The 138448-nt window shown below is 36.2% G+C and overlaps 1 protein-coding gene and 1 non-coding gene across 6 annotated transcripts; one reads left to right on the top strand and one right to left on the bottom strand.

Moving 5' to 3' along the window:
- Positions 1–21176: 21176 nt before the first annotated feature.
- Positions 21177–136244, top strand: CFAP54 (cilia and flagella associated protein 54). Of its 5 annotated transcripts, none has more exons than XM_040556693.1 (69): positions 21177–23160; positions 28093–28198; positions 33098–33244; positions 35350–35521; positions 37412–37470; positions 38781–38924; positions 39370–39483; positions 39575–39676; positions 43837–44035; positions 44843–44938; positions 45830–45942; positions 46056–46224; positions 46864–46958; positions 49750–49884; positions 50968–51118; positions 52898–52965; positions 53788–53916; positions 54564–54711; positions 55543–55620; positions 55704–55825; positions 60688–60861; positions 63980–64072; positions 64957–65142; positions 65684–65826; positions 68402–68549; positions 69388–69543; positions 70499–70621; positions 73168–73305; positions 74738–74834; positions 77721–77810; positions 79193–79319; positions 79798–79909; positions 80820–80968; positions 83129–83359; positions 83927–84069; positions 85761–85942; positions 86547–86774; positions 86974–87197; positions 87308–87443; positions 90407–90521; positions 91537–91689; positions 92316–92510; positions 93216–93303; positions 93730–93936; positions 95519–95585; positions 98027–98209; positions 100185–100271; positions 101322–101444; positions 102856–102909; positions 104267–104471; positions 104810–104904; positions 106419–106588; positions 110996–111083; positions 111839–111977; positions 112912–113066; positions 113267–113452; positions 114711–114837; positions 115320–115475; positions 117696–117804; positions 119777–119882; positions 120658–120717; positions 121258–121390; positions 124282–124482; positions 125731–125924; positions 129501–129686; positions 131041–131147; positions 131827–132016; positions 133351–133425; positions 135941–136244. In XM_040556693.1, the coding sequence occupies exons 1-69, from the start codon at positions 22667–22669 to the stop codon at positions 136067–136069; spliced, it is 9804 nt and encodes a 3267-aa protein (XP_040412627.1). In that variant the 5' UTR covers positions 21177–22666; the 3' UTR covers positions 136070–136244. The 5 variants fall into 5 exon arrangements, with proteins under 5 accessions (XP_040412627.1, XP_040412618.1, XP_040412637.1 ...); XM_040556684.1 differs by having other exon boundaries at positions 46861–46958; XM_040556703.1 differs by lacking the exon at positions 49750–49884 and having other exon boundaries at positions 46861–46958.
- Positions 128979–129052, bottom strand: TRNAN-GUU. The gene has a single exon. It is a non-coding gene; the product is annotated as a tRNA-Asn (tRNA).
- Positions 136245–138448: the final 2204 nt, after the last annotated feature.

Here is a 138448-nt window from a genome sequence, read left to right as displayed (position 1 = left end):
AAGCTTTCTGTGCTACCCAACAAGACCTAAGAGAGAAAAACTAGCCCTATGAAGCATTTATTCCACGCTATCTATTGTTGCCATGTTTCCACCACACGAAGAACAAAACATAACAGCATGTCCAAATCTTCAGTGATTTTAGTGATGCGTGTTTGAACTTCAAGTACCAGGTCATGGGTACACGTAGGGCACAATTTGTCCGACTGTGTTTCTTTGTTTCTTTTTTCCTGTTGGTCATATTCTGATTCTTGCTGCCTGCTTGGTTATGCTCTTATTTTGTTGGCCAAAGTTCATTGACACAACCATGGGGCCTTCTGTCCAAACAGACTGCCAGTCCTCTCACAGACCTCAGCTACTGACTGAAATTGCAAGGCCAAATTGTGGTCTCCTTAAGGAGACCTGACAGGACTTCTATGTCCTTGTGCACACCGAGGGAGGCTTACAGCTCTTTTGCTTTGCAGGCAGGTCTGTGTCGAGGTGGAGACCGGAGTGTATCTTAATTTGCAGCAGCAAGCTGCTGATCTTGAGGAGCTACATGTGCAGCTTATTCTAGCCAGTCCTTCTCCACGGCAGGGCCAAGTGGGAACTGTGCTTGCCGGAGCGGCGCCAGCTAGAAATTCCTCTGCTTCCAGCTCAGTTGCAACCTTCCAGCAGCACAAACGAACCAGAACACTGACGAACATGTTTCCCAGTAAACAGAAGTAACTCGCTCTGGCCTAAAAAGGAATGCAAGCATCAATCCACTCCTTACGTGCATACAAACTCACTTTGCTCATGTTGACATACACTTTTGGTGGAATCAGTTGAGGATAAAAAACAGTAAATATGACTCAGAAACACACTTGAAGTTTACAGAGACAAAACATGATTACTGAGCTCTTTCTGTTCAAGACATAGGATAGCAGCCTTACCTTTGCAAAACTTGTGGGATTTTTAATAGCATGGAGAAGGCAGACATTCAAGCTTTGAACTTCCTGGCAATGCAAAGATATCCCTTACAGATCTCCTTTAAAGCTCAGGACCTACCAGTTCTTGCTAGACCTACCAGTTCTTCTCATCTTTGAATGCTAACGAGATGATCTGTGTTTGTTTTATCTTATTCAATTTGAAGGCTATTTTGGGTAAGTAATATCATTATAAATGATTGTATGCAAGTTTGTTAGTATATACATGAACAATAAAACAAGTTCTTGAGACAGCATAGCAGCAAGTGCACTCATTGCAGCACACCCAAGTAAATTATGTTCCATAAATTAGGTACAGGGGACAAGGTGGGCTGGAACTTTATGAAGTTGTGCTTTGTTTTAAAGTACTAAAAATATTAGAAAGATAGCAGTACTTCTGCTGTGCTTATATTACTTTATACACATTAATGTCTGCCATTGGTACTTCAGTTATGACAAAAAATAATTATGACATGAAACTAAGAAGTGAGTGGTTAGGATGAACCATCCAAAGAATGAGGCATGAACAGTAGTTGTAATGCAATAGGAATATCTTAAGGTTTTCCACTTGTACTGGGGAGAATAATGAGTTGTGCACAGGGAAGAGTCTGTAACAATATAATTAATACCCGATCTCCGTCTGGAACTAGATGATCTTTGAGGTCCCTTCCAACCCAAGTCATTCTGTCATTCTATGATCTGGTCTTTGTATGCTACCACTATCTGGTGCCCTCAGAGAAAGATTTTCATGTCTGTGCAAAAGACAGTACAAAACCAAGACAGTGACAGACATAAGTCTGAAGTGTAGGAACTGATTTTGATTAATTTATCCCACAAGTCTGGTTTTTATAACTATAGCTATTGATTATTTTTTATTATTACTCTTTAGTGGAATAAGTAGCAATCAATCATATTTCCTTCTAGCTAACCATGATTATTAATATTTTAAACTAGTTTTGAAATGGATTGGCTGGCAAGTGTGATAGGTCTGTTCTCGAAGACAGTGAGAATGGAGTACGCCCAAGTTCCCCGACATGAATTATCGCCACTGGATGACCTGATGAAATCTGCATCAGCCGTTAGATTATAGAGACAGCAATAGGTATACAGTGCCGTCAGGGGACTGAGATTTCCTGCCTTGAACATGAATATGCTGGCTTTGTCTCAGCATTTATAGAGCAGAAGGATGTAGTTATTCTGTGACAGTAAAAGTATAGGAGTTAGATCAGTGAAGTGCACATACTGGTAGATGGAAACATTACAGAACCATATGTATTTTTAAAACAATGTATGTGGAAAGCAGCTACTTTCCTGCCAAGACCCCAGTTCAGGATCGCGAGTTGCAGCAGCAGGAATTGGTGACCTCACAGCCACCCAGCAGTGTGGGAAAGCATTGTGCTCAAGTACAAGGGATGTGTTCATTTGCAGGGGAAAGACTGAAAGTCTTGGCAGGTAATTAAAAGGGGAAATGATTTTCAAATACAATATTTTGTTTTGAAATGCAATTGTTTTTTTCTATTGGATGCCAAAAATTTCTAAAGAATGCAATATCCTCTAACTAATTGTATCTGTGCTCTGAGAGAAGAAACAGAGCTATTGTTCTGCTCTCAGCAAGAGCTATTTATATATTAGTCTGTGTAGCACTCCTTTCTGTAATGATCTTCTTCCACCTACACAAAACTCCAATCCATTTAAAATATTAAATTAAGATCGTTTCTTGCTTTCTTATACCAAGCTGGTATTCACATAAAGTATTTTCCAGGTTACTTGGATTTAGTACAAAGTACTACTTGCAGACCTCTAGGCTGAAAAAAAATAAAAAAATCGTTAGCGTCACTGGCAGACCAAACCCCTTCCTCTTGGACTGAATGGAAGCAGGAAATAGCAGCAAGAAGAAGGTCACCCTTTCAAGAAACAAAAAGCTATATACTCTTTCTGTCAACAAGAAATATAGCCATTTCTACCTTGATTTGAATAACTGATGAGCGGTCACTGACACAGCTGCACTGTATATTCCGGACAGTAACAGGGAAAGCTACTATTTGCTCTTGTAAACCTTACTTGTTCAGCAAGCAGGAGAGAGTTCCCAAAGTGCAAATATTGGTGTGTTTGTTATTTACACTTGAGATTTGCATTCTTGTAGCTGTAGTGGTGTTTAGAAATTGATCGACGGCTGGAGAAATTTCCATTATTGAAAAGTCTGTCTTCTGTGCTTGACCCATATCTCTTCTATATTATTTTGACATTTCACAGCATATAAATATAATATATGACATATATATGTGTGTGTGGCATACCATTGTCCATTCTTTTCTTCTTCCTATTCCTTTATGTTGCCTTAACCTTTTAGTTTCCATATGTAATTTTTCAACATCCTATCAAAATCCTACTTAAATATTATTTCTAATTTCCTTATAACTTGTATCAAATTTTGAAGATTATTTATCATTCATGTTGATAATCAGTTATGTCTTTACAACATCTGAGTTGATGTTTTTATTTATATCAAGCATTTCTGGGACTTGGACATAAAGGGTGGGTAATGGTTATGCATATTTTTGGGATGTAGGCCACAGTTGTAGCGGAGGGAGCAAAATCTAGTTTCATTCCTTGTTTTTTCCTGTATAAGCCAACTCCAGCTAATATCAGTGAAGCCTTTCCATTGACCTCAACAAGAGGTTAGTAGTTTGACAAGGAAGTTAACAGCAAGGAGAGACTCTTTCTTCACATTTCTGCCCTGCTTAGCAAACAAATGGCTAGACACTCCTTTATTTCTCTGCTCCTGCTCTGAAATGCAGGACATCCTGCTTTTCAAAACCAAAGACATTAGGCCTACCCTAACCCCACACAATTATCCTACTCAGGTAGGAAATGGTGAGGTATTTTCTGTAAATTGTCTAAAAATGATAGGTTTCTGCAGTAGAAGATAGGTTGCTATGAAACTCAACCCTAAGGTTGTTGAAAGAAAGATCTTTTTGATATTTTGTGTAAATTTTGTGTTGGAGACTAAAACTGGCGGAAAGAATTTGAGTGAATCAGTCAAGATCTGCAGGTAATGAAAGCAGGTCACCTGGGTATATGCACCTCTGCTGCTTCTCCTTTTCAAGTATACATTCAGAGATACACTTCTCTCCTTTATGAAACAGAAAGTGAAATGGCAGGGGAAGGGGCTCCTATTCTTCTCCCGTTTCTTTCATGCAGGTTCAGTATCTGAGACAGAATAGCAAGCATTTTTTCCCCTTCTTCTTTGCAAGTCAATTGCTTCATAGAAATTTGCAGTCATTACTCACTGAATTGATTAGAAATGCCATCAGTGAGTCTCTGAACATTTGTGCCATTGCCAATTCAAAGTACTTAGCGGATTTGAAAATAAAGCACAAAATACACGGAGACTCCTGCAGTTACAAGATTATAGGTGTCAAACTTCTGATTTCTTTCTTATTTTAATGGTTGCTATCTCCAGAGAGTTTTACGACTTAAGTGGAATTGCTTTCAGCCATGACAAGCTGGTTACTTTCTTGTAATCCTGTTATATAAAAATGAAGTTTGTTCTAGGAAAGATGGTATCAGTTCCCATGAAGATTAAACCAGATATTTTTCAAATTTATATTTATAAGGATGGACAGGGAGGTGTGAAGAGACATGGGAATAAAAGAAGTGGGACTGGAGCTAATATCCAATGTAAAGAGTACGAAAAGTATGAGAAAGGGCACATGAAAATGGAGCCAGAATATGCCGTGAATGTTGGAGATGAAATGAAGTAAAGGAAATCTAGGGACAGAATGAACCGAGCTGATGGAAATGTAGGCTCCTGTTGGGAGGACTGAGTAATGCACACACTGTTCTGTGCACAGCAAGTCAAATGTATAAGATGTACTGTTGATGTGCAGAGAATTCCTGATATAGTGGAATATAAATATATCCACTGGCAGCTGGCTGTCAGGACTGTTTTCAGATTTATAATGGTAGCTTTTGAGACGTGAGTGGCAGATAGTCCATTCAGAACAGGCACTAAGGTAAGACAAGGGGTAGATGGAGAGAGCTGGGGATGGATGGAAGAGAAAGTAAGAGGAACAAGAATGCAGGAAATGACGAGCTAAGTAGATGTAGGGCTTTGTCTGGCAGTCTAGGCTGATGTATTTTACTGTCTTATAATCTTTGCAAAACTAACTATGCAGGGTAGATAGGCAGAATTAAGACGTTACTGTTTAATACATCACTGCTCCGGCTAGTCGCTCTACCCTTCTCCTGGAAGTTGTCACAGCCTGAGGGAGAGGAGACGAGAGCCCTGCCTGTTTCCGTGGGTAGTGTGGCAATTAGCTCTAACCACTAGTGAGGGCAGCGGGGTAGGTGAGTCAGATGCCTGCATTTTCTTCTGCCACTCCTCATCCAAGGACAGTACCCTCTGGCAGATGGGAGGGACAAAGAGGTGTAGTCAGTAATTTCTTAAATCAGCACAGCCAGATCAGCCTCCTGTTAACTCATCCTGTGAATCCTCCTGCTGTCCTGTCCTTTGCTGTCCTGTGAATCCTCCTGCCTTAGGTAGCCGTGTGTATATTCGTATTCATATGTTGGTGCTGGACTCGAAAGACTGCAAGCAAGCACGAGAGAAAAAAGGTGGCATAAAAAAAGAAGGGTATAGATGGCAGCTCCTGTCTGCTCATGGGAAAAAAAAAAAAAAAAAGGCTTCCTCTTAAGTGCCGGTGAGAAGCATTACATTTTTGCATGTGTGTTTAAAGTTGAGTTTTGATCCTAGACTGGTTTTATTATGAGGACTCAAAAATCGGAAGGTAAATTAAAAAGAAACCTCAGGAGTTTTAACCTAACTGTGATTTTTAGAAGTCCTGCTAATGCTTTTGTTGGGTTACCTTCCTTGTGTCTCCTTTCAGTTACACAAGATCCAGCCTTAGCCGTGTATTCCTTCCCTTTCAATGTTAGCATGACTGAAGCCTTGCTAAAAGCCAGCTGGGGAAAAAGTGAAGTAATTTGATGTGTTGTAGGTGGCAAAGACAATTGATTAAACTGTATGTAACATACGGAATATCTCTGAGCCTGACACAGAAAACATCACAGAACATCTTCAAATGAGATGAATAATTTCTACATTTATAGAGACCAAGAAAGAAAAGGTCACTCACATAAATTCCAATTGGTTTAATTGCAGAATTCTTCACTGACTCCTTTTTGTGTAGCTTCTTGTTATTTACTTTGCCAAATTGTTGACTGATCAACTAAGCTGTTCTCCAAGTCAAGCACAGCATTTTTCAAGGTCTGTTTCAGCACAGTGTAAAATAATTAGAGCTATAAACAAGAATGAAGCAGGAATGCCACAAACCCCCACATATCTATTACTTGTCATCTGGAGAGTCTAGCTGTTACCACAGAAGCATGTTAAAATTAAATGCTGGGCTTTATTTAATGTACTTATTTGTTCTCTCCTTCTTTGCCTTTACAATTCTTATTTCAAAGCTCTTTTGTTCACTTCACAACATGGCATATTCATGATCATGTAGGTACTTATAATCCACAATAAACTGCTGTACAATCATACTTAGCTTTTAAAAACAAACAAATGTTCAATTGAAGCTTTTGTAGCCACTACATAGGTGGCTGTCATGTTGGTTAAGTATTTTGCAGGACAGACGTCCATTTATATCAGTTTGTAGACAATACAGAATTTAGGATAAATGTCCGCTAGGAATTAAAAAAAAAATAATAAAAAAGAGGAAGAAAGTACATTCTTGAAATTCTGTATTGGCGGGATTTCATATCATTAGCATTCTCACGCTATATTTTGTTTTAAAAATTAATTTACCTTTTTTATAATTCATCAAAACATTTTATTTTGCCCACCAATGAGCTCTCCATAGAAACAGTTGTCTCTTAGTAACATACCGAGAATAGAGCTGCTGGATCTGTGTATACGCTGCATCGGTGTATGGCGCCCTGCTAGGGAGAATATGGGAGGTCTCCTTCCGTAACAGCAAGCTGGCACGACGCTGCAACACAGCTCAGTGCCTCCGAGCTTGGGCTCCTTACGTGTGAGACACAGGTCACTTCTACCTGCATTATTCCTTGGCCTTCGCAGGGGCGTATCAGCGCTTGGTTTTGTTGAAATAGGACACGAGCCAATGAACTCCAGGAGCACGTTTTGCCTGTTTCGTACAGGTGACAGATAGGGCTGTCAGCTGGCGGTGACTCTTGGCCCCTGCCGATTGAATTCAGGACTGTTTTGGATACTGCCCCTGATATTTTTTTTCCGGTCTTTGTACGTGGAAAAATCTTGAAGACGTTATCACCGGTGTCACCTCGTTCCAGCCGCTCTGCTGGGCACTGCTTTCCCGCCGTGTCACGGCCAGGCCAGACGGCTCCCGCTGCCCCTGGCTTTGCTGGCTCTCTCGTGGTCTTCCCTCTGCACCTTTTGCTCTCCCCGGGCTGCGGTACAGCGCCTGTACCTGTACCTGCCTCTCCTCCTTACGTGTGCCGTGCTCTCTCCGAAGCGGTCCAAGGGCACGGTTATGATGACATTTGAGCTCCTCTGCAGCTCTGTGTCGATATTTACACTGAGCTGATCGTTAGTAAGTTAAGCATATGCCTACACTGTAAAACCTCCTTAGTTTAACTGGTGCTGCCGGGGAAAAGAAGCCGGCAGTACGGAGTGGTTCGGGGGCTGTGTGCACCTTGTGTGCTTGGCCCCTGATTTGGGCAGGAGCCATGCTATTATTTTGTCTGCTTAGAAGGAGATGAGGCACACTTTCCGGCTGATGCTTAACCCCTTTCATTGCTGCATCCTGGCTGAGACTAATGTCTGCCTTGGCTGGTATCCTCCCCAGCTTCAGAATAACCCAGGCCATTCAAAACCATTGTAGGGCAGACTGTGCTCTATCTCTGGCCCTCCACAGAGGCTTTTAGGGTGGCAGGCAATGGAACATCCTATCCCAGATTTTGATTAAGGGGAAGAGTGGTTATCAGCCTTGGTTGCAGGCCCAGACTGAGGGAATGAAGACAAGATATGTCTTGTCTCAGCACACAGTTATTAGAAGAACATGTCTGGAGGCAAAGAAGAGGCCTAGGAACCAGGAGAAACCAGGCAGAAAAGAAACTCTCTTTCCCTGTGTGTGGGGAAAATGAGGTGGAGAGAAAGCATCTGCTGAAACATGGTTTTAAAAATTCTATGTTTGTGCAGTTAATCATATTTTGCAGCAATAGCAGGCAAGCTATTTCAGAATAAGAAACAGGGTTGCTGGGAAGGATCTTTTTTTGTTCCAGGGGAATGTTAGGGTGCTATGAACTGTCAGGGATGCTTCAGAAGTGTGTGCGAGGACGGTGGAAGAGGAAGCTGAGGTGACAGAAGAAGCAGCAGAGTTTTAGAAGCCATGGGGGCTTTTCCACTCCTCTCTCACAACCCGTGTCCACCCCTTCCTCTTCCTTCAGGTCTCTCTGGCTATGCCATCTCCATGCTCAGGCCTCAGGCATGTCACTCCTCACCATGCCATGTCACTCCTCACCCTGCAGGATGTGCCACCTTTCAGAGGCCCCGGTTCACTTCCTTTATCTTCCAGATGGATGGGAATGGGGCAGATCAGGGACCTTTACCTGGTGGTGAGAATGGATGTGGGAAAAGGAAGAAGACAGAACACGGACAGGAGGGCAGAAAGGTCTGCAGTGATACAGAGAAGTGGTCTGTTCAGAGGGAAGAGTTTCAGTCCAAAGCTGATCTCCTCTCCTAGGCCCTAGCAGAGCTGGCAGATTGTTGCCCTCAGCAGCTGTCAAAAGGCTGTGTCTACATTAGCAATTTGTTTCAAAGCAATGGTGCAGTTAGGAGGAAAATACAGCCATTGTCTCCATTTACCATGTGTTGTTTCAGTTCTCAGAGGGGTTTTGGTGCATACAAAGTAAATTCTTTAAGGAGGAATTGAAAACAGAAGCTCTGCTTCCAATGTGCTCCAAATGCACCCTGGTGCTAATGGGGACAGTAGGTTCCAAAATAGTGTGTGAGCTGCATCATTGCGAGGTCCTCTAGCACATACCTAACACTTTCTGTCTTCAGAAGGCTTTGTACCACGTGTGTAGCAGATGTGTTTGGCTCCAGGGGCCAGGCTAAATATAATCCAGAATACCCACCCCCCCCAACACATACAATGGAAAAATGAGGTGCCTCACTATCAACTGTTTCAATCTACTGATGTAGACAATCTATTCCTAATGTGCTGAATTACTTTCTCATGTAAACAGCCTACTTTGGCTGCACCTTGAGCTGGCTTTGGGATATGTTAAATCCAAGACGAATATGTACCTAGAATGTTTCATGTGTATAAAATTTATCTGTTAGCTTTAAGCTCTTTAATCACTACTAATGTTGCTTATCTTAACTTGAGTGGAAGAGATAAGGTAAAACCTGCAGGTAAAAATCAGTTGCAGTAGCTGGTATGCTGGCACCGTAGCCAAAGATACAGGGATTGCTACGGAATTGTACCCCAAGGTGGGTAAAGGCACACAGCCCGAAAAGTGCACTCAGTAAGATGCCTACTCACCCAGGAAAAAAAAAAAAAGAAAAAAGAAAAAAGAAAAAAGACAGAGGCATAGCTGGGTGAACAACTGTGATAATATCGTTCTTTCCTGAACAGAAGCTACTACATGCTTGCTACAAGGGTAGAAGAAATCAAACAATGTTTAAGACAGAATGATGAATAGATGTAACAGTCAATATTTACTAATGCAATTACAAAATGATATACATTCTTAACTGATGTATTGTTTTCCTTTTTTCACTTTTCCTATGATTTCTATTCATTTGTGAGCTCCTTTATTTGCATAGCACAGTGAGAGCACTGATTTAAGCTTCTGCAAGCACTCTGAGCTCTGTGCTGCTATTGTCACTTACAGTCAAGGTTTAGTTGTAGCTGCTCCCAGGAGCTATACTCTGCCCCCATCCCTCACATATCCTACTGTGAACTGAAAGCATGTTCTAACAAAGTGTTATGAAAGGTCATGTAAGATTACAAAGACATTTTTTGGTATGGAAAATTCGAGTGTTCTTTAGGAAGCTGTAATTTGTACAGTTTAATCTTTTTTCTTACCAGGGCAGATAAACCTAGACATTCTGCTCTCAGATGATAGCACATTTGGAGATCTGAGAGAAACAGGGAGCTGCTGGAACATATTGCAGAAGCCTAAAGCACTTAGCAACAGAGAGAGTGTGGGATGCAGCGACATAAGCCGGAATGTGGAAACAAGTGACATCGAGGCGGCTGTTTGGGAAAGAAGAGCTTTTACTTTGTTTATGATTTCAGTAATTCTAAAGAACCATGCAGTGTGGGAGGTCACTGTGGTCTCTGACTCTGCATATATTCTTCTCTGTGTGACTGTTCTTAACACTTCTATGGTAATTATTGTCCAAGAGTGCTGCATGTATTAATTTCCTTCTGTATTTCCTGCTTCTCTTAAAAACAGAGAAGTAGTATTAAGAGATTTGTGGAAGGGGAATATTATTTGCTTTAATTTATCCTGTTAAAACATACTCATGTCATATGCACTACGAAGAGATACATATCAGCAGATGGCTTGATTGCACAGCTTGATTCTGCACATACTAATAAAACTCTCTTTCTGCATATGAGGGAGCAACATGTAAATTTTGTAATATGTCCAGTCTTTAAAATCACAGTGTGTTCTGGAGTGATACAAGCATCCACAGTAATGAATTTAGAGCTTTGGACTAATAGGAACTAGAACATCCTGACAGCATACACTAACGGTGGATGTCAAATAACAAGCAGAAATAGAGGGCTGAGGTGCTGACCAGGGTAAATAGAGCTGAGATAAAAAAAAATTGTCTCCGACATGAGAGTGAGTTTTAGAAGGGATTGAGAAATCCATGTGTTTCTAAGCTTTGCAGGTCCCCCCTGAGATAAGAGTGATCCGGAGAATTGGAATTTTATTCAGCAAGTAGCTGGAAACTCAATTTTACTGAATACACATATACCTGCAAATGCAAAAATCTCCCTTACTCTGAACAGTTACTATACGCTTTAAACAGAGGAGTTGCACAGCTCTAGGGTTGAAGCAAAGGCCATATGCAATACAGGGTTCTTGAGCAGTTCAGAAACCTTGTAATAAATGTTACATTTTGTATTTAATGAGGGGTGAACTATCCATGACTTTATATTTTCTTTTCCTTCTCTTTAAATCTCTTTTGTTGTTTGTATTATTGAGTACCTTAATTGTGTCCACTTTTCAGGTATTCTGTATTGAAAAAAAATAGTTGAAGGAAATTATGGAGATGTACTAATTTATGGTAACAGAAATGCTACAAAAATGCATAAAACAGAAACAAAAAATATATATAATTAATGATGCTCAATAAAAGCTGTTAGTATTGAAATCTAACAAATTTATCTACAGATTGACTAGTTCAGTGTGGCATAGTTTCAGGCTACTGTCGATACTCTAACCCCATGTGCAACCTGTCATTGGATAACTGGCCTTTTAGAGGGAACTGGATTCAGCCTAGTTATTGATAAATTGTTTAATTCCAAAACCCTGAAGTAATTTCAGCTACTAAAATGCAGTAATCACCTTACATTACATGACAAAATTAAAAAAAAAAAAAAAGTAAGATAAATGAAATAGAAAAGGACACTAAATGAAGTTACCAGACTAAAGCTGGGCTACAAATTACAAATTTATTACAAAAAAATAATAAAGAACAGCGACATCCCTAGACTGCAGCAGAAGAGTAGTGTAGACACGGCATTATCAAATCATTCATACAACAGGATGAACCTGAAAAGTCATCCCATGCTATTTGTGAACATCAATCTCTTCCAGGCTTCCAAAACTCACTGGGACCTCTTGTAGCTGACTAATGAGGAGAAGATCATCTTGGCCTGATCCTCCCTAGCTCGCTTTGCTTAGGAACAACACTGAAGTAATGCTCCACCATTTCCACCCTCAGGGTAAAACACTTTCCTTGAGGAAGTTTCCCACACGTTCCCATCTGCAAATTTCGCAGGGACTAAGCGCCAGACTGTCTCTCTACATTTTAATGTCTCTCGTTCATATTAATAGCTGCAGAGCCCTGGAGAGGAAGCATCACCTGCTGAAGAGGTTTGAAGACCTGAAATTCCAGCACCATTGCTAAAACATTTGCCTTGACCTACTCCCACTTCATGTTTTTCCTTTCTTCTTGCTCTCTTCTTCTATTGCTCTCAGCTAGTGCCTTTCTCTTCTCCTAAGGAAGACCATTATCTCAGACGCAGCATATATAATTGCCACCATCAACCCTGAATTCTGTGACTCAAAAAACATAAGTCAGAGGCTTGAGGGAGCCCCAGCGGTCCCCTGGAGAATCAGCCCGACCCCCTCACCTTCTCATGCAGCACTCCCCCTCTTTTCCACTCCAACTGATTTTCCTAAAAACATTTCAGATAATGGAAATTGTAGGAGCAGTAACATTCTCCCCCACCCCACCTCTGCTGAGAGCCTTCGTTTTTATTTCTAAATGGTGCAGAAGTGTTTCCAAAGACAAAAAAAGAAACAGGTCAGGATGGTCGTGATACCATATTCTTTGTAATACAAATGAAGGCTTTTTTTTTTCCCTAGAAAATGAGCCTGGAACCACCCTTTTAATGTGTGAAGGCAGCCAGCATCAATAACACGCAGAGAGCTGGAGCTAGATACTAGTCAGGGTTGCTGTTATTAAAGGGAAGTTTACCTAATTTTAGATCTGAGAAATCAAGGCCTAGGGTCTGCCACAGCTAGCTGCATCTTGTTCCTTGCCCTGAAACCCAAACCACAACAAACATACACGCTAAAGTGAAAGTATCTCTTTTCAGGAGAATTCTGAAGAAGGCGTTATTTTTGCTTTCTCACTTGTTTCCCTCTTCTGTCCAGACTGTGTCTGCTCTGAGCAGCCTCTGGGGCTGAACTGGAGAGACCTCCTTCCATCAGCGTTCAAGGCAGGATTACTTTTCCCTTAAGAGAAGACTCTCCTCTTGAGACCTGACTCTTAAATAGAGACCTGACTCTTAACTCTCTGCACTGAAGATACTGCAGTCCATTTTTCTTTGTTACCCTCTGGCTCTTCCTTGTCCTCTCCTTATCCCTTTGTTCTCTCTTTACCACTTCCCCCAATGTTTTCTGTGGAAATACTCTCTTCCTCTCTGTTCCCTCATCTTCTTCCCCCAAATCAAATGCCACTTGTATGCCCTTTTCCATCATGTTCAACTACAACGGTTGTATATCTACTAGTTTCTCCTCCCTTCATTCCAGACACCACATCTTATAGCCCTTGAACTTTCAAAGGCAAATTGCAATCTCTCACTGCATCCCAGTAGCAACAGGCTCTCCCGTCTTGTCATCTCCATATTTCTGTGCCCCCAGTTTCTTTGCTTTGTGCACCTGTGCTACTACGAACACTGGTCATTAAATATGCACCCACACTATGCAAAGTAGCACCCTATCAGAAATACACAGCGTGATCCCAGATATATTAACTTCAGAGACAGCTTGTTCTGGTACATCCTTCTGCTGTAATTACATTGTTTTGGTATTTCCACACAGTACAGCACCATGCCAAGTGGCTAAGCCTGTTCAGAGCTGGCTCAGATGCCGCACCTGACGTCAGATCAGGACTCGAAACAGAGTCATCTGACCCCTGACTGAAGTTGGGATTTGGCATTATGGAACTGGTTAATTCATTTCCTCTTCTTCTTACACTTCCCTAGAAACACCCCAATTTTTGCTCTCCCTGAACTGCCAGGTTGCAGCACACTATAGATCATACAGGTGCTGCGGGGTCACAGAAGAGAACCCCATTCTTCTGGGTGTGCATGTTGCTGAAAGAGGGCCAGGTGGGTGTTGCTGGGGTGTCTGAAACAACAGTAGAAGTGTTACACTGGGACAGGCATTATGCTCAGACACACTCTTTCATTTGTGTTTTAAGGACGTTGTTATGGGTTCTCTGGAAGGACCACACATATCTGCAGCACAGAAAAGGGCAGGCCATCTATTCTCGCAGCCCTTGAAAGTGATTGTAGTAAACCAGTGTGAGCAGAGCCATTGTGCTGAATCTTCCCATGGGCATACAGCCCTAGTCCAGCCTGTGACTGACCTGCTGCCTACCGAGCTGCATGGACAAGTGGTCTCTGAGGTGGGGACAGCATTTACACGTAGATGGCCCATGGAGAGTAGTCTGGAAAAAATGGAGGCTGCTAGGAAAGCATGTGATGCACTAAGTTTGTTATCTGAAGAAAATAAACCAAAGATCTAAATTAAAAAAAGGATTTTGTAATCCTAGAGTAGAACACTTTTTGTAGTGGAATTTAATGATATGGACCTTTTTTTTTTTCTTATCTAAATCATGACACAAACTGCAAACCTGGGGCATAGGCTACTTGTAAACTTCAAAACAGATGCAATACCACAGGGAATGGGCTGGCATGTTTTCTTACCTTCTAACAGCAGTTTTGTCATCAGTGTTGTTGGCACTGAGGAAACACACAAAATCTTCTACTTAGTTCCTTGAGACAAACAGAAGGTGCAGTTCTGTCACAACTAAGAAATTGTGTCTAACTTATTGCAAAAAGTTTGTAAGCAATTTCTTTCGCTCCTCTCTGCAAAATAGATAAACAAATGTAGGTAGCCTTGATGTCTTAAAAGTTTTTTTTTCTTCAAGTGCAGATATTAAAAAAAGCATTTCTCCAGAAATGGCATAATTGTTTTTCAGATTACTTCAAAACATGTTTACTAACTAGCAAAGTAGGCCATGGCTATACTGACAAAGAAAGTAGTGCAATCAGAGCAGATCTGTACAGTGAAACAGTTACTCCCAGGGACCATATGTTCACATAATGCATGTTTTGGGGGTTTTACTTTGAACTAGTTCTAGTCTGCTCCGATAGACTGAATCTCCAGTACTGGTTGGAGGATGTTAGGTGTGCTCTTGGAGTACACATTTCAACATAGTTCAATTTAAAGGAATAATCCATGCATTCAAGATCACTCCATCACACGAAACATATGCAGGAGCTGAGGATGCTTCAAAAGTGCACTCATAAAATGAACTAAATTGCTAATGTAGATGCACTCATAATCTCAGATCTACAAATTAGCTTGGATTATTATTCATGTCTGATAATAATAGTGATTATGTTTCTGATTACTAAATTTTAATTATATTTGTGCAAACTCAGATGGGTGTATAATGCTTGATTTCAATGAAGTTGTGCTTACGTACTTAAGCAATCATTCTGACAGTCTTTTCTAATGGGATTACACAGGTACAGCAGAACAAAATTTGCTCCTGTAAAGATAATTTGTTAAGCAGTTCTGTTGCTAACATCACAGAAAAAAGAATAAAATCTAATAGACTTATGTTGGTTCTACAAAGGTAGAAACTATGGTGTCTCTATATTTAATAGACATAAGAGAGTATACACAGTAGATCCACTGAGTAAAAAATAGCCATTTGAATATATCCACCCCTAACAGATGAAGAGCGCTATGTCCACTTGAAAGCATTTCAGCAAAATCTTCAAAATTTGTTACCAACACTTCATCTACATTTTTGTGGCCAAGGTCTACATGATTTTTACTATTCCATCAATTAAACAAGTCAAAGTGCTGATAGGAATTTCTATTTTTCCCAGAGTGCCATGATGTAAACAGAAGGCAATAGTTTGATCTTTAAAACTGAAATTCTGAGGGAGAAAATGGTGAAAAGGTAAAGATTACAATTTTATTTAGAGTACATTTTGGATAAAAATAAAAAATGTAAAGAACAGATTGACAGTATGCTGACCAGACATGTATGTAGTTGTATAATGTATATAATCATATCTATAAAATCTCAATACAAGTTATACCAGAGGAATGGTTCTGTCGATATATTTATAAGAAATTTGTTGCATGGATTCAGAGTAATCTTTGGACAATGGGAAGGTCTCTTGTTCATTAAAAAATAGGTATTGTAATAAGACTTGTTGGCTTGGCAGCTTAGGGCTAACAGAATGATAAAATTAGGATCTATTACCTTTTCTCTATAAACCTATAATAGGGATATCAGAAACAAAATGTCACGTATAAAGATCTCAGTGAGATGTCTGAGATCTCTGAATCTGATTCAGAGATGACTAAAGGATTCTTCACTCACATAACTTTCCAAAAATCACATTTTTTTTCTTAACTAGTGATTCCTAACAGACTATATATATTACAGATTGTTTGCTGATACTATTTTCTTCATTTTTTACTTAGTTACAGTTTAACACTAGACGGAAGTGTATGTGAGGCACACAACTGAATCTTTATTGTATTATAAATAAGCAAGACTTTTATTCCTTTGTTGGTTTTGGTACTTTATACAGGTATGTTACCTTTTACTGCTTCCCTTTCTTTGCATTCCCTTTTGTTCATCTCAAAAGAAAGTTCACAGCTTAAAGTTTCAGAGGAGTCCCACTCAACCCTGACATACTACTCCATCCTAGTTCTCTCTGTATTAGAGAAAAGTTCAAATGTCTGGCTAATAAACTTCACCTAGTCTGCCTATTAAGAGAGGTATGTTTACAATAGTGTGGAGGGTCCTTCTGTCTGAGGAAAAAGGATTAAATTATCTCATTCTGTTTAAAAAAGCAGCGTTTTCAAGTACTTTACAATTACAAAATATTTTTTTTCTCCAGATAAAACTTCTACTAAAAAGACAATATGAATAAAAGATAATATGAAAAAAACCAAAACATACAAAAAATAGAATTCTAGGTGTTAAATAAAAATAGAAATAAAAATGCATAGCAAATAAATAAATAAAAATAAAGTGGCTCAGAAACAGATATAAATTCATAATGTAATGTGATAAGAAATGGCCAAAACTGAAATGCATTGATCTAAAAATATGGGAGGTCATCACCAAGTTATTTTAGCTCTCTCTTTGTTTGTTGCCAATGGTTAATATATAAAAGTATCTGTTATTTCAAAACTATTGCAGTTGAAAGTAGAAACTGCTTGCCACACAGACTATGAAGTGCAGGACCAAACACTAAGAAGAGGGTATTTTTAATTTAATTAAGGCACTCCATTCCCATTAAGCATTTGCATACTACTATTCCTTTTGAAAGCAACACTGAAAATAATGGTCTGCTTTTTAAAGTGTTAAGGATAAAGGCTAAAGGAAGTTTAACCATATGAGCTATAACAGGTCTACTTCTGCTGTCCAGCCAATTTCTGCAGGCTTATCTATCAGTGGCAATCAATGGTTAATCACCAAAAGAAGTCAGAATTCCTGCAGGAAACACCTGTACTTCTACCCGCTCCTGTTAGCAGCAGATTGCAAGCCTGGGATTTTAAACTTCCTTGTATCAACTATTTAGTCTTCTTTATTGCCATCATACTTTTGGATATTATAGCTTTTCCTACAGATTAAATCCTACTATGGATTTAATGATAGAGTATCTGCTATAGATCCAGTATCTTCTATAGAGATAACGATAAACATATAATCCTCTTCCTGGACAGTTTTTATTTCATAGAATGTAATCAGGCAACAGCACCAATTGCTCTAAAAAGAAATTATTGTAAATTGTACTTACACTGAAATAAAGCCAACATGCGCCAGCTCCACTGTTCTAGAAACCAGCCAAATATCCTTCCCACACATATGTAGAACAAAAAACAATTACTTTTTCTTAAACATTAATTTTCTAAAATTCTAAACTAATCAGATAAAGGCTTACAATCACATATATTATGTGTATCATTGGTCATAATGGTATATTTTATTAAGAGTAATATATACCAAGATAATACAATAACATATACCAAAAGCTCAGAATGATATATATTATTAGAAATAATGACCTAGAAAATAAAATTATGTAGAATAATAAATAAGTATTATTGAAAAATATGAAATGTCCAAACAATTATGGGAAGATACGGATATTTTTTCTACTTCCTTGAATAAGCAAGGCTTGTTAAGAAAAAAAACAACAAAAAAACAAAACAACAACAACAACAACAACAACAACAACAACAACAACAACAACAACAAACTACTCTTCCACATTGCATAATTTTCTACTGCTGACTTCCAAGCTGCTAAATCTCCTAGTCCAAGGTCAGGCTATCACCCAAAACAACTTCTGTCAGCTGCTTGAACAAACCTCAATCAGCACATACTTTGACCTTGGATTGAAATATTCTGGCGAGTGAGTAAGAAACTAATATGAGTGGAAAATAGAAGTAATTATGCCAAAAAGTGTCAAAATTCATACTATAATGCAATAAGAAATGGACAAACTTGAAATGCATTGATCTAAAAATATGGGAGGTCATCACCAGGTTATTTTAGCTCTCTCTTTGGTTGTTGCCAATGGTTAATTCCTAGAAGAGTCTATTTTGATCTTGTGAGTACTCCCTGACCAAACACACAACAGAGAAAGTGTTAATAAGGATGCATTTGGCTATTCAGGAGTTATATACACAAACAACGTTATTTTCCCGAGATGATTTCTGTGTACAGCATGTGTAGCAGCTCAGAATTATAACAACAAACATGCATCAGGAGAACATGAACAAAAATGCACTGTCACATTTGGCTTCAAGAGACATTTGGGAAAGGCTTCAGGACTGATTTGTTTATTGGAGAAAACTATACTTCCTCTCATTTAAAGTTTGTCTTGAAAATCTTCATAAAGTGAAGAAAAGGCATGACAAAACATGTCACTGCCTTTTTCCCAAATTCAAATCTTAACTATTCGATGCCTAGCAATCAGCTTAAGCTGAATGCAGCTAAAAAAGAATCAATTTCCCTGTTCTACCTCTTCTCTTTCTTTACTCACAAGCCATAGAAAAGTATAAACATCTTGCCTATCTCTCTGCTCACTAAATTAGATGTCATCTTTACTGTGGGCCTCTCTCTAGGTTTTTATGCATACAGCTAAGTGTTCTACATTTTAGTGTGCTTTTAAGATGCAGCTTTCATGCACATCACTGAAGATCTTGTTCATACGTTCAACTTTTCCTGCTGGCAAAGTACGTACAGGGCTTTTGTACAAGGCTTCCTTACTATCACTTTAAACCACTGCTAAGTTTGGTTTCTTAGAGGGACCCCTACAGCTTCCCGAGACTTGAGACGACCTTTGAGTGAGAGTTTACCTCCATGGTCTGTCCAGGGAGCCAAAATTAGTACGTCCCCAAAACAAATATTTGCAGACCCCTCAAAATCTTTCCAAAATAAGCTCTATCAATTGATATTTGCCTCAATAGAATGTACTTGTAAACTGGCATAAAACATATCTTAGTCAAATATAGAAAACATCAGAAATTTTAGACAAACTCTCATCGAAGCAATAGCTGCATTTTTCGGAAAGTCCCTAACAGACATTTTTCTGTCCAACTGCTGTCTTAGGTACTTAAATCCGTAAAGCAGATCTGAGAATCTGTTGTGTTTCAACTTAAACCTCTTACAAACTCAGGCAGCTGTACAACAACCCCGCTGCATCTGCCTCCCCAAAGACCGGTTAACCCACTCAGTGCATAACAATACAGCCTGAGTGGGTTGAGTTAAATCTCATAGATTGTTCACACAAATATTATGCATTCCTACATTTTCTTTTGAAAAAAATAAATCAGTGGAACAAGATCGCTTCTCCCATATAACACATTTTCTGGAAATCAACTGAAATTCATCTATATGCCTAAGAATATTTCCCTAAAGATACAAAGAAACTGAAAAGAAGGTTTTGCTAGCATTCACACTCACACTAAAAAGAAATTAAAAAAAAAGAAGACTTCTGTATCATAACCTTGATAAACTTAATCTTCAGAATTCGGCACTGAAACCTTTCATGTGATACAACTGAAACATAGTGAGAACTCTCACCACAAACACGAATGCAGCCTTACAAGATCCTGGCAATTGCACAGTTCTCAGTAGCTGCCATCCTTCCTTCTGCTGATCATTCCTCTTACATTGACGTGCCAGCTCAGAAAGGACGCCAGGGCCCCTTTTCAAGTAAAAACTGAGTGTTTTGCTTCTCTGAGTGTTCGCTTGCATTAAAATTGTCTCAGATCTGCTCTCAGAGTGTCTGAAAAGACCATCAATTGTTTGTTTGTCAAGATTCACAAGCTTCAGCCACTTTGCTAGTGTATGTTCTAGAGTACAGAGACCATATCACTGTTTAACAAATTTTGTATACTACCCAGTGACACGAACAACACTGATACACTTCACAATATATGTCCAGCGTTATTTTAAAGTCCCATGCCTTCATTACCCTATCAGCCTGAAGATGCTAAAGCAATGACCCAGAATCACCTCAGCTCAGACTTTTTTTTTCCCCTAGAAGCATAAGAAAGATATATAAATTTAGATCTTTGATCTCTGGAGACTGTCAAGTTACCCTGCTGAAGTCTGGTAATACAGCGTTCACCATTGCTTCTGTCTCTGCATATCAAACAGAAGAACTGCTAGGCGCCCTAATTCAAAGGGTACATTCACAAGCATCCTAGGAATGGATCTGAACGTGCACCTCAGAACTCAGAATTACTGATAGGGAACAAACTTTGATTATTGTAGTAAATAGGGCTCCACAGACGTTACCTCAGCCCCTGCACCCTGAAACCACTGGACACTCTTCCTGTCTGACTTTATTGTGGTCACACAGTGCTTTCCCCCTTTTGTTTGCTCTTGATAACTTCACTGTAGTTCACACAGGTGGAAGTGACACAAGAGAAGTAAGCCGGGAGCCTGATGAGCTAGCAACAGTCTTTTCCCTTTCAGACTCAGGCATGCTCTTGGTCCTACAGCCATGCCAGCAGACATTTCTGACACAGACTTTTATTAAGTTAACTCTTTCTGGGTCCTTCTATGGCAGACTCCTCATATCTGGCCTTGTAATATTAAATCATAGGTTGCTATGACATTTCTGCTTGAGGCAATGGATTTACCTAAATTCCAGTTCTTAGGATGCTGTCTGTGCCAATACTCCATACGAGGCCATAGTCTTGTCTAGTTTCTCTCTGATTTTACCTTAATTCAGATTACAATCTAAATGTTCACCTATCAATGACAACAAAATCATTAGTCTTTCAATTAATAAGTAACTTTTTTTTTTTTTTTTTTTTTTTTTTTTTTTTTTTTTTAGGGCGTAGGGACATATATAATTCAAAAACCTGCTACAAACTCTCGAAGTCATACAGGTACTGATATGTATATTCCATTTATTTGAGGAAATTCTTCTATCATGGTTTCAATTTCAATAGCCATTACTTTCTTATTGTTTTGCATATACCAGGCTTTTCTCTGTAAACATCAGATTATGTACACTGAAGGCTTCTGAAGAACTGATAAGCTTTCTGAAGTTAAAAAGCTCTATTCATTTAACTATAAGCCCTTTTGACTTTTGGACCCACTGAACATTATAGAGATTAAATGTTAGATGCAGACTATTTTAAGTGTAAATTTGAGTCTTTTCCAACACAATAAAATAGGAATCAATATTGCAAGCATCCGAAGTTGAAATAACATACATGTTATGATGTTTGCTGCAGTGCGGTACCTTGCTATGGCTCTGCAGGGGATTTTGCCCCTGGTACTGAGAGGGACTGAAGTGTCTTCCCTGCACTAAACCTCCATCTAGAAGGGAGTGTAGACTCGGACCCTGCTGAGCTCTGACGCAGGAATTTTAGACTGAACATTCTTTGCGAGCTGGCTGGTCAGCTACGCCCTGGTTAACTTCCCAGCGGTTAAAACTTTATCTTTACTTAGCTCTCTAATCTTCCCCTTTGGGAAATGACTATACTCCATTTGTCTTATTGTTTTCTTCGACTCAAATTGTTTCTATGGCTGCAAACACTAACTCAAACTGCTAATATTACATTCAGTCCACCATCTGCTAGCCAAATGTTAGAGATACACAAAGTTTTACTCAAGAGTCTCATTTAGTGCCTCTCCAGTAGTACCCTTTAAAGCTTCTAGGCACTGCTGCTTTATAAGGGCACATCTCGCATCAGCGGTGAATTTGCAGATCAGCCCTTTGGGATGTAGCACCATCTAGTGAGGCAAACTAGCTCAGCTCTTAGGGTCCTGAAACGGACAAAACCAGCAGCGCTTCCAGTGGCCCAGGCAGCCTTTCACAAGAAGCCAGGGTACATTAGTCATCTGGAATCCATCACAGGAAGTTCTTTGGTTAGTGTGGCAAAGCTCAGACAAAATCTTTACATGTAGCAGTAATTGCTCTCCAAGCCAACTTCTCCTATTTCAGTTGTCTTGTAAAATTTGTCCCTGTACCCACTGATTTCTAAATCTCAGCATCAGCACCTTTGTGTCCAGTCTTTTCACGGCAGGCTTTGTTTTCTACTTCTTCCACAGAAATATGAGGAACCCTCTCCGTCTTGCATAGCCATTGCCTTATGAATTACTTCACACACACGAACAGCCTCTAATCCCTGCTGGAAACACCTTCCCCGACTCACACGGTACCTGTTAGATGACGGATGCACACAACTCCCAGCCAGTAACAATACAAAATCAGCCTGTAGAATGAGTCAGGTGCATTAGTCACAGAGTAATTTAAAATTGTGCACATCCCCCATCGTACCTAAATGGTTCCCGCATCATTTCGCTGGCCTGGCAAATGCAGCGTTTTCTAGTTCCTACCACTCGGCATCTCTCTGGTCGTTCCCTTACCATCAGCCATGAATTAGCGGGATGCCAGTAACTCATGGCTGATGCGCAGGTGGCAAGGCACTGCACAGGTAGCAACCGAGCCGCTTTGCTTAGCATCCCTCCCAAGCCCCTTTCCTGTGATGCCAACAGAGAACTTCGAAACACCTCGGTGCCACGGCCTCCTCCTACAGCCCTGAAGGAGGGGGTCTGCTCCTTTCTGCTGGAAGCGGGGGGACACCCAGGGGGGCTCCTTGGGCTGCCAGAGCCCGGCCTCAGGCTATGGGGGTTCCCTCCTGCCGGGCCCCGCCGCGGCCGCCATGTCCCCGGGCAGAGCCGCTGCCCGCGCCCGTTGCTTGGCGACGCCGCCGCGCCGCGGCCGGGCCGGAGCATGGCGGAGCCCCCGCCGGCTGCTTTCTACGGGGCCGTGGCGCCGGGCAACCCGGTGGTGGACAGCTTGGAGGCCGAGCTGCGGGACGTCCTGGGCTTCCTGCGGCGGCTGAGGGGCGCGGGGGAGGCCGAGCCGCAGCGCCACGACCTGCACCGCCGCGGGTAGGGGCCGCCCCTGCCGCAAGTTCCCCTCCCTCGCCCGCTCCCCGCTGCTGCCCTCCAGCCTCTTCCCCTCGGCTGCCCCTTCTTCTCCCAGGTCTTTCCTCGCCCCTTCCCTGCCCGCACCCCAGGGCCGAGACCCCCTTCCCGCTGCCCCGGGGGGGAACCAGCTGGCTTTGCTCCCGCCTAGGTTTCTCCAGGGCACCCAACCCCTTTTATTTCTCCTTTGCTCTCCCCCTCATGTTTCAGGCAAGGTTGGACGTGCTGCTTAGGGACATGGGTTAGTGGGTGACATTGGTGATGGTTGGACCAGATGGTCTTGGAGGTCTTTCCCAACCTTAATGACTCCATGATTCTAAATGAGCGAGCCTCCCAAGCATGAACGCCTCCTTTTTCTGCACCTCCTCCAAGTGAATACCGTAGGAAGAAAGCGCAGGGTATTGTGGCTGCTGGCATTGCCGCTGTACCAGAGCTGCCTGAGCTTATCAGTCGGAAAACCCTACTGAAGGAGCAGCTGGCAGCCCACCAGGCTGTGCTGCTGGGTCTGAGGGTGGGCGCGGGTGGGCTGTGCCTGCCCCGAAAGATGTGCTCACAGTAGGGCCACGCGAGGATAGCGACACACGGCTCTTCTCGTGCATATGGCCGTGTCTACGTAGGTATATTTTTATACACATCGATGCAGGCAGAACATATGGCAAGTATAATTGTGCATATTTGTTTGCTCACATACATGCCTATCTGTGGGTATGCAGAGCTCTACATTTTCTGATGCAGTTAATATAGAGCAACTAAAATCGTTGGATGATTCACAGTTCATGCATATGTCTTATACAGACTGTGCATTTCTCATGTAGCTCTCCCTGCTGTATTTAGGTACATTATAACGTAAATGTTCAACTGCTTCTTTGAAGCTAAATTGTTGGTTTTCTCCTGTTGTTATCTGAGCAGTGTTATAGTCTAAATCCACAGATCTTTAAAATGAAAATGAAAGTTTCCCAAGTTATCGTAATTTCATTCAAAAAGAGCACAGCAGTTAGGCTACAGGGTGCTTAGCTTATCACTTCTGTGCAGCTTCAATCCTTATGTATTTCACTTGGTACTTTCCTAGATGCAGTCTACAAATAGCCCTTCTCTAAAGGAGCTGGACATAATTTAGGTTGTACTCAGATTCTGCAGTCTATCATTTGTCTGCACTGGAGATCTCTCCTTTTCTAACTATTCTGGATTTCTAATTTGTTTATGTGCCATGTTCATCATTAGGTCTGGGCCTCGATCTATCACTCAGGTATGGGTCTCCAGGCCTTTGCCTCTAGTATTTTAAATCTTGGTGTATTGGCTTTTGATATTGCTTCGGCAGCTGATTTCAGTGCTTTGGTATTTTTAAGCCTTTCATTTATAGCTTCAGACTGTTTTTTGCTTTAGCTGATCTGTATTCTTACTTCAAAAGTATCCCCTGTAGGCCCCTCAGAGGAAGGAATGCCACTCAGCTGCTTCACACAACACCAATTCAGCAGAAAACTGCTGATAATGAACACATTCATTGTATCTTCTGGTTGAGAGCTAGGCATGCTGAAACCGATCCGTTCGCAAATGTCATGCCAAGTAATCAGTTTCTGTGAACAGTGTCTCCAAGCATTTCTTTACCTTCCCCTCTGGAATATTTTGACCTGATGAGGCTCTATCTTTTTAGAACTGGTATTTTGTAGATGTTACACCTGTCCATGCTGGTTCAGTTGGCAAAAAAATTTTTCCCATCTAAAGAATTCTGCAGCACTCACGAAGATGAGAGCTAACACTACCTGGGTCTTGATCCCAGCAGTTGGTGACAGTAGTGAGTGACCCATGCCAGAGCTCCAAGGCATGGAGAATGTTGCATAACACTAAGCTCCCCATGGCTCTGTATCCTCTGACATTTTTTGTATGTGTAGGGACAATATGGAGGTAGAGGACTAGAATTCTGCTTATTAGCACACACACTGAGGTAGCTAGCAAAGTCATGGGTATTTGTTTGTGACTGAAATTTCCATGCTGTTTTTCCCTTGCTTCTCATTGTTTGATAACTCAAAATTTCTGGTTGCAGAACTAGCCTTAGTCTAGTTGTTTTTAAGAATTTCTGAAGGTAATGGCTATTGCAGATGGTTTCCTAAATGCTCTAGAGAATTCTTGCCTTGTCATTTGTCAAGCTACTTTTTCTGGCATGATTTTGGTTGATGATTAAAGTGCTCTTGTTATTACAGAAGCAAGAAAATGAGCTTCCACATGGTACATATGTACACTTTAGAAGACTGTCGGCTTCATTCTTCCAATGCTGTCAGCCTTTGATGTCGATAAGTCAATAGTAAGGCCGTAATTTAGGCACTTATAATGTTCTAATGTAAGTAACAAAAAATACCGATTACATGCCCTGTGCTGGAGTTATGAATCTTTTCCAGCAGTGGAAGTAGCAATCAAAAATGTTTTTCCCTCAACTAAATGATAAGTTGTTTTAACCCATTTCTCTGGGCAATGGGAACATCAAGGAATTACCACGAACTATTGATTTTATTTCATGTTGTGCGGTTTAGCCACCCTCATTCAATAAGACATCTTCTGATCAGTATCAGAAAATCCTGTACGACTTGTAGTAAAGACTTGTGACCCAGAAATATAACTCTGTAGGCCTTACCCTATGCAAAATATTAAGGATTGACCTTTCAGGAAAAGATTTTTTTTTGTCCATAGAGTGGTTGGAAATGAAGAAGGTTCACCTCTGAGGTCCAGAAGCCCAGTATTTTTCTGAGAATTCACTTGCTTAGCTTGTTATTCTGGTGGCCTACAGCCTATATAAAGGAAAGACATATTAGCTGTTTGGGAAGTGTCTCACTCGCCTTTGTCTGTGTCAAAGAAACATTCCTGTGTCATGCACTCATTTGTACTTAGTCATGGCATTGTAGCAGATATATTTCACCTGAATGTCCCCATTGAAGTTGGCAGTCTAGTCAGATTTGTCACTAGTTTATTGCTCACTTCTTAATAGAGTATTCAAAACAAAAAGTGAGGATGATCTTCACTGGGGGTTTTCCAGCTGATCAGTCCTAAAGAAATTCGCTAGTCTTACCTCCCAGACCTCTTCCCACAGTCATTCTTACTATCAGTTACCTTACAGCCTGATAATTAGCTTTTTTCTTCTCCCTCAAGTAGTATCTATCAAACCTTTAGGGCTTGGGAAGTCTTTTCCTAAGTTTCTTCCCACGATAGTCCAAAGGGACTCCACTTGGATGCCCAACTGATTCCTTCCTTTGGAGCCTCTTTGCAGATTTACCCTTACTGGCCAGACTGGTAGTCTTCTGTCAGTGTAATAGGTCAGTAGCCACCCAGGCTATTAATTGCTTACCAATGGACCAGGAGGAACGCATTCTCCACCTAGAAGGTGCTCTTTATTAGACCGGGCCATGATTTCCTTCAAAGATGTAATGTGGGAGAAGATTGTATTCAGGTTGTTGCTTTTGGCCAGGTTTGTGCTGTTACTGCATTTTTCTTTTAAGATACACCTCTAGAATGTCCCATTTCTTTCTTTGCTCTCTACTTTCAAGAACCAAAAATTGTGCCGAGGTGATACTTTTAGGGGAAAAATAAAAAGATTATGAGTGTTGTAATTCTTTGGTGTAGAGATCATTTTGACAAGTTGCTCATACAGCCATCTGTTTCACCTTGAAATGTGAAGGTGGCTTGTAGCTTTCTGTGTGGGAAAATTGATGATTCTTATTGTGCTTTTTTACTGGAAGTCTTCTTATAAGCTACAATGAAGAACTGTCTGGGAGACTGTAAAAAAGGATTCAAAATTCCTCAATGTCAGAAAACAGCTGAAGAAAAGTGTCTTGCATTCTAGTCTACCATCTTAGGAGATCTACCATCTTTTCACTGTCTTAGGAGGTCCTGATACACCAGAAAGCACACAGTTAGTTTAGACGTGAGAAGCCAGCTAGAAGGTTATTTTCCAACATGAATTCCTTTCTCTTCAGTTATTTCCCTTCCTTATAAATTGCTACCTATGAATAATGTAGATGCTGTGGCACTCTTTGCTGAGGTTTCTGTAGAAGTGATTTGTTAAGAGAATAAATGTAAGAGATGCCTGGCACTGTTAACACTGTAAATACTGTTAGTTCTGTAATAGGATTCTTTTCAGAAAAATCCCTGTGCATATTAGCAGTCTGCCTGATCAATTATTGTTTTCCAGCTTGAATATAGATTTTTTAAAGAAGTCTAAGGTGGCAGCTATTGCCATAAAATCCTTTATTTTAATTTTTTTTTTCTTTTTACAAACATGCCATTTGCTTGCTCTCTCCGAGTCCCACCCTTTACAATTTAAAGTTCCCAAACATTTCATGCTAGAGGCTTTCTAATGACTTTCTTCTTTTTGTAATTCATGGTACAATTCTACAGTTTATTTCATGGCTACTAGGTCCTAAGTTTCCTGCTACCAGACAAGCATTATTATTTGGGGATCTTTTTTTCCCTACTCTTAGTGCTTGTAGTTTCAGGTCCAACAATTGGTCTGAGTTGTAATCCATTGAATTTCCTTAAAATACCAAATAGTTTCTACAGAGCCTCTCACATACAATCTGAAAAGTGGGACAGATTTGACACTTATGACCATGTTTGAACAATGCAAAGGCACTTGTATTAAGACATTTTATTAAGTATTTACATACAAAACAATTCATCCTTTTTAAAAAATCTGTGTGATAAAAACTGTTGACAGAAAGGAAACCCAGAAATGTCCTTGGCTGCTTGTTAAATCCAGTTTTAATGATCACTTGTTTTGAAGTATGTAGAGGTTCAAATACATTTGGAAGAAGGGGGTTTTCACAATTTGAAGTTTTCTTGATTTGTTTACTTGTTATGACGGGTCTTCTGCGAGTCTAATCTGGAACCTTTTTCTCCTGTATTTTTTAGTGCAAATACTTTGTTTAATATTTGGAACAAATATAAGCCTCGACTGCCAGACTGGTATTACAATGACAAACTTCTGAAAGTTGGTGATTCCCTTGTTCAGATCCAAGTAAGTCATATCAAAACAGAAAAATCTCAATCACAGTCTTTTTTTTTTTTTTTCATTATGTTTCTATTCTGCTTTAATTTTTAATGATATTTTATAAGAAGCTGTTTAGAAAGTAGCAAAAACTTTTACAAAATAGTTCCACTGAGAGTTGGTGGTTTTTGTATCTTTTGTTTATTATTGTAAAATTGCCATTTGTTGGATATATTTGCTGTATCTACATTTTCTATGCATCTGTTGCCTCTTTAAAGTTGAACACCCCAAAATCTTTATTCAGCATTTGTTTGTAATGGTGGTTTGCTCCACAGCGATGTCAACTCAGTGCTCAGTAAACTAGAAGTGAAAGTAAAGAATTGTTAGGAGGGGAACAGAGAACAAAAAACAGATGTCAGTTATAACAGCGGCATGTATTGATGGTGCTCTTGCATCTTGAATTGTCTGTGCGCTTCTGGTCTCCTCAGAAAGGATAAATTGCAACAAGGTATGATGCTGGAGAGAGTAATGAGGGCAACAAAAAGCATGAAACAGCTTCCACACAACGAACAAAAGTAGGCTAAGACTATATGATTAGGAACAGAGATCACTGAGCAGAGTGTAATGCAGGTCTGTGAAATCACGAGCGAAAGAAGAGGCTGAATAGGGACTGATCGTGTACACTTCCACTTCTGATACAACAGCATCAAATGAAGTTGGTAGGTGGCAAGCTTGGACAAGAGCAGACTTCACAGAATGTGTACTAAAGCTGTGGAATTTCTTGCCACAGGATGGTATGAATGCTAAAAGTTTAGGTAAATTCAAAATGAAACATGACAAGTTTACACTGGGAGTTGTAGATTGTTGAAGACATTGAGAGTATTTGGGGAATGTTTTATGACATGATAACTCTTATCTAGCCATCTGTTACTAGCTGCAGTTGGAGCTGGGGTAGCTATTGCTCTGACTCAGTAGGGCTATTATTATGTTATGTTCTTACATCATGTTTGTCCTTTGTGTCTGCTGAGAAAAAAACCTTCAAAGGCGTGCAGCTCATTACCTCAGTGATACTTGTGTCGAAGATCATGCCATACAGTCTGGGGCTTCCAAGGGTAGTTACAAAGCAAGGCTGAGAAGCAGCTCAAAGTACAGTTGAAAGTTAATTGCAAGTCATTCTTTTGGGTCTGAGGAATGGTGTGTGGTTCTGAGTGATACAGTTGTGGAGCAGAAATGCTAAGGGACTACACAATCATGGGTTGATTTGTTATAACGGTTCAGTTCTTGAAAAGCTGCTTGAGAGAATATGCTTAAAAGTTTGATGAGAATTAGCATAATTTAGAGAAAGGTGCAGCTCCTAAATACATGGCATCTATTTAGTGTGATTTTGTGTTTGTAATGATCCATCACTGGATTTTCCTACTTTTTCCCAGGAACATACTGGAAGACTCTTATTTGATCAATAATACATTTCTAGGTTATAACTCCAGATATTTAGTGTGTCTGTGTTAAGAGACAATCAAGTAAATATTTTAATTATGTGCTTTCCACCTACTTCAGATACAGAATTTGGTAGTATTATTCTTTTTAAAATTTGATTGTAATAGAAAAATTGTATTTATAGCTCAAAAGTTAGTGAAAGTCTATAATTTATTTGTAAAACTCTTCCAACAAGAGCTTTGGAAAGTGTCTGTAACTTCTTCATTTTTGAATATAATGGGAATAAAAAATAGATTAAACCAAATTGTTGTTGTTGCTATTATTATTATTTAGAATGGGATATCCAATTTTACTGAAGTGAAAGCATGATTTCATTTGCTTTGTTTTTGGTGTTAAGCTTACTATTACCGTATATCATCTTGATATATTCAAGTCTTTATATTGTTTCATTCTATAGAGATAAGCATCTGAGATTGTGTCTTGCTACAAACCTGACCTCATTGTTTAAATAAGTATGCTTTTGGGGTTCCTAAATAGTTCTTTTAAACTCTTTCATATGTTATTTGGAACTATTATGACAATATCGAGGAAAAAATGTATTTGGATTTATATTCTGTTGAAGAAATTTCATATTCTTGTTCTGTCCCCACCAGCAAAAGAAAAACATATAACTGGCATTGTGTTTAAACTGAAAACAGTTTTTAAGAACACTCTATTGACTTTTCCATTAGGAAAGCAGTTAAATGCCTATTGTCACTTTTTTTTTTTTAAATTATTATTATTATTCTCTGCAGCATATGACACTGTTAGATTCCTCCTTTTCACCTAGAAAAGTAGCAAGCATAATTGGAAATGTAGCAAGATAGTTTGAGGACCTGTCTTTTGGAGGAATACATCCAGTGAAACTGTTCTTACACTATTATACCCTTTGCTTATGGAGCCTAGCAATAATAAATGCTGTTTATGCTATTTGTGGAAAGTGTTTATATGTGGCTAGTAGTTGAGCTTTTCCACAGACCTGGAGAAAGGTATGAGGATCATGCAAATGTTGCAAAGTCTTATATATCCTTCACTGCATCTGCCCTAAAGAATTCCACAGAAGTGGCCTGCCTCCCGCATAAAGAACAGCAAGCGGAAGCTGAACTTCAGCAACACTCAACACTCACTGGTAGGCTGAAGGCATATAGAAGAGTTTGCAACTGTGATGCTATTATAACTGAAGGTACAGGTTCATGGTATAGGTTTAGGAATATTCACAGAAATTCTTAAGAAAGCTCTTGAAGAACTGACTGCATTTGTTAATAGCTCCTTCATTGCCTAGGCAGTTCCATTTGGGTTTTGTTCGTATTCATATTTTCGTTAAGTTTTCACAGCTGCTGGGCCTAGCAATTGCTCTGAATATTACACGAAGCTTTTAGTGCTTGGAAATGCTGCTCTCATAGTTTACTCACTAGGAAGTTATTTTAAATAAATCAAACCCTGCCCTCTGTACATTGGCTTCCCATGGCATGACTCAAGTGTAGTAATTTGGTCCTTATATTCAAGGAGCTTCCTGACCTGGCCATATGTTGCCTAAAAATAATCTAGAAGTCTGAGAATTTACAGCTTCCACCCTCTGGTGTAATATGGTTTTCTACAGTAAAGGTAAAGTTACCGATGTTGTAGAAAAAGTTTTCTTGCTGGCTAGCCTAAAATTTTGAAGTGAGCTGTCCTTGGAACTCCCATTTTTAAGTGCATTTCTTTGACTTTACAGATTTAGTTTTCATTGTATCCATATTTTTCTCTGGAGAAAAGAGGAAAAAAATGTGATGGATGTTAGTTACAAATTTAAATGCATTACAGGAAAGATGAATGTGGTGTAACAGCAAGTTCTGTGATAGGCAGGGTGGAGCCCCTTGCATAAGTGCAACATTCTTTTGGTCCCTTTTGAATCTTAGTTGGAAACTGCTGGTGATTATTTTAAATTGCAATCCCCCTTTATGTTACGTAATACTTAACGATGCGTAGTCTTTTAAAATGCATTACCAGTGATTAAGCACCAACTTAGCTTTCTGTCCCCCTGCTATTTATTTTCATGCAATCTCACTTTAAATTTCTTTCTATTATACATCTGCTGTGTATCTTTTAGGACACGCCTGAATACATTATGTTATGTGTCTTGAAATTGGTTAACCCGTTAGTCATCATACTAATCAGTACTGACTCATTTCTTTTTCCTCCCTCTTTGCCTCTATCTGTCTCTTATCTCTGATCTTATATACCGTAAACTGTTTGGGAGAGGAATCACCTTTTGTTTATGTATTAGTAACTAGCTTAGTGGCATTCTGAACCGTGGTTTAGGATTCTAAGAGTTATCACAGGCTGACTCTATGCATTAGCTTACACAGGTGACCAACTATCCATACCTGTTCACAGAAAGTAAAAGTTTCTGGTTATGTCAGCTCCTTTCACACAGCAAAAAAGATAATAGGGTCATGTCAGTAAGATTCCTCAGATGATTAAAAGTTCGATTAAAAGTGTTACTGTGGTGGTAGGAATTTATACTGAAAATAGTGGGTCCAAGGAAATGCTTTTGGATTTTCTGTTATTAAACATTAAAGGATCATTTTTTACAAGTAGAAATTCTTTCTTTCTTTCTTTATTTTCGGCCCCAGAATTTATCATGGCTGGAGTGTGTGTGGTCTAGTGTTAGTGAAGTTGGTAGAGAAAGCTCTAAATAATCTTTGCTGCAGGAAGTGGTGGAGGTGATTCAGTAAGTAAGTGGCACTTGGGCAGCTGAGTCAGAGCTGAGCCATAGTCTCAGTCTGATGTTAGAATGGACCAACGTGCTGCTGGGGAGGTGCGTGCTGAATGACACATAAAGCTCAGCATCCTGTTTGCTAACAGTTTTAAAGACCCAGTGGTGATTTCTAGTCTAGTAACACCAACTTCTTGGCCTTATTTAATTCCAGTTGTCGCTGGTTTCATTCTTTTTTTTTTCTTCATCTTAGTCAAAGTGTTTGAGTTCTGATGTTAAGACACTCTTCCTTTCTGCATAAAAGAAGGGAGGGGCTTTGACATCAGGGAAATGGGGAAGTAATGATGTCTGTATATTGTTTATAAAGTTCTGCTTTATAAAATACCTTTCTCAGAAGTGTAGTACCATTATCATTACTGTTGAAACCCTGCAGGACATCCCAGGAGCCCTTTGATTTTATTCCATTACCCCAGGATCAGACTTTACACTTGTTCTCTGAAATGTCATACTTGTGATTTAGGAGTTTGTTTACTTTAACCATAAGTTTTTCTTTTAAGCACTTTAACCTTCATTTGCTGAGAGATTTGACATTTGAAATAATATTGCTCAATGTTTATATGAAACTTCAGTGTTTTACTTCCAGCTGCTCTCTCACATTGATACTTTTTACATGAATACAATAACACATAACACGTCTTATAGAAATAGAAATGTAATATACAAACTGTAAAAATAACTTATTCTTCATTCTTCAGGAATATAAGCTGGCACTTCGACAGTGCTATGGAAGATACCTTCAGCAGTTCAGTTCTGTAAATCCTGATGACGTCACAGATGATGTGCATAAATTCAAATCCACCTTTTTTCCAAATGGTTTCGGAGACAAAAATGTGGCATTTACGGTAGGCTTATTTTTTTTCGTTGAATACATTTGCAGTTTCAAAATAAATAGTCTTCTTTATCATCCACAAATGTGATTAGAATTGCTATATTAATTAAATATTAATATTAACTAAACTTTGATAGCTTATCTATACAGATTACATGGAGATATAACAGTCATATATATGGTATGAACATCCAGAGGGGTGTAGATTTCTAAGAGGGTTTAAGTGCTTATGCTTTTGTGGCCTAAGCCAACCCCTGTCAATGTTAAAAAGGTAGTTTTCTCAAATTGGTTATTCCATAACTGTCTGCAGCAGTTTTTACTTTGAAATAGTTGCTATTAACCTTTGTCAGCATCATGGTATGGACCAAAGTTGATAACTTTCCTGCAGTTGTGGAAGTTTCTATATGGTGTGATTTAAGAACTGGATGATGTACAAGGGAATTAAAACATTGTCCTGTAGCGTTTATCATAAATGTGCAAAAATACTACATGCAAAAAAAGCTCATGACATAGTAATGAAACACATTGCATTGCTAGCATTAGGTTATTTATTCAGTATGAAAAAAAAAAGAGGGGTGAATAGTTTTAAGTGGTCTAAGCTCTGTGGGAGCTAAGTAACCTTAAAAGTATGTTGGCATCCTTTTGTGTTAATTCGTTATAGAGATAGGTGTTCACAGTTTATCATTTGTTATCTAAGGAGGAAAGTGTATCAGTAGGTATAAGGGGAATGGTAAAAATACACTAGATTTTATCTTAAGCAGTGCTTTGCTGAGAAGCTCTGTTTTCAGTAGGTGGTGGATATTTTGAAATAAAGTAATGCAAGTAATGGAACAGGTTGCCCAGAGAAGCTGTGGCTGCCCCATCACTGGAGGTGTTCAAGACCAGGCTGGATGGGGCTTTGGGCAGCCTGCTCTGGTGGGAGGTGTCCCTGCTCATGGCGGGAGGGATGGAACCGGGTGATCCCTATGGTCCCTGCCAACCCAAACCGTTTTGTGATTCTAAGTTATTCTGTTATCAAGAACAACAAAAGGAAACCAAAGGCATTCCTACGTATTGAGCTAATTAAATTCATATTCTTTTAGTCAGAGTTAGCTTGTACATAGGTGTAAGGAAAAAGAAGCAGTGAGCTTGCTTGAAAGCTGGAAGCAGATGTTATTAAAATTGCTACTAGAAGAGCTACTCTTTATATTATTTCTTCTGTTTTTCAAACATATTTCAGCTTCTTAGAGAGAATATGACCGAAGCTATGATAATCCATTTTATTTAGTTTTTAAAAAAACACTTTGTAATTAAATTCAAAATTCCAGAGATGGTTTCTCCTGTTTTCTGTATGTCTGCCTAGACCCTGAACTGATGATAGTGCCATATCTTATTATCAGTACATACTGAAAAGCCTGTTCTATAATTTGGCTGTTGGACACTGAGATAATTTGTAAATTTTCAAATATGGAATGTAGTTTGACAGTGATCTTTAAAACTGGAACTGGTAGCGATAATGCATCTTCTAGAAATCTGAAAGATTGATAAATTCTGAATGGCCTTTTTGTACTTACCTTATTTCATCCCTTTTGTTTAGGTTTGCTTTTCCAATGATGTACTCCAGACAAGACTGAGATCACATTAGGTTAGGTATTGCCAGGAAGAGAAGGGACTATATGTCTGCAATCCAATAGCAGAGAAAGGTGATCGGTGGGAGCAGGAAATATAGTATGGGTGATACAAATGAAGTAAAGTTAAAAGTTGCCTTAGTTTACAGAGGGGCCAAGAATTACATGCAGATCCTTTAAATATGGGTTTAATGTCTTAACATTTCTCTCTACAACTGTTTCAACACAACTAGTGCGCTAGGTGAATTTTCATGCTGTGATACAGTGGAAAATGACCCAGGTTAATGGTAAAACAACTGGTAAATCAAGAAGGTTAATGGTAGAGCTGTTCACTTTCTCCATATTTTAATCTCATTTAAATGTCATGCTGATTTTTTTTTTTCTGGTATGGTTGCTCTTTTCATGTTCAATGTTTTGTTGTACTTTACTGATGGAAAAAATGGTAGGTCCATCTATTTTAAATGTGTGTATATATATATAATTATTTTACATATGTTTCCATGTATTTCAGTTCCATGCTTTGCAAGAGAGGAATGTTTGTATATATCAGATGGTTTGTAGCAATGACAGAAATCTCCAGAACCAAGAATCCCTGCAGACTTGTTTCAATGTCCTGTCCTCCTTACGGCTCACCATGCAAGTGGCTCTACCTCAGGAGAATTTGTGTTGGCTTATCTACAATGGTACCTCAGGCTCTCCATTTGCATTTCTTTGCTAAGCAGACCAGTGGAGGGAAATTTTATATGTATTCTTTAAGGTCAATGTAGGGGTCATGAATAAATCTCTAGTTAGCTTTGAATTGCAGTAGTATTTTAAAAAAATGTTTCTTATTCTAAAATAACAAATTTTTAATTATAAGTTTCTACAGCATGCTTTTTTTTCAAATGGACAGTTATAAAAGTAATAGCTTTTTTCGTCATAGCTGTGGTTTGAGTGTGCTAATAAAATGAAATCTGACAGAGTAAGGGCATTTTTTATGTGAACCCAAATTAAAAAAAAAGCTGATACGACTTTTTATCAATAAAATGTTTGTGTTAATGAGTATTTTTCTTTTTCTTTCTTTTTTTTTTTTTTTTTTTGAAAAGGGGATTACAGGTTTTAAAGTAGAAAATGATCATCTGTCCATGACATTAAATCTTTTTTTTTTTTTTTTTTAAATGTTCTCCTAGGCTGGAGTTAATAACCAAACTCATCTAAAAACTACCACATTACTTTTAAATAATTTGAATCTCTGTGTATGATTTTAGTGTGAATAAGTACTTGGACTGGGAAAAATTTGAGGCAAAAATGGAGCTTCTGTGAACTAAATACAGTGAATAGTGTATCAAGATTTTTACTTCAAGAAGAAAACCAATATATATATATATATAAAGAGAGAGAGAGAAAGACAACGCTGTTTAGTCAAATGTTTGGACTATTATTTCATTCCACTATGGTCAATTGTTGCAATAGAATAGGAAGTAGTTTGTTTTTAATTTAATTTTAAAAAATACTGGTATTTACTTTCTCTGAGCTATAAACAGTTGAAATTCTTATCCTTGCTTTCCTGGGACTGCCATTACTCTCATTCCTTTTGAGGTGTGTTTTTTGTTTGTTTGCTTTTGTAGGAAAAGAGTTGTAATTAAAATATAATCACCTACCATTCTTATGTCCAACTACCTGTGTGACAGGTCTCTGTACCAAGCCTAGTCAATAATGAAATTTTTTATCGAATTAGAAGAAGACGTTAAGCAATAAGTCATATTTTTTTCCAGTTCCCAAGCATTTTTCTTCAATTTCAGGCAACAGATTTTGTGTCTCATTACATTTAACTGATTAAAAAAAATCTTACTAATGCTTGCTAATATCTTGCTTATTGGGATAATAATACCCTTCAAACTATGACAGTTGACATTGTGATGCCTCCTGCTGCCACAGATGTCCCTTTCTGAACAGTCATACAGAAAGAAGAATAGATTTTATTATTATTATTATTATTTTTCCATGAGAACTGCAGTGTCTTTTATACTTCTAGGGCTGATTTTTTGAAAAGCAGTTTTGTGACATAGCCTACATTAAATAATTTTTTTGACAGGACTTTATTTGTAAGTCACTTTGATGCTTTTGAAAATTCTATTCACAATCAATTTTCTTTATTCACTTATCATACTGAATATCAAATGATAGTGTTGTCTGCCAGGACAGTGCCATGACAGACTAAAAAAATCCTGCAAGGTAAGGTCTGTGAAGAGAGGTAATATTTTTTCTTGAAAGAGGCTGGCATCTGGGGATTAAAAAAAATTCTCTATCAGTTCATTTAATAAAAATTCAATATAGTGTATTTTGATATTTAATTATTTTATGATGCTACTTTGTTTTGTAGTTACTTTTGAAGTTAATATCGCTCAAGAATTTGGTGGGTTCATCTTCTCTGATTTAAAAACAGTTACAGAAAGATTATTAGTTTATTTTTCACCCTCTGGAAATAACAGCACAGATATTGAGAAGAATTTTCAGTTGGTTAACATGACAAATTTACGTAGGAATATAAAAGTTACATTATTTTTTACTTATATTAATTTTATTTTTTACAGGTACAATTCATATTTATACCATATGCAGACATTTGATGATGATAGGTCAGTCTGCTAAGGTATGGAAAATAAAGAGAAATATTTGCAAAATGCACAGAAGATCAGAAAATGCACCTATATTTTTCATAACACTGTAGCCTGACATCTATTTCATTGTCATTGCCAGTAATAGCACCTGTCACAAATTAATAAAATTGTCTGGAGGGCAGTGGCCAATTTAAAGGCTTCATGTCTTGGTGCCTCTGCTCCTTCCTCAGGCGTGGGATGGAGCCCAGCACAATGCCTCACTAGTCTTTGAGATGGAATGTCAGACAATTTCAGAGGGCCCTGGATGCTTTTTTTCTGGGCAATAGATCGGTTGCAAGTGGCCTTTTGTTTCTTGAAATCTGGAGATATACTGACACCTGGTGGCTGTTTTTAGATGCAAATACTTAAAAATGACATGGCATTCCTCCACGCACCCCTTTTTCTTTTCAATTATCTTTGTAATTTTTGTCTTAGTTTATTTTTTTCCCTATTAAAACTTGAACAGAATCTGAATCAGCCTAGATCTAGTTTATTTTCTTATTAGTCGCTTATATCAGTTGTTCATTGAACAAGAGAGATTTTTCTACTTGAATATCTTTTACTGAAAACAGAAGTGATTTAGCACCTTGTTTAACATTCAGGCTTTTCTTATGTAGGGTACAGAGGAACTAATCATAGGTATTTCAGATTCTATTAATTTACATTAAAAATCTGTAAATTGATTTAGGACTGAAGTTGTGCAATTTTAGTGCACCTTAAGAAACAAAGCAAATAGAAGGGGAAGATACTGTTCCATCAATATAATAGGGCTAATTCTATAGAGCAACTGCTGAAATGACTATCTTGGGAGAGATATAAATGCCCTAAAATTAAGAGCCAATTGTGTAGTTCCTTGGTTATAAATTGATCTAAGTGCAGGCCGTCACCAAAGGAGGCAGACTCTACTGAATCCCAAATCAGCTTGTGGATCTAGTTGAAAACTAAGAAAAAAATCACTATAGCTGACACAAAGGAGACGGAGAACTCTCATAATAACAGTAGATGAGAGGGAAGGGCAGGACTGCTTTCTGGTGACAAGTCTACAATGGGCTGGAATTGTTAAGGTATCTCAGAGGCTAAAATATAATGCTTGCCCACAGTTTCAGATGGAAAAACAATAATAAGCAGGGACAGTGCTTTGTAGTCAACAAAATATTTTAAAAATTAATATAGATTCTTCTTATTATTTTTTATATCTTGTCTTACGAGGAAAATAAGTCTTTGTATGTGTCCTTAAGTGATAGGAAGTGTATTTATGTAGTATAAAAAACATTCAGTTTGAAACTGGATTTCTTTATTACAGGTGCTGGAATACTTACTTTGGGCCAGTATATGTATGGAATTATCCATTCCGCTCTTATCTGTACATTATTTGACATGGAGAGCCACTCTATATGCTGCAGTTTCTCAGTGTTATTTTGATTGTCAAGCTGGCATTCATGGAGAGGTATCCTGATTTACCATATATAACCATAATTTCAGATGCAAATAAGTGGGAAATAAATATTTATTTAAATATTCCTGATTGTTTTCAGATCATATGCATTTAGATTTCTGCCTGTATTCCAAAATTTAACTGCAGTGTCGGGTTGTTTCAATGCGTATGTGAATAATCAATTCAAAGTTAAATACATTATTACTTTGTATTGTAATAATAGTCACAGATTTCTAGCATTAAGTAGTGGTCAATCCCCATGCAGATATACAAAAGACATTTTCCAAAGGTTTTCTTTTTCTTTTCAACTATTGTTCATGACCTGGCTTTCATTGCAGTCCTTTGCAGTTGCCTGAATTCAAGAATGATGTGACTCTGCAATTACACCCCAACAATCAGAATAGAAAAACATAGTATCAGTTTCAGTTTTGTTTTTGTTTTTTAATACTTTGGACAGGTATTTTCTCGCCGTGGTCTGATTAAAATTGATGAACTGAAGCAATTAGAAAATATCAGTTCTTCTCAGGAAAATTCAGAAACGAAAAAGATTTTTAGAGAGGCCACTCTAAAGGTATCATTTTGAAATTAATTATTAACAGTTACCGTAGCTACAATGTTTATGAGCAGAGCACATAACACCCTTATTTTTTCCTTTGTGCCAGATGTCAGTAATGATTTTTAAAAGAGCAGTATATGAATCCAGAAGAAAACCAAAAAGCTACTTTCGACCTAAGTTAAGAGTTAGCCTGAAAGAAGCACAAAATGTAAGTTTAACATTTTGTATAATCCTTCTCTTTGTTTACTATTTGCAGGTGATGATTATATGATATAATTCTGCTTAATACACATAGTGCTGCTCACAAAGAGATGGCTCTCATCTTTCAGTTCCATAATTAACATAATCTGTCATTAAAATGCAGAATAAACTTCAAAGGAGAAAAAAATGTATCAATTAATTCTATGGGGAAAACTTCATTTTTATTGCATTTTTTTTTCCTTTAACAGTTACGTTAGCAGTAACAATAAGAGAAATTTTGTTCAAATTCATACCAAGTGTATGTGGGTTTGCTTTGCTGTGTTCAATTACTGTGAAGATAAAGGGGGTGCTTTGAAAAAAAGCTACAGTGTTTGTTTGCTTATGAAGACCACTTCTTTTTCTGCAAGATACCATGAGTTAGAGAAAGGTATCCAGAATAAAAAGTAGACCTTTAAAGAGGTAATGAATTCCCCTAAATATCACTATTCCATTGTGTTCATTTCAGCCGTTGTTAAAGATGAGTGATCCACTGGTCTAAGAATTATTAAAAAAAAGAAAAAAAAAAGGCTCTTGTGTGTGACTGTATTGGCCCTCTTTCTTTTCTTTCTTTCTTTCTTTCTTTCTTTCTTTCTTTCTTTCTTTCTTTAATTTAAAGAAAATTGGCTGTATTATCAGAAGTAACTGAGATCGCTCATTTGATAATTTAATAATAAAATTATAATGAAGTTATACCAATATGTTACAGATGCAATCTGATTGCATTGAATGCTGCTTTTACATAATTTACACATCAGAGCTTTATAGAAGATTATCTGATACCTTGGTTTCAAATCATTGACTTGAGTCATAATTGATAGTGAATGGCACAATGATTTTGTTCCAAACCTCACTTAATGGAAATTACCTGTTATCTAAATTAGGGCCCAAACCTAAACATGTTCAAGCATGTCTGGTTTGCACATAAAAAGCTGCTGGTCAGCTTTCTCAAGGTTGGTTGATTGTGGAAGACTTAAGTACTACCGGATAGTTATCATTTAAAAGGTTTGCTGAACAATTGGGATATTAAGAACTCAGCATACTTTCTAACAAATTGTTTGCTCATCAGACATCCACCGTGTTACTAGGAACCTAGGTCCATCACATAGCAGGAATCTCATGTATCCAATCTCCAGAAGCTGGAAAATTATCTTCAGTAATTGATTTTGTTCCTAACTTCCCCCACCAAAATTCCCACCAATGTAAAATGTAAATCCCCTACAATGTAAAATGTGCTATGACCGTTTTCACTACCTTATTTAAAAAGCAATAGTATTGAATTTTTGTATTTGTTTCTGCATGCCCTTTGTAGTTTTACAGGATTTTTTGAATGTTTTAAAATCTGAAAGCACTGTTTTATACTTGAGAATATTTTGTAGATTTATTGTGTCAAGTTAATGTGAAAATATAGGGCATTTATTTTTGCTTAATGTTCTGACTTTAAAAACAATTTTCTTTTTTATTATAGAATATGTATTGGGTCGTATAACAGGTAGAATGGTTACATTTAGAGTTCAGTCCAGCATGTTATAAAACATATTATGCTTGAACTAGCAAATCATTAAAACTCTTCCTCTTCTTCTATTATGCATGTAATTAATTTATTTTTGCTCTTAAACCACCTTGAAAATGGAAACAGAATAATCTAATCTAGTTTGCTAGCTTTCACTTTTGAGGTTCTCCTGCACCAATGCAATGTTTGTTTTCTGAATATGAAAGGACAATGCTTATGAAAAAATACTGCCAGGAGTAAATTACTTCGATTCTGCTCTCTATTTTAAAAAAGGTATTTAAATGAGACCTGCAGTTTGAGATTAGTCTGTCCTGGAATATATGTGAAGTATGTTGTTTTCTGTTCGCATAGATGGGGTTGATAAATTCACAGTGTGGGGGGAAAAATATGTTGAATACAATGACACAGTGTATTAAAATAGCTTTGTATTAGCTTGCCCAGGTGGCTTTTGAAGATCTCCAAGGAAGGAGACTCCACAACCTGTGCCAGTGCTCAGTCACCTGCACAGTAAAGCATTTCCTGATGCTCAGATGAAACCTTCTGTGTTTCAGTTTGTGCCCATGGCCTCTTTTCCTGTCACTGGGCACCACTGAAAAGAGCCTGGTTCTGTTTCCTTTGCACCCTCCCTTCAGATATTTACATTGGTAAGATCCCCTCTGAAGCTGAACAGTCCCAGCTCTCTCAGTCTTTCCTCATACCATAGATACTCCAGTCCTCTAATCTTGGTGGCTGTTTGTTGGGCTCTCCAGTGTGCCAATGTCTCTTGTGTACAGGGTAGCCCAGAACTGGACACAGTACTCCAGGTGTAGCTTCACCAGTGCTGAACGGAGGGAAAGGATCACCTCTGTTGACCTGCTGTCAGTACTTTGCCTAGTACAGCCCAGGATACCATTAGCCTTCTTTGTGTCAAGGGCACATTGCTAACTTACGTTCAACTTGGTGTCTGTCAGGCCACCTAGGTCATTTACTGCCAAGCTGCTTTCCAACTGGGTGGCCTCCAACATATATTTCTGCTTCCGTGTGGGGGTGTTCCTCACGAAGTTCCTGTCAGCCCATTTCTCCAACTTGTCAAGGTCTGCCAGGATGGCAGCACAACCCTGTTACGTATCAGTCACTCCTCTCCGTTTTGTGTCATCAGCAAACTTGCTGAGGGTTGCACTCTGTCCAGTCATCAAGATCATTAATTAAGATGTTAAGCAGGACTGGACCCCTGGAGTACACTGCTAGTTACTGGTCTCCAGCCAGACTTTGTGCCATTGATCAACACCCTCTGGCCTGGCTGTTCAGCCACTTTTCAGTCCACCTCACTGTCTGCTCACCCAGCCCACACATCAACAGTTTGCCAATGAGGATCTTCTGGGGGACAGTGTAAAAGGCTTTATTGAAGTCCAGCTAGACAATATCCACTGCTCTCCCCTTGTCTACCAGGTATCATTTTATCATGGAAGTATCAAGTTGGTCAAGCATGACTTCCCCTTGGTGAATCCATGCTAACTACTACTAATGATTTTCTTGTCCTTAATATGCCTGGAAATGGTTTCCAGGTTTAGCTCCATCAATAGCCAATATTAACTGTCTTTTTGTGTTTGTTTTGCTTTTTTTAAACCATCAGAAATAGTTCCTTTTGTTTGGAAAAGACAGTGATAGTACTGATGAGGCTCACTTGTTTTATAATTTTATTTGGAAACAAAAACAGCCTGCCAGCTTTCATGCTATGAATAGTGTCAGATCTTGAAGAGATTAGTCTTTTTTTCCATCACGTACACATCTGAGCTTGTCTTTAGCTATTAATTTGGAAGCTAAAATAGAAGATATGAATGCAGCAAAGTGAGAAGGAAATTCCCAAAATTTTGTCTTGTTAAATGTACCTAGAAACCATTCTGAAGTGTTTTTATTTGGGAAAGTGCTAAATAAATAGAACCGAAATGTTGATGGAGTAATAAGCAATGCTTGCAAGTGCTGTGTCTCTGATTTACTTTGTGTGGTAGCAGTTTGGTTAGTGAAGTAACAATCAGGTAAACAGGACACAGAAATATAATGCTGAAATATTTTCTTATGTAGATCTCTGATTTCCTAGCTGTCAATAGTGGAAATATATAGACTAACTTTTTTTTTTTTTGGTGTGTGTGTGCATGTGTGTTGTGCATTGCATTTTATGTTATGCTATTTGAAAACGTGCAAGTCAGTAAAGGTAATGACATTTTGCTCTCACTGCAGTGCTGAGCATCCCAATCTTTCTCTGATTTTCTGCTGTGTAGTACTTAGCTCCTAATGATAAAGTTTGTATCGTTATAAGGAAAGATCTGTGTGACTTTAAACTGTGTGGCCTTACTACTCTTTTACTCATAATTTCTACTGTAATATTTCCTAAGTGAAAAGCCATACAGCAGGTGTGTGCTTGCTAAGAAATTACAAAACTTCTTAAGTACCGTACCCACTTAGCATGAGGCTTTGCTTGCCTTTGAAGCATGAAATTCATAACAATTTATGTTACGGTATATTATTTTCTGTTTTAAACATGTACTTTCTTTGTGAAGGAGAACTGTTTTGAAAGAAATCTTGCTTTGTTGTAACTGGGTTTAGATATTACAAGGCTTACATTACTTTTTCCTACTCAGCTGTCATGGCCTCGCACTACTACTGAACGTCTGCTGACAGAAATGTTTGACTGTACTGCAGCTCAGTTCCTTGCCATCCTGGAAGCTCTGTCTGATAGCAGTAGGCATGTGCTGCGCCCAGCTCCTCCTGTTCCTGATGAAATTGAAATTCGTGATGTCATTTCAGAGCTTTTTTTTGCAGGCCTGGAAATCCTCTCAGGTAACAGCATAAAGAATCAAAAAGAATGTTGGAGAGGAGCCCAGACCTCCGTTTTTGGTATTTTTTTCTTTGCTATAAGAGAAAGAACTTGCCTGAAGGCATATATTTCATTTATAACAATAGCACCTGTCAAGGCAGACATTCTTTTTTTACCTTTATAAACTTTAAGATAAAGGGCCAAATTCTGTTGTCTGTTATATCAGCAATAATCTACAGTATTTCATACCATAAAACCAGCAATAAGAAGTCAAGGGAAAGGAAGTGGATAGGGAGACATTAGTGCTTACAGTGTTTGCTTTCCCAAGGAACTGCTACGTATACTGAAGCCCCTTTCCAAGAAGTAGCTGGACATCTGCCTACCAATGGGAAGTAGTGAAAAAAATTCCCTTTTTCACATTGCTTGCACACGCAGATTGTGCTTTTTGTATTAAACTGTCTTGATCTCAGTCCACAAGCTTTTCCATCTTACTTTCTCCTGTCTTGTTAAAGAGAGGAAGTGAGAGAGTGGCTGGGTGGCCATCTGGCAGGCAGCCAAGGTCAATCCACTACAATGTTTTTTTTTTTTTTTTTCAATTCACTAAAAGATAGATTTAAAACTCGAGAAAAACACTGGACTTGAGGTTTCCTTCCAAAACATTTTTGCTAGACTATGGGCTAAATATAGCTATAGGTAGAAAGATATTCTGTTAGTAAAAGAATCTATAGAGACTAAATACACTTCAGAATCCTATTTGCATGATATGATTACTGGCTAATTGTACTATAACAGGTCAAATAGACTGATGTAATGAATTGTCTGTTTTAAAGGTGGAATGAGCACTACTGGTATTCAAGGAAGCCATTGCACTGATAATTTTGGTACAATTAATGCATCATCAACCCTTCTGCAGTTGATACTAACAGGTAAACTAGCTCTCAGTTTTCAAAGGACCCAGCAGTGCAAATGCTTGGTGAGCAGAATTCATTTACATGTTAGTAGCAGTTGTATTCATAAAGAGATTGCAAAATGCTGTTCTCTTCAAGTGAGATATACGTTCAAAAATAAAAATAAATAAAAATAAAAATAAATAAAAATAAAATGATTGCCATAAGCTTCTTGGAGATCCTTGGACCAATCATTGTGCTGCTTCAGAAAATAAGTTATTACTAAGTCAATATATCTTTTAGCTGAGTGACCATGTGCCCAGCTGATACGACAACTGTGGAACATTCTTAGGACTGTAGAACACTGCTGAATATATTAGCTAAGCCACTTTCTTAGAGATCCAAGGATCAAGAAATCCCTTTTCTTCCTTACTGTGGTTTGAATAAACTTGAAGCGTGAGAAAATAGACTCCCTAGGTGTACATTACATGTTTTCTAATACAGTAATGAGAAATGCTCAGCCATCTTGCAAGAAGATGTTTATGTTTCTATTAATTATTTTTTAGGAAATTGCTGGGAAGAAGTATTGCTGTGGGAGGATACCCAGATTTAAGCTCTTTCTGCAGCAGGGAGGACTATGTCCTTGATATCCTCTACACAGGAACATTACCAAGTAGTACAGCCTCTTTAGAATGTAACAGGACACTGCAGATACATCATTACAGCAGTGCATAAGTGTAGGCATTACAACAAAATAATGAAGCTATTGTATTGTAGAGTTGTTAAGAAATCCTTCAAGATTATACTGACTACAAAACCATGGAGTTTTATTTTTGCATGTATAATACCCAAATTATCGCTTAAATTAAACTTCTGAATACACATATATGTAAAATATTAAAGACTAAATATTTTTTGTCATCATTGCAGGAGAAAACGGGGTGCCTGGAGATGCTGCTGTGAAATTTATAAAATTAGCTTTCAGCTATGAGGAGTGGGATGTGTTTGATTCTGCTGTTGAATTTGTTACTAATTTTCTTCAGGTAATCCTGATGCTATTTAGACATTCTTTATGTAGCCTTTTCCTATGTGGGTAAGGAGTACTCAATTTATAGATTTTTGAGACAGATTTCCATTGGTTGTTTCTATCAATTAGGCTCAAGATGACCCAAGATGGAAGAAGGCAGAAATAGAACTCAAACTTCTGACACTGATGCAACCTTTACTATTTCCAAGAAAATTTAGATGTGGCTTTTCTGTTAGTGAAGCTAATACCAGAGAAGCTAGGATGCCTCGTGGTTCTGATAAGAAGCAAACATTAAGAAGTGAGTGTTGTTCAGTTATAGCTGTTTGCATTTCAAATATTTTTGCAGCAATAAAATTTTTGCAGTTTATTGTTTGAAAACTATATTATATGGTGCATACAGTATTCTGTGAAAAAAAGAACAGCAATTGACAAATTGCAACCTACTGATTTTTGTCCAATTTTCATTTCCCAAATCTGACTTCATACTGTTTTTCTCAAATGTGAAATAGCCTGATTAGACATGTATCTTGACACATACAAAGATGTAAAATGAATGAATGTATTCAAACAGGTTTTCAGGAGAAAAAAGTGAAACAGGTATGTTTGACTTTCTTTTGTCCATTCTTATACTTCATTTATTTAAATTTTCTTGCCATCAAAGCAAGAAAGACCTGTTGAAGTAACTGATTTAATTCTATGACATTCCAAACAACATTCAAATATCTGGAAAAATTTCTATTTAAAAAAATAGCAATGTTCACTTTTCACAAAAAGTGAGAAAACATGGGAATATCTGTCCCCTTTGTATTTACTATTTCTTAGACCATATTATCTGCTGGCATAAATTTGTAAGTGAATTCACTGAAATGTGTTCAAACTTAGGTTTGTAACTAGAAATAATGCCTTGCTATTTCTTTTTTCCCTTTTTGATAAGCATTGAATGTAGAGGGTTCCTTAAAGTATGGAGAGCCTTCTCATGAACTGACCATTTTGGCAACAACAGTATTTTCCTGTATCTCCACATCTAAACAGGTATAACAAAAGTAGAGACATTTCTGAATTAATTACTTAATCTGTAATGAATGTGCATAATTTAAGACCAAAGGAATCAGTTGCATTAACAAACTACAACAACTAAAAAATAAAATAGCAAAAAAGAAAAAAATATACCTCTAATATGTGATCAATTTTTGATTATATTTTTTATTTATCTTTATAATTTATATTATTTCATTTATAATTTTATTGGAGATTTTATAATTTTATTGGAGATATGTAATCAGGCTACAAGCATTTAACAGATATTAAATCAATTTGGAAAACCATAGACTTAATTGCATGTTTCTACCAATCAGAGATTGTACTTCTTTCAGTATATTTGATTTAGGTGGGCAAAAATGCTCAGCTATATAAAACATTTCTGCAATATTTATACAAATGAGAGCCTAAGGAATGAAAATGCCTTTATAGCAGCTGTATGCCTGCAGTTAACGGTAAATTCTCACAGAAAGCAAACAAAGAAGCAGCATCAACAACAAAACCAAGAAGAGTGGGACTTTCCTGTACTGAAGTCTCTACTACAAAATAATGCTTTTCTATATCTAATGGTTTATTCCCAGAATAACCACCTGTAGTTTACTTGCTCAGTCAGATTTTCCTTAATTTGCTACCATGAGAAAAAAAAAATAGTTAGTTATAATTTGTTTTTCAAAAGACTAAAGAAAAAACATCCTTAGAAAAAAAAAAAAAAACAGAAACAAAAACAAAACTGTTCTGCTAACATGTTGCTGGTCTTCACTGCAAAATTAATTCTAGATATGGTTTGAAAATTGCCTCGGTTTGAGTATAATTAGGGCATACACGTTTTTTATTTTTAGTGTCATATTTTCAGTCAAAATATCCTGCCTGTGAGGTGGTTATACCTTCAGATAGTGTAATTTGTCAGCATTTTTTACATGACCACTGTATTATGGAGTCAGGTTTCCTGTATTTCAAGGAATCATAGAATGGCTGGGGTTGGAAGGAACCTCAAAGACCATCTAGTTCCAATCCCCCTGCCATAGGCAGGGATGCCACCCACTAGATAGGTTGCTCAGGGCCTCATCTAAGCTGGCCTTGAACACCTCCAGAGATGGGGCATCCACAGCTTCTCTGGGCAACCTGTGCCAGTGCCTCACCACCCTCTGAAGAATTTCCTCCTAACCTCTAATCTAAATTTCCCCTCTTTTAGTTTAAAACCATTCCCTTTCATCCTATCATTATCTGATTGAGCAAAAAGTTGCTCCCCATCCTTTTTATAAGTCCCCTTTAAGTACTGAAATGTTGCAATGAGATCTCCTTGGAGACTTCTCTTCTGTAGGCTGAACAGCCCCAGCTCTCTCAGCCTTTCTTTGTAGGAGAGGTGCTCCAGCCCTTTGATCATCTTTGTGGCCCTCCTCTGGACCCGCTCTAACAGCCCCACATCCTTCTTGTGCTGGGGGCCCCAGACCTGGACGCAGCACTCCAAGTGGGGCCTCACAAGGGCAGAGCAGAGGGGGATAATCACCTCCCTCCACCTGCTGGCCACCCCTCTGTTGATGCAGCCCAGGCTGCAGTTGGCCTTCTGGGCTGCAAGCACACACTGCTGGTTCATCCACCAGAACCCCCAAGTCCTTCTCTGCAGGGCTGCTCTCAATGAGTTCTTCTTCCAGTCTGTACTCATGTCCGGGATTGCCCCGACCCAGGTGTAGCATCTTTAATCTCTTAGCAGATTTAATGTCTTCTGGTTCATCTACACTTTTCCGCAAATCTCCTCTGTACCTCATCTGCCCACAGAAAGAAGGCAAATTATCCACTTAGTAATGGAGAATTCACTGGTGGCGAAGTTATGTGATGTAGCTGAGTCAATCTAAGAGCTTGCTGCCACCAAGCAAGTGCCAAAAGTGTCTTGATTTACTTCTTTTACAGTCTTTTTCTTCAGCACTTCCCAATATATATGAAATCTTATACTCATGTACATACAGATGCACGATAGTACAGATATAGTGGTCTTGAGTTTCATTGTACTTGGGATACTAGTCCAACTCTGGTATAAATGACAGCGAACATGCGTACTGATCCTTAATCACTGCTTAGAAGGTGTCAACACAGTGTAGACAGGCTCTCTTGCCTTTTAAGGTGTGTTAATTAGGAGGTTAACTGAATGGAGTTTTCAATTTGTTAATTATTCTTGTCATAAGGTGTAGATATGTTTTAAAACTTCTTTCAGTTGTTAGATATTCCACTGCAACCCCTTTTTTTTTTTTAGTTAAGTTGTTCTTCACTGCTCCCTCATCTGAGATGCACCAACAACCTGTGGAAGTCCTCGATGTCAATGCAAAATAAAGCCTTCTATTTTAGATCTACTGCAAATATTTAAATACTCAAATAAAACAATTCCCAAGGTTAATATACCTGTTAAAATACATTCTAGTTTTCCCAGAATGTGTTGACTATTATAGCATTTCACAGATAGTTAATTTCCTCGTCTCTCCCACATAATTTTCATTTCACTGCTTTCTTTGTCTGTATGACTTTTAAAAGCTTGACAATAAAAAAGGAAACATTAATAATAATAAAAAGCTTCTAAATGCATATTGTCAGGAAAAGAAAAGCTTGGGTGGTCTACCAGAAACTACTATAAAAAAACATGTATTTTGTAAGCTTTCAAAATGTTGTCACCCTTATAATGAAGATAAATATGATACTGATTTATTTACTTACTTTGAAAACTTTTCAGTGTTTATGTACTGTATATACTTACCTGTTTCTACAATTATTTTTTTTATTTTTTTATTTTTTTCAGAATATGCAACCTGACAAAGAAATACTTTTTGATGTAATAATGTTTTTGTGGCAGAAATGTAAAACGGGACTTCAGCAAATCCAAACAAGTGGAAGTGGATACTTTAAATATATCCACAAATACAAAGCTTGCAAAGTACTCCTTTATTATAATGTGTTTCTCTTAATATGAGTTTTGTCTGTTGTAGTAAAGCCAAGATAAAATACTGGTGGTCTCCAGTCTAAGTACATTTTCATATGGTAAAATGCAGATAAATTGAATTCACTGAAAATGTGGATTGTACATGCACTCTGAACAGAATGTGCTCCCATATGCCATATCAGAGTATCTCTTACCTTTTTCCAGTAAAATAACCCACTGTCTGGCAGTGGGGCATCATAGAAAGAAGCTAAAATAGTGAAAACATTTGGGCACACTGTGAGAAGCAGCGTTTTGTGTGTTGTGGTGGAAAGCATGCATATAGTTCAAGAAAATTCCCTAGATCAATTGAAAACAGTAGCAGAAATCTTACAGCTTAACAGAAGGGAGGTGGATGTCAGCAGGCTTTGGCCCACTCGATAGAGCCACAGCCTTATCTTGAACTTTTCCTGAGACTGCAAAGCTATTGGCGAAATGCTGTCATGTGAAGGATAAGTTAGTAGTTTCACAGGGCTACCTGTGAAATAGTTGATGTAGACCAAACAGTTTCTGGAGGAGTGCATTTTGTGACCCTGATCCCTATAAAAAAAATGAGATTCACCAGAGTATAGCTTACAGTTAATTTCCTCTGTGTGAACAATAGGAGCATTCAGGTCTCTCTTACACTGTTTAAGTGGGAGGAGATGGGCAAAGGAGAGAGGCACATGATCATATCTACTGTAACGCTTACCACACTATGACAAGATATAAAGGTTGTGCCAGTAGGATGTTCTTAAACCTTTCTAGAATAATAAAAAAATAATTGATTTCTGAAAGTAAAGAAACAAAACAAAACAAAAATTGTGTTCTGTCTAAAGAAATAGAGTATCTTGTCCTGGTGGCATTCAAAAAAAAAAAAAAAAAAAGCAAAAGCAAAAAAAAAAAGCCAAGTACAAGAAAGGAGTTGTGGTAAGGTTTATAAATGTTTTTTAACAATTTTGAGTGCAAAACCATTTCTGCCTCTGTAATATACAAATATCTTCAAAAAATGTTTTAACTCTGTTTTGTTTCTTTTCATTTCTTCCCCTCCTTTTTTTTTAGTGGGTTTATGTACTCTGGATAATAAATGAAGTAATTCAGAAGAGTAACATAGCAGACATGGATGTTGTAATGGTAATAGAGGTAACCTTAAATCTAACTGCAATATTGGAAAATATAGCTGATTCTACAAGTGAATCTAAGAAAAAAACAGGTAAAGCTTTCAACAAAAAAGTAGCATTCTTTCAAGAATAGCTTAACTTTTAAAGATTGGAATTTTTCAGAATTAAAAGCTTTGATAAATATACATATTCAAAAATGATTGTAAAGAGATTGTGTAAAGTAGTATGATAAATTTTTGTCAACACAATTTCATTCATAATCAGATGTAGCGAAACCTGATTTTCAAAGGATTTATGCCTTATTTCCTTCCATTTCCAGTTCTACTGAACTAGTCCAATTTTGAATCACATCTTTTATGACTCATCTTCCGCATAGTTTTTTTTTATATGTCTCTTAGCCCCTTCTTAGTAGCCTCAGATCATCCATAAGTTCTCTGAATATTGGCTAGGCAGAAGGCAGTATGTGCTGTGGCTCATTTGGAGTGCTCAGATGCTGGTTGACTAGGGACAGTGCAAGCAAAAGAGGCAAATACTGAGTGCATACTGAAGCTTTTGCTTTTATTAGGTCATTGATTTGCATCTCTTGTCTACACAAGTATTGATTTTTGTATAGGGATTTAATGGTCTTTGAAAATGAACTTGGCTGATGTCATTGGGATATAAAGCAGTAACATAAACATTTCCTTAAAAAACCTCACTAACGCTGTAAAATATGAATATTTAGACATAATTTTGAAAATTCTCTTTTGCAGATGTAGGATCTTGTAATATTAATGTTATTTTTCATAATTAGTTTACAATAGCTAGAGAGTAGATGTTAAAGACCCTTTTAAAGCATATCTAGGAACAGAAGAGAATGACAATATGTTTTGCTTTTTTGAAAGTAAGAAAATCTTGGTACACTACTATTCCATTATAAGGTAGGGTAGGAGTTGTTTTCTGATAGTTATGAAAATCATACCATTTTGATGGAGATTGGGTGAATCCTCATTGCAGCATAACAATTATTCTTTTTCACTAAGTGTAAATGCTTTTTTTTGGAGGTAAAAAGCTGAACAGTTAGGAGCCATTGCTCAAAACAGGCCGTTGAAAAGCCAGTCAAACACATGCTTAGTGTGAGTTTTTTAACTGAATTAATGCTGAGTGAATACAGATTTTCTTATATATGAGAAAAATCTAGTGAACAAGCAGAAATAAATAGGCAGACAAGGTGCAGAGCTCAGGAGTGACTAAAATGTTGTCCCTCTGAAAGGGCAAACATTTATTTTGGCAAAAAGTTGAGAGCTGTAATTGAGAGCAAAGAAGGTGCTTCCTCTTGTTTTGGAAAGAAAGACATAAGTCTGGGTAAATTCTTTATAAAAGAAAATAATTTAAACAATCGAAATGAATGTTAAAAGGGTGATAATACCCCTTCAAGGAATATTAAACTGAAATGTTATGAAACAAAAAATGTGACCTTACATATTTACAAACCACCCTATAGGTTAAATTAACATTAAAACACTAGTGAATTACAGAAAAATTGATTTTTCATTTTTAAATCAATCAAAATATATGTGAATGCTATAACAGTGTAAGGAACTATGAAATGAGTCCAATTTTTATTGGCTTCAATCTAATGTTACTATGAAATATAGGGTACATTTAAAAATACAACTTCATTGGATAATCTTATACTAAATTATTAAAATTGTACATGGGTAACTATAGTGTTTAAACCCTGAAAATCTTTTCAAGAAACAATATAATTACCTCCTGTAGTCTAGTACCAAAGAAATAAATTATTGCCAGACTCTAAAGTTAGTGGTAGCTCTAATCAAACAGTAATAAAATTGAACACATTTCATTCTCATTTTCTGATTTTTTTTCAGATAAAAAAGGAAAAAGAAGTGTACCTCTCTCAGAAGATGAAACCTGTGATACTCCTGAAATATTGATGGTAATGTCTAATTTATTTTCATTAATACGGCTTTTTTGGATAGCGTAAGAACACTTATTCCTGCTTGAAGCATTTTCATACTATCTTGTATTTAGTTTTATAAAGTTGAAATGATTAATGTAGTCATTCTAGTGCAGAGGAAAAAAAAGATATTTTTTCAAATTAAATAAAATCTGAAAATCTTTGTGTAGTCTTTTATAGTCATCTGTGATATGGAAGAAATTTTATTTGAAATTGTTTTTACAGCATGATCATACTGATTTCTAGTCTTTCATGCCAATGCATAGTACAAGCTTTAAAAGGTTTAATAACACATCTTTTTAAGATAACACAAACTTTATCTTTGCTTTATTTAGGGAGATATTTTGGATTGTGCTTTTGATTGTTTGTTTTTGTAAGGGTGATGTGGAATCGATGGAACATCCTGGGAGTCCTTGCTTTGTTTGATGTGTTCATTACTCAGCACTGTGCAGTAATGTCAAATCAAATAGTTCAAAATTACTTAATAAAACACAAGAAGAAAAGACATGCATCTGTTTGAGGATTCAGGAATTTTGTCAGTAATGTCTTAATGCCTTAACACATGGAGAAGCTTCAATTCAGTGACAGTCTACTTTCAGGTGTTGGTTTCTGAGATGCCAGTGTTTTTGTAACACCTAATGGAACGTTATAAAATTACTTGTGAATAATACTGTTTGTAAACTTAATTCTCCAAGTTCATTTTAATTCTGCTATGAACTAGACTCTTTGACTTAGTAAATTGTTTTTTAAGAACTTAGGGAAAATTCATCCTAAATTATTAAAATTTCATTTTCATCTTAGAAAAGTCCTACGGAACAATTACAATTTGCTTATGAAAGTCTTGAAAAAGCAATTAATGAAATCAACAAATTTCGCTTAATGACCCTTCTACCAGATGGAACGTCGATATTTGACAACTGCTGTACAAAGGTAAATTCTACAAAAAGCTACATGGCAACAAAGTCTATAAGTAATATATTGGATTTTGACAACGTGAAACTCATATTTTCTTCTTTCTTATAAATCTTTGGATTATCAAATGAACTTCATTTTTTGGTCACATGTAAGAAGAGAATAGAAAAAATAAATCTGTGTAGCAGACAACATTTTCTCATTCAGTAAGAAACTATAAACTCTTTTAGGTTTTCTTTTTGTTTAGAAGTAAATATAATTTGTAGTTTTCTTCTGTATTGCAGAAACAGAAATCCTGTTCATTTGTTTGCAACTATTCATTATTATAAGTAATTTTGGCAGTTGGATGGAACCCAGTTTTTCTAATGTTACCATTCTACACCAACATGGTCTTTGTTTTGTGGACTGATAACAAATAAACCAAAATTTTCTACGGTTTCATATTTATTATTAATCCTGTTTCCTATTGATTGCCAGTTTTTGTCTATTCTTTGTTCATTTTCCATGCTTCTCTGTGTCTAGATGTTGTTCTTCTGTGCTTTCTTTAATGACTGCATACCGCAGCCATTAAGTTTAAATACCGCAGTTATGATAAAATTTCAGAGTGTTTATCAATTTACTGAAATAAGTTTGTGCTTGCTTAACTACTACTTTCTATTTATTAGGTGGACTCAAATGGCCAGAATTTGAATTCTGTTTTGGGTTTGGGTAACGATAAGACAGGAACAGGTAATAATTTTTTAATGGATTTACATCTGGAGCTCATTCAGGCCCAACATCGAATAGCTGTGAAACTTCTTAAACTGACACAAGGTAAGTTGCAGTAATGCTAAATGATCTTCATAGGTTGCTTACAGTCCTCTGTTAATGTATTTTGTGATACTAAGAAATAAAGGAGCATTTATTTTCTGATGAGGAGCAATTGTAGGGCACTTGGTGCTTGGTGCATACAGACAGAAATAATAACTGAATTTGTAGAATTTTGATTTACCACATGATACTTATCTCTAATCTATGCTAGATCTATAGGAGTTAAACTTTGCTAACAGCCACTGGTTTTGATTCCTAGACAATTTTTTTATGATGTTTCATTTATAATATATTTTCAGTTAAGAAGTTTCAGTCAATAAGAGAGAATTAGGGAATGCGCTGTAGATTTTTTTTTTTTGTCTGTAATGCAGGAAATTTTCTGTGAAGAACGAGGCTTGAATATTATAATCAGTGTTTTTTGTAATCTCAGTTTCTACTCCTATAAAGTTGTTCTAACCTCTTCCAAGTCAGCAGAATTCCCACTCTTGCCAAATATATCCTGAAAAAGTGCTACTGTTCTTCCATTCCTTTTTTTTTTTTTTTTTAATTAAAAGCTAGTGTTAGCTTGACATTATAGGGTTCCCATGTGAACTGCTCCCTGTGATTAAACATGTTCCTTCTTTTCCTGTGATGTTAGTGTAGCTACTAGAGATGCTAGAGCATGAGGGTGGAACATTTTTACTGGCTTTATCTGTCCAAGAAATTTTCCTTTAACTAAGGAAAAGAGCGCAAGGTGGAGCAGAGCTTTACTACAGAACTCTGTATCTGCCTCTCACTGAAATCTTTCCAACGACACTATCAGAATGAATGACTCAGGATTTCCTTCCCATATAGGTGTTCAAAAGGATGGCAGAAGTCTTAATTCTAGCAATTACCATGTGAAGATTATTGAAGATTCCCATTATTTAACAGGTAAGGCTTATTAATTAAGATTTTAGAAGTATAATAAGTGATTCTTGCTGTTTTATAAATGTCTTGAAATATCTATTTTACAGAGGCAGATATAATAGGAAAAATAAAAAAGAATAAGCTATCCAGAGCAATCTTTTTGATGCAAAAGGCTGCACAGATATTCCCTGAAGAGTTAACTACTTCTTCCCAAAAGCAGCTACTGGAGGTAATAATAAAATCATATGATAGGAAAAATTTAACGTTATCATAGTTTTTCATGTTCTGTAAAATTAATACTTGGATTACTCCTTCTTACAAATAGAATTAAAATGGAAGGAGCTTAAAGGACAATGAGTGTTTTTAACTTCTGTTGCCAGTTTTTCCTTGAGAAGTTCCTTTATGGTGGAAAAAAATAAAGGGACTTAAAACTAGGAAAGAGGATATCCCCTAATTTTGTGTACATGTGCATATTACAGGAAACCTGAAAGGAATTAACTTTGTTTCTACACTTAATCACCTAGACTTTGCCGTTTTCTAACACATAATCACCTGTACCTTGCCAAAGTATCTTGCAGGTTTTCTTTTTTCCTATTGCAACCGTCATCATCCTACTTTTCCCCAAATCTCTAAGTTGTCTTAGATTACTTTGACTGGTGATGATGACAGAGGCTTTATTTGGTTCTTATTAAATAAACATTTCAGAAGTTGGAGGTTTTGGAATTTATTCAGGTTAAAAATATATTCTTCGTGGGCTCATTTCAAAGTCATAGGAAATCACTGGGAGGCTTTCCATTAAGTGAGATTAGAAACTTTTGTAACCAACATCTGTCCATTCAAATTGACTTATCATCAGTGGAGCACAAAATTTCTTTATAGTCTATACAAGAGATATCTGAAATTCACACTATATAATATATGAAATACATATTTTAAACAAGAAATTACTAGCAAGTGTTCTTCTCTGAAGTGCTCCAAGTTTGGAAGCATGATAAGCATGACTTTTATTATTATTATTATTATTTCAGAAGAATGCAAAAACTGAACCAGAAAGGACATGCTAAAAAATCTACTATATTTGTAAAATATACAGCACATATGAATATGAGATATAATGATATCATATGAAAGTTGTAACTGTAGTCACCAATGAAGACTTACAAGCAATTCCCAAGAAATGTGTGGCTATCCCAAACAAGTGTTTGTGAAGGCCTTATGTTGACCTTCATTATATTTTCATTCTGTGCACTTTTCACAGGGAAAGAAGTAGGTAAAAGAATATATTTGCAGCCAGTTGGCAGAAGATGTCAGAATTAACTTTGCTTGGACAAACTTAGCATGGCGATTTTATATATTTGTACTATGATAAAATGTTTAATTATATGCTCAATTAATTTTCCTCCTTGAGGTGGACAGTATTCACTTCATGAACAGAAAATTCATATTTTTATTTTCATTCTTCTGTGTAGGGGATTTTGCCTTTTTTATCATAAAACATCCAAGAGCTCTAGATAGAGTTCATAGAATCATAGAATCATAAAATATTTTGGGTTGAAAGGGACCTTAAAGATCCTCTAATTGCAACCCCCCTGCCATGGGCAGGGACACCTCCCACCAGACCAGGTTGTTTAAAGCCCCATCCAGCCTGGCCTTGAGCACTTCCAGGGATGGGGCATTCACAGCTTCTTTGGGCAGCCTGTGCCAGGGCCTCACCACCCTCTGAGGGAAGAATTTCTTCCTGATATCTAATTTAAATCTACCTTCTCTTAGATGAAAACCATTACTCCTTGTCCTATCACTACGCTCCCTGACAAAGAATCCCTCTCCTGCTTTCTTTTAGGCCCCCTTTAGGTATTGGAAGGCTGCTATAAGGTCTCCCTGGAGCCTTTTCTTATCTACACTGAACACCCCCAGCTCTCTCAGCCTGTCTTCATAGCAGAGGTGCTCCAGCCCCTTGATCATCCTTGTGGCCCTCCTCTGGACTTGTTCTAACAGCTCCATGTCCTTCTTGTGCTGGGAGCCCCAGAGCTGAATGCAGCTCTCCAGGCAGGTTCTCACAGGAGCAGAGTAGAGGGGGACAATCACTTCCCACAGCTTGCAGGTCATGCTTCTTTTGTTGCAGCCCAGGATACGGTTGGCTTTCTGGGCTGCAAGCGTACATTGCCGGCTCGTGTTGAGCTTCTCATCAAGCTAGCTCCCCAAGTCCTTCTCCTCAGAGCTGCTCTCAGTCCATTCTCCACTCAGCCTATATTTGTGCTTGGGATTCCCCCTGCCCAGACACAGGACCTTGCACTTGGCCTTGTTGAACCTCATGATGTTTTCACAGGCCCACCTCTCAAGCCTGTCCAGGTCCCTCTGTCTCTCTGGATGGTTTCTGTTCCCTCCAGAGTGTCGACTGCACCACACAGCTTGGTGTCATTGGCAAATTTGCTGAGGGTGCACTTGATCCCACTGTCCGACTTGCTGACAAAGTTGTTAAGCAGTCCTGGTCCCAGTACTGACCCCTGAGGAACACCACTCGTTACTGATCTCTACTTGGACATTGAGCCATTGACCACAACTCTGAGTGTGACCATCCAGCCAATTCCTTACCCATCAAGTGGTCCATCCTTTAAAGCCATGTGTCTCCATTAGAGACAAGGATATCATGGGGAACAGTATCAAATGCTTTGCACAAGTCCAGGTAGAAGACGCCAGTTGCTCTTCCCTTGTCCATCAGTGCTGTATCCCCATCACAGAAGGCCACCAGATTTGTCAGGCGTGATCTGGTCTTAGTGAATCCATGTTGGCTGCCACCAATCACCTCCTTATTTTCCATGAGCTTTAGCATAGTTTCCAGGAGGATCTGCTCCACGATCTTGCTGGGCACAGAGGTAAAACTGACTGTCCTATACTTCCTGTACTTCCCCAGGTCTTCATTTTTTTCCCCTTTTAAGGGGAATCTATTGATTTTTTTCAACTCTACTCAGCACAATATAGTATAAAACTGTTCTTATTACAATGCAAAATAGGAAAGTACTCTTTTTGTAGTTTTTATTTTTTTGGGTAAACATGCAAATAACTTTTCTCATGTAGTAAACCACTGAACAGGTACAGAAGCTTCTGAGTCATATATTTATAGTCATGCTGCACATTACACTGCTTAACTATTTAAGCTATTATGTACCCTTCATTTTGTTTAATTTCTCTGTTATTTCATTCTTCCTTTCTGTCCTATATGTCTAGTTAGACATCCAAGTCTTTACAGAATTGGGTACACTGGTAGTTCTTGTTAGCCAGCTGTAAAACTCAATTAACATGATTAAGCTACTACCACAGGACAAGTCTGTGGCAGAGGCATGGATAAAATGTTGTTTATCATAGTGACATTTGGCTTCCTTAACCATAAGATTATTCTTTCTCCTCTTGCAACTCTGCCACATTTATTATCTTCCAAGTTCTACAATTAATGATGTATAGGTCATGCAGTACCACTTGCAGTCACAACACTATCTTTATCCACCCTGGGAGCAGATCCATCCTTGCACTAATAAGAAGTATGTCCTCAGGGAAGAATGAGTCTATGATTCTTTTAATTAAAAAATTTATCATAGTACATCTTGCCATAAAGTATCGTTTTTAAAGGAAGCAATGAAGTCCCTCATTAGTGATTGCAGAAGTTGAATGGTTGTGTGAGGGAAAGAGTCACTTTATTCTTCATCTTACATTCTTCCTTTGACATTTCCCACTAGGGTGCATACAGCCCTAATCTGAAAGAAAAGGGAATTTTTTTTTGGGGGGGGGGGGTGTCAGGGGCTGTGCATATGCTCATGTGATCTGATTAAGGATCTGATGGCTATGTGATTTGATTAAGACTGTATTAAAATTAGCTCCTCTTTTCACCATAAATCTTTGGCTAGTCATTTTGGTCATTTTTGGACAAAGCTAAGTTTATCTGTGGCAGTGTGGCTGTTTTTACAGGTTTATAAATGTTTGAGGACAGAAACAAGGAAGTGTCGAGGTGCAAGATTATAGGACTATCGAGGTGCAAGATTATAGGACTATCCCTGAATAACCAATAACATGGGATTTTCTTTTTCAGTTTATCTTTCAGTCAGTTTAGCCTAAACCTTTTGTCCAGTGTATGGTGCTAAAAAGGTATAAATAAAACTCTAATTGCAGGAAGATGTTGCGTCTCTTGCAGTAGAATCGAATTGGTTCAAGGTATCCCCGATCTCCTCATCTCTGGTAGCTGACCTTTTTGACTTTGGTTTGCAGTGGACAGCTACTACAAGGAAACACATAAATGTACTAAATTCTTAATATTAAATTTCCAAGTTAAGTTTCTTTTACTCTGATGGTACAAGCAAGGTGAAGAAACCTATCAATTTGCCATTCAGTCCAGTTAGAAAAGATTGTACCTCGATTTCCAAGAAAATGGCCACATAATCACTATGTGCAGGAGGCCCACAAATTTTCAGAAGAGGCTAATATTAACAGATAAAGATGGCAGTTAGGGCCATCAACCATCTTTCAGCTACCTCTGTCTAAACAAGGGAACTAGCATAATCCTACTTTTTTCATGTCTGCATTCTCCTCCCTTTTTTTATTTCTGGACTTTATTTCTTTTCTCTCTTCCTGGAGTATAGAAAAACAGTCTTAATACTTCCATAGCTTCTTCAGAAATTCCACATGTTAGGTCTTCAGCTCTCTCCTCAAGAAGAGTCAGTATCTCTTTTGTATCTTCTTGGAGGAAGATCTCACTGCTCACCTCACTGCTCACCACTGCTAATCAGCATTAGTCATAACCACTCTCTTTTTTTTCCTGTAGGTTCTCTCAAAATTGAAGATACCTCAGCCCTGCCTCTTTGATATGCAACCCTGCATTCCCTTTATTGTACAATACAAAATTAATCTGCATATATAAGGCTTACAAATAGTACCCTTCATACTAGTTTAGGTTGTATGAGGATATGAAACTCTATAACAATGTCTCTACATAGCAGTAATTTTTTTCTTAAAAGATCATTTTGAAAATGATTTATTAAGACTTATATCTGTCTGATTGCTGTGTTTTAATATTTTTCCCTTTTGTTTTAACTTAAATCATAGGAGGCACTAACTTTAATTGAGCAAGTTGAAGCTGAACAAAGTGCATTGTATCACAGTCTCAAAGAATTTATGAATGTCAAGAAAAAAAGCAGAACTCCTCCTCCACCTATATTACTTTGTAGATCACATTGCTCCATGACATTTAAACCAGCTCCATTCTCTTCAGATGTTCAGGTAATATTTGTCATAATTACTGTGGAAGAAATATATTAAACAACACACAAGAGAGAAAAGGTTGTTTCAGCCGTGCTATACCATCACAGTTTTCTCTGTTGGTCTTGAGAAGATTATGTTAGCCTGACTTAATTAATTATGCATTTTTTAAATCCTTTGAGTCAGTTGTGACTCACTGTTTTGATCTTCACATTTGCATGAAACTTTCTTCATCTCGTGTATCATCTTCTTTGGTGCTTCAGCTCTATAACCTTCATTTATTCTACTTGTCAAAAGCTCATTCTCTTTCTTAGGGTGTCGACAGATGCCTAATCACTCTGAAGACATGCAAGGCTGTTGGATCTTGTGATGCAAGAAAGTACCACACTCAAAACTCTGTTAATGAAGTGCTAAAGTGCCATAGTTCAGGTAGAAAATCTACCTTTTGTTGAACATTTAGAATCACAGAATAACTTAGTTCAGAAGGGATCTTAGGAGAGGTGTCTAGGCCAATCTTCTTCTTAAAGCAGGGTCAACTGTGAAATTATATCAGGTTGCTGAGGGCTTTATCCAGTCAGTTCTGAAAACCTCCAAGGATGGAGACTGCACAAATTCTCTGGACAGTCTCCTCCAACAGGTTAACCTGTTCGTGGGGAAAACTTCTTTCCTTGTATACAGCTGAAATCTCTTGTTTCAATTTAGGTTGTTGTTGTTTTTCATCCTCTAACCGTGCACTACTGTGAAAAGCCTGTATACATCTTCTTCATAGAATCACTAAGGGTGGACAAGACCTTCAAGATCATCTGGTCCAACCATCACCCTTCATAACCTTCTTGCCAGCACTCAAAGGCTCCTGGCAGTTCCACTGAAGCCATCTCTTCTCTGGGCTGAATAAGCCCAGCTCTCCCAGCCTCTTCTTGCAGGGCTAGTTCTCCAGCTCCTGAACATCTTGCTGGCCCTCTGCTGTAATCAGCCACTCTAGTTAGTTTTTCAACATCTTTCTTGTTAGAATGATGGGGAGCAGTAGGAAAACTGGCCATGGTCTCTAGATGTAGTCTAAAGAGTCATGAGTAGAAACTGATCCTTCAGTCTCCTAACTGTACTTCTGTTAATACAGGTCAACATGCCTTTAGGCTGCTTTGCTGCCATGGCACACCACTAGCTCATGTTCATCTTGGTGTCTAGCATGACCCCCAGATCCTTTTCAGGAAAGTTGCTCTTCAGCTCATCAGTCCCCTGCCTGTATTCTTCCAAGAGATTCTTCCTTCCTAGGTGCAGGACCTTGTATTTGTCCTCATTAAATTTCATGAGGTTCATATTGGCCCATTCCTCTGGGCTGTCTAGGTCTCTGTGAATGGCAACTCTGCCCTCAAGGATATCAACTGTTTCCCTCTGCTTGACATCATCTGCCAGCCTGGTGAGTGTGTGATCAGTCTTCTCAGGTCATTGCTAAAGATATTCAACAGGCCAGGTCCCCTGCAGTGCTCTGCTTGCTAGTACCCTTCAAATAGAGTATGAACCATTAACAACTGCTCTCTGAGTCTGATCTTCCAACTGTTGTGTTACCCATCTATCTCTTCATGCACCCATACTGTATCATCCTAACTTGGTTATAAGAATACTAGGAGACAGTGTTGAAAGCCTTGATAAGGACTAGGTAAATGGTATTTACTCTTCTCCTTTCCTCCACAAATCTAGTCATTTTGTCACAGAAGCCAATCATGGGGGTCTGCCATGATTTGCCCTTGGTAAATCCCTGCTGACTGTTCCAAATCATGTTACTCTCCCTCATATGCCCAGATAGGCCTCAAACAGGCTGACAATGTGTATGGAAAATCCACTAGTTGCAGTTTTTCCTGAAAGAGAAATCATCGTAGTGATTTTACAAACTACTTCAAAATAATAACATGTTTACAACATGTATAAAAACAGTAGAAATACAAATCATGAGAATAGTGCTTAGGGCATTTCTGTGAACAGCTGTTTAATTTATAACTTACATTTTTAGTGCAGCTTGATTAGTGAATTTAAAACAAATTCATTTGGGAAAAGGCTTTCATATGTATTCCTAGTGTACATAAAATTAAAAAAAAGTCCTAAAAGTCCAGGGGTTCATAGTTTTTAGTAAGCATTAATATTTGATTTTGATATACGACAGTGAATATAACATATTGGGCCACTAGGTGGTGCAATGTGATTATTATTATAATTTGAGCTATTCTAGGAGATTTGTTTTTTTGATGTATAGCTGTTGAGCAAACACAAAAGGTATTTTTTAAACTAAGATATTAATTGGAAATGGATACTTAGCATATAATTAGATGTATACATATATTTTATTGGAAGTCAAAATAACTGTAAAATTTCCTGATCTCAATGTTACTCATTTGCTGAAAATAATCTCCTCTATTTCAATATCGACTTCTGAAAAAAAGTCAGGATTCATTACAAGACAAATCACATGCAATACAAGAAAAATGAACATTTCAGTCTTTCAGAATTTTTGTATGTTGATAAATGACCTCATCTGCCCCACCTGAGGTCTACTGAAAATAAATTGATTTAGTACAACTTTCTAGAAGTGCAATGCAAGAGAACTTAATCAGATACATAACTTACTGAAATCCATCTGCCCAGTTCTGCAGAGATGAATCAAAATGAGTTTTCATGTTTGATCTCACTGAGCATGACTGAGCATGGATTGAGGTATGCATGCTCACATTCTTCCTTGATTAAAGACAGTGAAAAATGTGGTTGATATGCCCAATGAGATTATTAGCAGCTCAATGACATTAGAAAAACATTGATTTCAATAGGAACTAAGAACATCTTGTTAAGAAAATATTACTAGGTTTGTATCTGCATTTCTGTTACCTGCTTTCAAGGATTTTTTCTCAAGTGATTTGCTGAATCAGAATGTTATGTCAACGTTAGAAGAATACATTGCAAAGATCAAATAAGGGGTCTTGATGAATTTAGATCTGTAGGATGACCTGTAGAGTTTATGCTTTGGGCTGAGTTTGAGCATTAGGATAGACCAAGTTAGGAGATAGGATAATGGAGAATCATCTGCTTTCATCAGCATGGCATTGTATAACTGTCTTTATATCAACTCATTATGTTTTCATTTTCTTTGAAGGTTTCGTGGTACAGTATTTTGGGCTGTGTAGCAGGCGGAAGTAACACGAAAGTAAGGTTAAATAACAATAAACTTCCAAATGCAGGAGAAGAGGTAAGATAGAGCTAAAACCCATTCTGGTCATTCTCTCATCCTTAAAACAACAAAACATAAAACTGAACATTCATGTTCAGTGTTCAATTACAGTATTTGAAGGGATTTCTGCTGTTTAGAGAGCTCCTTATGAAGTCCAGACAGTATTTGAATAAGAGCACTGTATTGATGCTACATTAAGATGATGTAATTTCTCATGTTATGCTTCAGTCACTTTGTCGATTGTGTATTGCTTCAATAAAACCTACCTTTATGTAAGATATCCTTATTATGGAGCAGAAGTTGGAAAACCCTGTTAGGGTTGAGTAATGATGTAAAAAGCAGATGGACAATTACTTGAAGGAAAAAGGAAAAGGGGGGGTCTTCAAAACAGATTGTCTTTATATATGTATTCACAAACTGCTCATCTTCGATTCTGAAGTTGTATTAACGGTGTTAAGAGGATTTGAGACATCCTGCGCCCACATCTAATACATGCATGTGGCATATATGGAGGAGAGCCACATACTTTTTTCCTTGAAGCACAGCTCAGAGCTAGAATGTCTCCAGCGTGATGCCTGCAAGCATGCATACTCATAGTGTGAATGTGCAAATGGACAAAAATGTCTTACAGAAACTCCAGGTCTTCATTCTTAACTTTTGTGTTAGATTATGTGCTTTGTATGCTCAATTGCATTTCAGAGCAAAATTATTTTTTTTCCTTTCATTTCATTGTTTTCTCGTTGTCTTCAAGAACCCAATATTATGTGGAAACATGATGTGCCTGTTGTACTTTGATTGTATCCCAGACCATTAAATGATTTGTTTACCAATAAAAGTGTAGTGTTTTGTGTTTGGTTTTGATATATTCTGTGGATGTAACCAGAAAATATTTTTATTGATAGATACCAGCTGATGGAAAAAGCGTCTTAGAAATACAAGGCTTAGATCCCAATGAGAAGTACATATTTGCAGTTGCAGCATATTCTTCTGATGGAAAACTTATTGGTGATGCCATTGGGGAAACAACTAAGCCAATCCTTGCTTATCCACCTCTTTCTGCTACTACTGTCCGAGCTTATCTAACTCAGGTAGGATTAGATTCTTTGATAATAAGATAACGTTTTAATTTGGTTGTAATAATTTGTTTTCACTGGTAGCTCTAAAACTTCTGGCAAGAACTCAAGACTTTCTTGGCAAAAGCTTGATTAACACAAATCAGAATTTTCTGCATCAGAATGTTCTGCAGCAATACAAAGATAAAATGGACCTAGATGAAATAATCTCTCTTCAGAAACTGTAGCACAGAACATGTAAAATATTCCGTAAAAGACCCTTAGATCCTTGATTAACAGTCAAGAAACTCTTTTGCCTTCCCTGATGCTACTTCTGAAGGCAAATTAGTATTAGTAGAATCAAATTGCTACTATCTATATTTAATTCAAATACATCAGAATAAAACCTTTCTTTTTCCTGCAGTTGCATTTACTTACCTGAAGACCATGGAAACTTGTTAGTTTTGTTTCAATTAGCAACTAGTATATAAAATGAAATCTATTTTTTTTTTTTCTGTAAAAAGTTACATAAATAACCTTTATTTATTTATTTAATTAATTTAGTTATTTATTTTAGGTAGCCTATCAGACTGGCAACTATACATTAGCCAGAGAAGCATTTTCACCAACGTGGGATTATTTTGTTTCAAATTCTTCTCCACTGCCTGGCAATACAGCTGTTATTTCTGCAAGAAGTAATTTGACTATATCTGAAAACAGGTAAAAACAAAATTACTGGCAAAAACAAAATTAAAATACTAGTTAATTATAGATTTTATTTTGAAGAGTACCAGGCTGTGAATTTTTGTTCAGACTAGTGATGTGAAAAACATCCTACAAAAAAGGTGTGAAATGTGTTGTAAGGATATAGTGTGGAATAATTAGAAGAGGATTTTTCATATTTGTGGAACTGCTAGCATTTACTCAACTAATTCTTTATAATGATTGTTTTATTACTTTAGATAATTGGGAAACATTTATAAATTGTCCATTAATACCATGTGATTCATTTTTATATGCAAAATATGTGATATGCACTGGATTCTTGACTTTCAGTTCCAATTAAGAGAGCAATAATGTTCATAAATTCTGAAAATCTTGTCTGGAACACCACACAAAATGGGTAAATGATTGTTAGTTTTGTTTTGGAGTGACTATATAAACCTGACAATAATTTTTAAACATACTAAAGTACTTTAGAATATATATATATGTAATTTTCATTATGGCAAAGCCAAGCTAGAATTTTTCGGGTTGAATTCACTGTAATTCAACCAAAACATAATTAAATGAATTCCTTATTAAAAAAAAAAAAGAGAGATTTGTATGAAATAATAGATATGAAATATAATAAAAAAGAATCCTTTTAAATGTTGTTCTACTGCTTATGATTTAAGAATAAATTAACATCTTAAATATCTGAATACAATTCATCCTCTTCACTTGTGTCCATTTCTTTTAAGGCTAATTCTATCTTTAGGAAAGTTTTGGCAACCTTGTGAAGGAGATAAGAAATAGTTTTGCAGCCTCTGAGTTTCAGTTTGACAGGCTGACTTAGTCTTGAAACCGTAATGACAATAAACAACCTTATTGCATGTGCTTTTAATGGTTCAGTGAAACATTGTGGTAAAAAAGATCTTAGTTTGAAGCAGTAGATATTAGGGGGATTTTTTAAAATTTGGTCATAATTCCATTTCCACTTCATGGACAGAATAACCAGTAATCAGCTATTCTGAGACATACAATGCAGCTGGAGGTTTTTTTTTTTTTTTTTGTATTATTTTGTCAAACTTGCATCAGAGCTCACAGTTTTCTCATCGTAATGCAACAGCAATTTCTCACTGAATGCAAACAGACAGTATAGTCGTGTGTGTGCTTTAAATCATGTTACAGGAGAAGGTAATGTGTGTAAGTGTACTTATCTGGGGCTCAGCCAGACCACCGGTGTGTATCCCATCTGTCCTTCAAGTGTCACCAGTGTGCCTGATACCAGGCATGCAAGCTGACTGAGGGCCTTGACTTTACATGCCACTTGAGTTTTACAGGCAACCTATGGACTGCTTTGATTCAGGCAGATAATCACTAGGCATCCTATTTTATGACTATGTGGATGTCTTTAATCTTTCCCTGGCCTGAGAACAATGCAGGAATACAAGTCTGGCCTTTGTGATTTTTTTTTCCCGCTTGTTCTTCATTTATCTTCTTTTCTAACCTTTTTTAAAAAACAAACAAAAAAAACCGTACATTTCTATAGGTAAAGTAGGTTCATTTGAATGAACTTACTTTCAAATAAATCAAATGAAGACAGCAAACTTTAAATAGCTGTGCAAAGCAGTTCAGGGATTTTGCTTTTCTGAAAGTTAACTCAAAGCATTATTATTATTGTTATTATTATTATTAATTACCATTATTAACATATTTCATACAATTAATATGGAAGATTCTCGAAGCTGTACTATGACACCTGAAATAAGACAGTTTCAGTTTTACTATTTGGTAGCTAAGAAATTAACTGGACTAGCATGACCGTACAGAGAATTTAGACAGTAGAGGGAGCTGGAAGGAAAGGAAAACTGTTTCCACAAACTGGAAGCCCTGTTGATATCTTGGTAATGTCAAGCATGTGAATTTGTCTGTTTGGTATTCCTTCTTGAGTTTCAGTCTGTTTTACAAAACACAATCAAGGAGAAGTAGAAATTTACTTCTTATACTTCAAAATAATAGGATTGGTGCTGTAAGAAAAAAAAAAAAAAAAGAAAGAAAAAGCAGGACAAATGCATCCCTATTCCCAGGGAAGAAAGCACACACATGCACAAAAGGCAGAAGAAAAAAACTATTTTGAAACTTGTAACAAAAGACGTCAATGGATGAAAAGGAGTCTGTCATTAATACTTAGTGTGCTTCCCAACTGCATGCATTATTGTCAGTACAGAAAAATAACATGTAAAAGAAGACAGTTAGAACAAACAAGATGTAGCATCCCAAGTTTTTAAAGAAAATTCAAACTAAATTTCACTGGATTAGATGAAACAATTACATAAAAGTTGTCTTAGGATATTAGAAGGTGGACAACAGTTTGAAAAGGAGTCTTACCCCTTTAATTTGTTTTTTTTTTTTAAGCTAGGAATTTAAAGCAATTTTTTTTCAGTTTTATGTGTAAATCTCATTTCTAGCAGTACCTGTAGTAATCCTTCCTGTCTATCATGTTACTATTAAAGACTGCAATTTCAGGTATGAGATGTCTTAATCATCATAAACATGTTTTTACTGCTCTTTTGCTTTTTTTCTTTTGTAGGTTACGTCTTGAGACTGTATCTCAGACTTCTCCTATCACCTTGTACCTCTTTCTGAGGAATATATTTGCTATCTGTGACATTAACGTCATGGAAGGAGGACTCTTTTGTGATTCCGTCTGTTCCGATGAGATACTTTACAAGGAACAAGTATGTGTAGCTTAAAATAATGTTGGTTAGTTTGTATCTTGGTGGAAAGATGATCTCTAAGTAGTTACTTCTCATTAATATCCTAATTCAAAGCCCACTGCTTCCAGCTGGGGAAGGTTTTTCCTTAACTTCAGTGGTGTTAGACTGTGTTTAAAGTAAGAGATTTAATCATGATTGTTTTTGTCCCACTACAAGGCAGCTGGCAGCTTTATTTGTTAACATTTCTGCTATTTAATATGTATGTTTTCATTAATATTGAACTCCTAACAAGGTTTCATGGTTTTAATATGCTAAGTTTCTTTTAGCTTATTTTAGGCTTTCTTATAGTACAATGGCATGTTAAGTTTCTTTTTTCTTTGCCTTCTCTATTATTCCATTACTATTCCACTCTTTCTTTGCTGAAGTACTTGCGTCTTACAAATGTGAGTATTCAATGACACAGTGACTTTAGTGGATCTGCTCACATATGCAACAACTGTGGCAGACCGCTGAAAGGGAAAAAACAGAATTGTTACGCCCCCCTTACCCACTCTGAGAGCTTTGCATGTGAAACTTCCACTCCACACAGGTTAAATATTGCTATCAGGCATTACAAACTAAGTGGATAAATTCAGAGGGCAAAATTAAGACAAATGGTTTCCTTTAGAATCATGAATACAGTTGCATTTGTTTATATACTTCTAATGGGTGTCACTGTAAATTCATTTTTAAACTTTTATCTTACGTGCTGCTCACACTGCTTTTTAAATGGTAGTAATGTCTGTCTTCTTTCACTCCCTGAAATGATTTTAAACAATGGTATTTATATTTGAGTCAAAATGTTTTTTTTCTTTTACAGGCTGGTAGATTAGCAGAATGTGAAAGGATGACTGTGGCAATTGATCTTGGTAATTGGTTGAGTGATGCAAGTTATACACTGCAGTCTGTTGTACAATGTTATGGTCTCCTTGCTCCAATTATTTATCACAAGATTTCTGCAGTGCCAGTCGTTCAGGTGAGAGCATTTTAAGTGAGAGCTTTCACCCAGTTCCTGTGATTATAGTGATACTAATTAAACTTGTAATTGAGTATACATGTATTTGGGAAAGCCAAACATGTAGGCTTCAAGTTCTAAGGAGTTGCTGAAAGAAAAACCTTTATTGGTTTTATGAATTTCCAGTATATACGTTCAGTGTAAGTTGCACAGATTCTGCTCTCAGATATGCTAAGGTAAATGCAGAATATTGGTTGTTGCTGGAGGACGATTCATTGGTATTTTAAAATTATAATGGAATCTGTGATGTAACTTCTATTGTATGCCACTTGCAAATAACAATTCTGAGGAAAGAAAAGCAGCATTTGCCCATGTGTTCCCCCCCCCCCCCCCCCCCCCCCCCCTATATTTTTTCCCCTGTTTTGATAATGCAGTCTATGGTTTTCAGGCAACTGTACCTTTCCAGAAGCAAGCAAGCACCTTTTCTTTGAGAACAGAGTACCTGAATGCTTTCCTGTCATTTCTGAAGCAGCAGATTTTTTTTTTGATTCAGCAAATATACAGGAGAAACATGCAACTTTTGTACTGTCTTTTCAAGCATACCAGAAACATTTTTCTTTCTTTTAAAATTCTGACCAGCTCAATATAGTTTTAAGCAGTGTTTTACTAGGAGTATGTCATCTCACTGAATTAAGCATTCTTTGATTTCATTTTAATTAAATCAGCAGAGATATTATGTATCTATAATTTAATATCTAAGTGTTTTTTTGTGAACTTGTCATTTATTCCAAAGGGTTGTGGATGAAATCTTGAAGCCATTACATTGAATGGAGATGTTACTACTGTTTTTTGTAGAGCTAACATTTCATCATAACTGTTGGATTTTAAAGTTTACCATCAAATGCAATACATGGAACAGAGGTACAAAGTTGTGTGTTGCAGGTTCCAAACTTTGCTTTAATCCTTGTGTTTACAGATCCTCATTAAGTGCTTGGCTGTCCTTCAAGAAATTCCAAGTGCTATTTTGCAAAGGAGACAGGCTGGATGTTATGAGAGTATTCAGCATATGATAGCTTGTACTTCATTTTATACAGCAAAGGTATGTTGTATATTATTGTGCTTACAACTTTCTTTAAGACACTGCTTTTGACAGAAGAAAAAAGCAAAAAACATTTAATAAGCTGGCCTTCAGAGTGATATCTTGTTTTGGTATTAATCAATGTGTTTGCTACTGGCTGTGAGGGCAGTGTCTGGGCATAGCGAGGGCTGTGGAGCCAGGATGTGAGGGCAATGCCCATGGCCGCCAGGGCAATGCCTCGCCGGCGAGGGATGGTCCCAGTGTTCCCAGCTGAGGAACAGGGCAGACCAGAGGTGGCAGTCAGGTTCAACCAGGAGTCCAGATCATTGGGCAAGTTTGTGGTGATGAGCTGGGTCAAGCTGGGAAGTCAATCTGCAAGTCAGGATCAGGTCTGGTGAGGGTAGCCAGGGTCAGACACAGCCCAGAAGGTGGGTCCATCATGATGGGAGCACTCCTAAGACAAACTGAGGAGTCAGTTAATGTGTCAGGTGTCCATACCAGTGGATCCACGGCCAAGCACAGTCATGGCTTTGAGTGTGCCGGAGATCAGCACTCCTACGACATAGCTCAGGCAGGGACTCTAGGCTCAGGTCTGAGCTGAAAGAGAGCTCCTGGGCCCATGGAGAGAGGGCCCGCTTAAGGGTTGTCAGGGCGGTTGAGGGTTGTCAGGGCCAATAATATCTGTTAGCGCTTCTAACTTTGTAGAGTCTCTGGCCCTCAGGCTAGAGCCTCTGGCTCTTACAGTTCAGCTCCTGGTAGTCGCCAACCTCAGAGCTGTCTGCTCAATTCCACAATATTGGAAGTGATGTTTGTGGCACTAGGAAATTAAACCTTTTGCTGTACTTGAATCACTACTCTTGCATCATCAGTAAAGAAGCTGTTACTCATTAAATATTTCTTACAGTTCACTCACCTGTGAACTTAGTACTAAAAGGTTGTTCATCTCAAGCCATGTCAGCAATCAGCTTACCAAATGAGGGAGGGCACAATTGCAAATGTAAGCCTGGATTTACTAAGAGAGAGAAATAATAATTCCAAGGAAATGGTGTGTTTGATGTCACGTGAGGATTTTCGGGGAGTTATCCATGAGACATTCACAACAGGTGGCTGAGACCTGAGCAATCGCTTGAAGAAACACATTTTTAAAAAGAGATTTCTGAATAATCTTGCATCTCAGTTTCCAAAATAACTTTCATATGGTAACATTCTTTATCAACATCTATTTGGAGTTAACTGATAAACTCATTATCTTCTGTTCAAGTGTGGACATGGCGTGTCCAATCTCAGTGATTCTCTTTTGCATTTTTAATCCTGAATGCGTCAAAAAATGTCAAATAGGTGAACCTCAAGTGACTCAAGTAATTTCATTATGAGCAAGGCAGTGCTGGTTCCAGGATCAAAAAAATCTGACCCAAAAGGCATCCAATATTTCTCCGTGTTTCCTGGTACTTTCCAGGAACTTCAAAGCCTTATTGTATCTTGTCTCAGTGTACGTGTAGTCTTGCCTAGACTTTAGTTAATATATTTTAAAAAATATATTATTTAAATGTCCTTAATATCCTGATTTATTAAAGACAACGTTCCATTACTGGTAAGTGTTATACTCAGTTTAGATACTTTTGCTAAGTTTGTTTTAGTAAGATCTTTTTGCAATAAGTACAATACTTACATTCTTAAGTAGCTCCTTTCTTTAAGATGTTTTCTTGTGGCTATTTCTGTATATCATTTATCAGTCCTGAAAAGTTCTGTGTTTTTTTTTTTTTTTTTGATTCCTCCAGTATGAAAACTTGCTCTATCTTAACCTTAGTATAGTGCTTGTTGTTGGATTCTCCAGTTAAATGACTGTTTGTATTGCAGATTTTTTTCTTTAGAGGTAGTATTGCAACAGAATAGTATACAGAGTAGCAAACAGAATGAGTGAATTGCAAAAGCTTCTAATTAATCCATGCTATAAAGTTCTCTGAGTTAATTGGGCTGTTTACTGTACTATCAAAGTAACCTGTATACTTATTTTCTATTCCAAAGGCAAACATCTCAACGTGAAACTACATTGCATATACACTTCAGTCTTCAGAGCTCTATCTAAAGAAGATAAAACCAGCTAAAATACATGAGACACTGTTAAATCATAATTTTCATATTTTTCAAAATTTCACTATTCTATTTTATTAGAGAAATTTCACTAATATGGTTGAGATTTTCAAATGTGCACTTGATACCAGAGAGGTAAATGAGGATCGTCTACTTACCCCTTATATTCGTTGATGGCAGTACTGCCTGAGAACAGGAAGAATGTCAAGTGCTGCAATAGATACTTCTGGTTAAGTATTTCTATTCTCTGAGGAACAGAGTCTATGGCTAAGCAGAAGCATAACACATAGACAGTATATCTGCAATTCCAAGTATTTTAAAGGTCTATAGTCCTATTGTTTTATTAAGGGAAACTTAAGTATTGAGTAATTAGCTTCTATTTATAATATTAATGCATTTTGACAACTGTAAGTAGATAATAATTAAACATTATATGTTATGCAAAACAAAAAGTATAATAGATGATTCTTTAATAGGTTCTACATTCATGGAAAGAATATGAACTAGCAGTAATTATTATTAACTATGGGAAAAATTTGTTGGATTCCTCGCAAGCAGCCTCACTCTGTCGCTCAGGAGCTGCAGAAACTGAAGAAACACACACTAACAAAGAAGTAATTGTTCTTACATTCACTTTATAATTTCTCTAAATATGCTATTTTATTATTTTAAAGACCATATTTATTAACTTCTGTTTTAGAAGTGATTGTATGGAATAAGAGTTTCCTAATAGAGTAGGAATTCCCAAGAATACAGCTGAGAAGCTTCTGTTTGATTAGAACCATCTTTGTTGGGACCAGTTGCAGACTGCAGTGGGTACAGGGCCTCCTCTAGTTGAACTGGAGAGGGGTTAGCAATACTACAGTTCTGAGCCATTAGGATCCTGCAGATATCATTACCAGCATCCCTAATTGATCTGTACATACAGTTTGCAGGAATGTCTTACAGAAATAAGAAAATAAATTAAAAAAAAAAATCAGTTAAATAATTGTATAAGAAAGGAAATTCAAAAATATCCTAGTGTAGAAACTTGGCCTCTCATTTTGTGTAGCAGCTACTTGAAACAGAGTCATAGTAGGAGAGTGGCTTGGGAACTTTGTAGACTGAAAAAAAATCTCAGTGGAGGAAGAACTTTCAACCTCAAAACCTCATTTCTTAAATTACAAAGAGATGCAGTAGGTTGTGGAGGATTTCGGACAACTTAGAATTAGAGTGAAGTGTTGATTCTGCATACTCTTCTGTCTGTTTTTCTTTAAATAATTTTGGAAGAGATTTTACTAGAGAGGAGATTTGAAAAAGATATAAGAAAATAGGAATAATGAGACAGGAAGAAAACAAGCACTGTGAGCATGAAACATAAATTGAGAGGAGCAGCAAGTCAGTCAATCAGCTTACAGGGAAGGATTTCTGGAAAAAAAACAAACACCTGTAGGACACTGGTAGAATCCAGAACAAATGATTTTCTCCATTGTTTCTTGCTGAGTTTGTGATGGCTGCTCTCAAGCTCATACCAAAAAAAAAAAAAGAGAAAGTAATCTAAGATCATAGGAACAATATAATACCTTGAGGTAAATAGCGCTGACTGAAAATTACATTTTTATTAAAATGAAAGAAAGAACTTGGCTTCCAGAGGAAGATTTTCATATCTTTAGGAAGTAACTAATCTACAAAAGAGTATATATATATATATATATTTTTTTTTTCTGGAAAGCAACATATTTGGTCAAAAAATGTCTTCAAATATGCTGTTCTAGTAGCCTGTGGGACTTCCCTACATTCCTACATTTTTTTTTTTTTTGGGGGGGGGGTCAATGAGAACTCACTGGCTCCCTTGGGGACCAATCAAAAATGTATCATGGCCAGGTTTTTGAAGCTATATTAACATTTTTATGAACATCATTTTTAGCTCATTTACAAAGAGGACAATATTGGTTAAATTACCAAACATGGAATAAGATTTAGGATCTAATCCAAACTTCACTGTTGATGTGCTCTTTTTAGTTAGGTAAAAGCTAAGTTTTTATAACTAAGTACCTGATATTTCAGAACATTTCTGCAAAGACATCCCATTTAGCTGCAATGGAAAAAGCAACAGAAAATCTAAATGCTCTTGAATCAAATCTCCTGAGACTGACAAAACCAGGTGGGTGTACTATTAAACATTTTTACCATATTCCATACAGTTTACTATGGTTCATCTGTAAATATTGTTTGCCTAAGAACTTTTATTTCATATATCTTTGATGATAAATCAAACAAAATCATAATTTCTGTGAGCTTATTTATACCTTGTAGTGGTGTTTATAATGACTTTTATTAATCTTTTTCATCATTTCCACACAAACATTCATTCCTTCTTAGAAAGGAGTGGTCATTGTCCTGTTGTGCTGTTAAATATATTCTACTGATCCGTGTAAATTTTGTTCCATGTTTTTGAGGCTTGCTTTATCTTTGTAAATCAGAAAATGCAAGGGCAAAGACTATTGCCTATTTATTGCATGTTTTACCACCCTACCATTGCTAGTAGTAATGGCCATTGCAGGAATTTGTAGTATATGAAAGGATTCCTGGATATGGTTAAGAGAAATTGTTCTCTTTGTGAAGGAGTTGCACGTGGAGTAGCATTTTACTACCTTGTAACTCAGCAATGATTATATCAACTTTAAAATATCTTAGAGTCTGGATTAAGCACAAGAATTTACATGCTAGTTGTTCTGCCAAATTTAGATGAAGTAGTAAATAGGACTGAAGAAGAAAATTTCATAAAAATTTAGAACACAGAGCCACCACAGATTTTTTTCCATTGTATTTACCTGGTATTTTCTACTCCTTGGAACCTGTATAGAATCATAGAATAATTTAGGTTGGAAGGCATCTCTGGAAGCAATTTATTCCAGAGATCAGGTTGCACTGGTACTTTTCCAGTCAAGTTTTAAATCTCTCTGATGAAAGAGATTTCATAATATTTATAGGCAACCTGTTCCAATATTTGACCACCTTTATGGTTAAAAGTTTTTGTTTATTTTTTTAATATCTGTTTGGAATTTTGTGTTTTCCAACTTGCAGCTATCACCTCTTGTGCTGTCGGTGTTCACCTCTGAGGACAGTCTGAGCTGTACCTTCTGTACTTCTCCTGTTACATAGGTGTAAACTCCCCTTAGCCTTCTCTTCTTAAGATTGAATACATCCAATTCTCTCAGCCTCTCCTTGCATTGTCATGCACCCTAGCTCTTTATTATCTGGTGGCCCTTCACTGGACTATGGAGTTCAAAACCAAACACACCAGGTGTGGTCTCACAAGTGCTGAATAGAGGGCAATAGTCACTGCCTTTGATCTGCTGGCTCTGTGCAGCTCATCTTTGCTGCAACAGCACACTGCTGATTCATGTTCTAGTTGTCTTCTACTGTCTCTGTATACACATATGTATATATTTTAGAAGAGAAAGTATTTCTGTGACAAATAGGATAAAAAGCATGATGCAAAAATTCTGTTATCTATGCACTGATCCTTCAGTTTCTGCTGCTGACATTGATGCCTGCATTTCTGAAGGACAAGTTACAGGATGAATGAGTTCTGTAAGTTAATTGGAAATTACATTGATTATTTAATAAAATGATGTTCCATTCTTTCTTAATAGAAAGTTAAAGTTGATCAGTTAAAGAAGAACATGTTTTCATCAATTGACAAATACTTGACTGCTGAAGTCTGCTCTGTTGCTCCAATAGGATAATTGTATACTAGTCAATACAGGAGTCTTCTGCTGTTGCCATGCATAACAAATAACAAAGCTTACAACCATCCATACAAATATGTATAAATGATTTAGGACAATTTGCACGCTTGTAGGGCATGCTGTTGAAAAAAAGTATCGGCAAAAGCCTTTTTCATCGGAAATTCTTAAAAGTGAATCAATACTTACTATTCCATTGATGATTATCTAAGAGAAAAATGAAAAAGAGCTGAATCTGTGTCTTCTGTAGGAAACTGAGGAAAAGTTCACACACTGCAGTATTAAATTTTGAAATTTCAAATGTTTTCCCATTTTAAATGTTTTGGGAAGTACTATTGTTTGCTAAAATCCTCACTTGAAGTAATATCTTGTTGAACTTCTCAAATAGGAGAGAACACCAACAGGGGATGTGACTTGACCTAAAAATAATAATAAATAATCTGCTTGTCCTGCTGTCTGTCCTATTTAATAGGATGCTGTTTGCATGACTGTTGCCAGTGGAGGTTGCAGCTGTTGATCTGCAATCACAACTGGTTGTTATAGAGTCCATTTTTAACCTCACATTTTTCAGGGACCAGCTGCATTCATCTTTTTCAACCACGGAAGTCACCTCAGCATAAAGTTTGTAGGTTATATATCTTTATCAAGGCAAAATATCAAGTAGCGCATGTAACATTGTTCTTGTGCTCATCAGTTGGTAACACAGTTGTCTTTAACTCTCAGAAGCTTGAATCCAAGTTATTGTTCACCTATATATTTTATATACTATTTACACATATAAAACATCATGTATAGGAATATTTATATATTATAATATGCAATTAAATTTATTTACATAAATATTTAGGTGAAGAAAAAATATATTCTTTTATCTACTTATGGTGTCTGTATACCAAGTATGTGCATAAGCACTAGTCATTAATAGCATCATGTGTTCAGTTCATACTGTATATCTTGAAATATCTTTTTTGGACATTTCCTTACTGCACAAATCATCTCCTCCACAGATGATTTGTATGGAGATGTTATACCTCTGATGGACTCCAGACATTTTGCTCATTAGTCTAGTATCTGGAAGTTCATCAGTCATATCTGTAAGCTCTTCATTACACAGTGGCACAGTTACTCATGTTACAAGAGAGCAAGCTTTTAAATTTCTCTCTGGATGACAGTGAGAGATTTAAAAGCAACTGTACTAAAGAAGGATTTTTCTAGTCTTTGGTTATGGTTCCATGTAGAGTTTCTATTTTACACCGTCACTACTTGTCATAATGGATTTGATTTGTTTATTGATGTAGTTCATGGATCAGAACTTACAGGACAGGAAGATCCTTTGTTCCTCTACCCTATAATTTCATGTTGGACATCAAACACTGCTTATCGTGAAGGTAGGATGATTGGCATCTATTTTAGTTGTAAAGGCTTCTTTACTTTAGAAATTTTCCAATATAAAGCAATCTCCTTATAGCTTGGAATAAGCTCTTAAAAACTTTTTCTTCACTTTGTTCTTATATATACAAAATCAACTAAAACATAGCTTAAAAAATCTTTAATATAGTCAAATTTAGAAGTATATGAAATACTTAAAACATGTTTAGATTATATATTTAATATATAAAATATTAATAGTTAAAATAATTTTGATAACATTTATTTTCTCATGAACTTGAAAATGTGGTCATTTTTACAGTTGTGCCAAGCCTTCAAAATTTTCATTTCTGTGGAATGTTCTTTTTAAATTGAGAGACACCATTTCCACATTAAATTTTGTTGCTGAAAGAGGAATTCACAAAAGACTGAATACCCTTGTGTTTTTGAAGTAGGATTTAAGTTTCTGGTATGTGGCCTTTGCCAATGCTTTTTTTTTTTTATTTTTTTTTTTAGTACAGGTATTCAAAGTAACAGTGGAGCCCAGCCTGTAAAATTAATATAGCTTTCAGATAGGATAAATGCTCGTTTATTTCTTGATAAAAATTTTTCAAGACAGCTCAACAGTCAAAGCAGTTTGCAAACAATTAAAAAGCTGCCTAAATCTACAATACAGCTCCAGTGCTGCAGTGAGAACTGTGAGATGCTTGTACACTAATGTGGCTGTCACTGAGAAGAACAGCCTAAGTGAATAGGATGCAGTTACTTTGTTTATCTTTATTGTTCTGTTTTTTTTTCTTTTTTTTTTTTTTTCCCTGCATTTTCAGGCAAGTGTACAATTAGTCATGTTGAATATTATTATATAATAACACAAAAATAGTTCCAAAACTGTTTTCTTAGTGTGTATAATATTTGTCGCCCTAGGAGTGTATGTAAATACAGTGAAGCTGTGATTCTGGATGCCCAGTCACAAAAATTAGTATTTAGCAACTGCTGTTGTATATCATGACCTATCTGATTTTAGTATCAGTATGTCTTTTCTTTATCATAGGACCATAGAATCACACAATGGTTTGGATTGGAAGGGACCTTAAAGATCATCTAATTCCAACCCCCTGTATAGGCAGGGCCGCTTTCCACTAGACCAGGTTGCTCAAAGCCCCATCCAACCTGGCCTTGAACAGTTCCAGGGATGGGGCATCCACAACTTCTCTGGGCAAACTTACCCTCATATTAAAGAATTTCTTCCTTATATCTAATCTAAATCTACCTTCTTTTATTTTATCAGCATGCAACATAACATGAATGTGTGCTTTGAGAGATGCACAGTTGTAATTAAAGCTGAATTCAGAAACCTGTTACAGAGTAAATAGAAAAAAAAATATTTATTGCTTTTTTGCAGTGATGAAATTCAAAAACAAATCACGTTTTCTTGAGTTCTTTATTCAAGTTTTGAACAAAATCCTGAATGAAGAGAAGGTTCAAAATGTCCTGGAATGGTCAGGAAATGTGCAAGCTTACTTGAAAAGGTAGGTTGCTGTTATAGTTGTACTGTAAAGTTAATACTTGGGTTCATCGGTGTCGCAATTACAGCAGAAACTGTAAATTGTACATGGTTGTAGTCCCATCTGTAGCCATTCCCATGGCTCCTAGTCTGCAGAAGTTCCTTGAACACAGAAAGTTTATACAGCTCAGAAACTGTTGTACTGAGAGTGTGTTGTACATGGAGACTCCTCCCTTGAAGCTGAGAAGTTACTGTGTCTGTTCAAAGATCCTGTCTACCATCAGCAATTTCCAGACTTTTCCTTTTCACAGACACCACTTTATAATACGGCCATTCACTGTATTATTATGAGGCAGTGGGATAGGAAAGAAAAACTGCCAAATTTACAACTCCTAGTGAAATACAAATTGCATGTGTTCTACCTGTTCCCAAAGAAAACCCTTTAACTATGAAGGGAGTTTAACATGATCATGATAAGTTTATCATTATTACTTCTTTGTCAGGAGGAATGACCACCTTCTCTGTATCAATGGAACTTCAAGACCAGAAACAAGTTCTTCCACTCTGCCTGAAGGCACCAGGAAGTACACCAGAGGAGTTGGGGAGTTCCAGAAAGTGAGTTTTACTTGTAAGGAGTCATGTTTGTCTTTACTTGGCAGCATTGCCATAAGCACAAAAATATTTTTAAAAAAACTGTTTCATGAAAAAAAGACATACTTAATTGCTAAAATCCAGGGTACAAACTCTCACTCAGCAAACCTCTGCACTCCTAAAACCAAGAAGAAAAGTTCACATTGGATTTATGTGAAAAACCAACTGTTGTGAGGTATTTGAGATAAGTCAGAGTAATGAATTCCAAAATCAATGAGAGCTTTCATATGCTCCCTTTAGAAAAACAAATATGTATGCCTTGGGTACCATCACATTAAGAAAAGGAGATCAGTTTAGGCCTTTTTATGCAATATGTTGTACTTAGACTTTTTCATGAGTAATTGTTTCCTCTGCAGACATTCTAATTGCACAATAAAGGCTATTTGTTTAGAATTCTTCTAAAATATATTTGTGCTTTTATTCCCACGTAAGAATAATCTTAATGGATTTGTATTGTTTTTGAGGAAGAGTTTTCTCCCTCATAACCCTTAAGTAATGCTGTATTACTTCTAGCATCTGAGATAGATGTGGGAAGGACTTTTCTTTCTGGTTTTGCATTGCAGATTTTTACTATTTATAACAATAGTGAAGAAAGTAATTGTTTTTGAGATAGAAACCAATAGTTTATGAAACAATAGTTGGCTTCCTAGTGTCAGCCATTTGACATATCTCTTCCAGAAAAACTGTAAAGTTTTCTGGAATATTAAATACTTCTTTTCCTGCCATATTTTGACAAACAGTTCCAGAATTTATTTTCTGTTCTGTTCCATTCCTGCATAATCCAAACTGTTGTATACCTCAAGTAATTGATAATGTCGGTATAAATAAATATTTGAAGTGTATTTAAGATTGTCACAAAAGATTGTTTTTAAAGAGTGTGGAGACCTCAGCTTTAAAGAAACCAGAGGCATCAGCTTTGAAGAAACAAAGACAAGAAACATTGAGCCCTATTAGAAAAAGACAGACTCTTAGACAGTATTTTGTGAAACATCCAGACATAATGAAATCTCCAGAAGCACAAAGGTAAATGAATGCAAGTTGTCAGATTGCTTTACAGAACCAAAGCATTTTGTCTGAAATCTAGTTTACAGTTAAGTGTATATTTTAACTTTTTTTCCTGTGAAACGGATGAATTTGTGCAAAGTTCAGTTTTCTGCTTAAGCTTGGTATAAAATTGGCTTCCAGTCTATGGAACAAAATCTATCTCATCGCTATTTCAGAGAATAACTGTAGGAGATCTTAAGGTCTTTGTATTAATAATCAAAGACTGTATTTCAGTTGTGTTAGCTTGAGTATGTTAATTTATTATGGATGAAAAGCTGTGTTAATCTGCGTATTATAATGCTTTTCAAACTATCTTGGGGAGCTTAGTTGTTAGAAATCTAATAAAGCATATTTATTTGTTCCTGTATCAATTTTTATCATCCTTCTGCTAGTCTTTTTGGCTTATCTGTTCTGTAACTTTCAGAAAACCATTCCTTGATAGCAAGAAATGAAACCCCTTCTTTTGGCTGATAATTATATGCATTTAGCTAACTTAGCAATAACAGTACATTCTGAACTAAAGGAATTAATAGTATTCATTAACTGGTGCTTTGGTCACTTACACTTCCAGCAGTTAGCAACTAGAAAACTAGAAAATATATGAATATAAGCAATCACATAACAGATTCTAGAAGTATTTTAAACAAAGATCTCTGAAAAAGTCTTCTGTACATGATCTTCTAAATATGTACCTGAACTGTCCATTTTTTGTCCTCCACAGAAAAAGAAAAGTTCCTTAACATGATTTTCATGTCTTTCAGTGCAAGGCAGGGGATGTCTAACCTATCCTGGGCTTTTTGCTCTTTCAGCTGCTCATTTGCATCATACATAATATTATTGCTGTATAAAATAATCAGTGTCGTATACAGTATGCAATTCTGTCTACATTTTAAAGGCTGAAAACAAGAAGAAAAATATTTTGGAATGATAAAGGGATTGGTTTATCAAAATGAGATGTGGTTTGATTACAATATTGTTATGTATATTCAAAAAGAGAAAATACAAGTAATACAGACGTGTTTGATCTGGCAGAGAAACAAACAAAATCTATGACTGGAAATTAAAGCCAGGAATCCATATTTGAAATAGAATGTTTTCTTCAGATTGAGGATCTGAAGCTACCAAAACATAGCAATAAAAAGAATGATCCAAATTTACAGTAAAATAGTAGATCCTCCATTTCCTGAACAGATTGTGTGAAACTGTTGTGGTTAGCCCCAGAAGGCAGCTCAGCACCACACAGCCACTTGCTCACTCTCCCCAGGTGGGATGGGGGAGAGAATCAGCAAGGTAAAAGTGTGAGAACTCACAAGTTGAGATAAGGACAGCTTAGTGGGTAAAGCAGAAGCTGTGCACAAGCAAAGCAAACCAAGGAACCCATTCGCTGCTTCCCATCAGCAGGGAGGTGCTCAGCCACTTGCAGGAAAGCAGGGCTCGTCACACAGAGCAGTTCCTTGGGAAGACAAACGCCATCACTCCCAGCATCCTTCCTTCCTCCTTCTTTACCCCAGCTTTATTGCTGAGCATGATACCACACGGTGTGGGACACCTCTCTGGTCAGCCTGGGCCAGCTGTCCTGGCTGTGTCCCCTCCCAGCTCCTGGTGCACCCCCAGCCCCTCGCTGGCAGGGCAGCGCAAGGAGCAGGACCGGCCTTGGCTCTGTGTGAGCACTGCTCTGCAACAACTGAAACCATCTGTGTGTTATCACCACTGTTTTCATCAAAAATCAAAAACACAGTGCTCTCTGAGTCTCTGTGAAGAAAATTAACTAAATCCTGGCCAAAACCATGACAGAAACACACACCGTATTTTGAATAATAATCTGCTTGAATGATTCTGGTACAAGCAACTTCAAACATAGGGCTAAACTTCTTGTAAGTACTAAAAAAAATGTCTTATTGAAGTTTGTAAAGTATAAGAAAGGATTTAGTGTGTGTTAATTGCACTTAAGATGGAAAACAATTGTTTTTCTTGACTGAAGCAAAAATCATTTTGCTAGAAATATGACATAACCTTCCAAAGTTAATACAAGTCTGTGAATATGTAATGGGATACTTGTGTATCTTTATCATGATTTGATTTTCTAGAGCTCTGAGAAAACACAGTTTAATTTTTTGTTCTGCATATATTTTGTTTTAGGAAACACAAGGAAGAATTGCGAAAAGTAGCTCATCGCACCTTAGTGGTACTGCTGAAACCAATTGTGAGTAATTACTTAAACCGAAAGAAGTTTCATCAAATATGTCTTGAAGAGATGCCCTGGAGGTCTCAGATGAATATTTATCTGGCAATTGCACACTACCACTTATTTAAAAAGAAACTGGAAGAGCAATATAACATTGGAATTTGTGGTTCACAGCATCAGGACAGGTATATCTTACTGTATTATAAATCATAGAATCATTAAGGTTGGCAAAGACCTCCATGATCATCTGGTCCAACCATCCCCCTACCACCAATATTACCCACTAAACCATGTCCCTAAGTATCACATCCAGCCTTTTCTTAAACACCCCCAAGGACGGTGACTCCACCACCTCCCTGGGCGATCTGTTCCAATGCCTAACTACTGTTTCTGAGAAGAAATTTCTCCTAAAATGATTGCTGTTAAAGTAGATCACTATATTATTGCCATTAATGCGAAGATTTGAATTACAGTATCATCAGTCAGTTTGTCATATGACCAATTCAGTTTCCACATGCAAATGAATATACAGTGTACTACTACTGTCTTCAGTCATAGGACAGGTGACATGCACATTTTTGGTTGCTTGCTTGACTGGTCAGATTTTATATCTTTTGAAAGTTTTGAAATATAATGGAAGTTTTGAAAAAAAAATGAAAACTCACTTTTGAGAAACTGAATTTTATATGCTTATATCAAAATTCTCTCATTTTTTTTTTCCCCACTTCCTTCCCTTTTCTTTCATTCTGCAGTTACAATATTCTGGATCCTGAAATATTCTCCTTAAATAATTCTGGGACTGTAGTGGTGAGAGAATCTGTAGAGAATAACAGAAGAACACCAACTCCTTTTCTCCTTAAAAAGTCACCTTCAGGACTGACCAAAAAACAAACTTGTAAGAACTTTTAATGGGTATACAAATTGAATCAGTTTCAACGTACCTTTTTCTTTCTCTTAATTTTTGTCCTGACTTCCGTCATTATTTTTGCACATTACCATTGGAAAATCACTCATGCCCATTTAAAGAGGAGACTGGGTTTCTAGATTTAAAAAGTGTTTCCTGTATTTTCTCTTTTTGACATACCTATTATAGCATGTCATAGTCAATAATGAGACATTTATAATAACTCTGACCATTATTTACCGTGTTGATAAATATTTTTATCAAGTGATTATTCTTCATCCTAAGTTTATAAATTCTAGTAATTTAGTGATATTGGCTTTTAGTTTGCAGAAGCCATACTTGCTATACCTATTAATTTGGTAATATTCCATATTATTCTAAATGCAATTAGAATTTTTATCAATTTCTGTGGTTGTTAACTGCTCTGTAATTTTATTTAGATTTCCTAACTGTCCAATAATTTCCTGGGTCATTCTGTAAGTCGTTCTCAAAATTATAGATGGAAGTTTATTATTATCTATGAAATTTAAAGTAAAATAGTTTAGGTGTCTTTCTCCACTGCATGCTCCACAGTGTTTTCCCGAGGCAGAAGCTACCTCAAGGTTCTTTTTTACCTTGAACCTTTTTTCTTCAAATTTCTCTTTCATGTTTTACCATTCTATCTGTTATCCCAACAACATCCTTTGAGGTTTTGACAGGATCTGAAAGACGGCCCCTGTTTGCAGCTAATCATGAAATATAGGACTTTGATTACTTCAGACAGTGATAATATACAAGTCAACACAAATTAGCCTGCCTAACCACTGTAAGTTCAAGATAAAATCAAAAGTTTGGTCTTTTCAAAAGCACTTCAAGGAATACATTCTTGTCGGAGCTGTAGAGAGCAAAATTCTCCTATTGTTCCTTTGTTAGGAATCAACCAGACTCTGCCTTTTCCAAGGAGTTATGACAAAACTAGCTAGTGAACTCACCGGTTCTCTTTGCAACAGCCTACTTGTAGTCATACTCTTTTGTCTTTCGTTATGTTTACAAGTCTTGGGAACTGCATGTTAATAACTAATATTAATCCTGCTTATTACATCCTAGCTGTTTCAGCAATTTTGAATGAAAGAATTTCACTGAAGTATGCAGTTTGCCTTGGACATCAAATATTGTTTATTGTGAAATTAGTTTCTACCATGAAACCTGTAGTTCAGATATTACTGTATCCCACCACCATGAACCTTCATGTTTCCCCTTTGAGGACAGATGGTATTGAATAAAATAATGAAGTACTTCTAAGCATACCACAGAATTTGTCACAAAACTCTTTTCCTAACTTTTCCTTTAAAGAGGCCTTGGTTTCAGAAAGGTTCTTGGGAGCTTGCCTCCTGGTGACTTCTTCCTAAAACTTGATAACTTCTAGGATGGTTGTGTTTTGGCTGTGAGGCTGGAAACTATTTGGTACATATTATTATTTTGCTTAAACTTTTTTTCTATTCCTGCTTCTTCCTCATATTAAGTAAAAGCATCTTACATTTTAAATATCATAACCTTCTAAATATGATAACCTTAACTTTGGCATTTCCTAACATTTAAGTATTTAGCTGGCACAGGAAAATCCTAGCTGACTGGTAATATTTTCTATTTTACGTTTTGGAGAACTTTAACTCATTTTTAACCAGTGAATGTTTTGTCTTCAGATACAGATAGATCTTCTGAGCACACCAGTAAATTGAGTGGAACATATACTCCTCAAACTCAAATGACAAATGGTATGGAAATATCCATCTTACAGTCCCCCAGAGAATGCAGCCAGTTTTCATCAAATACCATTTTATTGGACCATTTTACAAAAATCTTTCTTCATTTAAGAAGAGCAGTGGTAATATACATTTTCTTATTAAACACTGGAAAAACCAATGATTTCTTATCTTCTGCAAAATGTTCAAGCACAATTTATCAAATGTCAGACATATTACCTATCATAATGCTTATCTCAATTAAATATATAATAATTTAACTGTGTTTTATTTTTAATTTAGTCTTTATAGCTTTCCCTCCCATTTTTTGTTAAATATTTCTCAAAATACTTGCAGATGTACTTTTCCCTTTATAGGTTTTGGTGGATGCCTTGGTAGTGTAGACAGAAAGACCAGGGACCGAAAGGAAAAGCAGTCTGACTACTCTTCCCATAAAACCACCTAAAACCAAGTAAAAATTTATTTTTAGGTGGTGTGAATGGATTTGTTTTCTTATTCTCACACCAGAAGCAACAATTTAAATCAATTATAAATTAGTGCTTCTATGAAAATTTCCAATAAAGTTTTTACAATGCCTTATATAAATTGAAATATTAAGTAATCTATTATTAAAGATGATTTGTTGATTGTAATTTTGAAAGTTTACTTCTACCTTCTCAATAAAAGAATGAAGCTTTTCATTTCTGTATTTTCAAAGTATAACTCTATTCTGAATGATATACATAGGTTCTTGCTCACCGTGGTGGCCACTGGACATTGCTTCAAAATGCTTGCCGAGAACTTTGGAACTATACTCAAGAATCCCAGTCAATTGCTAAACATTCCCATTCCCATATGGATGCATTTCCCATTACAAAGGAGTTTCTTAGGAACACCATCTGGTTGCCATTTTATTTGGCATCAGACATGATCATTGATATGATAACTGAACTACAAGCAAACGATTCTCTTAAGGTAAAAATACTGAGATGATATACTCTTTATTATCATGTCTTCTGTAGAGATAATTTTCTTTCTCTTCTGTTATATTCTGATTTCTCCAGGTTATTTTCTGTAACAAGTTTTTAGACAAGCACATTATTTTCTATATAATTTGATTTCTCCTAAAAACAATTTTGTCAGTAACAGGCATAATAATCTTTCTTCACTGTAGATTGTGGATCCAGAAGGAGACTTCTGCATTCCCAGTTGTTTAGGAGGTATTACTGATGAGAACGGTGGTTCAAATCTCCATCCACAGTCTCCCCTGGATGATGTGAATGTAGTTGACTTGAAATGGATATGTAATCTGGTTCTTAAAACAATAGAGTTGTTGTATCAAATGAAGAAATGGGAAGCACTTGTACACATAGCTGTACAATTTAACATATTTACACAGTAAGTTACAACAACTTTAACAAATACTAAAAAGCAACATTATACAGTTAAATATACTGTTATTTTGATTGATTAATAAATTAATTAATTGATACTTTGCTTTTTTTCAGTGAGAGATATACAGAACAGGTGATTCCGCTGCTGGTGTATGCTCAGAGGCAGCTCCTGGAAAGAAAACAGCAATTCAGTAGCCCAGACAGCCATGAATCTCATTTCATAAAATATCTATCTGATAATGCAAATAAGGTGAACTTCAAATTTCTTTTTTGGATACTGACTCTTAATGTGAACTAAATGTAGAGAAGTATGTTCACTGATTAGATTAATGTGGTTTTCCATAATGTTCATACATTGTGAGAATAATTTAATGAAAATATTTGTTTGAAGTGCATGAAAGGGCTTATATGACATGATTCCAGCAACAGCAGAGGTCTGGACTTGATGACCCAGAGAACATTTCTTCCATACATTGTGTACTCATTCCATATTATAAGCCTAAATCTAATTTCACGGTAGTTCTTGATGCTGCTCTTTTAACCTGAAAACATTTATTTGTTGCATAATCTGTGTGATTAATTAAAATTAAATACAAAGAGATTGCTTTGTTTCTGCACTGGAACACTGTTTTTAAAGACCAAAATTAATCAAATTGAGTTAATCCAAACACTAGCAACACCAGTGAAAAACTTCAAGAACTTGATTATCACCAAAGAAAAACAGCCGCTCACTGGAATTTAAGGCTTTATATCTTTATTAAGCTGCTATTCCCACTGGATTTTTTTTTTCATGGAATTAGCTATTAAAATCTAGGATTTTTTTAGCCTAATGTTTATTTCTAAAATGTTTTTCTAGTCAGTCGTATGGTTGATATTTTTGATATGTTTCTGTTAGCTAACATACACAGAACTTGAAGGAGGAGGGGAAAATGGGTTTTAGAACTCCAAGAAGGCATCGTTCTGAACTTGTTTGGGGTTCAGGAACCACTGCCTTGCCTAGAGACAACATACTGCTACATAATGCTTGCAAGGCTGTGTCATGTCTCTTGGTGAGCTGTTTCCTACTGACTTCTTTCCGGCCTCACCATTCAGAACATAGTCCTTTGTATAAAAAAGGGCACCACATACCACCAACAAACCACAATGTTCTTGTGGAAGTTATTGAAAAATACTTGAAAGACAATGTAGTCAGTGGTCAGCCAACATGGGTTCATGAGGGGAAAGACCTATTTAATTAGCTAATTTCCTTTTATGACAAGGTTGCCAATGTAGTTGACCAAAGGAAGCTAGTTGATGTGATCTTACTGGGTCTCAGCAAAACTTTTGATACTGTTTCTCATGGTATCCTTCTAGAGAAAAGTACATAATATGGTGGGTGAACAACTGGCTGATGGGTTGGGCTCAAAGGGTTATAGTAAAAGGGGTTACATCAGGCTGGCAAACAGTCACTAGTGCAATTCCCCAGGGCTCCATTTGAGTGCCAGTTCCCTTTAATGTTTTCATAAATTACTAGGATGTAGGACTTGAAGGTATACTAAGTAAGTTTGCAGATGATACTAAATTGAGAGGAGCTGTTGATGCTGTCGAGGGTGGAGCGGCCTTGCAGAGAGATCTTGACAAATTAGAGGGCTGGACAATCACCAACAATGTGAAGTTTAACAAGAGCAAGTGCTGGGTTCTGCATCTGGGAAGGGACAACCCTGGCTATATGTACAGACTGGGGGACAAAAGGCTGGAGAGCAACCCTGCAGAAAGGGATCTGGAGGTTTGGTTTGATGGCAAGTTGAATGTAAGTCACCAGTGTGTCCTGGAAGCCAAAAGAGCCAGATGTACCCTGGGGTGCATCAAGCATTGCTTGCCAGTTGGGGGAAGTGCTTGTTCTGTTCTGCTCTGCGCTGGTGCAGCCTTGACTCGAATAATGTGTGTGTTTTTAGGCACCACAATATAGGAAGGAAGTAAAACTATTAGAGAGTGTCTGAAGGAGTGCTATGAAGAAGGTAGCCCTTTGGATCCAGAGGACAAGACATATGAGGAGCTGCTGAGATCACTCAGCTGGTCAGCCTAGGGAGGAGAAGACTGAGGGAAGACCTCATGGTGGCCTACAGCTTTCTCAGGATGGAGAGTGGAGGGGCAGGTGCTGATTTCTTCTCTCTGGTGACCAGCAATAGGACCTGAAGGAATGGCATGAAGCTGTGACAGGGGATGTTGAGGTTGGACATTAGGAAAAGGTTCTTCACTGAAAGGGTGGATGGGTACTGGAACAGGCTCCCCAGGGAAGCCACTGGGTCATGGCATAAAGCCTGCTGGAATTCAAGAAGTCTTTGGACAATGCTCTTAGACATATGGTCTGATTTTTGGGTGGTCCTGTGTGGAGCCAGGTGTTGGACTTGATGATCCTTGTAGGTCCCTTCCAACCTGGGATATTCTCTGATTCTACACCACTATGATCTGAGTAACGTGGAAGAGCAATATAGTTTTGAAAGACATCTTAACTTACAGAATGAAGACTAATGTCAACTAATAGCAAATAAAGATTGTTCAGAAAAGACAGCATCAAGTTAGAAATTAGGAAGGTGTGACTATGTTTCACAATGCAATGCCATTCAGAGAGACTTGAACTTTCTGTGAATTGTTTCTTTGCTCATGAAGTGATGTGTCTGCATCAGCACAACTAGATGATAAGTACTGTCTGGAAGTTTTCCTTTCTGACAGGGTTAGACTGCTTCTGTTATTTCCTTAAAACTATTTTGGATATCCTTATTCTGCATGACATTGTGCTTTACAGGCAGTGTGCTCTTTAGGCATACTTACACACTTACATGTAGAGGTTCTTTGCAAGCATTTGTCCAGACAAAGAAAGGAGTATTTGCTGAACATCAGTGAGCTGCTCATGATTACAGGAAACACCATAATAGATACAAGTTTAATTCATTAATATAAATTACTTACATTTTCCAACTTCGATCGCAAATTGAGATATATAATTTCACATCTGAACATTTATATGATATATCCAATATTTAGGTGTTGTGAATATTTCACATTTATTGACCTGGTATCGATACTAGTAACGGGACATCAGTGTCTTTGTAAATTTGTCCTCTTTTATTTTGTCATGTGACTCTGTGTTTAGATACTTAACTATAAACATGAAATATTTTACTTATTTGCTGAATATTGTTCAATGATCATGAAACAAAACTTGCTTTTTAGATGAGTTGCAGAGACTACATAGGGTGGAATCTACAGCTGCCTGTTGCCCATGCTGCTAGTGTACTGGTCTTTCCTGGATGCATTGCCTACCCTGAGATGAAAAATGATTATACAGGTCAGAGCTCATTTCAGTATCATGAGTTCTCTTTTTTCCCCAAACCTTTTTATTTTTTCCTACAGGATTTTGTGGTTTTGGTTTTCCGTCTTATTGTAGGTCTTCCACCGTTCCTATTGTTTAATTAAATGTAAGATCAGTTTTGTTTTCAAATTATTATTCTTGATATTTTGGATAGATAATAATGTTGTGAAGATCTCTCCAAATATATTCAAACTGTATCTGAAAGCAGAGAAGAACAGTTGTCATCCAGACCTACAGTATGTTGAGTGAGCTTGGTGGGCCCAGTTTTCTGTGTGTATTGTTGGATACCCACCAACACACACAGAAGTTAATGTGAACCTGCACTATTAATGATAGAATCAATACAAAAGCTGAAAGGAAGTATAAGGTGACAGAACACTTTTTTTTACCCATAGATGTTGTTCTTTCCATTTGGGATTAAAGCGTTTTAGTCATTAATGGAAGCATAGTTCCTCCTATCACAGAGATGTCAAGGCATTGTGCACAAGACTTTGTGTGGAATTCAACTGAGGAAAGTCATTAAATGGTAAATAATTCTGTATGTAAGAGTAGATAATATTATGCATTCCAGTGGAGAGAGCATGACGGCTTGGTATGTAGAAACTACAGGAATTGTAGTAAATAGGACCAGCAGATGTAGTAAAAGGTTTGTTCCCAGACTTAAGACACCAGAATCAAAGTAGTAAGCTGAGCTGATGCATAGTCAGGGCAGATGGAATTCAGAGAAAATAGGTGTCATACAACAACCAAAATGTAACGCTGAAAAAGATAAAACTGCTCAGAAGTGTTGTTCCTGATTGTTAATGATTTTTCTTTAATTCATGTTTTTCTTTAATTCCTGTTTGAACAGGGAAACAAAAGTGACAATTCCATTAATATATTTTAGTTTTTAGGTTATGGAATTGTTCAAATATATGTTTTACATTTTTTTAAACTAAAAATGTGTTTATATAATGCAAATTTGTTCTCCATAATTGTTAATTTCTTTCAGGCGGCAGTCAAGCAAAACGTCTAGTTTATGTACCTCTTGATGTGAATGATACGCTGAAATGTTTTAGGGAAACTCTAAAAAAATCTAAATTTCACAGCAGAGCACTGAGACACAGCAGAAAACTACTTTCGTTATTTCTTGCACACACACAAGGTGAGTACTTCATTGAAGTGTTTCTCACTCAACAATGAATCATAGAATCATAGAATGGTTTGTGTTGGAAGGGACCTTAAAGATCATCTAGTTCCAACCCCCCTGCCATGGGCAGGGACACCTCCCAGTGAATCATGTTGCTCAAAATGAAGCATGTATGAAGTGTATATACAGCTAAAATAGTAAATAGTAAAAGACTTTTTTTTTTTTTTTAATCAGGTTTTAGTTGTTACTGAGAATTAGAAAAAACACAGAATATAAAATTATGTATGAAACTCTTTAAGTGCAAACTCTAAGCCTGATTTCTGTCTCTTGGTTGGATGATATTTTTTTTTCATGTAACTGTGTCACTTTTCTTTCTTCAGCCAAACCTTCATTAGTGGACTGACTGGCAGCTCTTACCAACTTATTTTCTCTAACTGGTTACGTATTTTTATTTGGTTGTGCTCACCAATGAGTTTGATTAGGAGACATACAAACAGAATAAGAACATAGGAAACTAGATTAAAATAGCACACACAAGAATCATATATTCGTTTGAATAATAAGGTGTGGAAATATTTGTGGTGCTGGTAATAGTAGAATACTTTTCTGACCTGGTCATATAAATTGTTTTTCTGATCTAGAAAATGTTGGAAGAGCAATCGGTCAAATCTCTCCAAATAGAAGGCTGGAATTTAATGTGGGAGCTGAACTGATATTTCTACCAATACCACATGATCTTTCTCAAGAAAAATTTAATTTCTCCAGTATGGTTGAGAGTAAACCAATACCACAGTCACAGCTTTCAGTAATCGTTTCTTCCTATGAACAAACAATTGGTAATTGTTTTTTATAAATTTCTGTTTACAGTTAATGTGTAACATCACTCTACCTATCTGTGCTCACTGTTTGTTCCAGTGTTATTTCCCTCTGTCAATTATAACTGTCTGAAAAGTGGTCTCCAGAAATGCACAACCTTCTCTCTTAATTCTGAAAATCTGCATTAGATCCTAAACAAGATACTAGTTGGTTCATCACATCTACAGTTCTCTCTTCTTATGAACAAGCATTACTTCAGTTGTGTTATGCTGATTAATTCCAAATTAAAAATCTGTAATGCTTAAGGGAATCATTTTAATTCCATGACATTTTTTTTTTTTCTAGGAAATAGGCCTTTCATGTTCTGTGCATTTGAGTATGAGAACCCAGTTACTTGGTGTCCGTCTTACCTTTCTAGTATGGCTTTACTCATATATTTAAAGCTCAGCCTGAGAATGTTTTCTCAGTCTGAGAAAACAATAATACAAAAATTTAGGTAAACAGATTCGTAAATACATAATGCTCTTGTCTTTAGAGTTAGTAGGAATAAGCAATTGTACATTTGAAGGCAAAACATGCAAGCCTAGTAAATCTTTCTATGATATTCATGCACTGAATAACATGCCAATGCATGTCTACTTCTCATGCAAAATTTGTTCAAGATTCAGTAACTAACTTAATGATGTGACAATATTCTCTCTCATTGATTAAATAATAAATAACAGGAATCCTTGAAAAAAACAACCAGAATGACCTCAAAGTTCAGGCTCTACATGAACTTGGAAATCTTCACTTTTATGCTGGAAACAAAAGGTACGCTGTTACTGGAATTTAAAAGAGCAGGGTTTCATTATTTAATTCTTACACACTTGAACAGTTTTATAAATTCATGTGCTGTTTTCAGGTCCATATAACTTTTCTTTCTCTCACTCTTAGCTATATTTTGAGAGATTTTTCTCTAGAAATAGTTCATCTTTCTTGGCTAGCTAATTATAAGATTAAGCATCTCTATGTTTTTAGGAAGTAATATTTATCTCCTGACAATTTAATCTTAGTAAAAGTCTGAATGAACGTGTTGACCACCAATGGTATCTTTGCGTGCTTAGAAACTATATTTCAGTTTCTGACCTAATCAGAATTATTTATATATCAGACAATGAAGGTAAAATGAAGCCAGTCTTATCTTTCACTTTGGAAAATGTCAGCAATATGATGAGTATGTTTTTTTATGTGTTACAGAGCTGCTTTTAAATATTGGTGTCAAGCCCTTGATGAAACACTCAACATTGCTGATGCTCTTAACAACTGGCAAGAGTTAGGTTTTCCAAAAAATGCTAAAGACTGCTTTGCAATTGGAAGATCTACTGATATTAGTCAGAAATTTATTTCTCAGGCGGGAATTTGGGGATGTTTACTTGCAGCAGTTTTAGTGGCTAAGATAGCTCAGTAAGTACTTTTAAAAAAATATTTTATATATATATATATATTTATATACGTATTTCTTTCAAAAGAACTGCTTATCCAGAACATTAGGCAACTTGAAATTAATTTAAAACACTAAAGAGTTGCTATAGAAAAGGCTCAGCCATATAAGAGGAATTTTTCCTTTCAGGAAGAAAGTTGCTTTTTTGGAGAACAGTGTTTGTTCCCTTTTCTGGAGTGCTCATCTTTGACTGTAATTGCAGCTGTATTTCATATGGAGAAATCATTGAAATAAAACAAAATGATAAAAAGTCATAAGCACAAGGATTTTACAGTCTTATTGATTTTCAATTGAAATATCACATCTCCCAAGTCATTGCACATATTAAATATTAATGTATCCTAAGGACAGATTTACTGCCTAAAGTACTCATTTTCTGGTGAATTACAACTAAATGAAATTTGAATTACTGTATGAAAGTCTACCATCAATAAATATTTCAGTACAGTACTGCTTGACTGCTGGTAAAGCACTAAGGATGTAATTCTAAGCTGTTTCTCAATATATCGTACACTATATAAAATGTACGAAATATAAAACTTAGAAATATCCATGCCAGCTCTAAATGACCTTAGAAGCATTATATCATGAAAAGGCAGAGCTTCATCTGAGTAAACTATATTAGCTGGCAAACAGGGCCTATTAATAACACTGTAAAATATCTGTAAACTGAGGTACCTTTGAAAGCATTAACATGGGTATTACAGCATGAAATGGCGTTATGCAGCTCAGTATTAGCCCTCAAGAGGAAAAGGAGTGAGTTCAAGTTGATTCTAAACCACATTTGTGCTCTTCTCATTCTGAGCTATGGTGCAACCTAGGGTTCAGTTAGGCAGGACCCAATCCTTAGCTACTTTTAAACGTGCTTCTGGCACATATTTGCTGCACTGTGCCTTTATTACTGTTATGTCCATTCCAACTCCTGGTAGGGATCTGGAGGAAGCAATCCTCTCAGCTCCTCCCTCAAGCAGATCTTTTTTACTCAGACCTAACTTGGGCTGTTAGACAACCTTCCCTTGAGTCGTTGTTTCTAGAGCAACTTATTCTCAGACTGTAAGATGCAGATTAAAGGACTGAAGTTTTATTAAAGATTTTGAATATTATAGATCAGAGGAATATCCTAATACCATGATGGTAGTAGCTCTGGTGAGGTAGTTTGTCAGATTCGTTTAATCTAGGTAGACAGCTACCATGTGAAAGTCCATGTGCTGGATACATTAGGCTTTATGGAAAGAAACACATTTTGAGTTGCTAGACCTGCTTTATCTTTCTAGTTTTGGGTGAGATTATTTTCGGTCTTAAATTGCCTGTTTGTCTCCCTTAACTTCAGAGGGAATCTAGACAACTCCCTTTGTCTAGGTATGCCTTAGGTCAAATGATTCTTTGAATGACGTGGCAGAACACCTGTCTACAAAGCAGGCAGCTGGTTTCCAATGTGGAAAACATCTAGACTGTGTTAGTATCATTATTATATGAGATAAAAAAGTTTGAATAATTTATATTGATGGACACGTTCATATTTTTTTACAATTTGTTGTACTTTAGGTATATAACAACATCGAATATGAGATTAAGAACTAAACACTGCTATTTTTCTGCTATACTCTTTAAGGTAAGTACAATTTCAGTTAGAATTCACAAATGACAAATTGCTTCTAATATTTAAATCTCAGTAACCCTCTATTAAAATATTTCTTTTCTCACTTTGATTGACTGATGGAAACCTGGAGATCAGAGGTAGTTGACAATTTATGCACATTAGATTAGATGTATTTATTCTGTTTTTTAACATTATTCCTGTACTAAAGCCTAAAAATTATCACTTCAATGAGAAGTGAGTCTCTGAGAAATAATGAAATACCGAAACGTGAAGATGACTAAAACATTTGGCAGCCAAATATATTTTTCTTCTCTTGAAGTGTTCTGCTCAGGAAGAGGTGGATGGCATCAACAATAGAAGGATGCTGTCATTGATCTGTACAAAGCCTTCACAGATTGTCAGAAATTTTCAATCAGGAGAACAGACTCTTTAGAAAAAGATTTTTTTGGTATTTTGTTTAGCATTGAAAGTATTATATTACTAAAATATCAATTGCATAGGAAGTTTGCTCTAAAATAGAGGGTAGTCAAAATTATTTATTTTAATTTACAGTGAAAATAAGCTTATTAAAATTAAATTTGAAAACTTTCAGAAACAAACTGGAGGAAAAAGAAGAGTTTCAGTTTACTTCTAAAAGGAAGTTTTAAGATATCAGTACCAAATGTGATAATGGAAAAAGAACCACAAGTATTCTGTCAGTTAGACTCCACTGGGGTCAATGCTAACTCATCCCAATGCAGCAATAGGAGGCTAGTTGACTTCCAAAACAAACCAATGCCACTTTCTAATATCTTGTGCCAGCCATGATTGTGACTGTTTGACCTGTTTGGCTGCATTTAAAACCTTGTTAATTTCAGCAAAGGGAGAACAAGTTGAAGAAACAGAGGTAAAGGAGAATTTTGATTAGCTTCTAGCTCTCTAATTGCAGGTGGTACAAACCTGAACAGTTTTGATTCCTCCTTTTGACAGAAATAGTAGTAACAGTTTGTTGCAGCTGTATAATGGTAGAAATAATTGTGACTTGACTGAAGAGGGCCTGATATTAATTGGGATAGGAGCACCTTGCAGGGTGAGAGTCTTGAAAAATGTAATCAATTACTGTCACTGAACCTTGCCAAGTTCAAGCCCATAATTTGTTCCTTGATTTGGAAAGCTCTTTTATAACCTTATTTAAATTCCACCTCTCTTGTTGACTTTAGGCTTGTTAACATCTCAGATCTGAGTATGTCTAGCATATCATTGCTAATTATGACATGATAAACACAATTGGGAAGGAATATCCTTCATATAGACAATAGGAAGACAATAGACAATGTTAGTTTTCCTCCCTTTATAAGGGAGGAATATTTAAGTTCCTTCCTTAAAGTTCACATCAATTTTAAGTTATATCACTGAAGATGCACTAGCTGACCTAGTTAAAGGCTGAACTAGCTTTTGTTAGTATGTTATGGTCAGATTACATGGCAGAGAAGTAGTGGCAAGGTGTAGCTTGCTGCCTACAATTTTTACATTATACAGGGTATTTATTTATTCAGGAGGATAACAGTACATGCTTCACTTAGGTTAGGCATTTTAGATGAAATTTCCTTGTATGTACAGTTTGAAATACACTGTACTCAGAATGACTTTGAATGCAATCTGTTAAAGGCTGAACTAGCCTCTAATTGGCTTTAAAGAGGCCAGAAGTCTCTCCCAGAAGTGATGGTTGAGGTGATTACTCAGCAAGTATTTAAGGATTAGTAAAATCAAACTAGTGCTCTTAGCTTATGGAAAAAAATAAAATAAAAAATAAAATAAAAAATAATAATAAAAAAAGATTTTTCATCTGATGGAAAACATTTCCCATGAAATATCTTTACCCATCCTTGGACTGGTAAAGAGATGTTTGAATATTTCCCCAAAGCCATCTCGATGCATTTTTCATCTGCATTTTCCTTGACTATGGAGATAATTAATTAAATTATTAAATTCCTTCTGTGTGCTGATCAGAGGCTTTTCCTAAGAATTATCTAAGAAGTCTTTGTAAGAACCCCTAGCGATTTATTAGTTTTTTTTTCCAGTGCTTCCAGAGATTTATTTGGAATGCTTTGACTTGGAATCTGAGAGAAATGCCATTGGCCTCTTAGGAAGATTTCTCATTACCTGGGGAGTACTGGTTGATTTGTGATTATTTTTCTGCACCTAGATCAGTTTCTTACTTTTGCAGTCCCATGAAATGCTGTCCATAGACTAGTTACAGCCCTTTTTTTTTTTTTCACCATAAAGTTCACACATAAAGCAGCAATCATTTCAGTAAAAGTATTTTTCATGTGTTGTCCTGAAACAGCTGGATACTTTGGCATTGGCTGAGTTTCATTTATAAGTCATTTATAAGTCTAAAGAGTCAGAGGTCTTTAGTGTTTCTTAAATGCCTATACTTCTTTTTACATGTAATTCATTGTTATTATTTTCAGACCCTGTTTAGAGCTTCTCTTCCACACCCTACATCTGATTGTGACTTTGCACAATATGAAATGAATATGCTCATTCCTGGAATAGATTTGTTCTCTGATCGCTACAGAGCTGATGTCTCTACTGTAGTTGCAAGTCTGAATTTCCTTATGTTCGAACTACACTGTGCAAAACACAATTTAATAGTAAGTATTAGTTTATGATATTGCAATTATTACATTATTGTATTGGATATATTTATGACAAACCATGGAAGCTCTAGTAAAATACCTGTATGGTTAGGTTCTGTGGCAACTTGCTCACATTCTCTTATTACTCAGTATGGACTGTTTTCACAGTTGCCCTCTTACATTGATCATGTGGCCATTGCTTCCATTTAATGACTGGCCACTTCCAGTTTAATCCAACTTCTTTCAAAGATGCATACATTGGAATAAATAGATTGAAATACTTACTAGTACTGAAAAGGTGCAATTCTACATCTGTTCCTGTTTGCACCTGTATGCTCCAACTAATTTTCTTACATCATATCAGGTAATTATTTGATACCTCTATAAATCAACTCCTGGCTCGACACAAAATTTCCCAGCAGAAGAGGTAGTTTTCTGCTGCTTTAATGAGAAGAAATCACTTAGGCAAAGGTCCTGCAAGTGGCAGAGACAGTGCAAGGGAGGGGAGAAGATCATGTGGCTGGCAGCAAAAGAGTAAGATTAGGGGGTGAAGATAGGAGAGAGGTTAGAGAGGAGGATGCAGCAAGTTGTTACTCCTTTTCTTTTCTTTTTTTTTTTTTTTTGGTCAGTAAGCCATTCGTCTGATTGATTTCTTCTGGAACTTCAGGCTAAATGTCTGTTTTATCTCTGGTTGTTGCTTCTTTCCATCCTGCTTTACCGGAGTTCACTTTGTTATTAAGTTCTGGCTAACTGCCCTCACTATGGGAGATCAAGTGAGATCAAGGAGCAGACAGCTACCTGGAGGCAGGGACATTTAATTTGACTGCTTGCTTCACATGGCATGCACATTTTTGATTCCTTTTGCACTTGCAGTAGCAGAATATAGATCTGGGCCATAGATCATGGTGAAAGCAACAACAGTTTCAGCAGAATGAGAGTTTCATTTCCACTGAATGTTTAATGTGTATGAACGTTTTGGATGGTGGGCACTAAGAAGATTCAACACAAATCAAAATACGTCAGGATTAAAGTTTTATTAAAAAAAAAAAAAAAGATTTCAGAGACTCATTTTGTAGAAGCACTTCAAATTGCATTTGGAACTGTTTGGGTACAATTAAAATATTTGCCTGAAGCTTTTGTAATCCAAATTCTGAAGCTACTTTATGAAGAACTGAAAGTGCATTTGACAAAGAAAGTAACAGTGCTGTTAGCGTTTTCCAAGCTCAGGGACATTATAAAGTGAAGAAAAATGTAAAAGCTGAACAATAATTAAAATTTGGAAGCTCTTTCAGTTTGAATAAACAAATATATCTGTTAGGAAATAATCTGCTTTTTCTGAAGTCTTCAATAATAATAAATACAGTGTGTGTTTGATAGAAAGTTTGATTTATTTATTTTTAACATTCATGTTGTCCCTACAAAAGTATTCAATTTGAAATGAAAGTAAATGAATTTGTCAATAAGTCTCATCAACATCGAGTTTATTTTACAACTGGTATCATTTCACTTAGACAATTACTATACTTCATTGTGTTTGTTTTCTAAAGCTCACAACATTCTATTGTTTTGTTACTTATACAGAAAAAGTTATGGCATCAAAATGCAGGCAGTTTTAGAAACCCCTGTTATCAATATCTTTACACTCTTACTTACCAACAGTACAGTAAAAAAAACAGCCAAACAACCAAACCAAAAAAACACACAAACTTGAACCAAGAGAATAATTTTGGAGAAACTTTGCATTCTACTTTTTGTATCTCATGTAAGATAGTACTAAAGAATTAGGGGTTAGCTTTAGTCAGCTGAAGAACTTCATAAAAGGTTCATCCATCATAGAGCGTAAGAGAAATAGTGGTGTTAATTCTGACGTGGCAGTGAAAGCAGTATTCCTTTATTACCAATGTATTTGTGATCTATAATTGCAAAGTACGTTTCTATAATTGTAAGCTTTATGCCATTTATAAGTAGATGACCTAATATTTTCCTACAGATTTTACCATTGTTCACATTACACCAATACTTTGTTTCTGAGATTTGTAAGGACCCAGCTAAATGTATTGAAGGAAGAATCTTCAAGGTAATCAAAGACCCTTTCTTTTTATCACTGCACATTTTATTTGAAATAAATGTTTCACTTCTTTGTTAAATGCAGTTGATTTAATATTTCTTCATATATCACTATTGTGAAAAGCATTGCTTTAAAATTCAGCTGATCCTTAGTGTTTCTTAGCAAAATAGATTGCAGAATAGGACAACTTTCTAACTGCAAATATTTATATTCTTAATTTTTGTAGGATGTAGAATTATTTCGACAGTTTTATTGCTGGTGTTTTACAGTGACTGTTAAATACTTCCATCATTTTTTTCTACTTTCCGTTTAACAGATATTAACATTAAAGATATGATCATTAAAGATTTTTCCACCTTAGATCCATACTCATTACTTGATATTTTTTATCTTCTTCCACTGTTCTTTTAAATGTTTACCTAAGTGCAAAACATAAATAATTTATTCGTTCATAATGCTCACTTCCAGACCTGTTGTCAGTATCCTGGTGAAACCATGTTGTCAGACTTCTGGAACAGACTTTTATCATTGCACTAGTGTTTTCACTTTTTTTTTCTTATTTTTTATAATCCCTTTTTGTTTTCTTTTCCAAAAGAATCTAACTTGTAGGAAGAGTTGAAGTGTTACTGGTTTTAGATATTTTCAGGAAATGCTGATATGGATTAGGAAGAACAGCTGAGTGCTATGAGACTAAGACGAGCAACATCTGTGAAACTGATTTTGATAAGGGGCTGATCTTGGACTGTCACTCAAAGTTCTAACCAGATGAATTAAGATCTTTTCCTCTGTCAGGAGCATGTTTCTGAAGAATGTGGTGGGTTGTTCTTTTACCCTCCTCATTTGTTTAAAGACCCATCTTTGAGATTTCACTTACTTAGTAAAAGATGTAAAAATTTCTTTCCACTGAAGAACATTCTCCATCCATGTACTTTTCCAGTAGCCAAATCTACTTGAAAATTACCTTTAAATATACTGTATTTTGGGCAAAAAGAATAACTGTTTTTGTTCTTGTTGTTTGTTTGTTTGTTTTAAACCAAAGCCTCTGTTATTTTTTCACAGATCAAAGTACTTACAGATATAGGATTTTTTACGGAGGCCTTTCATGAACTGTCTTTGCTTAACTGTGGAGAAAGAATTCCATGGAAAATACCGTCAGGGTACAGAAAAACTGAACAAATGAAGGTAAACACCAATAAAGTATAATTTGACTGAACCATAACACTCAGTTCTCTTCATGAAACTGCAAATACTCCAAATCTGCAAGTCATTACACATTCTTAAAAAAATCCTAAATGTTACAAAAGTAAAATATTAAAATGTAAAATATTAAAAAATATATTAAAAATGAATATATTAAAAAGTAAAATGAAAATATTTAGCAAACAGTCTGATGTTTTTAACTCACCAGTGTCACTTTCTTACTTACTTCAGGGGAAGATAAAAACCTGAAGTCTAATGCTTTTCCTTATAATACAAGCTTCATTACGTTTTCACAAAGTTGAGCCTTAATGAGTTAGCATCCTCACTGTGATTCTACAATCTCTCTCTTCATGGCTACAGTAAGGAATACATTTAATCCTTACTGATGCTAGTGAGGTTAAAATACATCTTTAAGTCTTTTTCTTAATTTGAGTATTGTGTGAAGAGCTCATAGAGTTAGGGTGAGGTCTGGTCAATTTTGTCACCTGACTTAATGAACCCCACCTAATGGGGTTCACAGATGAGTGTTTAGGTAAACAGCAGACAAGGTTCACCATTTGGACTTTGGCTATGGTGTGACACAAATAGAAGATAAGTGCTTGCTGGACTTTTGTACAGCTCTCAGAATGAGAAGGACCCACTTTCCAGGGAATGACAGGGATGGTATAGGGTTACATCTGTCATTGGAGTTAATAAAAGAATTAATAAAAAATAGAACACCACTGACAGTTATGTGTAGAGCTCTCAGTTAGGATGAAGGCTGGAAATGATCTTTAACTCTACCTTTTCTTTCCCCTCAGTAGACAGGTTTGTCTCCTGGTGAAAAGGTAAAGGGTTTTTGAGCAGGGATTGGAATTAGGGTTAGGGTTCAGAAAATTGAAGCACATATAACCCAAAGAATATCTGTTGTTTTTATAGTCCTCGAGGGAACATTGAAGTGTCAAGTTCATTTTGACCTGTAGTTCTTTCTTTCATTCCATTCACAGTTCTGTGTGCTGCTGAATAGCAGTGGAGGCACATGCTAAGTCTGGCGTTAGGTTTGGGACTCAGAAATGTAAAGAACATGAAACACAACTGGTGGTTGGTGGCTGTAGAGTTCCTAGAATTTGGAAGAGGATTTTTTTTGGTTAACTCCTCTGCCTTTTTCTTAGCTTGATTCACATTAAAGAGTCCTGGTGAATGGCATAGGAGTTGCAGGGATAGATCTGGGTCTCAGGTTATTGTTCAGAAATGTAAAGCCCATAGATGCCAAGTAATTGTTGGTATTTTCAGAGCCCTCAAAGTATTGTTGGAAATGCACTATGCTTTTCTACTGCTCTGCTAACTTGCTTATTTTATACTCATATTAAGCACATCTTTTTTTTTTTTTAATATATTTTGTCCATTTTTACAGGCCTTACAGAGATTTGACTCCTCAAAATCTCTCTTGACTGTTACAAATTTACAGGTAAAAAAATAATCTGAATATACTAAAATTTGTATGCTATACATAAAGGTTTATTTCACTGGCATCAGTTAGAGATTATTTGGTTCAAAAAATAAATCTTATTAGCAAAAAGCAGTAAATAGAAAACATTATCCTCAACAGTTTACCATTTCATAAATTTTAATTTTTATGACTGACCTCTTAAGGGAGAGGCAACTTTCATTATCGCCATTTTTCAGATGGGAATGGTATTTGTACAAATCTGTGCCTTGTCTTTGCAAAGCATACTGGTAGAATTATTGATGTTTCATCATGATATGTAGGTTCTGTTTTTCACCCTGCTAAAATACCAAGAGCATCAGTCATCTGGCCTTTTAATTTCTATCAGAGCTGTCTTTGTAGGTTTGTTCTAATTCTCTTTTTTGAAAAAAAAAAAAAAAAAAAAGGAAAGAAAAAAAAAAAGAAAGGAGGTGAATCTGTAAACCAGTTAATCAATAGTCATTTCTCTTTGTAATTAAAATTACATGTTCATCCAGATTTTGTTTTTGTTTTTCATTTTAATTGTTTGCTTTCACTTGTTTGTCACAGATCCATTGAGCCCGTAGAGGTAAATGTTAGCAGAATGAGGAAAAGAAGCTGTACCGTAAAGACAAACTGCTGAAGTAGAAAAAAAATCAAAACACTTTTCCCTTCCACTTTCATCCCTTTTATTTACAGTATGGTTGTATCTCCTACAACAGTTGATATTAGAAGACAGAAATGAGATGTCTATTTTGACAGCTTTTGATTTCACTTGTTTCAGATTTATTTTGTGAAGTTGTGCTTTATTTCGAACTTTTGATTTGAACACTTCACATTCTGTATGGAGTTCTTATTTGTCCCCTCACGATTTTGCAAAGCTGTATAGACTTTCAGCTTCTAAATTTATTAATCTAAAGTGAGAATGGTAAACTCAAGATAAAGGAAGGATGTTGTAATGAATAACATTTTTTTTTCCTTGCCTCATCTTTCTACTTAGGGTCAACTGTAGCAACAGAGTTTGCTTTGAGTTACAATTTATGAACTGCACATTTACCTCCATATTTTTTGCTTTACCCTATCTAAAAGAGCGCTATGAACAATGTAGAAAACAAGAACTCACATAGAAGAATAGATGCACCTTCTATGGGAAAATGGATCATTGAAGCTGTAGCAAGTGCTGCTAGGGGGTGAATTAAGTTTGGGAAGGAAAACATCAACTAATCTATAATGACTAAGATCATATTACTAATATTACTCATATTAACTGTTGATAAACATAGAAGCAGAATGTGCCCTGAACAAAGAAAAGTGTAAGATATGTCATTTCAAATAGTCCCAATTATTAACTTTCTTGTAGGTACTGGAAGACATATTTAATTGGAGTCTGTCTTTAACAATGCTGCCACTGTGCAACCAACAAATTATGAATAAATTAACCTTAGCCAAAATGCATTTCATCATTTGCCTATCTGCCACAATAAATACTATACCTGAAAAAGTGGAAAAACACATCTATTCTGCCGATAACGAGCCAAGTGGAGTTACAGCCTCAAATGTAAAAGGTAATTATAAGGATGGTGGAAAAGTGGATGTATTCTGCAACCTTTCAAGCATAGTTTTTTTTCACTTTTAATAACTGCATATGCATTAAACTGTCATATTTTTAAAAATATTCATATTAGATGTTGCTGAACATATCAGTCTTTTTTTTGAAATATTAAACATTAAGATTTTTACAGGCATTTTAGCCAATATAGCTAATATTACTACATCTGCGTTCCAGTTTTGCTGACTTATTTTGATATTGAAATAGAGAAAAAAGGGCATATTCTTCAAATTTCTGAAAATGCTTTGATTCTGCTTCTGTTATCTGAAATTTCATTTGAAATGCATTTGACAGTTAATGCTGATAAGAATTCAAGACAACAGGAACAAAGAAGCACAATGGTGCAGCTCGTCGACTGTAAAGATAAATTAAATATGGCCATGCTGAAGGTAATTTTGTTTTTTTAGGAAAAAAAGCTTTAAAAACTTCAGATTGTTCCAAAAACTTTGCTAATGTTTTCAATGTAACAGAAATTATGACGGTAAAATGACATGAATGAGGGGACTAGAATTTTCTGTTTCTAATTTGATTCTAATCTTATTACCACACATGAAGTCTTTGTGGTTCAGTGTACTTTTTCAAATACGTGTAGTGGTTACAGGCTAGTTTATTCTGTATAAATGTCCATATTGTCACAATCAGATTTTAGTATGACTGTTTCAGCAACAAGAATAGAGACTGAATGGGATTTCAAGGATAAAATCATCTTTCAGAGGTGGCTGTTGTAGAACATCAGACACTTTGATGGGACAGTATACTCTACAAACAAATGGAAATGAATTCTCTACCATATGTGAAATGTCTCAAATTTTTCATCCTGCTCTCTCTTTTAATTTATTTTGGAGAAAAATACCACAGGTTCTTAGTTAGTCAGTTTGTTTGTTCATAAATTGTAAACTTCATGCTTGTCAGTTTCATATAATGAAAAGCCAAAAACTGAGGGCTGACATATTCTTCTGTCAGAGAGGCCTTCCACTTCAGAAGTATTTACTTTTGGCCATTGTAACAAACTGAATACTGTATGAAATACATCTGGTGAAATGGTGAATGGTTTTGAATGGCAATTGCTACATACCATGGACTAGAAACCTTAAAAGTTTTGATGTAGCTTGAAAATAGCATCTTCAGAATAAATACAATAGAAATGTTAAATTAATTTGAATCACGCTTATCTAAGGGGCATAATATATTTCTTACACTTTTGATTTTTGTTCAACCACTCCATTTATTTGTTTTTATTTTTATTTTTTTATTTTTTTACAATAGAACTCAGAACTCACTGAGCAAACTGGCAAAAGAAAGATATTGGATGATACAAACTTTTGAATTCTTTCTGAATTCTGCTGAAATTTCCATAACTGAGCTTTTACATAAAGTTAACTTTGTTTTAGACTTGGCTTTCACAGTTTCTTACAGATTTGTTTGTCAGAACGAGTGTAAATTACAGTTGAAATTTCAGGATATATACTACTCTCAAAGATCTGTCAGAGTACAGATAGAAAAGAATGTAATACTTCTTGCAACCTCTTTAATATTGTATTTCAATATTGTATTTTATTGTATAAAATTATAAAAGTACAGTATAAAATTATCAAGTATAGCTGTAAGATAATGATAGGAATGAAAAATTATCGAGCCCATAAAATATTTTCTTATGATATACGGTGTAGTTGAACATAAATAGTACAAGCACAGTTAAGATGTTCCTAGTTTCAGCACACTGAATCTGTAAACGTGCAAAATCAAAATTATAAACCCCAGTTACTTAAAGAAAAGGTACATTGTATTAAAGTTGGTTTGTTCCAGGATGTAGTGGTAGTAGGTTATAATGGAATAGAATACCTTTTTTCTCTCTCTTTCCTTCTCTCTCCTGTTCAATTTTCAATGCTGTATTTTTCTCTAGGGAATTTTACTGACAGAAGCTGAAGAAAGTCTTAACCATCTTGTGCAGAACATACAAGACAAATATGATGAGGAGATATCCCAGTGTTCTGTTGAAGATATAGAGGCTCTTATTGAGGCCAAACTTCAGCTTGCTGCTATTTCTCAACAACGGCATCAAGCAGCATTCAGGTAAGTAAAATTATGAACAACCTTATGTTGTACAGCCTTGACTATGGTAAATTAAAAAATAAATCTAGCAATATCTTTGAATCCTTTATGTCTACAAAGTTACATAAATATTCTAAATCTTAGCAACAAAACATAATAAGCCCATTAAAGTATCCACAAATGTTAAGTTATCCTGGTGTTTCATTTTTTATTATTGCTTTATCTTACTTTTTAAAAGGTCATGAGTTATTGGCCTGTGATTTCACTGTGCAGTGTTTTTGTGATATAGTTTTATAAAAAATCAAATAAAAATTTGCAGTGTTTACTGTTTTTGTTAAAGTCTGGATCTGTTAGGTCATGCATTTTTTATAATTTTAAAGTGTTTAGCAGGCCACTGAGCTTGATATCTCTTAATTACTGAATTCTACTTCCTTCTGAAAAGCTCTACATTACTGTCCTAAAAGAACATTTCCTCTTTATATAGTTATTGCTGTCAGATTAAAATATTAAAATGTTAACATTATACTTGATAATAAATTGATTAAAAATCATTGATGTAACCTTCAGGTATTAATTGTATTGGTAGGTATTTACATGGTCTACCAGATATTTTCTCCAAATTACCATTTTGAAATTCTGCGATTTTTTTGAGGTTCTCATTTATTTTGGAGAACTCCAAGAAACTACAGTTGTGCTGTTCTTTGAATACATGGGGCACACAGACATATATTAACAATTTACAGATGTTGAAAAATAAATGTTTTCTGCTACATCAAAGGCAAACTGTTTTCCTTCTCCCAACTATCCTAGGCAAATAAACAAAGCTCCAAATCAGATAGCCTTTAAATAGCACAGTCCCTTTTTTGCTGCTATGCTACCGCAATTAAAAAAAAGAATTAATAAGGACAGGAACATCACAATGCTGGATAGAATACTGCATGGAAAACAATGAAAGAGTACTGCACCATGATCCTTCACCTTGTTTTTCCTTATATTATTTTAAAATCTAGAAGTTTCCCAAAAGTTCATGTATCTGGACTATAATAATTCATATCAAGGCTAGTAAGGTTATCCGTGAAGATGGGAAGTAAGAACTATTAGGCTATTCATAGACATTTCTTATCATGAAATATTTATCTATTCAGTGCTTTTCAAATTAGATTAGTTTGCCATAAATTTGAGAAAATTGAAAAAGAGAAAACAACAAATCCCTGGACAGTGGTCTCATCGTGTTTTAAGAACCGTGTGGATTTTATACAATTTTCATATTATCAACTAAGGACCAGTACACAGAATTTTATGCAACATCATGTGAATAAGCCCATGTTAGCTTGATACTAGGGTTAGTAAAATCTGTGTTAGTAGAGTCTCAACCCAAACTCATTCACCCTGCTAAACTCATTCCAGTATGCAAACCATTTTCAGTGCAAGACCCTTCATTTTGACATGTAGTTGTATTCTAGAGTGTAGTTTCTCTCTAGGTTTATAACTTGTCTCAAATTGAAGAACCTTTTCTACATTATCAAGAGTTCCAATGGATTTGAATAATTTAGAGTATCATTTTTTGGGACTCACAAATTTTGATGGGTGTTTAATGGGCCATATATATTGATAGTGCTCAGAATACAGAAAAAAACAAACAAACAAACAAAAAAAACAGCCCACAGACAAAACAAATCCCCCCCCCCCCAATTTCACAATTTTATTGCACTGCCTTCCATGGAAACTGCTGATCTATCTACCTCAGATACAAATGAAACATTCCTTCGGACAGCTGAATGTTTCCTGCCTGCCAGCCTAGAAATCAAACTTTGCATGATATTACAGAAATTCATCATTTTTTTTCCTTTGGCAAAGTGACTTAGTGGTGAAATTGTTATAGTCAGCTGCACTTTCCTATTTTGATCATCTTGCCACTTTCTGATTCGGCTGATAAAACGATGTGTATTTTGTCAAGGGAAATATATAGACACATCACTCTTGTTGACAGCAAAAGAGGGCCACAAAAATTTCATCAAGGGAAACTTCTACATTATAGCCTCTGTCTTGTAAAAAAAATTAATACCTCAGAATAACTTTATTTATAGGAATAATTACACTGATTTCGAGGAGAATATCTGCACAGTGTCTCCCCTAAGTATATGAGGTTTCTAATTACCTAAATATGTACTCATCTGCTTATGTGTGTAAATGACTGCTTAAAACAATACATATATGAACTCTTGGGCTTGTGGTCTACATTTTAATGGTGAAATTTATAGATAAGCATGTAGATAAAAATGGCCTAATTTTCAGAATTGATAAATGTTGACGACACAGTTAACTGGAGGTTGCAGTGCCCAGAAAGTTAGGTTAGTATTTCTTAAAAACCTGTATATACTCTTGGGTGCTGCACTTTCTTCATTTTATTTGAGAAACGTTAGCCACAGCATCTCAAACAGCATTTTGAAAAATGTCAGATTTTGCTGTAATTTTAACTTTGATGCCTAGTTTCAGGGGAAAACTCATCTTAATAAAAAGAAAGAAAAGCATTTGGGATATTTCATTGCAATATCCTTAGTGTCTGTTTTGCTCTTATAAGCAAATTTTGTTTCATCTTTTCCTTTGTTAGAGAGAAGGTTGTCATCAAATTCAACATTGATTTATTCTAGTTTCACTTTGTTGAATAAAACTGAGGTAAACGGATGATGAAGGAGATTCATAAGTATTGAATTCTGAGAGCTGAAAGGCAAGATATTAACAATTTTGGTTCTCACTGTTACTTTGGGGTCTATTTGTACTGAATTGATGTAATCCATCCAGTTCTGCATCACAAAAACAACAAGCAGGATAGAATCAGAAATGGCAGAAGGACTTTAACTACCCTTTTATCTCTGGAGGTTATTCATCAGATGTCAGATGTAAGTTGCCAGAATAATGTGAATAATTTCAGAGTAGTGAAACTCTTGTTCTTACTTCTTTGTGAATGAATCAAGAACTTGGCCTTTAAAACAATTAATCTAGCACTTCTCAAAAGTGGTATGTTCAAACAGAGCCTGAATCCATCTTGCATTAAAAGCTCTTTACACTAGTCTGGCAGTGTAAGAAGGCCTTAAGGCATTCATAAATTATTATTTCATTTGCTTCATAGCAGCCAGTCTCTCTGTAAAGAGAATCTCTGTATGTAAAACCTCTCTATTTAAAAAGTCTTCAAGATAATTTGAATTTTGGTTATACGATTAACTTGCTGAAAAATCTCTGAGGTGAGCTAGGGATACTCTCAAGTACTTTTGCATCATTATGCAAATATGTTATATCAAATATGTTTCAGTGGGTAAAGAAAAAGTAGTACTTCAAAGTGAACAAACTAAAAATGTTTTAGTGAAGAGCTGGGAAAGTAGATATTTACGAATGTAGGGGAAAATGTACAATTAGAGATGGAAAACTAATACCGTGAGACACTTATTTTATTTTTTTCCACTTCTCAGAATATTTGGACCAGCATGTTCTTTGGGCAACAAATCCTGTTAAAAAAATCTTCTCAGAATTTTTTTGGTTTTGCAACTGTCTGAAAATACTTTTGTTCACCAAGTCTACTGTTATAGCCATCCATTTTTGTAGATGTCATGGAAATTGAACAGTGTTTCTGAAAACTTTAAAAAGAAAGCATGAAAAAGAAAAAGGAAAAAAAAAAAAAGCATAGTAATTAATATTTTAAGAAATCTGACAATATTTTGGAATCCCAAGTCACAATTTTTGGAAACGTGGTGTTCAGCTGATTGCTCCACCAGTCCTAATAGTGTCTGTATCATTCTAGATGCTGTTTGGAGTGAAGTCCAGAAAAGGATTTGTGATGGGGCTGGGGCGGGGGAGGAGACTCAATATCATGTGATTGCTTACTGGCAAGGTTATGCCAGGATGGCACCTGGTTCAAGTTTTGATTGATGGTGTTTACTAAAATCCTGTGATTATTTGGTCATGGGGATTTAACAGAATGAATAACATGTAGTCTGGAAAGGATTTAAGGAGGAAAGTGTTTTTGTAGCTCTCCATACATACTGAACTCTCCCAATGTGTTTTGTCATTTTCAGTATTTTTACATCTTTTAATTTCTAAAAGCCCATTCCTGAAGAAAGACATATGTAACTGAAACTTAGAGTGGAGTTCTGCTTTGATTGCTTCAACAGAAGATTGTATTTCTTGGCTTACCCATTAGTATCACGTTATGTCTGGCAAAACCATTTCTCTTACTGCTGTTTTCTCACTTTTGTACTGCAATGCCTACAAATTCAGAATATGCTCTTAGTGCAAGTTATTATAATGAAGCAAAAATTGATAGCTGCTTATAGACATCTCTGATATAGTCAGATGTGACGTATCTGTTATAATGGAAGCATATAATAGTGAGTATAATTATCACTGTTTTAATAATACTGTTCTGTATCACAGTGTTGCTTTGGCTTTCACTGCAATTCGACTTCTTCAAGACGCAGACATTTTTAGGATGAAACCAATGCATTTTCAAGAAAAAAAGAATGTAAGGAAGTGTTTTGTATGTGTGGAAATACGAATTACATGACTGTTTTAGTATATGAAGTCTTGTACTGTTAAGAGACTTTCAGAAAGTTAGAACATAGCAGTCATCTGTATTACATGGTTGCCATTAAACTGGGGAGAAAATGATGTATGACATGCTTCATGTCATATATCAGTACTCCCAGTACTATATTACATCACTATTTGTTTCTAATTACTAGAAAAACCAGGAACAAGAGAACAAAACCTAGAAATTTGTTTCTAATCTCTGTTTAGGTTAACAGAACTTGATATTGACCCTGATCTACAACCACAGTGGACCATTCTGTTCCTTAGAGTTTTGAGCAATGTTCCTGTTTGAGATGAAGTCCAAACTCTTAGAATTATTCTCCATGAGCTGTTCATCATATGGTGCTTCAGCTTATCTTGTGTTTTTCATGTACATATAATATATAGATATATTAATGGACTCTCCCATTAAAGCTGGTTTAATTTGATCATGTTTCAAATTTTCTATAGATTTTAAGTTAAATAATAAATGGGCCTCTCATAAAAACAAACAAACAAGCAAACAAACAAAAAGAACCCACAACATATCTACCATTCAAATAAGTATGTTGTTATGATTATCTTATTATTTGTAATATATTTGTACTAACTTCATTTATTTTAGACTGAATACTATCCTGTTGCTTTGTATGTATTGAAGTAGTTGACTCCCAAAGTAACGTTTCTCTTGCTTTTGGAAATTATTAGGATTTTTGTGCTGAAGATGGTCAACTGCCTCACAGTACAATTGCACAAGATCATATGAATATGCATCTGTGGCTAAGGTGTCGTAAAATGTTAGTGACTGCACTAGTAACACAGATACATGGCATTGGTTATATGGAAGGTATTACCCTTTTTTGGTTTAGGCTTTTGGAGTATAACGGGCAGAGTAAATTCTTATTCATAAATAAAAAAGTTAACATTGATTACTGTGCAATTATTTGCATTAGATTCATTCAATGCAGTAAGGAAGATGTATTTCTGAGTATAATCTCTCCCTAGAGCATATAAAAACAAAACATTACATTAATGTTTAATGGTCATAATCTTTTGACAATCATTTGTGCAGTAAAAAGTTTCAAATGTAATCAGTGTAATTAAATTAAATAGATATGCTTGTTTAAAAAAAAACAACAACAAAACAAAGCAAAACAAAACACACTTGCAACATACCACTAGTTTTAAAAATGTAAAAGTTTTCTTTTTTCACTTTTTATATCACCTATAAATGAAAACATTATGTTCCCGATTATTTTACTTCTAAGGATTTAAGTGAGATACTACAAAGTACATTTATTGAAGTTTGATGATAGAAAAAAATGTTCTTCCTACTTAGTTCTATAAACAACATAAACTCTGAAACTCACTCAAGTATCAAAATCACAGTCTAGGTCAGTAGCCAAACTTTTCTATGAATCTCTTCTGGATAATTCCTGTAAAGGCTGTTGCTATTTTGCAATGCTAAGATCAGATTTTTGAATGTGACATTTGCTCTGAAAAATCTAATTAATTATGCTGGTGGCTAACATACAAATAATGCATTTGGATGAATTTAAAGAATGTACAACTTAAACATTCTTTAGTTTTTCTTTCTTCTGAGAGCACATTTGGCACAGAATTGGTGAAATGATAATGTGGAATCTGTATTGTCAGATTTCCTGTAACTTTCTAGTGGTTTTCTAATATAATAGTAGGAAGAATAATTTTCTAAGAATGGAATAAGATACTGTAAAGTCTTTTCTATTGTAGTTTTACTAATCATGTATTTCTTCTTTTAGAAAATTATGTGGCTGAACGCAGAAGTGTGATAAAAGAAGTAATAATAGAGGCGGAAGCCTTTGGTGATATTGAGACTCAGGCTGAAATGATGGTGCAAGCTGCTATTCTTGACCTGCAAGAAAGATGTCCCATGGCAGGCATTAAACTTTTGCAGGTTTGAGCACAAAGGAGAAACTGTTGGCTTTTCTTTGATGCATTTTTTTTTTTGTGGAGTCAGAACAGCTGATGCCAGCATTAAATAAGTTTGAAATAATGCCTCTACAATAGTTTTTTTTTCACTTTTTGTGATTTGTCCTCATAAACAGATGGCAAACATAGTAACAACATTGTTTTATGTTATCTATGTCCAAACAGGATATCATCAGTTTACTCCAAGAGGATACATTTATTTTCTCTCCAGCTTCTTTGACTCTTGTGAAAAGTATGCTTCTGCTGGCAGACATACTAGCATTGCAAACAGTAGGGGATGCAGAATATTGTTCTTCTGCAATGGAACCATTAAACTTACTAATTTTGGCACATGAAATTACCATTAAAGCAGTGAGTATATGATTTACATAGCATTTTCAAATCCTTACAACAATTTTAACTCATCTATTCTGGAAGCTCTTTTAACAATTTATTAAAAAGGCTATTCCTATTAATTGATAAGTCTAATTTTCCCTAGATTACATAGTATAAAGAAGTAATTCATTTTACCAACTTTTTTTTTTTTTTTGGTGTAGTCATAATGGGTATTCATAGTTCTAAGTAGTTTGATATTTTCATACAGTTTAAAAAATATTAAATACTTGCAAATGTATGTCCGGATGTGAAAAACAGAAATAGGGAGTTTGATTTTTCAGAGATCTGGAACACTCACTTTTCCCACACATTGGTGTTCAGCACCTCAGGGAAGATGTATATCTCATAAAATTCCTAACTTTTGAGCATCCAAGTTTAAGAATTTAGCTTTGTACCTTGACTTAGAATCATTTGAATTTAGAAAATTTATATAAAGTGGCATATTATTTAGATTGACAGATTGTTACAGTCACTATGAAGAAATCATTTCCATGTAAAAAAATACATAATTAAAAATGTATCTAAAGACATGATATATGTGAGAGGAATGTGAAGTAATTAATAATTTACCTGTTTGGTGATCTAAAAGTAGATATGCACATCTCCACCCGTTCTTTATATAGATTGTGAAGAAAAGCTGTTAGATCAAATTTTTAACCTCATATTTCCTAATATAGAAGTCTAATCATTTGAACGTTTGTTCCCAAGTAATGAATAATCATATGAATCACATTAGACTCAGACTTCTGCTTGTGAAACTTTCTAACCTTCAAGAGACTTAACAGTTTACAGCATGCATCCCATCACTTTATTTCCATGAATGAGAAGTTTGGTCCATATGTGCAATGTTATTTTTCTTTTCTGGCCTCTGGCTTTTGTTGGATGTCAGATTTCTTTCAAGACGTGACAGTTTCTTTCTAATGATCAGGTTACTTGGGAGTTCTATTTCTTAAAGACTGCCTTTTCTGAGGAAGTTTGCTTTTAGAAACCAAAGCCTGACACTAATAAATCTGATCAAGAGTTCATTGAAATTCTTTGTTTGCTACCAAACTTCTCTGCAAAGAAGACAATCACAAACTGAAATAAAGGAATTCAAGAGTATCAGGCCCTTTTCTAGTACTTATTTTTATAAGAAACAATTGAGTTCCACGTCTTACAAGTACCTCACTTACTTCTTCAAACTATTTAATTTATTGTCTGTAACTTGATTTTACAAAACGTACTCTCTTTATAGATTTTTTTGTGTGGAGAATCCATTGAACAGCAGATAGAGGACAGTACATTGACTTGCTTAGTCCTACCTGCAAAAAATATCTACTTGCCCCATATCAACCTTCTAGCCCAAGTCAAAATGAGAATTGGTAAGAAAAATGCAATACATTATTATTTTCATTTTTCATTCTTTTTCATTCATAATTTATGCACTAGCAGATAAAGTGATGCATCAGAAGTGAAGGTAGTAGAACTGGTTAATAGAAAACGAATTTGGGAATTTGGTAAGGCTCAGAGAGGTGTAGGTTCTGCCTATAACTGTCAGGTGAAACAAAGGTAGGAAGTGGCTTAGTGCCAATCCTTCAGATCATTTGTCAAAGGATTGATTTGTTTAGTCTGAGCTTCTTTTGAATGGCCTAAGTAAATCTCATTAGCATTGTGAAGTAATGAAACATCACTATAGTTCCATATTTATGGAATATTAATACATATCAATGGATTATATTAATGAGAATTGGATTGTAGCGGTAAATATGTAACAGCATTTGTTCTGAGGAACTTACTTGGTTTTGCATAACTTGGTGTTGTATTAAATCCTTTAGTAAAAGATGTCTATTTTTTTCTTCCTTAGGACGCACATTAGCTGAAAAAGTAGCTTGTACACCTGAAAGAGTAGATCCACTGCAATGGTTACGTGCTCTCAAACATTTAGAATCAGCATTGGAGCTTTGCAGAGAATCTGCAAAAAAAGAATTAGATATCGAAGCTGAGCTTCTTTTTCAGATAGGTAAATATAACCCCGTTTGTTCACCATAATTTCCTTCCTATGGTGATCTTATGCTTGTAGCCTCTCTTAAAATGGAGACATTTTCTTAGAAAAATAGAAGCGGTGTGGATATTTGTCATATACCCTAACTGCAGATCTCTCTCCTGCATTTCATATCATACCAGCATAGCTCAAGGTGCATTAGGCAACAAATAATTTTGAAACTGCAGTAGAACTTTTCCCATCTCTGTGTTATCAGGGATCAAAGGGCATAGCTGATGAGGTTAAGGACACTGTAGAAAGCTGATTAGCTCCTTTGCATCAGTCTGATGTAAAGAAGATGAGAGCTTCATAACATTTTTCTAAATAATTTAACAAAGCTAATGAATTACACAATGTCTGCTTGCGTTCGGACTTCAGTGGCATTATGTTTTGCACCAGGAGGTGCTGGATTGTAAGGATCCCAGCCAAAATGGCAATCATACTCTGTACATTGTCACTTAAAATGTCATTTACAAGATTAGCACTATAAAGGAGAAGATAGTGTAAACAATCTTACAACCCTTCAGATTCTGACAAACCCAAGTTGCACATTATTGAATGGGCCTCTAGTCAGGGTGTAGCATACCATGCAGCTCCCATCAGTGAAAATGTGGTCTCATTTTGTCTTTTGAGCTCTTGAAAGAAAATAGTTCTATTCATTGTTTCTACTGTCAAACAAAAAGCATGTTCACCTAACTTCTTGCTACACTTTACAGAAAGGCAAGGATCTGCAGGTGGCATAATCAGTGGTACTGAGAAGCTGATGCCAACAGGCTCTCTTGTTAACAGTTAGGGGGCTAAGTTTATCCTGTGGCCAGGGGACATACACAGCATGACAGTGGCCCACAAGCCATACTGCATGTACAGCACAGACCTCTGCCTACACAGTGAATGTTATGTGGATCCCTTCAATGTACAATGGTCTTCCAGTTGGATCACTACACATTAAGAGTCATTATGATTCCACAGTTTATTTTAGCGAGTCTATGATATGACCTGTTATACAGGCATTGTGCACAACATCAAAAAGAAAAAAAAAAAAAAGGAAAAGATTTTCCTTATTGGTGTGGTGGTTTTACTCAGCAGGGCAGCTGAACTCCACGAAAACCGCCCTCTCAATCCCCATCCTCAAAAGAAAAGGGGAAGAAAATACAACAAAAAAGGGCTCAAGGGTTGAGATCACTCAACAATTATTGTCACGGGCAAAACAGACTCAGCATAGGAAGATTAATAAAATTTATTGCCTATTACTAACAAGCTAGAGCAGTGAGAAACTAAAAACACCTTCCCCCTATCCACCCTCTTCTCCCCAAGCAACGCAGGGGAATTGGGAATGGAGGCTGTGGTCAGTCCCTGATGCTTTGTCTCTGCTGCTCCTTCACGGTCACTCTCTGCCCCTGCTGCACGTAGGGTCCCTCCCATGGGATGCCGTCCTTCCTGAACTGATCCTGCGGGGGCTCCTCTCCATCCCCCAGGAGCAAACTGCTCCAGCACGGGTCCCTCACGGGCGGCAGCTCCCCCTAGACCCCTGCTCCTGCGTGGGCTCCTCTCCACGGGCTGCAGCTCTGGCCCGTGGCCTGCTCCTGCGGGGGCTCTCCATGGGCCGCAGCCTTCTCCAGGCCACATCCACCTGCTCCACCGGGGGCTCCTCCACGGGGGGGCTGCAGCGTGGAGATCTGCTCCATGTGGGACCCCTGGGCTGCAGGGGGACAGCCTGCTCCACCAGGGCCTCTCCACAGGCCGCAGGGGAACTGCTGCTCCATGCCTGGAGCACCTCCTGCCCTCCTGCTGCACTGACCTCAGTGGCGGCAGGGCTGGTTCTCACTCCTCGTTCTCCCAGTTGCTGTTGCTCAGCAGCTTTTTTCCCTTTCTTAAATATGCTCACATAGATGTGCAAACAACATCAGTTATTGGCTCAGCTTTGGCCATTGGCAGGTCCCTTTCGAGCTGTCTGAAAGTTGCCCTTATTTAACATGGGGCAGCTTCTGGATTCTTCTCACAGAGGCCACCCCTGCAGCCCCCTGCTACAAAAACCTTGCCAGGTAAACCCAATACAGTTGGGAAGAAAACAGATAATGCAGTCCATTGTTCAACTTTCCTCGGGCGGGGTTGTGGGGACAGGTGGAACAGGCTGGGTCAGGGTCTTAGGGAAAAAAATGGTAAAATCTTGCAAATCTGCTTTCTATATTTCTTTCTTAGGTAAGGTGGAATGCCAGATAACCAAAGCAGGCAATAACAAGGCATATCTAGCTGTTGAAACACTACTGGAAGCTATAAAACTGAGCCAGCAACATGATCAAAACTTTGAGTAAGAAACTAGCTATATAACTTTCAAAATGATTTTAATCACACGTGAATATATTTTTGACCTTTTCCTGAGATTTGGTGTGAGACTTCTTTTATGGTTTTATACAGTTTTCTTCTATTGTAGTATAGAAGAACTAATGTATATTTATTCTCTTATTTAAAACTAACGCTAAGAAGATTTAAAAACATTTTTTGAGTATACTAAGTTACGGCTTTTAGTTTTATTTCCAAATTTTTACCCTCTGTCAAACCAGCAACAAAGCTACCTGTTAAACAGGGGTTTTATTCATATTTCAGAAGATGAGCTGTGGCCTGCCCCTTTCCAGATAATAGAAATCCAGCTTGAAAAGGTTAGCAGCCAGAAAAAGGCAGAAGAACAGAGGCAGAAGGAGCACAGGAAATGTGTTTGTAACAGATATCAGGACAGTGACTTTGGCATTAGTTATCTGCATAGAAGATGCCTGAAGAGCTGAGCTAAGCCAGCCAATAAATTCTGTCAAGCAACTCTGATATATTGGACATTATTTTTTTTAGATTCTTGACCAGTCTTAATGAATAATGTGCCATGTATGGTTACAGTGTAAAGGCAGCAATTTACCTTGATTGTGTGGGTATTCTGGTACTTAAGTTAATGAACCAGAACTCTGAACACTGAAGCAGTAGCATAGTAATAAAACTCTACAAGCAAGTCAGCATGATGGAAGATAGTACAGAAATCAACTGTGGTGATGTTCTGCAAGTTTAATTTGCTACACTCTTATTTAATTTGCTACAGTCTTTCTAAACTCTGTAGGGCAACATCAATGGACCTCTACTTTCTTATTTTTGGAAAACTAAACATCCAGATCACCTTTATATGAGCCCTCAGATACCTATGGAATTGTTTAATTAAAGTTGTTTCTTGATGTCTGAAATCCTGTTTTATTAGCAAGATTAGAAAGTTAACTAAATTGTGGCCAACCAAGTGCAGAACTTCTCATCTTCAGACTTAGTTTGTCCTCTCCTGAACTGAACAGCATTGTGTGACTTTCATATTTTGCTTCACACAAATCATACTAAAGCTGGAATTTATGGTACTATCTAAGCAGCCAGCTCTGTGCAATACGACTCTGTCCGAAAGAGTAACTGCATGAGCAGGAGTTTGTTGCTAAGATTAAGGAAGCTAATTCTTAGGGGAAATCTGGAGAGTTCAGCAAAGATGGGAGGAATCTGTGTAAAAAGACTTAGAAACCTAAAGGGAATAGAAATGTTGGAGAAGTTCTGCAGATACAGTGATTTTGGCCTTGTTTATAATACTACTGAAAAAATGACTGAAGGAAAAAAGTATAGGAGAACAGGAGCTGGTGAGGACAGTCTGTCTGAAGAAGTAGAGTGTTCTGGTACAGAACTCATAACTAAGAAGGTTCTTCAGCTGAACCCAGTGAGGAAATGAAAGATCATTTTGGTCACCTTTGGTGTTTTTCCTAGTTCCTGGAAGAGAGAAGGACTTTTCTACGCTTGACTGAATACTCGTATGCAAATTCAGCCATCCATATTTCAAGGAAACCGGGACAATAGATATACGCCTGAACTTGAGGAAGAGATTCTATACAGATTCTGTACAGAAAGATCACTTTCCTTGTAGAATTACAGTTTTCTTACTAAACATTTCCCATTTATTTATTGAATAAAGTAAATATTTACTGAATATTCATTGAGTATTTGTTGCATGTGGCACAAATTATATTTGACATACTCTTAAATCTCAGTGTTACTTGTTAAGCAAACCATAGGGATGTTTTAGACCCACTGAAACTTGAAAACAGGATTACATGGCTTTCTGAAAGAAGATATATTTTAAGGAGATGATGTGGGTTGGATGAATGATTTATTTGGTGGGGCTGTCTGTCTAGTCTTATGTAGGAGTCAGACTGTATCATCATAATGCTTACTTTGGTATTAACACTGATTGGTCTGTGTTTTGTTTCTCACAGGTTAATAAGAAGATCATACCTTGAAATAGCACTATTGTATATGCATTTTGTTGCACACAGTGAGAATGTGTCACAGACAGATAAGATGGTGCCTTCCAAATCAAGGGTATGTTTTCTATCTTTTGGGCAGTGGCCTCTTCAAAGCAGGAAATGTATTTCTGTTAGAACACTGTTCATCTTGCCAAGCTATTACTTACTGTGACCTATAAATCATACTGGTATTGAAAATCCTACTAGAAAAATCACACAAAGAAATCACATAGTACAGCAGTAGAATTATATCTTGTTTGATGTGATTCTTCATGTTTATTGTGTGGAATGATAACATTTAAAACATTTTTCTATTATAAAATAGGAAGAAACAGAACCAAATGTTTTCATTAATTTGTTCTTTGCAAAGAAAACATAACATTCTAACGTGATTTTTATGTGGTAATATTTATACTTTACCATATTTCAATTTTTCAGTACAGTTATGAGTGAGGCATGAGAAACGTAAAAGGCGTCAAGCACATTAAAGAGGCTACAAAATGTTTTCTGAGTGTAAAGTCTAACATAAGAGGAAAGAGTAACTGAGATTCTAGAAAATGCACCTGAACTCTATGGAATAGTGAGGGTCGTATAAGCTGCACTGAGAAAATTTTAGAGGAGCAGACAATTAGTATGCTCTGGGTAATCTCGGTAAAGCTTTTACCAATTAAATTATGGATTTATAAAACCAATGTTGTCTTTTACTTTTAAATGAAACAATAATTATCTAAGTCTAAGGATTTTTTGCTATCATCAAAGTATATTTTACCATAATGCATTTAGAATCCTAATTATGAGTGGGTGTATAATTTTAGACCTCTTCTAGAGAACTCTCTTCTTTTCCTGAGTAGGCTCTGAAATCAGAAGGCTACAAAGTACAAGCCTGGATTGCAGTAAGAGCAGCCAGACAGGTTGGTGCAATATTCTGAAGAGGTAATTTTTTTTGTCTTTGGTTTTATCTCATGCAATTTACCTAACAAAACAAAACAAGACAAGACAACACAAAACAAGCCAAGAATTAAGGTTCCCTGAAATTTCTGGCATGGGCCTTAATTTGAGGAAATTAAAGTGGACGCTGTCTGAGTGGTGCATTTAATCTCTCATGGACAGATCTGACTCTGTTTGCCTCTACTTTGGTTCAGTGCAAATATAACAGCACACTGCCTGATATGTGCATATGTATTTGACATGTGGGCAGACATCAGTGGCATCCAGGTGAGGATATCTGATTTGAAATCACTTGTGTAGTAATTAAGCTGTCAGCAGTAATGATTTATTTAAATATGATATGTACCGTATGTCAGAGAGGAGTAGAATATTTTCCTGACTTTTAAAGTAGTATAGTATATTGAGTAATTAATTTTTCATTATTAGCTTGCTAGTCTCAGATTTTAAAATCTATGTAAATATTGCAGTGAACAAGCCCTGAATAAAATAAATATTATTTTTAGGTTAGTGAGGCAGTGGTTGCTTCTCAGCTATTAATTGGAATGAAGAGTGTTAAAGAGAAGGATGAAGTACAGCAGAAAATTCCAGAATTTGCTTCCATGGATCTTCTTGCTTCATACAGAGACTTCTTGTCTGGTATTCCTTTATACTTAGTAATATTAGAACATTAAATAAAAATGAACTATATATGCCATATAATCTAGTAATACATTTGGTATCTAATTTTCGTTTATGAAAAACTGTAAGTCAAATTTGGAAAGCAAAAGCCAAACCTTCTTGTCTTGCATGGCAGTACAAAATGTGAGCAGTTCAGGTAACCTGGCAAACAGGTCTATAATCAGCCTGTGCTTAATAGGTTAAGAAAAATTGTGGAGTTTGCATACTGTGGTTTGGAGAGAGTGATGGGAATAGTGCACATACTGCCATCTTTGAGAGAAACAGACGTGCCTTTGTCACAAGGCTTCCCCAGACTTCCAGAATAGCTCTTGGCCCCCAGATAAGGCATCCCTGCTTTTTTTCCAAACGCTCATTTAGAACATAATTTTTCCGTAGTTATACCAGCTTTTCTTTGGAGATTTTCACTTTTTCTTCTGATTTCACAATCAATTGTTGATGTTGAATAGCTCCCCACCAATAAAACCACCACCTACACACAAAAAAATAAACAACCAACCCCCCCCCCAAAAAAAAAAAAAAAAAAAAAAACAACCAACCAACCAAAAACCAAAACCAAACCAAAAACAAAGTAACCAAACAAAAAAATCACTTGCAAAGTTATCTGCCTAGGTAACATATTCTAAAAGTCAATGTCAGTATAATAAAAAATGTCACTGTCTTTCCAGTCCAATGTATTGTCTTTTAGAAATGCTTCCCCTAGCTTTTCAGTAGAACTTTGCCTCATTTAATTCCAACTTCTGCATTTATTTTACAACTACTGGAGCTGATGAAATGGAAGTTTTTAATAAAAACTAAATTCAGTGAAATTAGGAGTTGTGGGATAATGGTTTCAAAATGTTATATAAGCACTAAGGCAAAATATCTGTGTTTATTTTTAAACTGGGAAACATTTGGTGATAAAATTTTGTTTCCATGGCTTAATTTCAGTCATCTCAAGTGACTGACAATGATTGAATTACTCAACAGTTGCTGGCAAAGCTGAGCAATGTCCGCTTACTGTACAGTGTTTAAACACGTGTTTTGATTGGTTTATGAAAACAAGTGTTGTATGCTAAGACCTTCCATCAATCTGATTGTCTTGTACTAGCACCATTTGCTTATAATTAGAGATCATTTTTTTTTTCCTTTTATCAAATGCAGCAGGTGTTTCTCCTGATAGTTCTGTTAGGCAGCACAAAAAATAAAAAAAAATAAAAAAATAGGAAACGTAGAAAAGCAATAGTAGGCCAAAATATATAAAGGTAAACTGAAATGGAAATGATCAGCACAGCTTGCTAAATATTTTCTTTAAAGCCATCAGTGAAACACATTGTTTAAGTTTCATTTATAAACAATGTGGACATTTTAAACTAAATTCTTTTTTTACAATTTCCTGTGATATATCAGGAATAATAGAGGCATTCAGCTTTTGTAGAAGTATGCTGGAAGTTTACTATTAGGAATTACTATAATATAATGTTTATTTTATTTGGAATGAGACAGAAACCAGAAGAACTGTGAAGGTTTTTGAGAGAGTAATGTACTAAAACAGTGAAAACACGTATAGAACATAATTTGTGATATAGTGATAATTGAACTGTTTTTTTTTCCCCACTCTTTTTACATAAGTATAATTTTTAGGCAGCCCTAAAAAAAGATATTTTCTTTGTCCAGAATCAAGAAGACATTTTATTGATAATACACTTAATATCTAAAAGGGATTGGACTGAAGCTGATAATAAACATTCTGAGTTCAGGTCAGCGTAACAAAGTTCAACTGCAGTAGCTAGGATTGATGACATCTGCAAGGATACCTATTACTCGCTCAGTGCTGATTATGTATTCACTGCTCTAGTTCACTTGTTGTTACAAGTATAATATAAGATGTTCCTTTTGAGTGGAGTGGAGTTACCTTTGCTTGGATTCCTAGTTATACACTAGTGAGCTTTCCTTAACTCCTTCAAGACCTTTATCATCTGCATAACAACAGAAAATCTTCCCACTTATTCTGATCATTTTGATTTGTTCCTCAGTGAGTAAGAATGATATCTGCTAAACTTTACTGTCAGTTGGTTTCTAATGTGTTTGGAGGGGAAAAGAGAGCAAAGATAAACTAAAATATCATGCCCCTTAGGAACCTTATCTTGGTTGAGGCTTGAAACAAGCAATGAGGAATCAGGTCTTTGCAACTTTATGCTGGCAAAACTTCACAGATGTTTGTTTAGGTTTCTGTCTGAAGAACACCTGCAGAGTCAGGCTCCAGTTGTACAGGGAAGCACAGAGACCTTCCACAGACAGTGGAATTAATTTGGCCTTTCATGATCCACTAAAAGAGAGAAGTAAAATTGCATTTTGCTGTGGATTTTGAGGATTCAGGGCAAGTGTTAGATAGCAGAGACTACATATAGAGCTCAGTTTAAATTAAATGGTTTATTTTGTAAAAGTTTTGTAAATAGAACTAAACGTGATGTATAGCTGTATTGCAAAGGAGTCAGAAAGTGGTGATGCAGATGGATGATTGTGTCCCACACACACTGAGGACAAAGCACTGAGACTCATTTCTGCATTTGCTTAGCTTTTATGTGGAGAGAGAGAGAGAGAGAGAGAGAGAGAAACCCTTTCTCTCTACCCCTCTTACCTTCTTACAAGGACCACTCAGATTCTTGGCTGTGATCTGAGAAATATTTTCTTCACAGTGTTCAGCTAGTACTGAAGCAGAATATGAAGAATTTTGCTCTTATGAAAAACATAACCAGGTTCACAGGTCACATTTTAGTTAGAGATAGTCATTTCCAATACAGCTTAGAAACAGCTTTTGAATTGCAACCATTGACTTAATGTCTATATTTGTATTGTTACTGGATTTGCAGATGGATACAATGCCGTCTATGAAAGTCCCACAGCATCTTCCACTGAAAACAAACAAATCATACAAAATGAGCAGAACCAAAAAGAAAGAATGGAATGTCTTGCCACCAAGGCCAGCCGGAAGAAAGAGATGATAACATGGGTTCACTTAATTCACTATCACAGTTATTTACAAAGACTTTATAACACAAACCTTCTATCTGGTATGATTTTTTTATTCCTTCTCGAAAACTGCTGTAGGTGACATACTGTTCTTGTAGGCCAAAAGTGTCAGTTTTTAAGTCCATAATCTGAGATCTCCTCATTTTCAGTTCAGTTTAAATTATGTAAAGGTGAGAAATCTTTACTGAAGTAATAATTTATGTCAGTTTACATGTGTTGTAAGTGAAGATACTACCTTTTTTTCATTGTTTTTTTTATAGGCCTTAATAATACCAACAGAATGCATCCCAGAAAACAGAATTTCTATTACTATTTCTGGAGCACTTTTTAAATTCATAAACTACATATTTTTTAAATTCTATGTACATCAGACTTCAATGTCATCTGAAACAAATCTGTTCAGTTTGGGGGGCCTGTTTTTGAAAATTCTATGATTATATGAAAATAGGAGTTGACTGTAGTTTAAATGCGAAGGCTGAGCACTGTTGAGCATTTGGATTAAATGCTCAGATGTTACGTACATACTTGGTTTATTTCACTGCAAACTTAGATAGAACCTTTTAAACAGAGTAGGAATCTATTAATTTCTGGGCATCTGCATGTGATGGCAAACTGCTGGATAGACAAGTGACACTGATAGTCAAGAATCAAACTAGTTTGTAGACTTTCTCTAGAGAGAAACTAAGCAACTCTGAAAATAATTTCAGAGGAGGTTGGTATTTTTTCCTTGTGACATCATACGAAAGGAAAATATTCTACCTCACTGCAGAACTGTAAGGACAGTAAAGTATTTACGTGTAGGTGTCAAAATGTGCATATACCACTGCAGTTACTGTTGATGGAGCCTAAGGAGTGACCCTGATCATCAGCCACTAGCTGTCTAAATTAGGGTGAGCAAAGTTGCACTTAGAACTTCTTTTGACTGTATTGACTAAATATACCTTTATTCTAGCTGGTGCTTAGAAGTCTAGTGAACATACTGATGCATACACATCTAAATTTAAGTCCCTAAACCTCAAATCTGCACCTCTCACTTTACACTACTAGACAGAGCCTTGTTCAGTATCAGGTTTCCAGTGAAAAACTGGAGTCCAAAAAACATACCCTATTAACATTCAAGGACAATCAGTATAATTGTTGGAAATGCATTTAATTTCCTACAGAACTGATTTAGATATTGTACTATATTTTTAAATGTATGAATATCGAGTAGCAGTATAAAACTTTACTTTTAAATGCAAATGATAATGAATAAAATTAATCTCTTTCCAAACCTGCCCCTAAATCAGGACCTGAATCATTTTCTGGAAGAGATGGACGCCTTAAATCTGTTTTTGACTCATGGATTGTTCTACGCATTGCAAAAATGCATTTCTTTCTTAAAAAACATTTGTTCGAATATTCCGTGTGTTGTCCTGAGAACTTCCCAGAAGAGCTATATGATGTAGAACTACCACATGGTAGTCTAGCTGATTCTTCAAAGGTACTTATTGTTCATATGGATTTTTCAAAAATATATATATTATAGTTGCATTTTGTAAATGTTCAGATTCTTGCTAATTCCAATGGTGATATTTCTGGGAGCACTATTGAAGAAAGAAATTAATTATCCAGAGGATCACTGCAAAACCAAAATCCTGCGCAAGCAGTGAAGGACTTCATTAACAAATGCAAACATCTTTGTGTTATTCATTCCTGCAGAAATGATCACTATCTTGTGCCCACTCTGTTTAGGCTTTAGGAAGTTAAGCAAAATGATATTTAAGAAAAGTTCATTTTTAGTTTAGAAGGTGGATTTGTTATTAGGCAAGGCTGAAGCTTTTAATCTTTGAGAGCTCCATGTTTCACACCAAAAATGTCCTAAGGTTTGATTTGCAATTTGTTTGTACAAGCAATAACAATATTGTTAATTTGGTCTGTAGTAAAAGACTGATTTTCACATAAATGTAATTATACATTTATGTGAACATATATATATACATATATATACATATGTATTTTCTCAAAATCTGTTGAAACCCCGTGTTTCAAATTCAATTAATGTCTGAAGATTGCCAAAATTTTTCACTATCAGCTGCCTAGAAAATTAGTATTTTCTCTGGCTTGCAAACAGACTATTTGAGCTTTCAAATATAAGCAGCTCAGACTATACTACTCAGAGAAATCTCAAATTGGAATTCTGGAGTCTATGCTGACCATGGCATATGTATTGAATATTGTATGGCAAAAGTCTTTGAAGATTCAATGTAAAAATAATTTTCTTCCAAGTTTCCCCATCACACTTCTCACATTAATAATTATCCTAATACTAAAAAATTAAAATGATGGGTTACTCTCCATGGTTTATTTTTTACTTACTATGTTCGGGGTTAGATGGAGACAGGGGAACCTTGAGGAGTGAAGGCTTTTTATCTTATCAAAATGAATTAAAATACTTCTGTGAAAGTAGCTCTTCTAGAGTTGGTGAACTTTCTGCAGTGTTGGACAGCATATCATTACTCATTTCCCAACAAAGAGCTGACTGTGCCACTGAATAAATTGTAAATATATGGTATGTGACATTTATAACAGCCATCGTATATCAAAAATTATTTTACTCTGTCTGCTCTTCTTTCGACATAATTAGTATTACACTGTCCTAGAATAATAAGCTTCAGAGCTCACTGTCATGTTCGTGACAGGTGCAAGCTCATAATCATGTGTTAGCTTCACTGTTGTAGACAGCTAACAAGCATAAAGCTCTTACTTGTTTAAATTCTAAGCTTCATTGATTTTTGTTACAACATTTTTAGAAGCTTTAACTATTCAGAAGGCTGTATAAGTTATTTTTTTAAATGTTACTGTAATTTGATACTTTTTTAACAATAAAAATAGATTTTTTTGAAAGAAAGATTTTTATGTACAGGATTGTTTCACTTATATATGTCTTTCTGGTTTTGATTTATGAATTTTTTTCAGCTCTGCAGAACAAAGAATCCAAGTTATATTAAGAAGGTTAAAATTAAAATTGTGTGGCCTGTTGCATTTTTCATGCTTTTTTTTTTTTTTTTTTTATTCCACTGCATGGTAGTATGTAGGGCTAGAAACACTTAAAATAAAACAGTTTGTTGTTCTCAGGCTTTCACCAAAGTTGAATAGATGCAATTCAGCAGCCCTCCAGTTTGACAAGAGCAGTTGTAATATCCATCCTCAAAAATATTCAATATGATGTAAATAACAAAAGAAGCAGCTCAGTGAAAAAGAAAATATACCGCACGTTTTAGAAAGAAATGCGTATCATAAAATAGACTTTTGAGAGGTTTAACTGAGGGGCTTGGCATAAAATAGGTCGTTCCCATCTCCATATGTGCATTTTCTTATAATTTTGTTCACTTTCCATTTTAGCAGGATTGTGGGTGATTCATTGCCAAAAGTAAAGTCTAAGATCTTGAATGTAGAATATTCTTGTACTAGGTGGGTTAGCCATGCAAAACCTCATAGCATGCTAAGAGGTATGGCCACTTTTATCACTTCTTATTCAGAACCTATGTGTCATGGACCATCCCCAGTTCGTTGTACCATGCCATACTGAAGGTAATCCATGTACTAAAATGCATAACTATAGCATGCATGACTCCATGTTTATCTTCACTTCTGTATTTTGATGTGGGTTGGGAGCTGGCTTTATGAAGTAAGATTGGATCAGTGTGAAAAATCTGTCTTCCGTTCACTCGTATTTATTGCCTTTTGAGCTGCATTGTCTAAAAATTAAGTGGGTAAAATTCTCCAGGCTTTTTCAGCAATGAACATTCAATATTAAAACAGAACTAACTCTCCAGGTAGTTATTTCCAGTGTCCATAATCTGGAATCAATGATGGAGACACTATAGCTCTAACCAGCATCCATATTCCACCAAAATGTCACTGTTTAGCCTCCTCCATTCTTTACAAACTGCAAAACACTTTAAAATAAAAACTAGAAATGGTGTGGCACTGTTCAGCCTTTAAATCAAATCTTTTACAATTTTTAAAGGCTTTTATTCATGAATGAATGTTGGTTGACAGTACTGCTCCAGTTGCTTCCCTGGTAAATGATAACTAAACAGTAACTATTTGATGAATAGTCTGCTAATGTTCCATATATATTTTAGTAGGTATGACATGTGACAAATCCTCACAAATTAAATGACTAGATTTTCAGTAGATATCACTGTATGTTAGTTGTACAGCTAATCACAGAATCATTAAGGTTGGAAAAGACCCCCAAGACCATCTGGTCCAACCATCCCGCTACCACCAGTGTCACCCACTAAACCATGTCCCTAAGCACCACGTCCAGCCTTTCCTTGAACACCCCCAGGGACGGTGACTCCACCACCTCCCTGGGCAACCCGTCCCAATGCCTGACTGCTCTTTCTGAGAAGAAATTCCTTCTAATTTACAACCTGAACCTCCCCTGGCACAACTTGAGGGCATTCCCTTTTGTCCTATTGCTAGTTATCTGCAAGAAGAGGCCAATCCCCAGCTCCCCACAACTTCCTTTCAAAATGTGACACCCCGTCCCTGGGTGGGCTCGAACCACCAACCTTTCAGTTAACAGCCGAACGCGCTCACCAATTGCGCCACAGAGACACGCTGAAAATGAAAAAATGAATATTTAAACATAAATAAAACATTAGTCTGGCATTCAGATTTCTATTTTAGTTATCAGTACGTATAGCAGCCAAATGACTTTTTCATCAATAATTTTTGTATGGTCAGCATGTCGAATAACATCTTCTAGCAAAAAAGATAATGCCATGAGGAATACAAGTCAAATATAATAATCACTGTTATTGTAGATGTCTCTAAGTCAGCCCAGAGGTTCTTTGTATTACCTTTAGAAACATCTCTTCATGTGAATTTTGAAAAGCCTTGACTTGGTAAGATGGACACCTTTAAATAATTACCCATTTATCTAAATAAGCATATATTTGTGCAGGACTGAAAGTTACACTGATATTAATAGACATTAGGTTATTATAAACAAATACATGTTACACTAGTAAAATACAATTTAATTTTTGTGTGTGTGTTTCAGATGTCTCTTGAAACTTCTGGAATTTTACCAAAGATGCCAAGAGTGAGAATAGCTTCTCCGGTTTCTGTCACCACAGAAGCAGGCCATCAGACAGAGAGTAGGGCAGCAAATGCTTCAAATAAGGAAATTAACATCCAGTGGTACATTCCTTCTCTGGCAAAGCCATCAAACAATACAGAGACTAAGGTATAGCTACAGCAAAGCAGTTCATTAAGTATTGGAACAAATTAAGTCTCATTTCTAATGAATATTTGGTCATGACAGAACAACTTTTTAACTGAATTATACCAGCTGGCAAGCTGGACAGCCCGGAGCTATGCATTTATTACAACACAAAACTGCTACACAGGACAAACATAATGCCCTGACAGTCATCTGGTAGCAGGTTAAAGAAAGACTTTGGAGATCATGTAGAGCCTCCAGGCCATAATGTTTTCTTGTCTTTTGCAAGACCGTGAAGTCTTTAAGACCTCTACTCTTAAATTTGGTTGAAGGTTACAGATATTCAAACAGCACCATTTGGTGGGAGGCTGTCAGAAAGGAGAGGCACTCATATACAAAGAAAATGGGATTTCTTGAACCTCATTTCCCTAAGAAATCAGATTAAAAATGAAAGGTGAGATGGACTGGAGGGTTGTGTGGAAGTGAGAGACTGGGTGATGGAAGTTGTGTTGTTTTTAAACAAGGGAACTGAATGTAGATACAATTTCTGATACTGCAATAGAAACCCATGGTCTCCAAACATTTTGGCTTAGCAGATCAAAGTTTCTGCTAGATCCTTCTCATCTCTATTAGCAAGCTAATAGAAGCAACATGAAGTTAGTGCAAAGAATGCACTTCTCAATATAGTTTTAAAAGTTACAGACCAGTAGAGATCTGGAGACAACTCTGGAAAACAACTGACATATGTATGCCATATTCTTGGCATTCTCCATATAATCAAAATAATCAGCTACTACTGGGAAGCATATTTTCAGTCATACAAGAAAATTAATACAGTAAAAGATGAGAACATTCTAGTTCATCGTCTTGTGCTCAGATATTGATACCACTGCGTTAGAATGGTGAGTTATGTGCAGTTCGTGGTTTTAAATATAGTATGATGACAGCCATGCACAAGATCATATTGGAAATGTAAATAATTGCCTTTTGGAAATTCAGTAAAAGGTTCGGCCTACTTGAAGTAGGAACTTTCAACTTGAACCTAAGTGGGATTGATTGACTGGGATCAGAGCTAGATTGGGATTTTGATGGTGACTCTATAGGGTACAACTCATTTTCAAACCCATATAAATGATATCACTGAAATAATTCATATACTTTGAAAAAAAAAACTTAATTGTTTTAACAGCTATAAAAACTGAGTATAGTAAAAATTCGTAAGAGACCACACTCTACTTTTTTTTTTTCTGAAAGTTAATTATCTTAGTCTTTACCAGTACACTGAATTTGATAGTAATTATAATCCAGTATCACTGAAATACCTTAGGCCTTCTGTACCCTTTCACATTATAGTTTATCTATTCCATCTCTTTTACAGGTTTTGCTGCTTTATGCTTATAACACAAAGCCTATCAAGATTAGCAACATCAAGATTTTCAGTTCAATGTCTGTGTTTTCAGGTCACTTATGGGTTCCATTGGCTAGGTAAGTAATCACTGACTTTGTCCTGTTATTTCATGCCATATGAAAGTCTTTAAATGCATTCTTTTTAGCTTTTCAGACACTTTTCACTATAAAATCTGTGAGACGTTGCACATGGTATTAAACTCATCCAAAATTATGTCTTTTCAGTACACCAGTCTTTTAGTTTGGTTTCTTAAAGAAATGAATAACATATGCTAATTACATGACTCTGGCACAGCAACACAAGAAAATGCTAGCACTCTTACTTATTCCCATTCTCTCACTGGATTAGGTACTCCTTCCTTCCCATATAACTCTGAGCCTGCAAGAATTTTTCTCAATTGTAGCTCCAGACTCAGCCCTTCTTTTTACATCTGATGGCATTTTTCATGACCTCTTCCTTGTCATTCATCCAGACCAAAATTTTTTGAATGGCTGAGCAGGTGGAGGGGAAGGACTAAAGGTCAAGAATAACTGCAGCCTCTGCCACCCAGCTTGTCAGCCCACCTTGTGCTGGTTGGATGAGTTTTTTTTCTTAGAGAGGCTTAAAATCTTGCTTCTTATTATTTAATGCAAAAAGGTTAAACATTCCATATTTCCACTTTTTTAATGGATTTTTTTTGGTAAAATTATGAGATCAATCTTGAAATGAAAGAAAATCTAGAACCTAATCAATATGTAATAAAATCTTGTCTTTCAGAGTTACTTCTTTAAGGGAGAAATTATCTAATCTGAAAGATCAAGTTGAAATGTTGATGCAAAGTTCAGAAAGCTTATATTCAGCTTCAGAACCTACAAGTTTTCTTGAACAAAATGAAACCCTGAAAATAATTCTTTCAGAGAAAGCTGAAATTAATATTGCAAAAGTGCATCTTGATGAAAAAACAGAAGTAAGTGAGAACAATTTTGCTCTTAAATATGTCTGACAGTTTTATTTAAGATGCCTATTTTGGGGAAATAAATGACAGGTAACTTGGAAGGCAGACATAGAAGATTAAACTTGCCTAACCCCTTTCAAGAAACGTTGAGATATTTTCACTTTTCATTTAATATTTAACTTTTCCTTATATATTGCTTGATGGTTTACAAAAAATACCAGGCATGTTCAACCTCCCCCTTGAAAATAAAGGCCACATCTTCAGGTACATAAATCTGAAATTTGATGCCTGATTTATAGCAATCTACATCTGAAAATGCTTGGCACAGTGTTAAATTAGCAGAGAGATCAACCCAAAAGTGCTTTTTAAAAATCAGTTACACATCTTCAATGCAAAATGGGCAGTGATGGTTTCTGAAATAAAAACCTTCTAATAACACTATTGAGAGCTGAGTAAAACTGGCAGTGAATTTATTTTCATTTTCTCTGTGCCACCTTCGTCTTTTTTTTTTTTTGTTATTAGCAAGGCTGAATATGGTCCACAACCAAATAACTCCCCCGACATACATACACAAAAGAGGTAATTTCAGAATTTTCCATGTGGTTTCTTTGAGATAATGTCAATGGAATAGAATGTTGCCACAGCATAACTGCTACTTGATAAATGCCAAGGCAAAATAGACGTTTATTTTCAAAGTGGGAGACATTTATCATGTGACAGGATTCTCTTTATATCTATTATATGAAATGATTAATGATGTAGAGGCTGTCATTTGGTCTGATGGATGCTGTGAAACAGTGACAATTGTGCACTGTGCCATTTTTACAAAGCTGTATTTTGACCAGCTTGGAGAACAAATGATGTTTTGGCCAATCACGGCATATAGTGTTTTCAGGAGGCTAGACAGAGCTGTCCTTTACTGGGCATCTCTGATTACCTGAGGGTTTTTGCTCAAACTTTCATTACTGTATGTCAGTAATTGGAAAACCAATGTTTAGAATAGTAACAAGATTAACATGCCATGCATTAGATATGTATAAATACCATCTTGTCAGAGTGTTTGTTTATAACATCTTCAGTAAACATGTAGCAAAAGTATGCTCACTGGATTTAATACCTGAGCCAGGGACAATTTTTCCTCAGTAAAAACTGCAAGGTTTGGGCACTTGTATTGTACAGCAAACACAACTATTTTTGTTGCAGAAAAAATGTATTTTCCTCTGAATTTAACTAGAATAAGTTAAAACCTGGTGGTTCTGAACAATTTTGTAAACCTAAACCATCTGTTAGCTTATCAGATGAGACTGATAGTACAGCATTGGTTTTCTCTTGTTTTATATCATTAGGAAATGGCTAAAAGGTGTTTATCTGAAGTCAAAGCTCTGCTCTCTGTTCCAGACCTGTCCTCGCCATTGACTGAGGTATGCTATTCTCATCAATAGTAAAAATGTGTTTTCTAAAATAAAACAATTGTTCAGTTAGGCTGAAACATGGGTTTTACTACTAAGTATCTTGTACCTTTCAATTTTTTTCTCCTACATTTCTGGGCTTTTTTTTTTTTTTTAAATACAAATGTTCATGATTACCAGCTGTGGATATCTTCATTGTTAGAATCACCTTTTTATACAAATAAATATGTATTAAAAATAAATCTCACTCACAATGGATTTATCTGGTTTATCCACCATTCTCTGGTCATTGTTTAGATGGAATTTATTGTTCCATTGTATTTCCATGATGCAGTTGCCAAATGCAATTTTCTTCCATGCCCTTTATTTTTGCAGTTATTCAGGCTTACCTTCTATTTTCTGTAGCTTTCTCTGCCTCAAAGAGAGTATGCCATTTTTTTGTCCATGCTGTTGTATTCCTATTGGTATTTATTTGTAGTCAGTATCCCAGAGGAGACTATGGGAACTGGCCCATAGCAGGCAGCAATACTGCTCAGTGTTCTCAGGCATCCTAGGAGAATCAGGAGCAGAGCTGCCAGGGCTTAAGAAACTCCAAGGAAGATTTTTGAATCCATAACATATGACACCCTCACAACTATCTTGCCTATAATTGTTCACAATAAAATGATAATGGCCAAAGCATCAGCTGTACTCTTTTCTAGTCAGGTAGCTCTTTAATGAAAGAGAATCCCTAGTTTTATCCGGTAACAGTTTGGCTAATGGCCTGTTATTGAAGAGAGAATCTGTAATGCCGTTCTGTGCATCCTGCAGGCTGTTACCTACAAATTTTCTGTTTCCCTTTTATATACATTGCACCATTCTTGCCACTCCTTTTATCCATCCTGAAGGTCTCTCCCAAGTGACTCCCAGACCTTCCTATCACCCAGTCCAGCTCTATCAATGCATACATACATATTTATTCTGCAAAGCTATACTTTCCATGGTTCCAGTGGAATATCTTCCACGGTAGAGTAGTGACAAATACCTAGGGAAAGGTATGGCCGAGCTTCCTTAGAATCCCATGGGCCTCCTGGACCTGTTTTAAATTCTCATGAATCCCTCTTCACTTGGTCTGCTTCTTTTTGTGGGTCTACAATGAAAGTGAGAGAGCAAGATTTAACAGTGTCTTTCCAGTAAGAATATGATGTTATCTGCCCTGTTTGATTCTGCCATACTGCCACAAGAAACTTAAATGTTTCAACAGGTGAACCAATGGGCTTTTCACCACAAAGTTTCAGGCAGAGGCTTCAAACTGCATCCTATTAGGTATGGCAGAGTTGTCTGAGTGAGTGAAGCCTAATCCTTCAAGATGATGAGAATCTTCATTCTTCTCTAAAGCCATCTTAGCATTTTATTGTTTACAGAATATTTCTATGTAGTATTTCCAAACTTTCAAATAAGTTGCATGTGTGCATTACCCAGTCTTCTCTGGGTGAGCTGGAAACCTCAGCATGGGATTATGTGTTGTGGAGAACAGTACATTCCCTTTGTTTTCAAACACACAGGAAAAGAAGGCAAATACATTGCTTATATGTAGTTTCACATAATTTTTTCCCCCACCATACACTTCTCTGTTGCTGGTCTTCTTGTGAATTAATTGGGCAAAGTCAGTTCTAATTTGTGGTATTTGTTTTCTCATTCTCTCAGCTGTCACACTTTAACCCCTGTCATGTTTCCAGTTTCTCTTCTTTGATTCTCTTTTTTCTGTTCATGTGTCTTCTGGCGCTTTTGCTTCAGCATGGAGTTATATTTCTAAGGCGAAAATGTGCCTTTTCATTGAATTATTCATCTAAAATTATTTGACTGTTCATGTTTTAAGAATAAAAATTGTTTCACCAGCTTATTTTTAAAGCTATTTCATGAACAGCTCTGTTCTTGAGAGAGATAATAAAGTGTTACGCTTGGGAGTTCCAATTTTAAATGTTAAAAGCAAATTTCTCAATAAAATAATTGCATTAAAAATTATCCTCCCTAGATAGCCTCTTCCAGCGCTTCTCTTCCTACAGTTGGTTTTTCTTAATATCTAAAGCATATTAGTTGCAAAATCAGCTAAATAGCTCTCCTCCGTGTCCAATGGACATACAAAACAATTTATCCCACTATTTAGCCCACTATTTCACCTTCTACGACTAGCTCAAGTCTTTCAACTTCTCATCCTAGGAAAAACTTTCCAAATTGCTAATCATTCTTGCTGCTCTTTTCTGATATCTTCATTTTATCTACAGATGATTAGGAGGAACTTTGTGAGCAAGACTGTTCACAGAAATTTCTTCCCCTTAGTCTCATTCTTCTAGTTTCAAGGAATAGATGTCATTAACCACAAATTTATATTGAGGCAATTACCATTTCTAATTTACACTTTCGTTGTTGGTCAGAAATCTGGCTTCAATATGAGATATTTGAATATTGTATATATGTAGTTTTGGGAACTTATACACTTAACAAAGTTTTTTTTTTTTTTTTTTTTTTCCTTCCCCTTACTTGTCAGATCCCATTTGACGTTACTTTGCAATCAATATCAACTTTGGAAGATATGTTTGATCCTGCCAGTGCTGCCAATGGATGTACAATAACTGAAGAAAGCCTTTTCCGTTGGATCATTTCTCTTTTTCACTAAATTCCAATTTTGCAATAACTTAATCACTTGCTGAGTATTATAGATTTAGACTTCAGTTCTGCTGTTACTGAAAAAAACTCATTAATCACACCATGAGTTGGCTTCTAATGTGTTTTATCATTTTCATTTTTAGGTAATTTTCAATTATTTTAAAATTAAAAAATGTTTTTAGGAATTAATTGTATTAAAAGTGCTTTCTTATTGAGAAGATATTATCTGTAAAATCATCACTGGATTTGTTCTTTTACACTTCTGTTTGGAAACTAGCATTTCACACTTCTCTATCTTTTGCCAAACACATTACAGATTGTTGAGAGTGAAAATGGTCATTCAGATGTCTCCAGAATTTCAAAGCATTGGTTCAAAAAAAGCCAGTTTAAAAAATCAGAATAATGGTACTATACAGAACAATTTTTGGACATTATTCTAAAATGTTAACACAACCTCTATTTATGTTGTCAGTGATGTAAATACTATTTTAAAGTGCTGAAGAAACCCTAGGGTTATCAACAGCTACCTGAGGAAATATGCTTGTCCCATAAAGGGAATTTGATACAAAAAAGTAGTTTAGTTGAACAAGGCTGAACAAGAAAGTGTTCAAGATGCATGGCCTTTTGGTTCTGCTCACATCGCAAGGCAAGGCTCTTCTTCACTAGTTAGAAGAATTTTGTAATAGCCATAATTCTTGTGTTTGCAACAAACAGTAAAAGTAAGGGATGTTTGGGCAGGTGCACTGAGAGACTTGTCCTGTCACCATCTATGTTAACAGTGAAAAATTAGGACTAACAGTTAGGATTCCTGAGTTCAGTTTCTGCATAAAATAAACAATTGGGTTGAAAACACAGCACCTTTCATGTCAGTCAGGCTGTCTCTGTTGTAGTCCCATGATAAAAAGAGAAAATATTTCAAGCTGTTTGGAAATTACGGATTCTCCTTCACTTGCGCTTTTCAGAGAAATGTGGTTACCTGTTCTACCAGTGAAGTTTCTTGTGGGGTGGTGGTAAAAGATTCAGCACAATGGATATCTTAAATGGGATCAGTAACAAGAAAAAAATGGAGTTATGTTTTCTACTGTTTTTCTTTTTTCTTATAAAAGAGAGAAGAGTGGATATATTTGTGCTGTGTGCCTTTTAAAAAGTTGTGCTATTTTTTATTTTGTCCAGCCTCTTCTGTAATGCTGTAGATAGTAGAAAAATTAGAAGGACTATGATACCACGATAAAAAGAAAGTAGAAACTGAGTAATTGATAGGGAAGGCATTTTTGTGAGACAATTTTAAAACTGAGCTACAATGGTTATTTAACTCAGCTGCCTAACAGCCAATTTGGAGGAGATATTCCGTAGCATTAGGCTTTCAATTAAAAGAATTTATAGTTATGGAGGTCTTCAAAAAACAGGAAAGATAAAAATTGACATTACTCATTTTTCTTTCTAAAGAAAGAAGTAGAAATTTGCAGCTCTTACAGAAAAGCTATTCAGTCTCTTCTTGTGCTGTGTAAAAAGCATAAAACCTTTCTTTTTCTTTTGGAATCACCTTGAGGATTATCACAGGACTTTTGTGCAGCTTCATGAATATTCGTAAGACATTCTTAAAGCATCAAGTGAAAATGGAAGCAAAGTTCTAGTACAGGCAAGGTGTATATTCAGTGCTGCCAGTCCGGACCTTGTTATAATTCTTATGTTAATATTGATGAAATGCTTTACGTACGCATTTAAAATACATTACACTTTCTAAGATATTTTTGTTGGAAAAAAAAAAAGTTTTCCTGCCATCTGCTTTAACACTGCACGGTAAAATAATAGGGCTGAAAAGTTGACCTCACTGTATCCATAGCAGCAGAGTCTACTCTCAGAAACACAGGATTAAGCATTCAGTGCAGGTTTCAAAATGAAATATCAGACAAAACATTTTTATTTTAGCAGAAAATTAAACTCTTTAGTTAAAATCTGCTTGTAAGGAAGAAAGTTCATATTTAAACATGTCTCCAGTAATTACACAGAAGTATAAAGCTCATTGCAAAGTAAAATGCTTTGGTTTTTATGTATCATAGTAGTTTGGGTTGGTTTGTCATTACCATTGAATGCAGACTGAATTTTTTGATATATAAGACTAGGATAAATTTATGTCACCATCACGCTCAATTAAATTTCTACAGAATACTCCTCTGCTTCATTGTCTCCAAAAGTATAAAGGAGGAGGGGAAAGGCACTCTGTTTTCACAGCCTGAAGTGCCAGGGAGAGCCCTCTGGAGGTCTGCTCCGTGATCTGCCCCATGCAGCACAGCTGAAGGGCCACCAACCGCCTTGACAGCTTTGAACGGCTGGCCTGTTCATGAGTTCTTTTCACGTTGTAATTGAAATATTTCTCCATTCCACTCTG

Source organism: Cygnus olor, chromosome 1 (genome assembly GCF_009769625.2).
Source record: "Cygnus olor isolate bCygOlo1 chromosome 1, bCygOlo1.pri.v2, whole genome shotgun sequence".
NCBI lineage: Eukaryota > Metazoa > Chordata > Aves > Anseriformes > Anatidae > Cygnus > Cygnus olor.
The sequence above is the reverse complement of the archived record's forward strand: the minus strand, read 5'-3'. Positions and strand labels throughout refer to the sequence as shown.

What these genes read in the sequence shown, in the direction of transcription:
- CFAP54 (XM_040556684.1), top strand. Translation starts at nt 22,667, where the DNA reads ATGGCTGATGCGCAGGTGGCAAGGCACTGCACAGGTAGCAACCGAGCC. An exon ending in ATTTCTTGCACACACACAAG is followed by an intron (nt 91,690 to 92,315) that starts GTGAGTACTTCA and finishes TTTCTGATCTAG; the next exon opens with AAAATGTTGGAAGAGCAATC. An exon ending in TGACTGTTACAAATTTACAG is followed by an intron (nt 102,910 to 104,266) that starts GTAAAAAAATAA and finishes ACTTTCTTGTAG; the next exon opens with GTACTGGAAGACATATTTAA.